This window comes from Corvus kubaryi, unplaced genomic scaffold (genome assembly GCF_017639235.1).
Source record: "Corvus kubaryi isolate FWS band 111438036 unplaced genomic scaffold, C.kubaryi_AGA036_p1.0 37394, whole genome shotgun sequence".
Lineage (NCBI taxonomy): Eukaryota > Metazoa > Chordata > Aves > Passeriformes > Corvidae > Corvus > Corvus kubaryi.
Window position 1 is genome coordinate 4,232,106 of NW_024581133.1, and position 142,933 is coordinate 4,375,038.

Below are 142,933 nucleotides of genomic sequence, written 5' to 3' on the forward strand. Positions count from 1 at the left end.
ATTTTCTTCTTTGGAAAGGTTGGAGCAGGGGTGTGCTCTATAGTGTACCTGGCCCTTTCTCTGTTGCATGTTATTTCCAGCATGGGGGGTGACTTTGCTTAATGTCAGCTGCCAACACAGCAAGGCAGGCTCTGGACAGCACCAAGCCTCTGTCTCTCTCAGAAACATCTGCTGTGTGGGGAAGGCATGAAGTGGGGAGTGTCTCACGTGTGCTGCTTATATCTGATGGCCTGAGTTCAAATAAATAATGAAATAGGATTTCTTGCTTTGATTTCCAAGTGTGCTGTTACTTTGTTCCATCAGCTTGCTCATTTCAGTTCGGTTTACCTGTTTGTAAAACGTGTTCCATAATATTTGCTTGATTTACTGTGATTAAATCTTCTGTTATTAGTTTAGATCCATTTTATTCTTATTTAATACATTATAAGAAATTTAAGTCTCTTCTTTGGAGAAGGTATTACCTTCATACATAATGTAAACAGAGCAGCACAAAATTCTGAGCTGAATAAGGGGAAGCTGTGCAGCTGGGAACACAGAAAATAACATGGACATTTTTGCAAAGAAAGCTGGAGGTGTTGGGTGTTGAAGCAATGTCTCATAATTCATCCATACATGTGTTATCTGCTCTTTCTTCTAGAGGGGCTAACCTGATTTTTTAGCAATTTATTAAAGCGTTTTAGGAAATCCTTGAGAGCTCCCAAAAATAATTCTATGAACCACATGTGTCTTTTGTGTGAACTGTACAAAGTAAGCCATATAAAACCAACATCTGGTAGGAGCGGGCTTTTTTAAACATGTATTTGATCAAATTGACAAATGAAGAACTTTGTTTTCTAAATTAAGAGAACAGCCAATTTGTCATGAATTTTAATATAAACTAGCTTCTGACCTTTCTTCCTTGCATGTCCTCACATAATTCCTGTAATTGGTTTTAGCAGTCACGTACATTTATTCAACGCCGTATCTGGAATCAAATACTCCCTTTGATTTAGACTTAAGTTAAAAATACACACGTTCTTGATGTTAAGTCAGCCTATAACAAAGCTCAGTTGTTTGGCTCTTATGAGACAGCAGTGTAACAGTGCTACACGTGGGTTGCCTGAAACCAGCTACTGAAAGGTGTGCTGTACAGAACATTCTCCCGGATTTTTGAAAACTGTTTTAGCATCCTGACACAGTGTCTCGTTGGTATAAACTGCTGCCAACAGTAGATATAAATTTAGTGTGTCCCCAGCCTGTTTTGTGAAATTATGGCACAATGTTTTGAAACTATACCAGTTTAGGATACAGGGAAAAGTGCTGCTAGCTCTGGCTTGCTACTGTAAATGTAAAACATTAAAATGATGATTAATGTGAAATTGATGGAATTCAGTCCTGCCCAGGAAATTCAAAGACCTAACAGGGAAAGGAGACAGAAATAGATATCACCGTTCTGGCACTTGATTTGTTTTCTTGAAACTTGATTCTCCTCTGCCTGAAATCTGCTAGAAGTTAGGGAAGATCAATAGCATATGATTGTGAGCCTTTGGCAGGAATGGAGTGCTCCAGGTTGTGCTAACACGGGGTAATTTGAATTTGGTGCTATTTTTCCTCCCTGCTTTTTTCTCATCTGCCAAATTCATTTTGGCACTGTTTGGCCTGTGACCTTTTCATCTTACTTGCTTCTGGGGTTTGTTAGTTATTTTTCCTTCATTACCGTCATCATCTAACCTTTGTGCTTGCCACTGCTTACACATCCTTCTCCAAAGGTAGGAATCAGAATTCAAATCCAGGAGAAAGTGCTTGAACAGCATTAACTGCTGAACCTCAGCTAGTGGGTGAAAGTTAGTAGATTGAAGAGTTGGTCAACACTGGCTTTTCCCCAGTTTTTTAACATAGTTACGTGGCAGCTTGGAGACCCCTCGTGTCACAGGGAGAGGAGAGAGAAGAAGAAAAAGAAGCCTCTTGAGAGTGTCACATTAGCATCTGAAAAGCTGTGCTTGATCTTATGCTGTCCTTGTAGCTGTTTCATCCTTCTTCCAAATGCCTCTGTTGCTGCCACTTGCCTTTCTCAGCTGTAAAACAGCAAAAGCACGTCTGCTACCTGATGCTGAGGTGAGTGATTGATGTTTTGAAATTCCTCTGAACACATAAAGTGTGAGGATTGCTTATCTGTTATTACTTTTCTATTATTATCCAAGCAAGTTTCCACTCTGGGCATTAATTTTAACTGCTCAATATATTTATTCATCAGAAATCCTCTCTCCCCTGTAGTTTGGAAATGTGGATGGATCTGAATAAAAGCAACATCTGACTGGGGAAATGCTGGTATGGGCTGAAGATATATTGATATGTCCCTTTAATGCTATGTTTATGACAGGTGAAGTCAAGGGAAGGAAATAGTTTTGTCACTTACACAGAAGACCCTTCAAAAGAAAAAAAATCTTCACCAACACTGCCAGAAATACCCACAATTTCGTTCTGATCACATTTAGGTAAATTAATCCTTCTGTATCTGGTACTTTTTGTTTTGTGGTTGTGTTATAGTTATGCAACAAAATTGAAAAGAAAGAAGTAATGTGTTTGGGGTGAATTTTGTATCATTAAATTGAAGCGTATAATTTCCTTAAAAAAGTTAACATGGCAAGAGATTTAAAATGTGTGTTAATTTTAATAGATACAAATTACTGTAATCACATCAAGATATAAATTACTATAATCACGTCCGCTTAAATCTTTCAGTGATTATAATGCCCTTGTTTCAGTGTCATGTTTCTAACAAAATATTAATTTCTTGTTGTGCGTGGTCTCTCAGCGGGTATAACCCTGTGTGTTAAAGCCCATTGCTCTTGGGGGAGACAGCCATCCTTTCAGTGGCAAAAACAAGGTGGGCAAAGGCAAGAGAAGTCACTGTAGGTGGATGTGAAAGTAGGATAAGTCTGAGTCCATCCTGTCATCCCTACTGGAGTGCCAGGTCACCTCCTGTTCTGGAAACAGCTGCGGTGATTGCACAGGGATACTGGAATCCAAGGAGGCATCCAGTGCCGACATTGACTTCTCCCATCTTAAATGAAAAGAGGTGTGGGGAAAGGAAAGGCTCTCAGCCAGGATCTGGTTGTGTAATACACAGAGAGCCCTGAGGTCTGTGTGATTACAAGGGGTTTTTCCAGCAATGCTGTAGAAGCATCCTGGAATTTGCCAGGACACTGCACACACACTATACAGAGATTCTCTGTAGAGAAACCTGTGCCCACATTACCGTGGGTATTTCTAGTGATGTAAGAAAATTGCCATGACAGTGAAAAGCACTGTTTTTTCTACAAATTTAAGGGTAAAATGCTATATGATTTAGCTCCTGTTTTCATCAAAATTCATGTGGACTTTTGTAAGTCAAAACAAGAGAAAGGAGTCTGTTTTGTAACATTTTTGGTATGGGAAAGGGAAAAGGAACTGTTTTGTACTTGAGGTTTCTGCAGCATAATCAAAGAGGGGTGTTCAAAATTTAAAGATGTTTCCTGTGTCAGGGACTTTTTTCCCCTCTTTCTTTTGGGTCAATTTTCAGGAAAAAAATAAGGTTGGAAAAAAAGGAAGTGACTTCCAAATTCCTGACTTGCCTTTCGTCAACTCCTTGCTTGATAGCAGCTTTGACAACCTATAATTTAAATAACTGTACTTTTGAGAAATATATTGTCCAGTGAAATATTATTCCTTATTTTCTCTTAATGACTGGGACTGTTTATTGAGAATAAATATGTAAATAAGGTTATTACCGTGGAGGAGAGCTAATAGCATCTAATGTCTTAGAACCTGTGAACAATCATGCCCATGAGGAACTCCTTACACAAACAGTCCTGGTAAAATCAACAGGAGTCTTCATGTGGTAAAATTACTCATACAAATAAATGTTTGAGAGGAAAATGTCACTGTTCCTCTCCCACATTCCTCCTGCTCTTCCATGAAAGAAAGCCAGCACATGAACACCAGAAGGCATTTTTAGTCTAATATGTCCCAAATAAGGATTTAATCTAGACTAAACAACTGTTTTGAATATTTGCTGCAACTATTATTGAAAATGTTTTGAATTTTTCTATTCACTTTCTAGCTTTTGGTTCTTGATTTAAATCATCTGTAGTGTTCCTACTTAGTGTGTTCCCTCGGTATTTAATGTTTAGAATGTCTGTTTAATACAATTTAATAACCTCTGCAGTTCAGCTGCAGTTTACTTAAAAAGCATTCATTACTCTAAAAAGGTTTTGGAATGAGTGATTCATCAAAGAAGCTAAAATAGCTCAATTTTGTGTCCTGCTAACAAGACACCAGATATTTGTTTAATTGTAAGTGCTTATTCAAAGCATCTACAATTAGCTGTAGTGTAGTTTTGAAAGAAATAGTGTCCACAAGGAGCTGTCATTTTTGTGTGACATGAAGTTACTTCAAAAGTCACAATTTCCCCTGAAGGTAATAAAGTTATCCAATTACACTTCTAGTTTGTTTATTACAATTAGTGTGTTTTGGTGGAGGTTTTTCATGGATAAATGAAAATTAGCTGATAAAACAGCTATTTTCCTGAGCCAGGTAGTAAAACTGATCAAAATAGACCTGTGAGTTTTGGGAGCAGGTGTGCAAAATTTCCCATGGTGATTTTAGGGGGTTTGGTTTTTTGGGTATGTTGTTTGGGTTTTGGTTTTTTTTGTCTTCCGTATAATCCTTGATCCTAAAGGTAAAATAATAACTAACTGCTTTCATTTAGGCTGATTGTGAGTCAAGTCTGTATCTGCTGTGGAAGTTAACTGATGCACCCTCTAACTAAGTCTCTGCAGCACCTTCCTCCTACATAAATGGGCAGGTGGGTTCCTGGTTGTTTTCTTGTGGCCACCAGCACAGCTGAGGGACCCATCTGAGCGACAGGTACTCACATTCATTTGGAATTTTTAATCACAGCTTAACACTTGTCAGCTTCAAAGTACACACTGTTGGGAAACTAGTGTCACATCATGTGATGCAGCAGTTGTGGGGCTGCAAAGAAAACAGATTGTTTGATTATTGTTCTTCTTCCATGGCTAAGGTTAACTGTCTGGACAGCTGCGAGTCAAGCCTTCAAGGCACGCTGCTTTATCTGATGGGTCTCAGTCTTGATCTGGCACATGAAAGGAAATGCGAGGAAGTTTCCAGCAGAGATCACTTTGCAAGTCCAAAGATAAGGGCAAGGTCAAGTTCACTTGTGTTTTCACAGTATCTCGTTACAAACATCAACCCAAGTGCCACGCAGACAATGCGAGTTTAGTCTAGCAGTGGTTTGCACCTTCAGGAGGTTTGTGTTGCTGGAGTATTTTTCATGTTCTGTTTACCAGCATCAAAAAGACCCACCACAGTAAAGCAAGAGCAGTTGCCTTTCTGAAAAGGTGACTCCTCCTTCTAGGGACCAAATATATGGTGACTTTATCCAAGTTTTGATGTTTAACTTGCTCAGGTGTTGCCAGCCTCTCATGGGGCTTCAGAGAAATGTCTGTATTTAGTTAAGGAGAAAGTTGTCATTATCTGTGTTACATTATTTCAGCCCATAAGGTTTCTCCTTTAGGAAACTACCACTTCATCCGTGCCCTTGGAACTGTGGGGGTTTCTGAAGGAATCTGTGAGGTGGAAAAATAGAGCTTCTTCTCTTTTTTTATTTATTTATTTTTTTTTTAACAGTGTTCTTTACGGTTATTGTGAGCAGTGTGTGAAACTTGAGACTTGTGGCCTGCAGGGTGGAAGGAGCTGTCTCTGCCCCATGAGGCTCACCAAAAACATTTCCTGAGTTATGGATGAGCATTGCCTTACAAAACCCAATCGTACACACTGCCCTCCCTCCAAAAACTGTTCCAGTCTCAGTGCTGGCTCCTCAACTTGTAAAATTTTATCTTAATTCCACCAAGGTCTTGGTGAGATCTCCTAACTACTTTTTAATTTCTTAATTATGTATATTGTTATGCTGCAATGCTTTATGGCTTTATGTAATCAGTTTTTCTTATGGCAGAATTGTTGGTTAGTGGTGCACTTCAGCAAAAACCACAATTTAAATTTTTCTTAGCTGTTGCTACAAGCAGTAAATTCTGTGGTTAAAGGAAGGAGCATATTGAGCAAGCCTGTGCACTCTTCCGTTCCATCACCTCAAACGCTGGTTTGTGTAAGCTGTGCATGAGGAACAGGTCTGCACACTTGTGACTGCAGTGTAAATGTGATAGTTCTCAACATCTTCCACAGAGAAGCAGAAGTTGTGAGGGTTTTTCTCTCCTTTTTTTTTTTTTTTGATGTCTGCAGATGTCTTCATTTGATATTTTAAAAAGGAAAGTTGTCACCCTCAAGTTAAAAATCCATCCAGTCAAATAAGTCAGCCTTCTTTCATGAAAATGTTTGCTATCTATACCATAAAAACAGAAGATTATAAATTGGCTGTAGAATTTCTTAATTGCTGTCATGCAAATTATTCTACCACTCACATCAATAAGCACAGTCAGTACACTGGGTAAAGAGATGCCTTTCTGAATCTTTTTGGGGTCCCTTTCAGAGAGACAATTACAGTGGTGCAAACTATAACATAATGGTGAAGTTAAGGTGAAGTGAACGATGTGTTGCTACACAAAGCTTGCAAAGATAGAGCACTGATCTGTTAAAAATTAGCTATGGTTTTATTTTATTGTAAATTCTCCAAGGTTCTAGTCTTCTTTGGGTTTTGGGATGGGTGGATGGCGGTAGTCCTTTTGTCTTTGGAAAAGCATCTTTTATAATTCAAAATGCACCATTCTGGGATGCTTGTATGGTTATTAGGGAGAGCTGTGGGCAAGCTGGCACTAAACTAAACCCTCTGTCCAAATCCCCACTGTGCTCTGAGAGGCAACTCTTACCAAAAGGAGCATTTCATGTCCTCCTGTCTCCTGTGCTGGCATTAATAAGAGCTGGGATGATTTCCTGGGGAATAATGATAGGTGCATGTCCAGCTATGCTGCAGCAATCAGTACAGAAGTGTCCTCCCTGGGAGCAGAGGTTGCCCGAAAGGTTCAGTGCTAGGTGTCAGGGCAATTCCTGCACCATTCTTATCACTTCCTTCATTTACAAATGTGGACTGGCTCAGAGCATTTCTCTGCTTTTCCGTTCTGTTTTCATCATTTTCTCCTAATACCATGAAACCACATTTAACTTCATGTAGTGCTTTCTTCCAGGGAGAGCTGAACTCCATACAAATTTATCCTGATCAATCTGTGTCCAATCTGTTACTGGCTTGATCAGATAGAAATGGATGATATCAGTGAAGCTGGCACATTGCTCCTAACCTTTCCTGATGGTATATTCAATACTTGAAAATACCAAAGGTCTAAATTTAAAGGAAGATCCCATAAAATCACTGTCCCTTTTCCAAGAGATATATAATGTGTATCTCATGTCTCTAAAGTCCCAGTTTGAAATCATGTAGTTTTATTCCCATTTAATGTCTGAGTTATGACATATTCCCCCAAAATACACCCCTAGCTTTCAACTTTTCCTCATTATTCTGCATGCTTTTAAAAATAAAAGTAATGAGCATTTGCCTTTTAGTGACCCTGTCTTTCCTCTTCAAAGCAGTGATTTTTTTATTATTGACTTTCAAAGAGCAAATCATTCCCACTAAGCTGCCACACTTTTTATCCTAATTATTTTTTCAATTGCTGTGTTTTTTATTCTGCATCTGCATTAGTATAACTTTGGTCTTTTCCCTTTTAAAAACAACATTAATGCTCATTTATGTCTTTTTACTTTCCAGCTTTATGAAGGCACTACTGACTCGCACCTTTGTAAACGTCTGCCCTCGAAGTTTTAAATGTTCGCAATAAACACACACTTTTGCTGCTATCATTAGCAGGCATTAGCCATAAATTAGCTACTTCATTTCAAATTCAGCTTCCATTTCTCACAAAGTGCCATCAAGAATCCTTCTCTCCTGGCCAGCTTTACACCAGTGGAGTAGGGAGACCAATTTCAAAATTCTAAGAACTACATCAGAATAATTTTGCAGTCAGGAATATACCCTCCTTAAGTATTTTCTTCCTTTTTCTTGGCTAATGGAAATCCTTTGGATATTTCTGACAGTGTATGCCCCCTGCAATGTCTCTGCTAAAATATCCAGACATTCCAAGATGTTGGTGGCAAGATCCTGATTCATAACTGTAGTAAATTTCTGGTGGGTGTTACTGCCTTTTTAGATCTCTGTGGGAGATCATACCTTTAATCTGTGCAATCAGAATCTCCTGAGCTGTCGTGACTGTGACTGTGCATGTAAAGAACCAGTTGTCCAGCAAGACAATTTATTTCAGTGATGTGTTCATGTGACCTGACTAATTCTGAGGTGGGAGTACTGGCAACAAGGAGGATCTGGCTAGATACGGGCTCTTATTTTGGTCCTTAGATAAAAATGGCATGTCTGCTGTAAGCATGGGATGGACTATATGAAAGACAACGTTGTTTGTGTTCCTCTGATAATCTGCATTTTTAGGTTCTTCACTCAACTTCTTGAGTTTGAAAAGCAAAGACGACCAAAAGGAGATTGTTTTGGAGAGAAGTGATAGCCAATCTGGGGTAGTAGTCAAGATAACCTCAGTGGTGTCATGATTAAATTGTGAGGAGTTAAAAAAAGTTCTGACAAGGTCTTCCACATTAACCAAATTTATATTTTAGAAATTCGGCATATTCTGTTGTTGATTTGTAGTTGATATCCTACATCCACAGACATTTCTATCAGGTGAACAGCAGAGGTTGCCTAGGTCTCCTGGGAAAGCCCATTGTACAGCAGCTTTATCTCCCTGTAATTCAGTTTTTCCACCCCTTTCCTCTCAACTTCCTGTGGATTCCTCATGGTGCTGATATTTGTGCTACAGATGTGCATCTTCTCCTAAGATTTGAGAAGACAACTGTTAGCACCTTCTCCCTGGAGCAGAAGAGATACAGGCCTGAGTTGGCAAGGTGATCTAAAAGCTGCAGGGTAAGATTTAAAATTCTTGGTCCAAGGGAGAGGCCAGAGCAATAACAAGTCATCTTAGAAGGTCTGACTTTAGTTACAGAGACCTACTGCCCTCAAACACATTGGGAAGCCACATTGCTGAGCTTTGTCAGTGTCAGTCTGTGGGGAGGTGCTGTAACATAAGCTGCTTCAGAAATCCAAATGCTTTGTTCTCTGATTTTTAATTATTATTTTTATTCTGTATTCTACCCAAAGTATTAATTCCTTTTATAAAGTCACTCCTGATTTACACACAAATGTGCTAGTCCCCTTCTGTTCCTGTCTATCTTAGAAGCAGCATGAGAAATTCAGCTTTTCCTCACTCAATTTTTAGTAAAACACAGTAATAATTATTTTTTAAATAGAAAATAGACTCAGGGTAGGGATCTTGCATTTTGAAAGGCACCATTTAATAAACCAAAGACAGATGGTCACTTGTACTCATAATTTCTTCTTACAAAATGCAATTTGAATTCATCTCGGTGGGTTCAGAATATCTTTTTTTCTATGCATAAGCCAAATTTCTTTTCCCCTCCAGCTTACAGAGGAATATACACTAGATAACTTGACTTTTCCATTTTAGTAAGCTGTAAATCTATTTTTAAACAACGATTGTGTTCGAGGTGCTCCTTTTTAAAGGGTTTTTCTCTTCTCTGAAAGGGCTTTCTGGCCTCTGAGTTCTCCAAGTCCTGGAAGATTGATGCCAAATGTCCCCATTAGGGTGGTGTATGTGGATATGGACTTTCAGGAGGGACATTTGCATGTATTTCATGTTCAGCAGTAAGGAATGGACACAATACTCATATCTTTAAGCCAGTCGTAGCCAACAGGTTCTTCCTCAGCAGCCTTGCATGGGCTGGCTCCTGTGTGGGGTCAGGATGAGTCCTGGGGTTGGTCTTTTTGGGGACAACGGAAATGAATGTCAGGAAAATTAATTCACTGTGTTTCCTTCTGGGTCTTTGTTGCATCTCTGGAGGAAGATGGAGGAAATCCATGCATGAAAAATCTACCAAGGGATATTTTAAAAAGACAACATCTGACTTGAAGTCCCTGAGCCACAAATTGCTGGGAGTTGGGAAAGGACACCTGGGAAAGTGTTGATTACTCTCCTATTACAGTCATCTGTATTTATCTTTTATCACACAGGATAATTTGGCTTCAACTAGTACAGCTGTTTGTATGTCTTGCAACTTGGATTTATATGGATTTATTGATACATAGTGGATATTCACATGTCTATTTTAACTAATATGTGGTGCAGTTCTTCCTAAATCCTCTTTAGAGCCAAAGGGGAGAAGAATATTCACACAGAAGGTGTTTCAGAGAAACCTTGGGTTCTCTTTGTCTCTCTGCAAAGATAGCAGAGGGAGATAAACCAGCTGAGCTGGCTGATTTAAACTGCACTGTGTTGAGTGGTTTCCACACCACCACTGAAGATACCCCCTTAACACAGGACGTGCACAATCTGGGGCAAAGTCCTGTGTAATGAAAATTCATTTTGTGCTGTTTCAAAACACCACATCAGATTTAACAGCAAGTAACAATCATAATGCAACTGCTCTGTTTCATGGCTGCGAGGAGAACAAGACACAAAGGGGCTTTTTGTTGAGGGGTGTGTGGCTCTTTATCACCACTAAGCTGCAGTGTAAAATTCCCTGTTTCTCCTGAGCCCACGAGGGGCATCTCCTGACCCTTCCTGATGCTCGGTAGGGTGGGTGGGTAGCTCTTTGTCTCTGTGAGCAGCTGCCATCCTGGTGGCTTCGCCTTTGCTGCCAGCACAGAGCCCAGCAGAGGAACAACATGCAAAGATTCAAGGGGTGGAGGGGAGGCTGTGGCGGGGGATGAGGTCCCACAGCTTGGAGGCTCTGCTGTAAATGTTTGTGACAGGACTTGCCCCTTGAGCTGTGCTGGAGCTGCCACAGATCCTGGTCCCATGGGCCTCCAGCCCCGCCTGTTTTCTCACTTTTTGAGAGAGAAGCACTAGAATAACAAAAGACTCTTTCTGACACTTTTCACTGTTTTTTGCTCCCTCTCTCTTTTTTTTGTCTGGGATTATGTTGAATATAACTTAAGCCCTAGTGCCCTCTTCTGATCTTGGAATAGGTGTCAGTTCTCAGCACACCTGTCCCTGCAGCTCCTGCCCAGCAGCCAATTGTTTGAAGTTAGGCAAGCATTTTGGGGACACAGGTATTTAATTTGTAATCAGCTTTAAAGCTTTCAACATTTACTCTGATCAGAAACAGGAGCTTAGGCATAAATTAGCCTTTTCTATTTAAAAAAACATTTTTTTTTCTCCCCCAGCAGGAGCTGTAGGCTTGATGCAAACTCCACAGAAGAAAAGGGATAAACCCTTATCAGCTCTGGCCCAGCCCTTCACAGAGCACGTTCTCTGGCTGGTAGAGTCACTTAGGCTGAAAGAGGTAAACTATTACGAGATCTTCAAGGAACAAAGACTAATTAAGGATAATCTTGTAGAAAATGTTACTCTTTTTTGGATGTATTTAACATGGGGCATACTGGTAAGTGATAATTGTACAATTCCTTGGCTTTTCAGTGCTAGTAACCCAAATTTAGTTTGTGTCCTTATATCTAGACATATGTAATACATATTAGGTAAATCTCTGACACTCAGATAGCTGCAGACTGTATGAATTAGTTCATTCATCATTTCCAGGCTGCCACCTCTGGGATGGAAGGAAGCACCTGGCAGGGAGCACACAGCAGTTCTCCACAGCAGCCTCAAAGCCAAGCCAGAAACCCTGCATCCAGTTTGTATTGTGGGGTGGTTCCACACAAGGGGAACTAGAAACCTCTTCTTTACAAAAATGCACGTTTGCTTTCTAAAATCATATTTTTTACTGATAGCCATTGAAAAAAAAAAGTACAATATTTGCCTGTAAGGCACATGATATATCCCAAATATGCTAAACGTTGCTAAATCTTCTAATGCTAAATTTACTACAAAATAAGGTTATGAATTAATTTTCACAGTCCTGGTTTTCCTAGACTGTGTCTGTTTGCTTATGTTTTAAGTAGATAATATTCTGCAAACTGAGAGTTGTGCAACTGCAAATAAACATTCTCTACTGACCAAACTATTTGTTGATAATTTTGGATGGGAATTTTTGAGATACTGATGGGCAGATTAACACTAAAGGCCTCTCTAGCAAGAGGTTTAACAACACATTAAGCAACAAAAGGGATATTTATAGCATTTTCCTGGACTATGTGTTTTCCAGCTCTCTATTGCCATCTTGAGTCCCTGACTGCCTTCAACAGAAAAAGGAAATTGGGGCGTAACGCAGATAGAGACAAAGAGAAAACAGATTTGCAGTCCTGATGACCAGGGCCCTCTCCAGTTATCAGGTGAAAGTCATCAAGTGTAAGAGAAACAACATTATTTACTTCAACTGAGGTTATACACGCTGTGACACACTGCAGGGAGAGCTGAAGGGAAATGCCAGGGCAGGGTTATGTTGGTGCACATTTGTTCTAAGGGGTTGCAGAATGAGGTTTTTGGAAAGCAGCTGAGCTTCGGGCCCATGGGGAGTTCTTGGATATGTGCACCCTGCAAACACCTCTGTCAGAGGAGCTGGTAAGAGTTTAGAGTACATTTGCAGGTGGATTGTAAAAATCTGAAAGCACTGCCCTTCCTCCTATGCAGATGTTTGGATACCATTCTCTTTGTCCTATAGTTGCCCTTCACAAAATTCTCACTTTCCTCTGAAAATCAGTAGGATGGGAACTGCAGCCCCTGATCCATCCTATGATATTTTAATATGTAGTTACTACATAATAAGAAAACCTATGGATTTCCAAGTTCTTTGGGATAGGTGGCATGAGAAAATAGAAGCCTGAGGCATTTCCGCTGTTGGCATTTCTCTAACACCTCCTGCTTTTTACCTTGTAATGTTCAGACTCCTTTTTATTGGTTTATAACTTTTAGAAGTCTTTCTTTTTATTGTTATTATTCCCTATTCTCTTCCACTGCCTTATTTCACACTTGGTAGCAGTGTTTTCAGCCAGCGTTCAGAGCTCAGTATTTTATGAGTAATGAGTGTCCCAGGCAGCAGGAATACAATTGTGAGATCATTGTTACTAATTGAATACTTGCTGGGGGATCTCTTCCCCTCTACTGAGTGCTTGACATAGACTAAAAATAAGCTGCTAAACTTGATTCTAATAAAATCTACTGTCCATAGCTGAGTCTTGAGTGTATTGGGGCATAATATTAGCAATCCCAAGTACTTTCCTCTTCCAAACAAAGGATAGTGTTTTAAGGTGCCATTTACACCCTTTTAGTAAATCTCAGAGTAGCTGCTGACACTAACATGGTTTGAACTGTACTAGCACAGGGTTAAATTAAACCCTGATGAAAACAACCTGGGCTGGATTTTCCACCCTGCTTTCTGCTGCTGCTCTACTGCAGCCAATATTGGTCCTCCCTCTTGGTTTGTTGGCCTGGGAGTTTCTGCAGTGCCAGGCTAATACAAAGAGCTTCTAGACCCCCCCCTGCTAGGGCTGGGGTGAGATGGAGGTGCAATTCCTCAATGCCCCAGTGCAGGTAAAACTATGAAGGTGTCAGGCCTCTAGGCTGTTACTCCATAGAATAATTGGCACAAAGGAAAATTGTATGTTTTGTGAATGTTTTGTGCTGGCTGCATTTGAACAAATGGGTGTCTCCCCAGGCCTCTGGAAATCTCAAGTCATGTGGTTTTGTACTCATTTCAGTACTTGCTTTGCCCTCCTAGGGTCTGGGCGGTTTTTCAGGTACTGGTAATATATCAACCTTAGCATCTCTTCAAAAGAATAGCCTCATTTATTGGATTGTGCCTTCTGTGCTCTGCTGGCAATGGCCTTCCAAAGAGGTGCTTTGGCACACCCATCCTGGGCTCTCAGAATTCATAGAGCTGATTATTTTTAATGACATTCTTGGAATAATCTCTGAATGGTGTGTATTTGCATTTGTATTGATGTCATCCCACTGCTGCAGTTCTGTCTTCAATGCTCCTTTTTATATATTTCCTGCAAGTGCCACATTAAATGATCATGGGATCCTTGGAAAAGCAACAGGAAATTATATAATGGTGCCCACAAGTCTGTGTATTGACTTTTCCACAGACTTGCTGGTCTCTGAGCCTAAAAATTGTTGGTAAAACAAAGATATTTGATCTTATTTTTCTGTTCTTGATTCTCGTTAGTGTCTGAGAAGTCCTGGTCTTTTTCTGTTCTATTATGGGATAAAGAAAATGATAAAAAGAGCTAATTATAGAGATTATTGTGGGTTTGATTATATGGATAGTTGTTTAATTTAGCTTTACATTCTTAAGTAACTATTAGCAGGAATTCAGATGGTCACACTGTGTCATCTGCAAGTAAACGACAACTTGCACTGTGATGAGCAGAAATGTCTGCGTAATAGAATCATAGCTCTGGTATAAAACTTGTAGGACATTGAAAGAAATAATTGCCTTTTAAGTCTACTTCAAATAGTCTACTTCAAATCCTTCAAACCATAAAGCATAACCTATAAAAATGGAGGAAAGCTACAGGGAAAACTGTTGTCTGTGGCATTGTTTCTCAGTACGTGTGAAATACAACAGTGCAAGGCAAAGGTTTCTGTGGAAAATTGTAGAAAAACACCTGATGCCAATGTCATAGAAACAGGAATAGCTGTAAGGCCTGTGCTTTTGGCCATGTTCAAGGGCTTCTCAAAATGCTTCTTGGAATATTTTGAATATTTATAGCAGAGAATTCAAAATCCTTCTCTTTGTTGGCCTGAAAATAGCTTTGCTTTTGAAGATACAATGACTCTTCCTGGTTTCTTGTGGTGGTTTTACCAAATAACTTCCCTCTCTCATGGGTTTAGTTTTTATCTGAGGGATAATATATCCCATAGACGCTGGAAATAAACAACATATTACATTGCTTAGAGCCTTCCTGCCTCATTTGGATAATTCCTTCAGTAAATTCCCTCCTCGTCCGGGATGATTCCTTGACCAATTTCAGCACATTCCTTTAGAAGTCTCATCAGTGGGTGAGTGCCAGTGCATGTCTCAGGGTGGCACAGTGTGGGGTGGTGACACTGCACCGAGAGCTGTCTGGTCCCTTGTATCACACTGCTGACAGTGACCTGCCAGGAGCCCTGGTGGTACAAATGAGGTGATAAACTGATAGTCACACACCGAGGAGACCAAAAGAGCAGTCAGCCTGCTCTGAAAGCTGCAATGAAGCCTTTCTCTGCGTTAAAATAACTCTGGTACCAGGAACAGTGTAATCTTACCAGGGTGAGGTCAAAAAGTGCTGTTTTACCCTGAAGCAGAATACTTGACTCAGGCAGTAGATGAAATTAATCTCTCCTGATCTCTCCATTGCAACTGCTGGATGGCTTCCAAGGCTCGAGCAGGCCTGTGGAGCATTAGCTCGAGTACTTCAGGATTCCTGTGGGCTGAAAAAAGACACATCCTATAAATGCTGCTTCAGTTCTCCACTCACACCGCTGGCAGCTCTGCAGCAAGCAGAGCACAGGATGCAGTGGCAGATCTCGGTGGCTGAGATTTTCTTTACTGAGCCTCTTCATAGGACTCAAACCAAGTGCAGCTGCCCTGGTTAGAGCTCATCAGTCCCACATTTCACCCTCTAGAAAAGAGGCACTGACAGTTCTCCTAAATCATTAAGCTCCTAGATGGTAATTTAAACAAACAAACAAAACCCAGGGACATTCGGGGTGTGACTGCTGGGAGTATTTTAACTCCACAGGCACCAGATTCTCACACCTACTGTAATTCCTGAGATTCCTACTTCACACTTAATTGAGATTGGATATGGATTCATATGTTCTGAGAGAACAGAGCCTCTCTTTGGCATTTATTTTGTTAACATACACAAGTTGTGACACAAATTTGGAGTTAAACTGACACTGGCTCAATGTAGTAATATACCAAACAGAAAGTTTACTGAAAAACTGTTAATTTTTCCCCCTCCAGCATAGAACCACTGTTTTACTGTGCAACACAAGCTATTTGCTTTCTACTGCTTCGGAGTTTAGACTGCTTGGAGAGGCTGCAAATGAAAACAAAAGGTATTGGAAACCTCTAGTGTATTTCCTGAAAAGTAATCCAACTGAGGAGGTAAATGAGACCGATGGGTTTTGTCATGACTGAGAATGAAGAAAAATTAAGCTTCTCTCCACGGTAAATATTTACATGTTGGGTTGTGTAAAAATTTACTTGGAGGTAAGTATTTACAGTGGAAACAGCAACTGTTCTTTAAATAGCCATAATGTTCTGAATGTTGTTGCTAAAGCTTAGTTACTCTTTCTTCTTTGTTTTCTGACATTGTATGATGAAATGTCAGGTAATACACTTTCAGAGCACGAACCATCATCCTGTTTTATTGGTTTAATCAGTGTGAAAGGAATGATTTAATTCACTATCCAATTACATTCCTGAGTATGTTCATTTTAATAGGCTCAGTATTTCCCTAATTTGTCTGTTAATCATTAGAAATGTATCTCAACTCAGGGACTGCTGTGTCCTGGGTTTCAAGCTGGGATTAGCACAGTTCTAAGAAATCCAGAGCACGTCTGTCTAGTGGAATTAGAGTATTTTGCACACACTCAGGTGGGAGCAAGGGGGGCTGATGGTTTGTGTGCTCAGGGCTGTGTGTGCTCATCTCCACAGGCACCCACCAAGGTCAGGATTGTGACTGGTTGATACAACTTCCTCAGGAGGGTTTAATTACCAGAAAAAGTGCATACAGTGACAGAAAAGTCAGTTTATCATGTGGTTAAATTGGCCTTGCACTTGGATGTTTTTGAGCTGGGCGAGTATTTGTATGTACTTTGTAGTGGCTGTACTGTAAGTGGATCTCTGTGTCTTCACTGGAATGAAACACGTTTTTCTGAAAATTTACCACCTGGTAGGAGTCAGGAAAGGGAGAGATTAACTTGTAGCATTATCACAAACTTGTTCAGCACAAATCTGAAAATTGAATTTATAAATCAGGGATTAGTTTTGCTAGGATACTTTCCCCACAGCAAATTAAATGCCTTGAAAACATTGCTCATCCTTCTTAACTAGCAGAAAATACTCATCATTTATTTGTGGAATTATGAATATTATTTATTTCTACAGTGTTATCTATATAACTAGATGTTTATTAGAAATAAGCCAAGCCTGAGCAGTGAAATTGAAAGGATTTTTTTTCAGAGGTCTAAAATTTGATCATGTTGTTATTTGGACCTGCCATAAAGATAGAACCAAGAAGAAGGTTTCTGATAAGTCTCAGGGTGTACTGCTAAATAAGAACTTCTCTCAAAAGTAATCTGTTTTCATGTATGATTGGGTGATTCCATAAAACCTTGAGTCTTTATTTCCCTTTTTCCTTTCAAAATGCAGTGCTTGTACATGATATAACGTTCTGTTTCCTGTTGGTTGTAATTCGACCAAGAAAGCCAAGCTTCCCAGACCTCTCCGGAAATAGGCTCATTCCCAAACAGAAAAACTGACAAGAGTTATTAATGTCCCCAAAAGCAAGCTCCTCTCTGCAAGACACATAGAAATATTTCAGTCTTCTGCAATCGTGTCAGTGGAGTTAGATAAGTTGTATAATATCTGGGGTCAAGAAGAAAAGATAAAGAAATAACTAAAAGTCACCCTGTAGGCAGCATAATACTTTGTTACAGCTCCAGTATTTAGCAAAGTCCATAGAGACACAACACAGTTTGGATACACCTATGAGAGAAATGATATCATTTTAACAGAGCTCCTTTAAGTGCAATGAAAGATCTGTTTTGATCCCTTCTTGGGGAAGCACATTTTCATGTTCCAGGATGAAACATTTGTTGCTTTTAGCTTTTTATGTTTCTGGCTTTGCAGTGAGAGTTGATTGACAAACAGCAAGTGCCATGTGCCTCCTCCTCACCCTGCAACCAGAAGGTTGGGGTTAAAAGTGAGAGGGAAAAATGGGAGAAGAATAAATGAGACCTCAAGAAATTTGGCAGCATTGGAAATCTGTATGTACAATGAAGCGCTGAATGACACATGAAGGCAAGTCAGATTAATTATAAATTCTATGTGGTAAATTTCAGGATAAAAGTATTTTAGAAACTAAATCCCATATTGGTATGTTGCATTATCCTGAAGTGACCCTGGGCAGCCAAATGTTCTTGCATTCTGTCCTTGGCTCCTTTTTGCATTACACAGGTTCCTAAGCCAAATTTGCAAAGTTAAACATCTGAGCTGTAAATAAAGATCCCTAAAGCCTAATGTGCTTTCCTTGTTCTAAGAGTCCCTTCACAGTATGGCCTCAATTCAACTAAGTACTTAATATGTACTTAAATCCCACTTAAATCAATGGGATTTAAACATTTGCTTAAATGCTTTGCTAAATCATGGCCTATTAAACTGTCTCTGTTGGAGATCAAACTGTAATTTATATTGCTGTGATTTCTTCATCCGGTGTTAAACATGAGACCCCAAACTGCATTTCACTGTAGTCTTATTTGACTGAAGCTGAACTGTTTAGAGGGAATGTGTGTGCAAGACCTGTATTCCTCATGTGCAAGAAACAGGTTTTATTTATTTTGGTCATCAGCTGTTGTAAACTTACGGTCCTGATAAAGGGAAGTCAAATAAGCTCCGTTAAGAGGCTGAAAGTTTCTCACACACCATCATTTTGAAGATGAATAGCATGGAATTTTTCTTTTTCAGTCATGATTACAACTTCTGGTTAAACGTGGGAACATACAGTTATTTGTACAGAACGTAGATACATGAAAATATTTGTAGATGAAGGGAGAAGATTTTTATTCTTTTGCTGATTTGTTGGCAATCTCCTTCTGGTTTTTTTTTTTTTTGGGTTTTTTTTTAGTTTTTTATTTTTTTTGCAAATGCAACTATGGTTGACAAGCAAAACAGCCTTTTGTAGCTGAGGAGGCAGCAAGAAAAGGAGTTGCCAAAAGAGCCGTTAAGACTCTCCAAGTAAGAGTGTAGAGAAAATATGTCAAAAATATTGCAACTATATATAGTACAAATTTTTTAGAAGAAAGTCAGATGTCCCACTATGCCTGGGATGCCCATGGAGATTACTCTGGCTTTATCACTGTGTTTTTGGAAAAGAGTGAGGATGAATGGTGGGAAAGTGAGGACACTTCTTGACTTCTTCTTTTCTCTGCTTGTAGTGGAAATCAGCCAAAAATACAGCTCATATGCCAAGAAAGCCCCAATGAAGAGATGAGTGGAAAATACCAGATGCTTAAATTTGTCTTGGATTTTCTCAAAACTGCTAATACTGGTTTTCTGCTTAATTAGCCAAATAAGGGATGGAGTGCATTTCTCTTTCATGTACAGATATTTCTTGGATCCTATGAGTTAACCACCTCTAGGGCACTGCTGTCCATGTCAGAGGAAGAGACTGACATTGCTTTCCTAGACAACATTAAGAGGGATAATTGCTGTAGAGCACATCCCATACTCCTCACCCATAACACTGCTGCCCTCCCAGGATTCCCCCAAGACTGAGATTCCTGAGGCTGCTCGTTGTCTGGAAATCAGTTTGCATTTCTATCCTGAGAAGGAATCACTCTCAATACATACATTTTTCCAAGCAGACAAGATTCATTTTCAGTCCAAGCATTGCCTTTTGTTCAACGCTTTGTTTGTTGTGTCACATGTAATGACTCCAGTAATATTTGGGAAAAGAGATAACCAGAAAGCCTACAGCATTTGATTAATCTGCTAAGAATATCTGATACAGACAGCAGATGTAAGTGGTATGAATGCATACAATTTCATAGTAATCTTAACATTCCAGTTATTTCCATCATTTTATACAATATACAGATATATTAATATCAACTCCACACTTAGAAAAATGAATACATGCAGGATAGCTTATGTTTGAAACAAATGGATTTCAAGGTAATGTTTATATTCATAATATATTTTAATAATAATTTACTACTAATATTTAAAATCCATGTGTCACCATTTGGAGAAGAAATCCTACTTCAGAATGTAAAACATGCCAAAAATTTAAGGGTTCGTCTCTGATTTGAAAATGCTTGCTATGTACTTTTATATTAATATATATATGTATATGTATATATAATATAAGTGTTTCTTAGCAGGATTTTTTAAACTCTACAGTCAACCATTACAGGATTTCTGTGAAAGGCAGAAAACAGTAAGAAAACAGGGGAGGTAACTCTTTTCTCACATGTCATCTGATGTTACAATTTCTTCATGTCTGTGTGTTTATTGAGAAATCTTTCTTTTGCAGCTTCCTTTGTTCCCAAGCCTGGATAAAAATTATAACTACTTTTAAAAATCTTAGAACGTTGCAGTGCACTTTGTTTCACCTCAAAGGCTGATCTGTGAATTGCACATGAAAGTGCTACATGTTTTCATGTTGGATTTTTTAAGATTTAAAGTTTCCCCAAATATTTACTACTACCCACTCTTTTCTCACAACCAAGAAGTATAGATATAAAAATCCACTCCCTCTGATTTTCACACTCTTTATCACATATTGAATTAAATTAGAAGGAAAATGGAAAAGAGATTAAATTGCAATTATATTACTTTCTTCAAATGATCATAATTTGATTTAATTTCAAATAAAATATTAATAAAGTGCTAACTTTTCTTGGTGGGAAATTCCATTAATGGAACAGTTTCCCAGGGAAACAGAAGCAAAGTGATTAACTGTCCTTTCTGCTTCAGTAATGAGATCTTTCTAAAATAAACAGTTTTGCCTGGTTTAGCATTTGTCTCATGTACTTATGCCCAGTTCTAGAACCTCAACCTATGCTTGGTATGTTCTGGACCTTGTTTTGGGGTCTCTTAACTCTCTGTCTTAATTGTCACACTTTTTAGAGGTTGTAAATTGCAGGCAAGCCACAAGAGAATCTCCTTCAGATTCTATAATAAGAAATAGGAGAAAAAAATCACACACACATCTAATTTCAGTGACACAGTGACTGAAAGTATTTTTAAAAAATAAATGTGAAAGATGTCCATATGCAAGTTCTCGTGAAAAGGTTCAGAGGTTCAAAATTAGATAATTTTAAGGTACTCTTGTGGATGGTTTTCAGTTAGAAAATTGAACTCCAGAAATGTCCCCCTGGCTAAATGAGGGTTTTGCAATGTTGAAATTAATCAATCAACTCTCCAATAAGAGCCAAGCCTCAAATCCACAAGCATGAAACAACAGCTAGTAATGGCTATGTGAATTGATTTCAGAAGGTTAAATGTGCACTTTCAGGGCTTAGAACAAAGTCCTTGTGGCCTTATCCAAAGGGGATATCTGTGTGACTCACATACTTTGCATACACTGTAATAATGAAAATTAAGGGACTGGGTTTAGATGAGGCCATGAAGGTTTTATTCATGGTTGAAATTTAGACCAGAGCTTTTTTTTCTTGATGAACAAGGTCTGTGGAAGTCTGACATGGAGTAACTTTGTTCCCTCTTGGGGCAGAAAAAAGGATGTAAAAAACCCAAATGTACTAAATATATGTGTGATGTTAGATTTTTTTTTTTTTTTGGTTGATGGTTGGGCATATTTAAAGGACATAATAGGATTTTTTGTTAGACCTAGATTAAAATTGACAACAGCAAAAGTTGTTGGCTTCTCTGCTGAGGTTGTGGCTGAGGCTGGCATCAATTGTTTGTTTAAACTTTAGGAGAATCAGTCTGAAAAATGGCTCCATGGTAAGAAGGGGATGTAAATCTGAAAGTAATCATGCCTAAAGCCTGGCTGGGTAGAAATAGGTAAGCTTTGGTTTACTGTTTAGCCAAAACTTTGCTCCAATATTGGCATAATTAAAGGATTTGAACAAGTGTAGCAATTCTGAATGGCAGAGAAACCTGACAAAGAGCCAGGTTTCAACCAAGAGCAGGATAGAGATGGATTCTGGAGAAATCCCATGTGGGTTTTCTCTGTGGGACTTTCCAAACTAAGGCTGTTACTATATATAGGCTAAACAGGGGATTCTGGGTTGTTTGACACTTAATATCTGTTACAGAAGAGGTTTCCAGGCTAAAATCAAGGTTATGTCCTTCAGACCTGCAGAAAATCACAATTACCACAAGGGCATGTAGATCTCCCTGGACTCAAGTGTTTGTGTTACCCATGCTTGAACTGTTTCAGACAGATGAGGTAGAGCTTGGATTTCAGCTGTTCTCACTCAGAGGGAGTGGGAGTCCTTGGCTGAGATTGCTGTTTAGGTGCTGTTGATCTTCCTTGTCAGGGCAACGTTTCCAGGGCTAGGTGACCAGCCAAGCTTTTCCTAGTCAAGCTTTTCCTAGTCAAGCTTGTGTTTAGAATTATGCATGTGTTCCTTGGCTGAATTGGAGCTTTAGACCAAAAGCTGGTGTCAAGCTAGGACATGGCATGGCCAGTTACCAAAAAATCCAAGATGAAAAGGAATGGGTGGTGTAGTGACCGGGCACTGTGAGCAGTGAATGGCAGCCAAGCATGAGAAAGATGGAAGGTTTGACAATCAGTGTAATTAACACAAAAAGCCTAATTGCAGAAAACAGAGATGCAGAGGCTTCAAAAGAACTTCCAAAAAAAGATTTATTTCAAAAAAGCAGAAAGAAAAAGTCATCTGATGCTGATGATTTGAATTGTGTGGAACATATAACCAAAAACTGAGCAGAACAAAACACAAAACAGGAAGGGAAAAAAATCTAAAAAAATCAGGCAAATTATTAATTTATTTTTTAAAATCCTTTTTAATGATGCTTTGACAAATGTCACAAGGATTTGCATTTTTGAAAGAAGCAGCTTCTTGGACTGGCCACATGCATTTGAGGTACTTTGAGCCCTTTAGCTGAGGGCTCTGCATGCTCACTGCGATGCCACAGCCTCTGCAGCCATCTCGTGGGGACACGGCGCCTGGTCACCCAGGAGAGCCAGGCTGGGACACTCAGCTGCTCAGCAGCACAGCCTGGCTGGGAAAGGCTCATCTCTAGGCTCTGCTTCCTTGTCACCATGAATTTTTACTGAGGCAGAGTAAGCAGAGTCCTACAGCACCTGCCAGTGAGTCTGACTGTAAATATTGAGGTGATGCAAATCCTGGGCGTTTTCCCCCTCCCTAATCATCCTAGACTTACAGTAGGAGTAAGCACGAAGAGCCTGGGCACTGGCTGCAAAGCAGCTGAAGGTCCCTTTCATGCTGAAGCTACATCTGCGTGTCCTGGCAGAGCACAAGACTTCCCAAAGGAGCCTTGGAAAGGTTGGCTGTGTTTGACAGCAGCACCAATAGGCTGCAAGGCTGAACAATCTATTTCTGTTTCCTCCTCCCATCAACTCAGATGCCTTCTGTTTTTCTGTTCTCTCTGATTATACCCTTACTGATCCTATCCTGCCAACTCAACCAGCCAAATTCGACTCGGGGACGGTATTTCCTTTTTCGTAATTGTTTTACTGTCTTCCTCTCTATGTCTTCTTGGCAGTTTTTTGCTCTGCAGATCAGTGAAAGAAAGGATGCTCATTTCACTGGAAATAGCAGTCATTTTCCTGAGGGTTTTGTTTATTCAGCTTACAGAAAGGCAGAGACCAAGCAAGCTGATTTGTCCTGACAGGACCAAGTGATGGAGGTACAGGGCCATTCACTTCATGGATTCTTCTCTAAGGACTATTAATGCCTTTTGACTATGCTTATCCCACTGCCAGCAGTCAGCCTTTTGCCCCAGCAGGTGCTGTTAAATATTCCAGGTGAAGCTTCCCTTTCTGCTTCCAGTGATTCACCAGCAGTTTGGGACACAAAGGGATCACAGGCTGTTAACCCAGACAGGTAGAAATATGTTCATCACACTGAATATAATTTCTTTGAATTCCCTAGGTGAAGTTCCTGCAGATCCCTAGCAAGCTGGCCCACTACCACCATTCCCAGGTGAGCTGTCTGTGTTTAACCATCCACTTGACAATGGAAGGATTCCAGTCCTCAGGTTTGTCTCTTAATGACCCTTTTTCCTTGATCTGGTGGGCAGAGTGGAAATGGTTTCTTGGTGGGGACTAGTGCCTGTGTTCTAAATGTGTGGGAGGTCATGGCAAAAAGCTGCCATGAGCTCATAGTCAAGGCTTTGTCAAGAGCTGAGTAGCTGCAGAAGCTGTAACCTTTGTTGCCTTCTAAGGTTCTCTGACTTTGGTCCCCCACTGAAGTTTTTCCTCCCAAGAGCTTCAGAAATGTATGCACAGAAAAGGATTTTTAAAAAAAACCCAACTTTTTTCACCGTTTGATCAGGGAATTGCAGTTTATTGTAGCACTCATTTAAATGCTCAGAAACTATTATCTCCAACAGATGAACTTGCAATGAAAAGGATTAAACAGCCAAACCACCTGTGTTTGTGTAAAAAGCACCATAAATTGATTAAGTAGTTGTCAACCGGATCTGAGATGTGGGATGAGATATGAGAGCTAAATCGAAGTATAATTACCAAAGGTGTAATAATTATTGATGTGGCTACCCAGGTTTTCAAAAATGTTTGTTACTTAAAGAAAATCTTCAGACATCTCAATGTTTCCCCTCTAACTTCTGTTCCTAGGAATCTCTCAAGAATTTTCCTAACCTGATAATTTCTCTTTGTGTGTCACTCATGTTATTTGCTGAAACACACACGGTCCACGAACAACCAGTGAAACTCACTGCTAAATGATCTTTTACATATTCTGAGACCTGGACACTTAGACAATGTCTGTTTATCACACTCAGAAGAATTCCTTTTGGACTGGTTTGGATATGGTGTGAGTCAGAGCATCCTGGGTTCCAGCATTAGCTCTGATGCAATCTGCTCCCCTCCAGTCTCTCCTGTTGCTGTCTGGTTGCTGCATTGCTACATTTCCCACTTCTGTCCAGTTGTACTTGGCAGACACTTCCCAAATCAGGGGACAAATGCTTTAGGCATTGCTTTCATGCCTTGACTTTTCTTTCTACTACAGAGTTTCCTGCGAGGTGCTGCACTGGCCACAGGGAGAATACAACCATCAGGAATGGGCGCTTGAGAGTTTTTACCTTCTAAAGCAGAGATTTATGATCCAGTGACTTGAACCTTTCACTTTCAGGTATTCTTAGTTTCCAGCTGATCTACAGAAAAGCACATTGATGTTAAATGTTCCAGGAAATCCGTGTGTGTCACCTCAAATGACAGAATCTTGTTTAGCTACATTCATCTTTGATTCCAGTTGTTTTGTCTCTCTGCATGTCTGCAGATTATTCAGTTGGCTTTTTTTTTTTCCACAGAGAAGCACAGGTTCCTAAGCTCATTGATCTGGTTTCTTCATTTTAGGTCATGTTACAAATTTCAAATCAGGTTACAAGAAAATCAGATTAGTTTCTTGTGCTTAAACAGAACACTTAAATGTCTGGACCTGGTACTTAAAAACTTATATTTTACAGAATTTGTCTACTTTGGGCGTGCAGGAGGAGCAGAGCACTCAGTACTGAACGCATTGCCCTTAATTTTATTTCAAGGACACTTTTCACAATAAGTATACGGTGGATTATACTAATAATGCGAGATAGTTATTTTCAGAAGCATGCTCCAGCAGTTGAAACATCAGTGCTGTTTCAACTGTAAGTTTCATTTACTTTCTTCAGGAAGGACTATGAATGTGACAGATCCCATGTTCTGCACTCCAAGCTTGTTTTATGTTCTGGCACTTGCAATATATTGATTTTATTATCCATCATTACGAGAAGAAAGAAATTAGTTTTTATGAAAATTAGACAATGGAGTCACATTTCTAGGAAACATTACTCATCGGAATCAGACCCCTCCCTTTTGTATAAGAAATCATCTAACTACTGATGAGAACTTCACCTTTCAGCAGAAGATATTATTTCTCTGAATGTATTTATTTGTTCTTGGTCAGAGGGTGTGGGACCAGCCTTTGAACAAAGCTGTTATTGCATCCCCACATTTTCCCCTGCTCCACGATGGCCAATGAATGGAAGGTGGAGTCCTTGTCCTATAAACAATATTTCCAAGGTTTTTATGGCTGGAATCCTTGGTTGTACTAGAGCATCTTCAAAGCCCTTAGCAAGCACTGGAAAAAGGACTGAAAACCTTCAGTAGGCTCTGAATGGGAGCTTAAATATCCCTTCAATTAGATTTGCTGTTGATAAATGTTAAAAACAATAATATTTTTCTAGCCACCTGCAGATATTAAGCATTTAATGTGGCACTGGATATTTATGCTATACTGAAGAAGTAGTGCCTAAAAAGTTCACTGAATAATTAAGCAAAAAAGGTTAAAGTAAAAAACATTCCATTCTTAATGTTACTGATATTAAAAAGTAAAGAAAAAAACCCCAACCTTAAATGAAAAAGTGGTGCAGTTTATATATCTAAGAGAGGAAGGAGGATAATAAAAGCTTTTTCTCCATATTAGGGGATTTTTTTCCTAATTAATTGCTCACTCCTTATTAGCAGATCAAAAGAATGGCTTTTTAGTTCTGAGCACTGACCTGGACTTCAAGTGGGGATTTAACTGTTTCGAGACTTTTGCATCAGTCTCCTGTGACTTTAGTGCTCTTGGGTTTATCTTGGCTTCCCATTGCCATCCTATGCTCTGCAATTAAACTTGTGACTGAATCTGCAGCATTTATTTGAGGGTTTTTTTTTTTTAGCTGAAAACACCTTCTTTTCGATGTTTTGTTTATGTCCTAAGAGTTAATCTCAATTTTCCTCCCCAAAGGAACCCGTTAACGCTGGGAGCAGCTTGGCCACACGGTGGAGCGTTCGGCTCTCTCTCTGCAGGGAGAAACGCTCCAAAAGCTGCCGGGATCCTCCAGCACAAAGGGATGCTGCAAGTCCTGTGAGTTCTCCCGGAAGCACCGATCTTTACGGTGATTTATGGTTATACGTGTAATAAGAGGTGGGAATGGCTTTTGCCCCTGCCCAGGTCTGGAAACGACATCTAATGGGGAAATTAATTAGCAGTGCGTTTAATTCAGGCCAGCAAATGCAGTTTGCCCTCAGCATGACGACTGCACTCTTAGCCTCCTGTCACACGCAGGTGAAGGGGTTCTCATCCTGCTGATGACCCCGGATACATCAAATCCATCACACAAATACATTTATGTTACAGATAAAAGCAGGGTGCTGTCCTCACCCTGTTCCCCACGGGACTGCTGCCTACAAAGCTCATTATTTGCTTTGCCTTCCTCCAGGCTCATCTTGTGCAGAGCTTGACTTGGATCACATGGAAGGGAAAGGCTAAGGACCAGCAGCAGATGCAGGAACATTACTTAATAAATTGCTAATACATCCTCATTAACAGAGAAGCCCTTCCAGAGTGGATATTAAGACAAAGAGCTTTTGGCATTAGTGCAGACTTAAGGGAACATCTGCGTTTGTGATGGCAGAAGATTCATTGTGTGATAATAGAAGGAGCCTCAAAGGAAAATCCTTTTACTCATAAAAAGTAAGACTTTTTATAAGAACTTTCACTGATGTTCTTTCTGTGGTTTTTTTCCAGATGTCACTACTTTCATCACTTTTTCTTTCCTATTGATAGATCCATTTAGAAATGAATACACATCCTGAAAGAACTAATTAAACCATGCACCAATACTTCCAGTAGTTCTGTTTTCTTGTTCACCTTCATGTGCTTTGATTTACAATACAAATCTAGAGGTCTGCACAGGCTGAGTTAAATAACTTCCTACCTTGGAGTTGGTTTAGTTTAATTCTTTAAGCATTTAAACCAGTTACCCAATTAAACAAGTCAGTATTAGTTACAGCTGAGATGATTTACAAGTTGAGAAGAGATTGCACTCATTTAATTAAACTTAAAAAAAATTGATTGAATTCTGTTGATATATTTTCTTCATTTAAATGTCACCTTAGAAACATTTTTAAATTGTGAAAAGAACTGCACATCTTGAAACCTTGAGAAGAATATATGGGGTTGTTTAAAAGTGGGAACTTAATGATTATACCATAAGCAGGAAGTACAGGAAAGGGGAGTGAAAAAAAAAAGAAATCAGACTTAGTTTGTTGTGCAATACTAATGAAAAGCTAAATATTAATGATAGGTTGTGAGTCATAATTTTCTTATTAAGATTTAAATTGTTTTGCTCGAGCAGAGCCTCTGAGGCTGCCCATATGCATCTTCATAGCACATCTCAAATCTTAGATGGGTTAATTTAGCAAAGCCCATGCTGGCTATTAAAGAGCTTTCTCAAAACGTTCCACCTACAGAGGATATAAAACGTACCATGAGACCAGTGAGCACAATAGATGAACTTACAAAAACCAGCATGTGTTTAATGTGTGCTGGCAGGAAGGGGATCATTACCACAGTAACTAAGAAAGTCTCCTCACTGCTTATATGATTTCAGGCTTTTCTTGTAACTTTTGGGCTCAAATGCTTGATGTCCATAACCTCAATGATAATTAATTCAGCAGCAGATAAAGGTATTTGCATGGTGAGATCCTGGGAAGAAAGGACTGTTTGAAATACATGTATTAAGATTTTGTTAGTGTTTACCTAATGTTTGTAAGCTGCATTTTGTGTTGTTTTTACAATCCTTTTGCACTGAGTGTAGCACACACAAAAGCCCCCCAAATGCAAGCAACAAAAAATTCTGAGATCCTCACTTTAAAAAATGGGTTAAGAAAGGATCCTCCCTTCAAGATGTGAGTGCTCCATGTGGTCTCCCAGGAACTGGGCTATGAGCAGTTAATGCAAAGGCTATGGGACTGACTTCCCATCCACTGAAGGCAGGGGCAAAAATATTATTTTATTCATCATTGCAGTGTTCCCCCTGTTCAGCTGAATCCCATCAATTCAGAACACTCAGAAGTTCTATAGCTGTGTCTTTTCCTTTTGAGACTGAAAAGCTATTATGAGAAAATTTGTTATGTTGAAAAAGTGAGGGTGCTAATGGATTATGAAGTGTCTGGGTTAACCTTACTAGGGATGTTTTCATTGGGATAACTCAATTTAATATAGCATAATAGAATTTTCTAGTGTATGTGAAAGTCCAAATGGTGATGTGTAAAAGCAAAGATGAAAAGTCCCTTTGAGAAATCTGTTTGAAAGCTGATTATCTGAAATCGCTGTAACCTTATAACTGCTTATTCTAGTGATGAGATAATGATATAATTTAGAAGTGGGTGGCTTAGTGATGTATGTTTCATTTAGATTCTTCCTAATAGGTGACATTTGTTGAAAGCTGGCTCTTGAACTGTGCTGCATGCCTTTGCTATCTATCTGCCTTGGAGCTGTTGGAGACTGTAATTGCATTTTGCTTCATTTCCTGTATAATTTATGTGAAAATCCCTCAGTGGCAGGAAAGTACAAAGTCCAGATAATGAGTACGTGACAATGTATAAGATTTAAGATGGCTGTTTAGGTTGCAGCTTGAACTGCCCATGACTCAGGCACTTTCAAGGTCATCTGATATTTACTAAGCTCAGGCACCACAGTGCTTCTGAGGCTGTAGAAAATTAAAAACATTTTGTCTGCTTTTAATAAACATCAATCTCAACATCATCATTCTTAGCTGTAGGGGTGTGTCTTCGGGGTAAGAAGAAATCTCCACATTTATTGCACTGAGTTACTGCAGCATTTAGCCACACTGCCTTTGTGTGAAGAATATTAAAAATAAGTTTTCTGCAAGGGTGTCATATTTTGAAGTCTCCAAAGCTTTTCTTTTTTATTATGTTACACTTTCAGAGTTTCCCCTTGGCAGTTTCTTGATCTATTTCTAGATCTATTTTTTTAAATTAATGTGTTAGGTGCTGAATTCAGGTGATCATGTTACCACAGCCTGGTACCCCCAGCTTTCCCAAGTACAGTGTTGGTGCAATATCCTGCAAAGAAGAGGAATAAGCTCATCTCTGCAGACAGTAATTTGAGTAGCTGCCTTTGTGGTTTTTTCTTGGACAATGATGATTACTGTTTGCTAATGAGTTAAGTATTGTGTACCTAAGCAACCTCCTAGGTTGTAGTAGAATTACTAACATTCCTTATGCAGTGAATTAAGCTCATCTGAATTTCCTCACCCCTTTTTTATGAACATCTCCTTTGTGAAAAGGTTAGTCAATAAATGTAGGTGAGCTAATCTTACTATTCCAATGCCAAACCCTCTAAAATTAGGGTGCAATTTTGTCCTGGGAAATTGAGTGGATGTTACAAAAAGCAAGGAAACTAGAAATAGATTTTTATGGATGTCTGCTCCAGACACATCCCACCTCTTCCAGGCTTTTGACTAGTAAGGTTGTCCCAGGTGTCATCACTCTGGAAAGCCCTGGCTATTCACTTACTTTCTGCCATTGTGAGCTCCTGGAACTCTTCCTCTCTTATTCTAAAATGAAAAAATTATTTTCTTAAAAATTTATTTATAAAACGTTCTAAAATTTTCGTCTTCATTTTCACTGACTCCTAGGTCTGGCTTGCAATGACTCACGTAAGTCTGGAAAATAATTTGGTTACAGTGCTTTCAAAAAGGTGTCTGGTGACATGCACATGTCTGTGGGATGCACATCATACGGCTGGGGTAGGCAAAGCTGCACAAAATACTGATTTCCTCATAGCAGAAGTAGCTGCAGATTATGTATTATCCTTGAAAAATCAGTTTCTGATGGTGTTTAATTACTTTTTGCCACCTGAAAGTAGAGAGCTGCAAGTCCCAGGGACAGTGAGCCAGGCTGGCCAGGGCAGTGCTGCAAGCCAGGCATCAGCTGAAGTGGCTGTAAAAGTTGTTGAGGCCTGTTCTGCCCCACCATGGGTGCTTGGCTTGGCATGGGGCTGTTTGTTTGTCCTTTGCTTCCCTTGTTTTCTTTCCTTAGCCTCTGTTTTCAGGTCTTTAAAACACTCCTGAAAATTTCCTGGTTTCAATATATTCTCTTGTGAGTAGTACTGTCACAGAAATCTATATTTTAAAAGTCATGATACTCATCCAAGAATAAAAATAGTCGTCTCATGATGCTGGAAGATCAGTTAACTGCACAGGAGGAGTTTTTTAAATGGAATATTTTTTTATGTGGGATGTGAATTCAGAAAGAAAATTGAACTACAATGGGAGTATTCCCCTTGATCCAAGTGTGATAAACGTCAGTAAGAGTTATGAACATGCTGAAATTGAAGAGCAGAACCTACTGTATGAAATTAGACTGTCCAAACAATCTAGAGGGAATGATTTACCAGAGCTCAGTAGATCAATTTTATTCTCAGTAAGTGAAAACGATGGCTTTGGCATTGGTACCCTGGAAATCCCATAACTGCCCTTATGTCCAGCTGCACATTTGTGTTACCTCTGGGGACTAAACAGGTGAACTGAGACTGCAATTTGAGAATGAAATGTCTGTCTTTGAAGTCTAGCTGGGGTGTCTTTTGATCTTAGTACTTTCAGCTCTAAAAGTAAAGGCCCCCTAACTAAGAGGAGCTTCAGTGTTTTCACACAAACTTGGGTGCTGTACAGCATCATTGCCTATCACTGTGCTCTGTGAATGTTTTCAGCACTTCCAAAAATTAGGTCACTTAAAGATACACAAGTTGTTTTGGTCAGTGTTTCCAAATGCTTTCCCCTCCCCCTTTGTTTTATGTACTTAAGGATCTAGAGGGATAATATTCTCTTTTTGTTACAAAGATGACTGGAAAACTTGTCCCTTTCCTATTTTTTTACCTTGAAATGGAGGTCAGAGATGTTGTGAACCTCCCAAGCAGGGAGATTTTGAAAAGGTCCCAAGTTGAACTGCAGTGCTGGAATGATGGGTAAAATTTAAACTGTACCTCTATAGGAATAGAGTACATGGGAAAGAATAAAGCCTACTGTTTCCTTGAATTTTCAATTAGCAGAGCTCACCAGCACAGCTCTTTCCTGCATAAGTGTTTGAAATGCAAAATGATCCTATGGATCAAATGTGAGTCTTCCTATTACACACAGAGAGCTAAAGTTTTGCAGTAAAAGGCTAATGTCCTGTTTTACATCCAGTTAATGGCAATTGAAATCAAATCTATAACCCCTGTAGTATTCACTCAGACTAAAACAAGCCCAAGTAGGTTTCTGGATTCAATAGAGCATATTGAAATGGGCAGCTGGTGTTCTGGCTGCTGAACTGCTGGCCGAGTTGAAAAGCAAAACCAAAACCCTCTTTGTGATCCGAGTCAACACTTGAATTCTTTAAAGGGGCTATTGCAGGGATCATGGGCAACAGAGGGTGTTGCCAACACCAGGACTAAGCTCTTGAAGCCTGCTTTCTGTTTTCCCTGCATCCTTCTGTCAGATGGGCTCAGAATTCCCAAGTCTCTTGCTGCTCATTGCGCTTTTAGTGTTTGGTAGTAACTTCGTATGATGGATGTGCCTCAAGCCCTGGCACCATCAGAGCTGTATAAATGTCAGGCTTCAATTGTCCCTTTGGTTTTTTTTAGACTCTCAGCTTTCTTCTAACAAAGAGAAACTAAATTTGTCTGCCTCGTTGACACGTTAAGATACACTAGCCAATTAAATCTATGTAAATCAGTAATGTTAGTGTTTTAATGGTTTTGGTAGTGCTATAATGCCATCATATTAAAGGATAGTGCTTTATTTGTGAAATAGAGTAATCTCTAGGAACAGAGGAATAGAGGAATCTCTAGGATGATGTTAGATTTTAATCTCTCCACTGTGGTTCCTCCAGATGAAAAGTAGGACATGTAAATTCTCAAGGAAAATTATGAAGCAGGAATGGTGACACAGAAGGAGAAATAGCTGTGTTTCTCTCCTGCAGTTTTTGGAGATCTAGCTTATGTCCTCTGGGGAATTCAGGATGTTATTGTGTCAAAACCTGCCTTCTGGGGGTTTCCTTGGTGAGTGTTTATCTGCAACATGAGATTAACGTTTGGGCACATAACTGGAATAAGCAAGGAGTTAATGGACTGTGGTAGACTGGCCTGACTAGAGGGGCACTTACTCTCATGAGCTAAGGCAGCAGAACCTGGCCCCAGTGCTGTGCCCCTGGCTGAGATGCAAAGGACAATAATGACAGCCAAGGAAGTACATTTGAAGTAACATATTCCTGCTTTTAAATTATATAATTGAAAATGTATCTTGTGGCATGTCAAAAAAAGTGGTGATGTGGGTGGGTTTGCAGTACTCTGAGCATCGAAGCTTTAAAGGGCGTTCCCTGCATTCAGAATAGTTCTTTTGTTTTTCCAGCTGGGAAGAGGTGATAAGACTTTTAATGGAGATGTGCTTCTGGGCTGATACCTATTCCTTTTGGCTGTTTGCTTTCACTTAATGAGTGGTCTGACACAGAGAGAGGGTAGTAGGATGAACTGGAAGACAAATAGGAAAGCCATTCAGAGGTTTGTGGGTTTAGGAATGGGACAGAAAGACTGAGATGTCAAAGCTCCAACAGCCTCTGTTTTGCTGACTTCAAATGAAGAATAATAAAACACAGTACAGAAAAAAGTGAACTTTTTTGTGGTCCATCCGTGGTAATTTGGAAACTGGAGTGCAGAGGCTTTAGTCTCTATTGTGGTTAAGGGAGGTGAGTGCAAGAGATGCTCAGAGTGAAGTTGGGACTAGAGAGTTCAGTTCACAGAAAAAGCCCCACGCAGTAACTGGGTTTTAGCAGACTTTAACAGTCATGCATATGACACATTCTGTGGTGCAGAATACAGCTGAACTCTGAATAGGGGCATTTCTTTACAATTTTGGGGCTCTTCTGCTTTGTGCTAATGGAACTCCCAGATTTCTGGGGGAGCTTCAAACCAGACCCACCAAGAGAACTCTGGGCTTTATTGTGAGATACATTTTGGAAATGCAGAATCATGTTTATCTGGTCCTTGTCATCTCAGAGATGAAGTGAATTACATAGACATACTCTTTCAATACTGTAACAAAAGGTAAGGCTTGTGACTACTTAGCCCCTTAGTTATTTAACTAAATAAGTCTAGGACAATAGACAGCAAAAAAGTAGAACTTCTCACCAAGTGGCAATATTTCAGATTAATTCAGGACAGAGGGAAAAAGCAGTCTGTGCTATTCTCTACAGGAAATTTAGAAGAGAGGACTTAATGTTCTTTTTGTTGGGCGCTGCAAACAAAAGTTAACTACAACAGACCACTGATTTATGCAATCAAAATCCTTGTTGCACTGTGTGCAGAGCTCTTAAGGAGAGAAAATACCAAGTTAGGAACAAGTGAAAACTCTCTGCAAACTCTTCCTTTCAGTCCCACTTTCTGAGCATCAAATTATGGCCACAGGAGCTATTAATATCAAGCATTTTTGGTCTATTTTGCTGTGTTTTAATAATGGGTCCAGAATATCTGTAACCTCTATGATGGAGAAAAGCACTGACAATTCTCTTCCCTCCCCCCACCAGAACCTGGAGCAGTCTATTCTATCCTGGCAACCAAGCCCAGTATCACAGAGATGCTGGCAGAGGTGGTGGTGCTGACCATAGGAAGGGTGTCAGGGGACTCTCCACCATGAAAATTGGAAGCCCTGTGGGAGAATGACATTCAGGTTTCTCTGCTAGTAAAAGCCAAAATGCAAACCACCTTGCTGTTCCTAAGCAAGAACCTTCTCTCAAGCACAGGAAGCAGAAACATCAACAGAGCATGAGTTGGAAACGCCACCCAGAGCGGGCCAGCGTGGTGCACTGGGACGGTGCTCGGAGGGATGTCCCTCATGCACAACTAGGGGAATTTGGCTGTGAATTAAGGGTTGCAGCTGGGCCACCTCTGAGCTCTGCTTTCCCCCTTGATCTGGGCTTCGAGGGGCCGTGGTGGGGCTGCCGTATGCTGCGGCTTTAAGGCACTGCCAGGCAGCAGCAGTTTCTCCAGGCTGGAGCACCAGGCAATGATCCTCTGCTCCGCGGGGCTCGCAGCACTCGCTGCTCTCTGCTTAATAACATTTGGCTGCTGCTGAGACGGCTGACCAGAGAGCTCCAAGCTGCCTCCCAGCACGGCAGAGTCCCACCTGCCACCATGGCAGCAGCACCCGGCTCCCCGGCGCTCAGAGCTGCCAAGGCGTGCAAGAAGCAGCGCATGGTGAAGCGCCAAACTGCCATCTACACCTACCAGGAGCCACCCCACAGGTAAGGGAGCTCCTTTCTCCTGAAGGGCGAGTCTGCTTTATCTAGCACAGCAGTGGGATCTTGTCTTTTCACTTTCCTTCAGACAGAGTGCGTGTCAGAGATGGGAAAAGGTAGTGTGTTTCGAGTAACAGTGTGGTAGCATGGAAACGGGCGTGAGAAAAATCATTCTCTGTATTTTAAGATACATTTCAAACCTCTTTAGGTTTTTTTTGTTCTGCCAAAGTCACATTTCATACCGAAACATAACATTGTACATAAAGCAAAGTAACTCCAATGAGTTCAGGGTATAGCATGGTAAGAATTCTCTTATTCTTTTCCTGTGTAATTATAAATTTCCCTTGAATGTCCCCTGTGACTGAAGGGACAGGACTGCAGACCAGTGGATTAGTGGTCTGATGAAGTATGTCTCTCAAATACTATTCCACGGCATGGTTTAGGTTATGGTTTATTTCTAAGTGATTTAAAGGCTGCTTTTTCAGCTAAATGGCCGGGAACTTTCCCAACAAGCACATAGCAATACAACTGAGAAACTTCCTGGCTGGTGGCTGCTGCAGTACTTTAGATCCCTTGATGTCATTCAGGAAGAAACAGTCACCACAGGTTTTTAGACCTAAGCCTCTGCAAAAATGACTATTGCTGCTGTTTCATAGACCAACAGGGAATTGAAAGAGCTGTAGCTTAGCAAATGTGGTGACAGCATCAGAAAAGATGATTTAATAATCATCCACAGAAATCTGCATAAAGGCACATGAATCTTTTTACAGGGACAAGTAATTCTTGGTATGTGAGGTCCCACACCCCTGTCCCTGTCAGCAGGGAATAGGATTAAATGGTGACCACGACTGAATCCCCTGCTCCCCCTGTTGTCACAAGGAAATATTTTGTCGTTATTAAAATCAAAATAATAGATATGATTAATAAATGAATGTTACGTGCTCTTGCTGGAAATGTTTAGACAGCACTTTGTTCCAGAAAAATACACAGAGTCTTGCTAGCATGATGTACAAGCTGAATGGCTGGAAATGCTTGGAAAGACTGGGATTCGTGGTCGGGAGTGGGGATAATTTATGACTGACCAGCAAGTGGTGGGGAGGGAAAGAGGCATGTCCTGGAGATGGGGAAATCACCCAAATTATTAATCAACTTTAAAACAATAAGGTCATGTGAGTTCCCTAGATCCCTGTCGTTACAGCGCTCTAATAGGTTGGATCCTGTGCAAATCAACGCTTTGCTGGGAATCCTCACGGGAATAACCTGTCCTCTTTTTCCTCTCGTGGGGCGTGTGCTGGGCTGCCAGCAACTCAGATGATGATGTTGGTGAAGAGAAGGCTGAGAGCCATGACCCAGAGCAGATCTTTCAGAACATCCAGTACCAGAAGGAGATTATGTCCAATATCCGCTGCCGGCCGTGGCCGATGAGGCAGAAGCTGAGGGCGCTCAGGTAAAGGTGCTTGCACAGAGGTTTTCAGGCTCACTGACTGTGACAGTGCTTCCAGCCTCGGCAGTTTTTCAGTGTAAGCTGGAAGGGTTTGTGCACAGGAATGGTTAAGAGCTGCTAGGAAAGTGTGCCATGAGGATCCTCTGGGAAGATCTGAGAGCTGGCTGAAGGCAGCAGCCTCCAGGTGGACAGTCTGTAAGTGAAGTTGTTTCTGGTGCATGCTTGTGGCTCCCTTTAGAGAGTCACAGCACAAAAGAGAGCAAGAAATCATGCTTTGGCTATTAACTATTAAAAGAGTGTTCCAGCTATTCAGTGGTCTAAGGAAAGGCTGTTGGTAATGCTCCATAATTTCTTTTTAAGTTAAACTGCTTCACTGTGTCCCAAAAAGGAGAACCAGTCTGCCTTTTTAAGGTAATTGCATGGTATACAAACAGAAGCTGGTCATATCTTAAGGCAACATATTGCAAATGCAGTAAATGCTGGACAATTGTAGCTTTAAAAGTAGGGTCAGTGTAGTAATAAAATGTTCCACAGCTTAGGATTTCAATTAGTATAATTCCAAATTGACAACGAAAGAGCATGTGATTAATCTTTGGGCCACCTGTTTAAACTGTGTCAGGTTTTCACCTCATGGCCTGTTTGAGACTTGTGGTTTTTCTCCCTTTTCATCTGGCATTTTCTCTCAAAACCCTGGACGGTTCTCAGATGGCAATAAAGCCACGAGAAATCCCTACCAGCAGCAGAGCCCTCGTGTAATGTGGGAAGCAAAGAGAGATTTTTCTCTCTTAGGCAGAGTCTGTGACTTGCTGCTTTCCTGTTGATCAGATCTTGGTGGTCCCCATCACCTTCTGCTGAGGTCAAAGACTATGTATGACCAGATGAACATGCACCTCTTTCCATCTCACAAGAGAGCTACCCCAGGAAAGGTGTCAGTATCCACAGCAGATTACGAGGCTGGTAAAGGGGATCTTGTCATTTTGCTCATTTGGGTTCTACTATTTTAAAAGAAAGACTTTGAAACAAAAGGACAGAGAAATAAATTAGAGGAACAGAAAACTACCCCTGCAGTCAAACTCTTGAATGCTGAGTTGTCTCCGACAAAATTCTGAGTAGTTTTAAAGCACCAGCAAAAAGATCAATAGTCAGAGAAAAAAGCATTGCCTGAATTAAGGGCTGATGGTGAGACAGCCCATGGCTGTATTTCAGAGAATTTGGTAGTTGCTGCTTGTGCAGGATAAGAGGCCACAGGATCAATGTAGAGACTGAACCTCCACCCCCTTGTGCAGGCAGGCGAAGGAGATCGTGCTGAAGTACGAAGGGAGGCTCACGAGAACAAGAGGTTACCAGGCTGCTGGGGCAGAGGTACGGCTGCTTTGTCTTAAATATCTTAAATTTCTTGTTCCTACAAATAGCCACTTGCAGTTCTGATTCAGAGAAGTGTGTGTTTGCTATGCAGTCCTGATCCTCCAGCTCAGGAACTCTGTAGAGAGAGGAAAAAGCAGCTCAAAGCTTCTTTTATTTTTCCTTCTTCTTTTTTTATCATTGTAATTTTATTAATTACATTTTTGCAGATGCATTTCATGTGCTGAGGGATGAATATCCTTCTGTTAATGCAGTATAAGCTTTCTTTTCAGACAGCCTACAAATATTGATGCCTGCTGGAGGGGGTGATGTGAATGGGATAACAACAACACGATGCAATATTCTCTGAAGGGCTTTTTCAACAAACTGGGGCCACAGTTCAATAGCTTAGTATGAAAAATCTGTCTGGTTTTTAGTTTGGAAGACAATCCCACAATAGCTTATGGGAAATACATTATTAAAGAAGGGTTTTCGATTGCATAATACTCAGAGAATTTGAATCAAATCTTAGCAAATCTATTTACACCACTGAAAATAGACTCTGGGCTGAGTTTCTGGAAATTTATAATATGCAGGAAATTGTACTTAATAAGCAACCAAGAGAAGAGTTCTTTAGTCATCTAAGCAGTCGAGAATATTTTTGTCATCATAACAAGCAGACTTTTAATTACTAATTTATCTGAATTAAAAAGACAGGGCTGTACCAATAGATAGAACACCATGCATTTTATTCACATGAACAAGAGAATGGGTATCTGCTGCTCTGTGATGTTGGCCCCCAGAAGCAACGTACACTTTCCAATGCAGAAAGAGTAAGTTTTCCTTGTTCTGCTTTTGCACGGCTGGCAAATGAAGTGGAAGTAAAAAATGCTGTTAAAATAAGCTATTTTATTTTAAAATAACTTAAAAAAAACCCCTATATTTTTGATATGAGTGGAACTAGGACTTTAGCTAGAAAGAGAAGTGCTAAATCAGAATGTCAGTAAATCAGAGATTGGGCTCGGTACTTGTTCATACCATTCTTCTTATACAAAACCAGAAGCTTTCATCTTAGAGTTCACAGTAAATAAAAGTTTGTGTCTAATCTAATTGCCTCTATTGTATTTGCTTGAAGACATTCAGCACAGGGATGTAATTCAGCAGTTAATTAGTACTGCTCATTACATGTAGGGGATTTGTATTCTTTTATCCTAGCACAGATTAGTGAGTATAGCCTTTACATTAGGGCTAAATTCAGCAACAGAATGAGCTGCCTTTTTTTGGTGTGGGGCTTTTTTTGTCTGTGTTTTTTTTAACTAGAAAATTTTTTTTTTCCACATATTTTCTTAGAAAATAGCATGGTGACCAAGGAGACAAAAATTGTAGCACAGAAAAACAAGCACTACATCATCACAATTAAGAACTCAGGAGCTGAACATGTGCTAAGAACAAAATGCAGCTGCTGAGTGTACATGTATTTACACAAGTTTTTTTAATTTGCAAAATATATACTGTTCATGATTGGACAATCCACTCATGCTATTATTTATGAAAATTGAAGTTAAAATACACTTTCACTATCTTGACGCTGAAAGCAATTTTCTTTTTTCAATTCAATTATTTTACACTTGCTTTGTAGTTGTTTGTTGGGTTTTTTTCCCTTTTAAAGCCAGATGCCCATATTGTGGATTCAAAGAGTATAAATTATCTATTCAGCTACGCAGTAGGGAGGAAAAGAGATGATAGCTATCAAATTATAATTTTAGCAAATATTACTTCACTGTGGATGCATTGGTATTTTTTATAAATCTGTAGTGCAGCTGGCACAAGCTGCTTGAGTCGTTTCTCATCCCTGTGAACCCTGTTTTCAACTGAAAGTTGAAGTCCCAGCAATTCCCATGCAGTTCCCAGCATCTACAATTTCTTTGTTTAATTAAAATACTTCCCATTCATGCAATTAAATACCATAAATATTACCAAAAAATTATCACCATAAATATTAATTAACTTTGGCCAAAGAGATTGATTATATTTTCAGTAATTAAAATGTTTTTTACTCCTCTTTAATTTTAGGAGGTCAGATTACATGATATAATATTGACACTGCTATTAAAAATGCCTAAAATACAGGGGGGATTTTAATATCTAGCTATACTAAAAATACTTTATAATGTCCGGAATACAACTTTTTTTTTCCTGTTGATACTTCGAAGTTATGGCTCTAACTCAACAACTCAAAAACTGCACTCACTTTTGCACAAGTGGATTTTATTTCTTCTCCCACATGTTCATGCACACCTCAGTGTGTGCAGGAAGATCCTCTGACCATGCCAAAAATGGAGGTTGAATAAAGACTCTACAAAATACAACCACAGGATTTCTGCAGGTGTCGGCTGCAATACACAGAGTTGAGAATATAGCAGTTGAATTTGCTGCTGTTGAATACAAAAGATTCTTTTTCCTCTAAGAGAATTTCCTCTGAGGCATTATGCTCCTAATAAGACCTTAGTCATCAGTGTTTGTAACAATTTTTGTGATAAAAGATAAGACATGAGCAAATTACTCAGCACTTCATTTTTAATATTTTTTTTTTCATGTGGAGAAGTGTCATGTTTCTCATTTCTCTGCTTTTTTCTCAGCTTTGGAGGAAGTTTATTCGACTTGCATATAATTTTGTGGTAATCTTTATTCCTTGGGAAATGAGAATAAAGAAAATCGAGAGTAAGTATAAAGATTTAATGGTATTGGATAGTAGAACACTCGCTAAAATGCCGAGTCTTATGCTGTATTTTTTTAATGTACTGCATTAAGTAATATTTGGGAGGGAGTTAAATGCAAATTTTCAGCAGGGAATTCTTTATTTAAAACGTAGCTTTTTCTTCCTTTCCAGGTACCTTAGAAATGCAACAGTTCTCATTGATGCTCTTAGTTGGGGGTGGGGAGGGGGCAAATTTTGAAAAAGTGAAATTTGTCCCACTGGGATTCTGAAAACAAAACAATTCCTTTGTTTGCTGAATGCCCTGCCTAAGAGAGGTTTTTCTTTTGGCCTGTTATTCAAATAACACTTCCCAGATAAATGACACGAGCTTTTATACACTGCAGGTCAGGTAACTGGTTCTTTGTGGTTTAAGGTCATTTTGGGTCTGGAGTTGCCTCTTACTTCATCTTCCTGAGATGGCTGTTTGGAATCAATATTGTCCTCACCATAATGACGGGAGCATTTGTGGTCCTACCAGAGGTGAGAACTCATTGTTAATACTCACAGAGAAACACTTACTGTTGCGCTTTCCTTTCTGAATGGAACCAACACCACACTTAAGATCATGCATCAGCTTGAAACGTACAACGTAAAATGAATTATTTAAAACAAATTCCCCTATTAAGAGGTTTTTCTCTGCCGAAGGGTAGCAGATTTTTGCTATTAGTTTTAGAGATGGTATTTTGTCAACATGGTACTAATGCTTTTAGAGAATATGTTTTTATCTGATTACTAGAATAGAGAACCCATTCTTAAAAGATGTAGTGGGCGTTGAGTACATTCAAGTCCTGTTAGTGTCATTTACAGGGAGAAAAAAAGAGCATCCCTCTCCAGACTCTGGATTATTGTCCATTAGAAAGCATTTCCTAGAAGTTCTGAATAGCCACAATTTTGTTTAGTTCTTGCATGCAAGTAAGGCAATTTTTAAACTTTGTTAAATTATTCATAAACATTATTTTGCCTCACCTACCCTGTGCTTTAATAATGTTATCAGAAAACATGGGAATACCTGATTTTATTCTCACTGCGCGAAGTAAAAAAGTAAATACCGCTCGAACAAATAAAAGGTAAACTGGAAAAAAAAAAAAGGTATTCACTTTCATTTTTTAATTTTTAATGAAAAGCAAATTTAATCCTGAAATATCATTTTGAGATCAAACACTGCCCCATTTAATTAAAAAATGCTCACATTAAAAGCATGGCTTTTAAAGCTGGCGCAGTGCTGACACAGTACTTGCTACCCTGAGAGTACCACCCCTGTGGGCTGCTCTTGATGGGTTCCACTCTGCAGCCCTGGCTCAGATGGGCTCGTGCAGCTCCTGAAACCTTCTCTCTCTTGCCCATCTTCTGAGACCTCCTCTCTCTCCTGCAGCTCCTGGCCGGAGCACCGTTCGGCAGCACGGTCAGCAAGACCATTCCCAAGGAGCACATCGCATCCGCTCAAGACCTGGACACCATCTGGTCACTAGGGGCAAGACTCAAACCACTCCTTATTATTTTGTTGTCACTGTTCTCTTGTAATTGTTGGTTACTGCTCTTACTGTCAGGTTCTGGTCTTTGCAGGGCTACCTTCAGTACTCTGTTCTGTTTTATGGCTATTACGGTCGTGACAGGAAGATTGGGAAAGCTGGATACCGGCTGCCTCTTGCCTACTTCCTTGTTGGAATGGCTGTGTTTGCTTACAGCTTCATCATTCTTCTAAAAAAGTAAGACCTCCCATTTACTGCTGTTCATAAATTTGTGTGTTCAGGCAGTCAGCAATGGTATTTACTCCACCTCTCTGTGTCCATTCTGTTTCCTTCTATTAACATGCTCAACTCTGCTAGTATCAGAGAGGTAGACTGAGTTCAACTCTAGATTGCCCTTTATCTTGTTATCATTGTCACTCTCTGTTCCATTTCCCAGCCTATAAAAGGAGGCCAGCACAGATGATGATCTGTGCACTTTGTGTTCGTGCAGTTTAAGGCCTGACACCCGTGGAAGTCCTTTCTCTTCTCCTCTTTTGTGTTATAAATATTGCTATGACAGAAATTTATATTTGAAGTGTAGTGCTTTCAGCATTATTATTATTCCCCTCTATTGAAATACAAATATAAAAATTCCATCCTAGTTGTGGTATCATTTGCATTGCTTTAGGGGGTATGTGGCATCCCACTGGAATGTAAGCTTAACTTCTTCGCTGTGGAAGGGCCAGGAGTAGGAGTTACTCAGAGAGAGCAAGACTGCCAGTGCTGACCATAAATCCAGGGATGTGCAATGCTTGGAGAAGGGGCAAGGTCACTCTATCCTCTCCTGATTTGCTTTCTCTTCCCTTCTGGATACCTATTTATCTGGCACAGTCCAGGGACATTTTCAGTGCTGTCTGTAATAGCTCTCAGTTTTGAGGTCAAACCTTTCCTTTTCATTTATTTTTATTCTACCTGCTAGTTTGTGCCAAGGGTCTCTGGTATATGTGACACTGATCTATGCATCTGCAGTTTCTGGATATGATTAGCTCTTCTCCTGACTTAGCTCAGTGACTCTTTGCTCAGCTGTGTACAGCTCCCCTTTAGCATTGCCCTTTTAGAGGCCCTTTCTTTCATAAGCTATTAATCTTCATTTCATTTCCTATGCTTTGCAATATTCTGCCACCTTGCCTACCTGACATGAGTAGGAGGGGTTTTCTTTCTTTTTCCCAAGGTCTGTAAAACGGCACTAGGTTTCTATTTGGCTATAACATATATTTTGAGGGTGAAAACAATACAGCAAACAAACAGATTTTGTGCATAATCACTAGTTATATGCCAAACTAGATTTAATTCCTGTAACAGTGATCTCAGTGACGGAATCTTCCAGCTGGATGCTACCTAGAGGTTGTAAAACTGAAATAGGTGTAAGTCCACAGTTCTAGTGAGATTTATTTGCTTTATTTGTCAGTTATAAAGACTGTAAATATTGAAATGCTCTTCCACAGTGAGTCATTTCTTATAGATGTAAAGTGAAGTTCATGGGCTGCATGTCACCCTGTTTTATGCTCTTCAGAAGGCTGCCAAGAGTGATACTAACTTCTGCAAACCTTTGGTAGCTCTAAATGTGTAAACATCTGAAAACCATAAACCAAACCAGTGACTTCCCTCATTACCATCTTCACACACTGGAGCAGTTAAATATCTGTTACTTTTCCACAGAATGGCAAAGAACTCAAGAATGAGTTTAGCAAGTGCCTCTGATGAAAATTACACTTTCTGCTGGAGACTGTTCTGTGCTTGGGACTATTTGATAGGGAACCCTGAGGCTGCAGAGAGCAAAGCTGCTGCCATAGTCAACAGCATCAGGGTGAGCAACTGACCTTCAAATTATTTCAAGTTGATTTACTTGTTAATCTGTAAGCCATGTAAGTCTTTCCTCTCATCCTCTTGGGTTTTGGTATTTATTTACAGATCTATTTGCCTAGGGCAGGGCTGGTATCACATCTGTGTGGTATTGCAAGCACGTCATATTTGCTGACGTTCTGTCCTGGCAAGGCCATTGTGTCCTTCCTTGGGAGAGTTTTATTTAATGCCCCTGTATGTGTGACAAGAAGTTAGATAACTAGAAACAAATTTGCTTGTGATGAAATTTCACTGAGTGTTGGAATCAAATGTGTGTTAACAATTGATTTGGCAGGAAAATAAACAAATTTATAGAATGTATAATTGTTTTTATGCAAAGGAAGTGTTTTATGCCTCAGGGAATCCATGTGGAGAAGCAGAACAGCTCATATTTGACAAGATGCTTTTTTACATGACAATAAGTTTTATATCTCTCTCTGGTTTATAACTTCCTGCACACAATTTATCATTCTTTCTTCTTTATTTTATCAGCTATTAATCAGGCTCCCCAGGGAAGTGGTCATGGCACCAAGCCTGTCAGAGTTCAAGGAGCATCTGGATGATGCTTTTAGTCAAATTGTTTAGTTCTAAGTATTCCTCTGAGCAGCAGGGATTTGGACTCAATGGTCTTTATGGGTCCTTTCCAACTTGAGATATTCTGTAATTCTTTGGTTTATTTAATCTCTCTGTAACAAATGAGGGGCATCGTACAGGTCTCTCAATGTAAGAAAAACTGCTAAAAATACAGAAGTTGTGCATTTAGAATTTAAGAGCATATGTGGTTTCATCAAAAGTAATTTATTTCTCAAATTTGGTGTATTGTCATTGAACAAAAATTACTTCAAATTGTGCCAAGGGTAAATTAATAAGCTATGATATTTAGTTATTTCAATGACTGAGGATAATTTCTGACAGTACTGTATTATATAACTGGCACCCAGATTTTAAAGGAGCATCCTGCCAAAACATCTGGAAGTGTAACCCTCTGGTTATACCTCCTGGAACATGCATGACTGAAAGTGCACGAGTATCTGCTTACTGTGTATTTGTTCCTCAGAAATCTCCATCACTTTTTAATATCACATATCAGTGTTACAAATCAATGAGGGCAGTGGTATTTATCTGCTTGCACCTCCAGGATGTGATGGTTTTTTGTTAGTGTATTTTAATTTCTGTGAAAGATACGAGCATTATTTTTGCTGAACATTATTAAAATGGTAATGCTGTGTTTCTTTCAAGGAAGCTATATTGGAAGAGCAGGAAAAGAAGAAAAGCAAGAACTTGTATGTATATAAGATACGAGATACTTTTCAAAGCACTGTTTTGATGCAGATATCAGTGCTAATCTGCTTGTCCTGTACTTCTAAACCATGTTAGAAATGACCCCCAACCTGCTGTATTGGTTGCATCTTTCTTTTTTTCCTAGGGCAGTGACCATAAGCTTAAGAATTATTGCAAACATCCTCGTGCTTCTCTCCCTTGCTGGAAGTATTTACATCATCTACTTTGTCGTGGATCGATCCCAAAGGTTAGAGCGCACCAAAAAGGAATTGACTCTTTGGGAAAAAAATGAGGTACACTGTCTTTATGCCACCTCTGTGTTAGAAGGAGGATTGCTGTCTGGGGGCTTTCTGTAGCAATATTGTGCACAGAGGTGTAAATAGCAAGGGATGAGCCAGGAGAAATGAGGAGTGAGTGGGCAGACCTGGATCTGCCTTGGCACGCTTGCTCCCTCAGCTCTGCAGCCAGGTGTTAGTGCAGCTGAGCTGGGCAGAGGGGGTTGCAGATGCTCATTTCACACAGAGTGCAGTTCTAGCAGGTCCCTATTTTGTGAGGACAAAGTTTAATCTCTCCCATCACTTACAAATCTACTTTTACACCCAGGACTGAGCTGAGCAAACACTGGCCAACAGACTAGAAAGGAATTGACCTTGATAACAGTGATTGATTCAGTATCAGGGGATATCGAATGTTCTGCAAATATTTTCATTCAGAGGAATGAGTGAGAGTAGGAAGTGGATAGGTATGGAGAAGCCACTCACCCATTTCAGAGGAACATGCTAGCTTAGTATTTTCTCCATGTGAAGTTTTAATTTCAATTAATAAAGTAGAACTTTGAAGCTACAATATCTGGAGTAAAGACTCACGAGTGATATTCCAGATCTATAATTCTGGATCATAACTACTGTTATTACTAATGTCAATAATAACTTTTTAAAGCATCTCCTCCAAGGAAAGCAATCACTAAAGCACGTGCCTCAGCAGTATTTCAATCAGCACCCAAGATTCCACAGAAGATCTTCATCAAACGATACAAAAATGCCATGTTTCTGTTCCATAGGTAAGCGTAGTTGTGTCACTGATCACAATGATTGCACCCTCTGCTTTTGAACTTGTGGCAGCTCTGGAGATGTATCATCCAAGGACCACTCTTCGCTTCCAGCTTGCCAGGTATGGGCATTGTGCAGTGTAGAAAATACGTGGGGAGAGAGGGAGGAATAGGAGAGGTGTGTTCTGGTTGCGTGTTTTAATGCAGCCAAATGCTGGTAACCTGTGTTTTATTCTCTTTTCAGGGTTCTTGTCCTATACCTGGGAAACCTCTACAGTTTAATCATTGCTCTCCTGGATAAAGTGGACAGTATGAGTGTCACTGTAAGTTTAACTTGATGTTTTCTGATGTGTAAAGCTAGTAGACTTCATAGACAGAATTATGTATATTGTAAAATATATGAAGTCAGATGAAAATTTATTTGAAATTGATTAAAATATTATAGTTTGATAGGATTGTAGAGTTAAGTTTAGATAACAATGTTCACTTACAGCTTCTTATAGGGGTTTTAAAATTAGTCTTTTAGGACAACTGGATTCATTTGATTGCTGATGTAACAAGATAAATAGGTTTCTGTGCATTGCTAAACTATTAAAAAAAAAGTCATCACTCTAGGTCAAATATTTCCACCTGCCTAAATTAGCTTTAAGTCCTGCCCTTTGGTGTTCCATCTGACTCTGTCCATTGACAGCTGTTTAACAGTTGCCTAACTGCTGCTTGAAAACATATGAAGAAATGTCTGTGCGTGTGTGTGTGTGTGCTGTAGAACGTACAGACATCAGCACCCATGTGCAGTTAAAAAGTAGCTTTTGGGACATTTATTATTTCAGGACTCTGATGTGAACAACAATGCAAGTAATTCTACTACCTCCTTAGCAACTCTTTCCAAGGATGACAATTTAACCATTCCTAATGTACAAATGAAGAGAAACGGCTTTGTCACATTGGAAGAGCATCGCACCCAAGGCCTGACGGTCTCTGACTCACTGGTTAACCAAACAATTTCCTTTAACACCCAGAACCCACAGGATCAGTGCTGGGAGACGTATGTTGGTCAAGTATGTAATTGTTTCATTATGTCATCAACTTAGTCCACTTAATCCACATTTGACAAAAAATTAAAATTATGTTGTACTGTGTTTAATTTTAGAAATTTTTTTTCTATAAATTCCAGAATTTAGCTAAGGATGGTGTAGGAAGAGTAAACACTGTGCAAAGTGGTACGGTCACAGATACAAGCTTTGGGTTTTGTTCAGTATCTACGGCATATTCAGTGTTGTTCAAATGTTCTTTTGCCAGGCTTTGGTGTCTGTCTTCAGCTCTGCAGAGGCAGATCTGTACAGATCTGTGATACAGATCCTATTTTAACAGGGTACATCCTTCTAACCACTACAGAGAAACAAGACTGTAAAGACATATAAGCAGCACCATGCACTCTGTGCAGATTCAGACTGCTGCCTGAAGAGATGGAGATGCAGACCTGAAACAAGCATGAGACTGTGCTCTTGGTCTTTTGTACAATATCTGAAGTCTCTATACATTCTGCCATAATAAAGCTCTAGAGAATCAAGTGCTCTTCACTTTTTCAGAGGGAGAGAGAACAACAACACAAGGTTTCGAAATACCATCAGTTTGCAGGAATGAGGACAGTTGGATGGCAGTGCCATGTTCCCACAGCTGGGGTGCAGAAAATCTGCAGATTTAATATGAGACCTTTTGCTTCCCTACATGTGAAGGGTACATGACTTGTGACTTCCAGGAGCACTAATACATTGAGAGAGAAATTTTAACCACAAAAATGCAAAAGATGTCAGTGATCCATTTGAGACTTTGGTCTCTGTCAGTGTCACACTCATGTCTAAGCCACTGGACTAAAGATATTAGTGTGCTTCTGACTTGCTGAGCTTCTTGTTCCAGAGTGAGGAATATTAAAGGTCTTGTTTGATCGTTGGGAGCAAAAGACCCCTCCTAGCCTGACTTCTATTCTTGTATATCCCTCTCCCTTTTGCACAGCCTCATAGAAAATAGGGGGGGGTTGAATGTTTGCTTTTTTCCCCAGAATTGCCAAGACATGTATGGAACTGATTTTTTCCTATTTAATTGTATATTTTTAAAGCTCAATTAAATATAGGATAACCCCATTCTTTCGTAAGCACTAAACAACTGTCTTTTATGGTTTGATAATCCTATGCCATTGGGTTGTGGGGTGTTTGAATAATAAGATTTTTTTCATTGTGAAGCACTTTGCAAATATGTATCACAAGAGTCAGCTTAATAAAAGATTGGATGCAATAGAAAAAGCCAACCTATTTCAGTTTAGCTAGATACATTTTTAGAACATTAAAAAGAAAGTTTGATACCATAATGGCCAGAATTTTATTGCTGCAAGCAATAAAAGGCACTCTGGAAGCTTGATTATATTTATTCTCTTTAACAGAACAAAGACAAGTAAGGGAAAAGTCAAACAGGAAAAGCTCAAAAGGAAGTTATTTATACATTCAATTCATATTTTATCAGAATACAAACTTGAACCAAAAATACAAGTAAAAATGCAAAAGAGCCATATGCAGTCCATTTGCTTTCAGAATGACTCAGTATGTGTGAACAATGTGTATTTCAGGAGATGCTAAAGCTTTCAATTATCGACATGATTTTCACAGTCGCAAGCATCCTGCTAATTGATTTTTTCCGTGGACTGTGTGTCCGGTACTTGAGTGATTGCTGGTGCTGGGATCTAGAAAGCAAGTTTGTAAGTACAGTCCTTATTTTATCAAGCTAAGATGTTGAAGATGGGTAGGCTCCTTGCCTCAGTACTAAATGTCCTTGAAGACTTTCCACAGATGAATAATTTCTTGGTAGTACACATCCATAAAGGCCCAGCTCACACTGAGATAAATGTTGAGATTTACTGATTTTCTCAAGCCTATTTGTGTGGCTCTGGTGCAAAAATTTTTGGTTTTCACAAAATGAGATCATAGAGCTGTTCCCACAGTCTAAGGTGACACAGAGGGCACGTAGTTGTTCCCCACATCCTCTTTTCTGCAGCTGTAGCATCTTTACCTAACATAGATAGTGGTCCAAGAAACAGCAACCAACAGCACACAGCCCTTTAAGAAAACTACAGTGGTTAATACCTGGTTAGCAAGAAGCTGTTGGCATGAAAGGCTGAGGGCTTTTCTTTGTCCTTAAAGATGTGAAGTAAACTAGAGAGGAATTAGTTCACTTAATCTCTGGCTGCAGAGTAGGTTTTGCTGTGTTCCCACTGCCTGCCAGAAGTTGGTGTTCGATCTGGGTGCTTCAGGCTATGTGCTGTCTGCAAACTGATTCAGTCAAATGCTTCTAATAAATGATCTGAAAACAAGATTAAGACAAAGGTATTCATCTTACACCGTGTTTCTTGTAGCCAGAATATGGAGAATTCAAAATTGCAGAGAATGTATTGCATCTGGTCTACAACCAAGGAATGATCTGGTATGTAGTCCTTATGTGATTTTTATTGTCCTTTGTGGGCTGATTGCTAGGTCAATCTGATGATTTAAACAAAACCTATTGAAGTAGGATATTGGCAGTGTAGTTCTTTATATTAAGAGATCATCTGTTAATAGTGAGTGGTTGTTTACCTGGCATGGGGTTTGGGGGCTTTTTTAGTGTATTCTATTGCTATCAAAATGGCTTCTGGCTACACTGAGCACTGACATGACACGATTTTCCCAGGATGGGAGCTTTCTTTTCACCGTGCTTACCAGCATTCAATGTACTGAAGTTGATTGGACTCATGTACCTGAGGAGCTGGGCTGTGCTGACGTGCAATGTACCACATCAGCAGGTTTTCAGAGCATCTCGGTGAGTCAAAATGAGAATGAAAGATAAGGAATACATCAAATGCAGGAAATGTCTTTTGTGCACATGAAGAAAATGACAGGAGATTTTTAGCTCTAAAAGTTGACAATCAAATGACACACTAACACTGATAAGCAAAGGTCTGTGGAAAAAAAACGTAATTACTGAGAAACTGGAAGGTTTGCGAAGCAGGGTAGTTGAAGATGTGCAAGAACTAAAAAATATGTCAGGGAATATTCCCAGAGAGCTGTTATGGCCTAACATAAATGCTTTATTTCCATACAAATCTAACAGAGCACAATAACTACATGTGTTAACTAGTAGAAGTCCTATTTCTTGACGTTTCTCTCTTTAAAAGCCATGCAGTATCTGCTTTTGTCTGTTGCATTGCACAAAGATTTCCTCATTTTTCTTTCATCATGATGAATATCTTAATTGTTTATTCAAAATGCAAATAATTTAGAGCATCGTTAATTCTTAATAGTTATTACTAACGTATTTTTTTTAAGATTAATTGACTTCTGCCACTGTTCTTTTTCCCCCCCAACACAACTGGGCAGTAAGGGCAGCTTTTGTCAAAGCGTGCAGTAACCAGTTCTCTGGCTGCAGCAGTAGTATCTGGAAAGCCATGAAAATAGAATTTTGCTCATTAAGAGTCTGTTCAAACCAGCTCAGTTCAGACTTTCTAATTATAGCAGAATGATTTTAATCTTTCAGACATGTTGATGTTGAACTGGATAGGTAGATTCAGACTTGCACCTTTTATGTTGCCTCTGGTTTTCTCTCTGATTAGTGTAACCTGAAACATGTTACACCTTCTTGCAGATCCAATAATTTCTACTTGGCCATGTTGCTGTTTATGTTGTTCCTGTGCATGTTACCAACAATTTTTGCTATTGCCCGATACAAGCCATCCTCAAGCTGTGGCCCCTTCAGGTAAGGTACACTGGACTAATGAAAATTGCAAAGATTTTATTCCCCCCCTTACAATAAACTTACCATGTTCCATAATACACAAATTACAGATGCAAATTTAAAAAAAGTTGACAGGACAATGCTTTTCTGCTACCAATATTTTACAGTTTATGGTTTAATAAGGTGGATATGTCAACATTCTGAGTTGATTTGCTTTATATACATAACTTAGTTAGTTTATATTTACATAATGCAATGTGCCACTGAGCAATCTCCCAAACATCACTGCCTTGTGTCTCAATTCAAGCACTCTCCAAGCTTGTTTTTTATTCAGTGCAACAAAATGTAGTCAGGATTCCTTACAACTTAATTTTACCTTTTTTCCCTCCCATACCTCCTACAGTGGTCAAGAAAAAATATATGATATTGTTTCTGAAACGATTCAGAATGATTTTCCCACGTGGTTCAACACAGTGCTTACTTACATCAGCAGTCCTGTGGTTGTCCTCCCTGCACTACTACTGTTATTGTAAGTACTTTGGTTTTTGTAGGCAGGTTAAATTGAGTGTATTAAGCTGGCCTTATCTCTGGAGAGTCAAATGTAGATACTGAGGAACAAACACTGCATTGTTGCAGTTTCATTAAGCATAACTAAAAAAACAATTCCAACTCCCCACTGAATATGTGGTATATGGATCAGACAGGAATGAAAGTATGTTAAAATGACTGTCAAAAGGAATTTCTCATTCTGGGATGCTTTGTTAGAGCAAGTTCACTGTACTGTGTCAAGGCTTGCAGTGCTGATGGCTCCAGGAAGTTTAAGAACCAGTTTTCCTCTAAAGAGTTCCTCAGAAATAAATTTTCCATTTCTTCATGGACATTAGTTCCGTTTGTGACAGTGAACAGGGCTTGGTTTGTCATTTAAAGAAGCTACTCAGTCATCCTGATTTCTGACAAGATAAATCAATTATGATGGTCTGCTCTTAAGTGTTAGTGTAATATAACTTGCTGCAGACTCTCCAGTGGAAGTCTTTTCTTACTTGGGTTATAAATAATTGTTCACAGTTGGGAAATAATATTAACTTTGAGCTGTCTGAAATTCACTTTGCTTCTATGAAATGTTCTATTTTGTTTGGCATGTACCTTTGTACCATTTTTTTCCTCTGTAAACTGCAGACAAAGGCAGAGTTTGTCCCACCGGTGGCTTTTCAGTCAAATCAGAAAGACCAAAGCAACACTTTTATCTGTAACTTTTTCCTCTAAGGTCCCAGCCATGTAATATTTGCAAATTTAAGTATTCCTATTGACTGCTTCAAACTGATGGCTAAGCACATATGTAATTGTTTGTGGTATGAAGTCTAGCTATAAGACTTTGTCTGAAAGCCAGTGCAATCCATTAGGTCAGGCCAAAATCCGCCAGGATCTGATCTCAGCTGTGCCAGGGTAAACAAGGTGTTATTTCAGCCAGCCAACAAAATTGCGTTGGTACGGTTGTGCAAACTCAGCTGCAACTCTGGTGTCTCTGTTCTGTAACCTTGGACTGGGAAAAAAAAAACCAAACAAGACAATATCTGTCAAAATGAAGTGCCCAGAATTAAAAAAAACCAAACAAACCAACCAACTAGAAATGCATCCCAGGTTACATGCACAATGAAAAGACCTGCAAAAAACACAGGTAAAATTAGAACTGCTGCTAAATCTGTTTTCAGTGTCATTTCTTTCTTTCATGTATGTTTGCTTGAAAGAAGGCTGTAATCCATGATTACAGTACAAGGAAATGCTACAAAGCAGCAGCTGAACTTGCACATCATTTTGACCTATAAACCCTCAAAAAGAAACTGTCAAGAATGTCTGAAGTGACTCATATCACCCCTTGCTCTTCTAGCATGCTAATCTACTACCTGCAAAGTATTGCAAGATCATTAAAATTCACCAACAATCAACTGAGAATGAAGATACAAACAGTAAGTATGGTGCAAAGCACTTTTACATGTAATTTGGTGTCTCTTCAGTAAAGAGGCTAATTAAATCTCTGAAGTCACTTCTAGTGTTTCACAATGTAAAACAAATCCTGTATTTTTCATCCTTACACAGCAGGGGATGTACTCTCTAATCCATAATAATTTACGGATTCTCACCCTTCTGCATGTGTTTTAGGAAAGAACTGAAGATAAGAAAAAGGTGGTTCAGATGGCAGTAGGTAAGTTGGTGACCTTTAGAAATGCCACTATTAATAAAGCATTTGGATATGAACACATTTGGATTTCTCATAAATATAGGGAAGTACAAGTACAATTTTAAAACTGTATTTCCTGTAGAATGCTCCTTTGCGATGGTTTCTGAGCTCAGTTTGCCTTAATCTTGGCAACACTGAGAGACATGGGGCGCGGTTTAAACCTGAATTCACCTGGAATCTTTGCATGGGGTATTTTCCTGCTTTCATCACCAATAGGGCAGAACCTGAGAACCTTTGGGGATTCAAATCATCTCAGAACTTGCATGCAATTCAGAGGCTTGTAGGCAGAAGAAAAAAATGTCTTTTTGCCCATTTTGGAATCCTACAGGGCAAAATCCAGTGTTTTTTCTGTGTCCCCAGTACTCCATCTGCCACGTACTGCAGTATGAAGATCCACCCCTTTGTCACCAAGTCTCCCAGTGTGACACCAGTTTCTCTTTTCTGAACACAGGGGGTTCTGTTGGCCTTGGATCCCTGACTGAAGGGGGAATTTGAGCCACTACATTTATACAGAAGTTTCTAAATTTAGAGACTTTGATAGTTCCTGTAATTTTTTTCTAGCCAGAATCCAAAATCTGGATGCTAATGACAAGAGACCAGAGCAAGAAACTGATATTATCAGCCAGGAGTCTTCTGTTCGGTCCTCAACACCCCGAAAGAATGGCAGCGTCTTGAACTTTGAATCTCCCGTGAGCAAAGGCACCAGAATACAAACCATTTCCCAGTCTGTGCCCCAATCTGTGCCATCAACTGATGTTGCAAGACCTGCCAACGCAACTCCCACAACTTCGACCTCTTTAACACCAGCTCCCTCCATGTCAAGTGTACAGAAACCAAGGAATGATCATATCACAAACAGGTAAGACTGCTTTGGTTATAAAATGACGCTTATTCCAGCAGCTCCATGCCAAACCTGCTCCTTTACAAAACAGCAATGTATTCAGACTGTCCGGAGCTGTAAGACAGCAGAAGAATTTTTTAAAAGCAGATTAATTCACGAGTACCATTGATACTGCTGGTGACACCACCTCCTTAACTCTCCCTTAACCGAGATGGGATTATAAACCTTTTGAAATGAGGTAGCTGATGAAGTTTACACACAGCTCAAGCAAAGGTAAATACTACACTTGCCCTCAGGCACATAACTAAAAGAGTTTGTGCAGGATACCATCTCCATGAACAAAACAAACACGGAGTGAAGGAACTCTCTGCAGAATGTCTGTGCAGGTTTAGTTGCAGGACAACAAATTTTGGATAGCAGTAGATGGGTGCTTTAAGCTATATGTTGGGCTTATTTTCCAAGTGGATAAAGAACAATTCCCGGAACAATAAGAAAACAGAAAGGGAATGAAACTTGAGAGGACAATTGTGTTACCTTTTCCTAGAGAAGAACAAATATATCTCCTAATTTCTACGGTATGTTTCTCAAAATGGTTCTAAAAATGTGGAACAGTGGAGATATGATGATCTCCACTCTTTAAACCTAGTGTTTGACTTCCAGAGCAGTGAATTTTTTTATATCTTTCAATTCCATTAATTGATAAGTGTGTGTATCAATATTTCCTCTCTTTTTCTTTCTTCCTAAAGATACCCAAGTGTTGTTCACAGGAGTGCAAGTGAGCTGTGCAAAACAAAGCCCTACACACCAGTGACTTTCAAAAAGCACACTGAAGATGTTCATTCTGACCCTCTCTTCAGAAAAGCCATTCGGCAGGTAAATTCAGATGCCCTTGGGGCAGGGCCTCCTGTTTTTTTGGGATGTAGACCATATGCTACCAGGTATTTTCTGGTCAATGAAAACGAGTCCCGCAAAAAATCACTCCGTTCCACCTCCCGACTCCAAAGGCATCTCAGAAAGGAGGAATCGGGAGACATTATTGAGTTGTACCCACACCACATCAGAAGATATGTGGTTCGAACACCACACCAGATGTATTCCCCCCATCCCAGTGAAGATGAGGAGGACGAAGAAGAACTTGAGAGAGAATTCATGAGCAGATCCCATCGCCCTCGCTCACTGTCTGACCTTCGCCCAGCACCCCGGTTTTACATTGGGGAACATGCTGATGGCCACATTCTAATGAGCAAAGATCTAGCCAGAGTGCATTACAAATCCTGGGATGATGGTTTTGAGATGGATCTGGACAGGCCTCCATATGCTTACAGGAAAGTGCACCTGAACTATCCTGAGCCACGTGTGAAACCAAAATCAAAGCAAAAGCTGGAGCAATCTCTAACAGAGTCTGATTCCATTTCCATTGAATCCAGCAGTGATCCGCAGAACAGCAGCAATGATCAGTACATCCAGGTCATTCATAGCAAGGACAAGTATCCAAAAGCTGGGACAAAACTCGCCAAAAAGAAAACAAAAAACAGTGTTGATCTAAGTGTGTCTGAGCCTAGTGAACTGGTGTGCTCAAATGTCTGAGAAAGTGCCCCAGCCTCGTTGTGTTTTGAGCAGGTGTAGATGCAGTTGTACTTGCTGTTTGAGGTCTGTCAGAATAACTGCAACGTAGTTTTTGTAGCAACAGTGTATGCAGCCACTCTAGGTGGGAAAAGCCTAGTGTTTTACTGTTTGTTGTACCTTGCTTTAATATCACAACTGTTATGCCGCAAATTTGAGAAAAGCAGGTTATTCCAATTTATTCCTTACTGTTATGCTGTCAAAACCTAAAATCTCTGCCTACTGGAAAATCAAAAGCCATGTACCCGGGGCACTTCAATTAAACCCGTACACAAATACATCAGATGAGACTCTTTTTATTTGACACAGCCAGAGCTGAAGATGCTTCCTAAATAAATTCAGCAGAGAATCAGCTTCCTGCAAATGCATGTGCTACTTAGAGTACATCTTGATGTGCCTTGTTTGACTATGCTGTGGCCCAAACGAATCAGGAAAAAAGGTTAATTAGAGAGAATAGCGAGTTTCTTTAGAGTGTATCACACGGCCAGTGGAGTTATTTGATTGTAGCAACCTGAGTCAGACTTCTCGATTAAATCCTAGATCCTCTATTAATTTTCTGGTGAGCCTTAGACCAGCCTGGTAAATTTCTCAGTGGAGAACTTTCTATCCATGGCCGTTAAGAGACTCACTTCATTACTCGTAATTTCTAAATCCTATCCCGTTTTTCACACACCACTGCAATTTTGCACTTCCTTCAGATACTCAAGTCTCGTTGGTTGCTTTTCCGCTTCTTTCTCTCCGTGCCATTGGGATTGCGATTACGCCAACGACGAGGGCGGGGCGGTCCCAACCCTAAGGAAGCAGCGCTCCGCCTCCCATCCCACACACGTTCCCACCTACAGCCCCAACCCTGAGGAAGCAGTGCTCCGCCTCCCATCCCACACACGTTCCCACACACGGTCCCAGCCCTAAGGAACCCGTGCTCCGCCTCCGATCCCACACACGTTCCCACCTACAGCCCCAACCCTGAGGAACCAGTGCTCCGCCTCCGATCCCACACACGTTCCCACACACGGCCCCAACCCTAAGGAAGCAGCGCTCCGCCTCCGATCCCACACACGTTCCCACATACGGCCCCAACCCTAAGGAAGCCGTGCTCCGCCTCCCATCCCACACACGTTCCCACATACAGCCCCAACCCTAAGGAAGCCGTGCTCCGCCTCCGATCCCACACACGTTCCCACATACAGCCCCAACCCTAAGGAAGCAGCGCTCCGCCTCCCATCCCACACACGTTCCCACATACAGCCCCAACCCTAAGGAAGCAGTGCTCCGCCTCCGATCCCACACACGTTCCCACACACGGCCCCAGCCCTAAGGAAGCAGCGCTCCGCCTCCCATCCCACACACGTTCCCACATACAGCCCCAACCCTAAGGAAGCAGTGCTCCGCCTCCCATCCCACACACGTTCCCGCTGTCCCGTCCCCATCCCCGCTGTCCCGTGAGGCGCGGCCGGGCCGGGCGGGCGTCACCCTCAGGCGAGGGGGCGGCGCCGCCATCGGCCCAGGGGCGGCGCGGCGCGGGCGCTCAAAGGCGGTGCAGCAGCGGCCCCGCCCGCCCGCCATGGAGTGCGCGGGGCGCGCTGAGGCGGCGGCCGAGCAGCTGCGGCTCTACCGGAGGGACCCCGGCGGCTGGCGGGGCTGCCGCAGCACGGTGGGTGAGCGGGCTGCCGGGGCAGCCAAGGGGAGGGGTGGGAGCCGGCCCGGGGGCTGAACGCTTCCCGTCCCGCAGGGGGAAGTCGCGGTGTCCTGGAGACCCTCGACGGAGTTCGCTGGCAACCTGTGAGTACGGCTGGTTGCCGGGGCGCGGGGTCCTGCCCGCGGTGCTGCCGGGGCCGGGCGGGGCAGAGCAGCGCGGTGCGGTTTCGTTTCGTCCCCCGCAGGTACAAGGGAGAGGGGATCCTGCCCGGCAGCCCGCGGGATGTCTGGGAGTGCATAAAGCCGGTGGCCGGCGGGCTCAGGACCAAGTGGGACCAAAACGTGAAGGACTTCGAGGTCGTTGAAGCCATCAGCGATGTAAGTTCCTTACAAACTGTTCCGGTGAGATTAATGCAGTGTGTGTTCAGCAGCGTTGGGCCTTATGAGACAGCCGATGTTATGTGCAGGGAGGTAGAGAGTCTTAAATTGTACTGTGTTTCTGGCCGGATCAGCTGGACGATCCTGGGATAAGAAACCTTCTTTGCTTTGGTTTTGGTTTTTTTTTCTTGTTCCTTTTCCATAAATGTTATACATTTTCTTAACATATATATGTATGTAAATAATGGCTTATCTTTCTGAAAGGCAAATCATTCTTGTCTAAATACTGTGTATTTAAAAGCTATAAATGCATGACATATATGTATGTATATCATTAAATATATAACATTAAAGATTCTTGCAGTGTTGTTAATACTGCAAATCAAGCTAAGTGTTTTTAGCAAGCTCAGTGTGAGGGAAGAGGAAGTTTAGACACTGCAGACTTAGCTAAGCAGTGATGTGTTCACATCATCAGCCATCAGTTTAGGCCCAATCTTTCACCATGGCAGTGATGCTCTGCCCTGCACATCAATCACACCCTGCCTTAACTGGGCTCAGCACCTAGTGCTTTCCCTCTGTCATTAAAGTGGAGATGCTACACTTTGAGCACACAGATGAGCAGGGCTCTGTATGAGCAGCAGCTTCTGCTGCCACACTTGTACAGTCTTAATTCCCTTTTTTTATAGCATGTCGGAAAATTAAAAGGGCATTGGATTTAGATCCCCAAATCTGAAGCGGGTGTATGTGCTTGGAGGCAGCCAGGTGCAAACACAGCCAGTCCCAGAAATGTTTCTGGAAGTTCCAGGAAGTTTATTTTTCTTGGGGGAATCCTGTAGGCATTTAGTATTCATTATAGCCAACTTCAGGAATGCTGCAACCTGCCAGTTGAAATTCACAGATTTGCCAGCACATACCAGTGTGGTAGAAACTTCTGGTTTTGGGAGCCAATCACAGAAGCAGATGGTAGTGTTAATGTTGGTGAAGTGTAACAAACTGGGTTATCAAGTTGTATCCTGCATGTACTACACAAGGAAGTTATCTTTGCTAGTGTCCTGGCGAGGACAAGGGTTTTTTAACTGTCTTACGAGCACAGATGTGCCAGGTTTGCATTTCAGCATCCCTTCTGGTATCTGTCCTCTCTGAACATGGAAGCAACACCTTGTCACTCTGTTTTTTTTCTTGTCCTTGATTGTTCATGGTGCCTTTTGACTGTGCTGATTTACATTTCATTCAACAAAGGATGTAGTAGAACTCCTTGAGAGAGTTTAGAAAGTGTAACTAAAAGAGAACTGGAAAGTACAGGGATTTTTCTGCTGTACTTCTGAAAACATCAACTGACATGACTGTCTTGTGATATTCAGACTGTCTCTGTATGCAGAACCACAACCCCTTCAGCTTGCATGAGGATTATTTCACCAAGGGAATTTGTGGATGTAGTAGTTATGAAGCAATATGAAGATGGGACTATGCTGTCTGCTGGTAAGGCACTTGTGTTCTCAACAGGTTCATGTTATGTTTGGAAATAACCAGCATCTATTGGAAGCTATAAAATCAAAGGTACCAGAAATAAACATAAAATTAAAACTAACATGTTGGTCAGTAGTTGTTGACCTGATCTTGATCGGAAGACAAAATAATAGTCACCTCTCTGCGTTGTTGTTCCCAGAGTATATAAATCATTTCAACAGTCAGATGATGATGATACTGTTGGCCTATGATTTGTTCCCTTGCTATGCTTTTGAGATTGAATAATTGTTTAATTTACTGTTAAGTTCTGGCTTATTTTGAGTGTGTGTTTTTGTTGTTTTAAGAATTTACAGAACTTTCTAAAAGGAGTCCCATTTAGGCTAAATCCCATTTTAGCATTTTCTGCACAGGTTTCAGTGAAGCCATTGAATAAATGTACCACTCCTGTACGTGAAAATAGTTTTGTTTATGAGAAGAAATAGTGCTGATTTTTACAGGGCTGCCACTGTATAGAATGTTATATTTTTTTTCTCTTTCGTTCTGTTGTTTGACTGTTACAAGTCAGAGCTTTTATTGCCCCACTGTTCAGGTGTCCCATTTTCCCATCCTGTTCAGAAAAGCCTTGCCAGGAATTTATACACTTGCTAGAGTGCAGCTTTTCAGCAGCCAAGTGATCTGTGTGCCATGGATTGTTGGAAGTAACCCAAGTGACCTCTCAAGAAAAGCAGTGCTGTCACACAGCATGGGCTCAATGAAACTGTGTCGAAGTGTCGATGCTTCCTCCTTCAGAGCTCAGTAACAATTGCTTCTAAATTCAACACTTCTTTGATTTCCCCATGCTAAGGACAGAGTGGTTCCTTTTAGTGGTCTTTTCTGAGCACTTGTCAGCTCCACACTGGAAAGGTTGTACTGCCGTTCTTCTTTAAATACATTTTGAATAGTGAGTTTGCTTCCCATCTGGAGCTTTGAGTACCAAGGATTCTTTCCCATTTTCTGGAAGAATGACACTTTCCTTCAATGCTTTTTCTTTCAGCCACCAATGTGGAACACCCGCTGTGTCCTCCTCAACCAAATTTTGTGAGAGGTTTTAATTATCCCTGTGGCTGTTTCTGCATACCTGTTCCAGGGTAAGAGACAACCTGTTTGAATGTTATAAATTCTAAAGACCTCCTTATCCATTGTGTGGTATGTTTATGTGTATGTGGCCACATGTGACCTGAAGCCTCTTGGCAATGGCATGTTTCTGTCTTCCCAGCAATCATTATGACTGAGTGCCCTTCTTGTTCTCATTTTTGTGCAATGAATTAGTTTCCCCTCATTTTCTAGAGGGAAGTCTTTAATGTTACAGGAACTGTTATCATGGTAAAATTCTCCCTGACCTCTTGAGCAGAGATTCAGCAAAACATACAAGTATGGTCTTAATTTTTGGTAAATGAGTATCTGGTTGATTTGCCATAATTTATAGACAGAGTCATGTAGCTAATTAGGGCCTAGATAAACTAATTTCATAGCTACATTGACTGCAATTTGTGTATTTGTTTAAAAAAAGGAAAGCTCTTGGAAATAGCTATTCTAATACAAGTAAGAGTCATTGAAAAGTTCTTAATGCTCTTAAACCACTGGCTATAAATCACTTTCATTGTCTTTGCAGGGAGCCAGACAGGACTGAGCTCCTCACTTTCTTTCAGACGGATCTTGGTGGCTATCTTCCCCAGACAGTGGTGGATTCCTTTTTTCCATCTAGCATATCTGGATTTTACAGCAACCTCACCAAAGCTGTTAAGGCATTAAAAGCATGACAAGACGAGTTGCTGGGATCACCAGCTGAGGGTAGGAAACAACCTGTCAGCTTGTGGGCAAAAATACAAAGTTGGCCTCAGGACTTTTCTATCAGCTAAGATACTTAAGAAAGGTGACATGAAACAATGACCTGAGGACAATAGATTTTTAAAACGGCGTTTGCTACCTGATTCCATGCAGAACAATGCATTCTTATGTAATACGAAATTCTTCACTTTAATGATTAGAAAAATACCACACCAGGTGGCAGCAGTTGGTGACTGCAGGGAGAAGATGCACATACTGGATCTGTTCTTGGTCACTCTTTGTCAGTGTCTGTGGAGGTTAAGCATTGCTAAAATCCACTTAGCACCACAGCCAGGTGCAGGTCAGCCCTGTTTGGTCTCTGAAGCTCCCTGTAGATTCCTGTGGATCAGTGGTTCTCCCCCAGAAGAAGATGTATCTCTCCTGCTGCCAGCACTCCTAGAGCTGTCAAGATGCTTCAGTGGGTGCAAGCCAGCAAATGGTGAAAGCCAGAACAAAGGGGATTATGTAGAGGATGTCACTGGTTTGTTCCAGCAGACATCAATATTGATGGTAAATATGCCTTAAGTGCTTTTTTGTAAGTCAAGGTCCAGCAGTGCTAATCAATGCACAGGTGTGTGGGCTGGCAAACAGACACTCTCCCCTCTCTGTACCAAAACCAGTGGTTTCAGTGTCGTGAAACAAACTGAACCGACACAGAGGCAATAAATAAAGAGGATTAAGCACTTTACTTGCCATTTTTTAAATGGGACATGAAATGACCATTTTGAACTGTATTTGAATGTGTTTTGGTTTCCTGTGGTGAGAGGTTTTAACGGGTAAATAATCTTTCCAGTAGCTTTGCCTTGACAGGCCATAAGGACATTGCTTTTTTCTAAGACTGGTTTGCCTCCCAACATTACATTGGGAAATCAGCAGCTGATTTTGTGTGCCAAGATGTGTCCATCTTTGGGAGATACCTATGGTGCTGGTTGCTGCAGGAACATCAGACATTACTATGAATTACATATAATTACAAAGGTAAAAATAATTGCTGAATTAGGAAGTTAAATGCAGGTTGTGATTTTAGTGTGGTAACTCGATTATTTAACAGGGTTAATGTGCTCTGCTTTCTGTCCCTGTATTTTTTTCTATTTTTATATGTATAGGGCATGGACTTGCACATTAAGTTTCCCACTGTAAACCTCACCCTATGGAGTTCAAGGAAACAGTTTTTAGTCCAGTCTCCTTTGTATACAAAGATGTAAAAACTTGTGTGAGTGTGGTGAAATAAATATTTTTTCTGCTACATCTTACTGTTTTTCCTGAATCATCCTTTGAAATGGTTCCTCATACACCTGTTCTGCTGTCAAGGAAGCCTAGGAGCTGCTTAGACCTCCAGCATCTCTGAATTTAAGGCAAAAAGAGGGGAAAGGCCTTCCCTGATGATGGTATGTGTACAAGGGAAGAGGTGTTTTGGTGAGAACACTCACCCTTGCAGGTACTTGCCCTTGGTTGGTCCTTATTTCCAATTGCTGCTTCCTATACTTAGGAAGAGTAACAAGTTCACTGAGAAGAGATGTGGGCCTTGATATTACAGAGGCTTAAATATATTTTTATAAGTGTACTGAAGTCATTAGGCATGAATTATAATATCTTGGCAAGTCTTTCCAGGATTATCATGAATTTAATTAGCAGAAAGTCCAAGAAGCACAGCTGAGGTCACCGCTCATTATTTCTGCAAGTAACGCAAATTATTTTTGCAGACAATGTGGCTTCTAATTAGCTATTTATATTTTTTTTAATTGTTCTGAGAAATAAAGGTGGTGAGACTCTTCATTGGAATAACTTAAGAATCCCTTTTCTGAGTGCTCAACACCTTCTATCCAGGAATTAAGAGCCCTTCATGTTCAACCTTCTGCCCTGCCAAACTGGAGTTAGAAATGTCTTGGCAAAGACTTTTTTAATACTTTTTTGAACTGGCACTTACGTAATATTCACTCTCCCATTTTTCTCTTTTTTTTGGTTGCTACCCAACCAAATTTTTGTTTTGAGGTAGAGATTAGTTTTTGGGAGACAGCTCCAGCTGAGTGTGTGTTGGGAGTGTGGAGACAGATGGCTTGTCAAGAATGTTCTTTCAAGGATTAATTTACAGTTGTCTTGAGAGAAAAGGCTGCAGCAAGTTCAGTTCCTGGATTTAATTAAAACCTTCTCCTGCCTATCCTTCCCTTTCCCTTAATTGCTGTTTTTGAGGCGTTGTGTTAAGTGTATGGAAAACAGCTCCTGAGCTCCTTAATCTCTTCCTGGTGAAATTAACTGAAGAAGGGTACAGAAAATTCCCATTGCTGGGAAGGTGAACAGCCAAGGACAATAATCTGGCTGTCAGCTGGGGAGTTACTACTTCCATCCTGCCCTTGCATCTCTCTCTCCCTTTGGTGAAGGAGGTTGGAGAAGATTGAGTGGGTGCACAAGATCATCTTGCCATAGGTACGTATCTGCTGCTGGTAGAATTCCATACAGGGCATATAGGATAGATTTGTCTCCAAGTTATTTAGCCTTTTCCAGAATAAACATTTCAGTTCAGAAGTACTTGGGTTCCCAAGTACTCTCACTGGTACTTTCCCTTGCAAAATTAACAGAGACATTTAAAAGAGAAAAGTGTGGTTAGAAGGTAAGATTTTCTTCTGAATGGCCTCGTTGTTATTCTGCTGTAGTCCTCTTAAGACCTCTGGCCAGATGAAGGTTAGGAAAGCTTCCACTACATTACCCACACCTCCCCCTTGGAATACCATGAGAACTCCTTTCCACACTGTGTTTGCCTGCTGCAGTTGAGATGGCTCTGTCAACTGCTAGTAGAAAGTTACCTCTACAGGTTTGGCTCTCCTGAATGTTCTGTGTTTTTAATAGAAAAGTTGGATTTTTCTAGGGAGCGTTGTTTTGCACTGCAACCCCCTTCCTCTGCCCTACACATTCCCTGAGGCAGTGTTTAGTTGTAGGCTCGTAGACACATTTCTTGTTCCTGGGAAGCTAAGGTAGGGAACAGGACTTGGAGGGTACCACTGAAAACACAGGATGTGCTTCTGATACTTGTTAAGTTAATGGCTTCAAAAAGGAGAGAACTATAGCTGTCATGTATTTTATTACAACCAGTATGTTATTAACAAAGTCATTATTTTATAATTACACACTTTATAACATCTGTTTCTGAATGTTGAAATAAAAATCACGCCCGTTTCCTGCACATCTAAGTTCATCCCAGAGAGCTTTCTCTGTAACTGGCAGTAAGATCCAGTGTACTCTTCATGGGTGCTGAGTATCTTACTGTGCCAGCCAAGTGCCTGCAAGTAACAAAATCCCTTGTTTGAATATTAGCAGTAGTCTAATCCTTCCTCTTACAAAGTTTCGGGTGACTTGGTGGTGACAGAGCTGCGATTCTTCCTCTTGATGATCGCTGTGATGGGCCCGTCAGGTAATGCCTTGATGACATTCCATGCCTCAAAACGAGTGAGTCCTTGCATGGCTGTTGTGTGCACTTGTAAGAGCTCATCACCAGGCTGAACAGGGCTGCTCTGTTCCAGTGCAGTCCCTGGGGAGAGAAAAGCAATTTCCTTTAATTCTTTCTGTAGGGGGAAGCTTTGGTGGATCTTTCACTTAGTAGCGAATGGATCAGCAGCACGTTTGGTGTAAACCACCTGGTCCCAGCAGGCAACAAATTACTGGCACCAAACAAGATAATGCTGCATTTGAAAAAATGGCATTTCCATAGTTATAAATCAGCAGTCAGTTATGAACCCCACAAGTCTGCCTGAGTTGGGAAGATGCAAAGTGTGTTTACCTTTAAATATCCTGTTGATAATGATGGGTTTATCTCCCTGAATAGAGCCCTTCCCTCCTTCCAGACTGAATCCTAAACCAGCAGGTGTTTTTTCTAGAGTTACAGTGCAGATTGTATCTCCAGTGGCTGGAAACAAATGGAAAGTTACCAGATAGACAGCATACAGTCTGAAAAGCTAAAACATCTGTTACAAAAAATTAACTTTTGGATTGTTTGCAAAGGTCCTATAAACTGCCAAGTGAAAGAGAAAGCTAAAACTTTTAATTTCTCATTTTGTCATTTTAAGGCCCTCTGGGATGCTGGGGAAAGAAAATTGTGTTTGAATTAATGGGATAATAAGATATTTAGTAAATTGCAAAAATCTGTGAAATGAACAAAATCTAAGGTAAATATTTGACTTCATGTTAGTTATGAAGTTGTTATTGACTACAAGGCTGCTAATTTGCAGTATGGAAATAAAGCTACAGATCTCCAGATCATGCTTTAGAAAAAAGACCAAAACCAAAACACAAAACTATTCTGAAAGTAAAACATTCTGCAAAACTCTGACGTTGCTGTGTTTCAGATGTAGCCACCTGCTATATCAAACAATAGCACATTGTTTGTTCAAACTGAAATTCTCTTTCATGGAGACAAGTCTTGTAATAATATTAGAATAAAGAATCATTGTTCACTGAGTTGTCATTATACCTTAAATTAGATGTGTTGCTACAACAACCATCTTTGTACTTCTACAGAAATTCACATAGAGAATCACACTTGCTTTGGTTTTTTTAGGGAGTTCTTTTATTTCAGAGCTCGATTAATTCTTTCCCTTTTCAATAAAGTTATTTCAAATGTCTATTTCAGGGATGTTTTATTAACTGTGCTGTTTTTAATCATGGTTCACAGATTTACGCAGCCAATGCTGGTTTTATGAACACCTGGATTTCAGGTGATGAGTAAACACTTATCAGGTGGGGGCTGCAAGATAATGCCACTAAACTTACTAGACTCTTGTGAGGCATCACTTGCTACCGAGGATGTACTAGAGCTGATTGAAACGTTGAGGTTTTTTTCTCCATCTTTAGGTTTTCTGGTGACAACAACAGCTTGTCTGGGTTGTCGGGCCTGTCGCATGATTGCTGAGGCATCACTGTGAGTCGCACCTTTAAGAGACTTTCCATTAATGGAGAGCACTTCATCTCCTTTCTGAATAGTTCCTTCCTGGTAGGCCAATCCACTGGGAAATACTTTGTGGACCTATTGAAGAGCCCAGTCACCACACACACACACAAAGGAAGAGAAAGAAAGGCCACGTCACTAAATCGCTCACTTAATACTTTACACCATGTGCATTTTTCATTCTTTGCCAGGAACCAGTTGCTTCTATCATGTTTCAGGACTGAGGACTGAATAAATTTGCACGGAGAAGTTTTCCTGAGAACATCCCTCCTCAAGCAGCCAGGGAAGCAGTCTGGCCCTGGTACCAGATGGCTAAAGCCGTGCTGCCTGTGGTACGTACCTTGCACGTGCTACTTCCTGACCCTCTCGCTGCTCTGCTCGTGGGAGGAAGGAGGTGTGAGACTTATCTCTAACTTCCAGACATGTATTCACCCACCCCATTCCTCCAGACCACCCTGCATGGCCTTCTATGAGCACGTGAGCAAGATGTTTATTTCCTGCACAGGGCTGTGTGTTCTGCCTTGGCTTTCAGAGCTGTTGGGGAGGAGGGGCCCAAGGAAGCAGGACACTGCTGCCAGACACCTGGGGAGGCAGCTCTGTGCAGAAGGAACCTGTTTTCACCTACTGAGACTATGGTCCTTCCAAACCTATCAATACAGCTGCCTGCTTCGGTAATCTGAAAGCCAAACACTGTAGTAGAAAACCAGTAAGGTATGTCTTTTGCAGAAAGAGTGTTGATTTGGGAGTATATTTTAAGATGCTACTTACTGTTACCACTTTGTTTTCTAGATCAATGCCCCCAGCTAGGCTGAATCCAAGCCCGGTATCTTCTTCTTTATGCAAAACTGTAACATGAATATCATCAAATTCCTAGACAGAGAACAGAATAAAGTCAAGAACTTCCCAAAAGGTATGTCACAATGATTGGAAATTCAGCATATTTTCTTTTTCTCTATTGTGCATTTTATAATGAGACTTAGTGCCATAAGCATAATATTAAGTTGCAAAGATTAACCAGACACATTCACTCTACAGTTTTCTGAAAACCATGCACGAAAAGAAAAATCAGGTTTACCTTTAAGGTTTCTTCATCTAGGGCTTTGACTTCCTCTATAAGCTTTGCCAGCTCCTCAGGGGAAAGCAGAGAGATGACTGACTGCCCTGACACACCGGATGCTTGAGGTGAGCCGTGTTCCTGTTTGTCTTCCTCCTTCCCTTTGTCTGCCAGGCTCACCGTGTATTCTCTCAGCTCGGAGAGGCTGTCCCATTGTGACAAGAACAAAAAAGAAACATTGAGCTATGCAAGAACATACCCACTAAAGCAAAAGGCAGTTTTGGAGCAGTCATCTTTTCATCTTATTAGCATGTAATGGGGGTGGTAACTCCTACAACTACTATAAATATGGGCAAATGGAAATTAATCACGTTAACTTAAAAGAAGTAGAATCCATTGCGTTAAAGAATAGGAATAATCTCATGGCCTCAGGCAAAGACACTTAAATCTGCTTTATCACAGAGATATTAGAAATACTGCTCCTTAAACAGGAGGATGTTTGAAATACACATGTGCCTATATATAATACAGATTAAAACCACAATTAACAGTCATGTGAGTCATTTAACCTTTATCTCTAAAAAGTTCTTCATTTAGTCTGTGCTTTACTTCTGTGTGATGCTACCTTTGAACTTTAATCTGTCAGCAGATCAGCACAGCTGCTCAGCAATGCTAGTCTGTAAATCTGAGTTTTAAATATGGTGTCTTACTTTAGGGAAAACCCAGTGTCCAGGTGGTGATTCTCACTTGCAGGTGAGATGGAATTCTCATCTTCCTCCATGGAGGACTGGGACACTGTGTCCAGAGTTTCCCATGCACTGCTTCCGGAAGAGGCTGGGGACTGAGGAAGGCAAAGCAGGGATTTCATTAAAGCAGATGACACCTGGCTGCTGATGGAATAGATTTTGCTGCACTTCTCATCACATGGCTTCATTATCTCACAAGCCTGGGCAGCAGTAAGTGGGAAACTTCGTGACCTCAGGCTGTGTGCTTTTGCTACGGACACAAGATGGGAGTTTGCAACAGCTCCTGGAGTTAAGAGACTTGATGAATTTTCAGTGCTGGCATTGCTGCTTTTCTCTGAGCTGGTTGCAATACCCTCCCTGCGAGAGGAAGACCTGTCCAGGCTCTTTGTAGCCATGGCCACAGGTGGCTGTTGTTGGCTGTTCTCACAGCGCTGGAGGAAGGGTTGGTTTGAGCAGACTGGAGCTGCCTCTGCTCCTGCTGCAGTGGGAGAAGGTTCTTTCTGGACCGATGGTTTTAGGCTCAGCCTTCGGGGGGGGTTTTCAGGTGACTGTGGAGCACTCAAGGATTCAAATGAGCTTATTCTTTGCTTTATTGATGATCCTCCAGGAGACACACGTGATAAGCTGGATTGCAGGTTTTTGTTGGAAATACTGTCATGGTTGGGAGGACTTTGATCTGCCTGTGGTTTTAGATCTGAATTTGCTTTCCTCAATCCTTTCAGACTTTGGCGGAACCAGGTGGGCTTAGGTGCAACAGGAGGACCCTTTTTCACACTGTCATTTTCATCTGATTTTAGCACTTTGGAACCGACTAATTCTGATTCTGATTTCTTCAGAACTGTCTCTGAGCTGCTTCGATTTTGATTCTCTTTGTTTTTGTCGATGCCAGGTTGCAAATCTAAATGGACGTTGTTTTCACTCATGGTAGGATTAAATAAGCTTTTTATGCAGTCAGAAATTTTAACCCAGGGGTCTTCTGTTGTATCAAGACTATAATCTACCCGTGCTTGTCTTTTAAGCACAGGCCTTTGTATTGATGAAAGTGGAGTCCCTGGAATAAAGAGACATCCATTATAAACAAACATCCTTCTACCTCTCCACCCTTTATCTCTGCATCATTATTAATTCATTAAATTTGAATTTCATTCAAGCCTCTGATAGAGTTTTTTTAAAAGTTTCTAAGAAGTTTAAACTTTTAAAAAATTCATAGCTCTTGATCTACAAGTTCTGAATCCAGACACTGAAATTACCTGAAAAACAAGGCTCTTGCATGCTTAAATATGAGTTCCCTTTTTAAAGGGTCTACAAATACTGAAAATCTGGGATGCTGAAATCTTGATACAGGCTACAACAGCTAAAAGAGAAGGTTAAAATTGTAATGTTGTTTGCAGCCTAGAGAAAAAGCTGATATTACAATAAATTCCTTTTAGAAGCATTTTTTCTTTTCTACATTTATAAGTTTATCTTACTCTAAAAAGACTCTCATATGAAGATCTTCAATACTTACGCTTCCTTAAATTTCTGCAGGCATTTCCAGTTGATTTTTCTGATAAGTAAAAACTTGATTCTAATATGGGAATACTTTTTACATCACAGAGCAATTAAGCATTTTAGTGTTAGACATGGTGGGGTCGAATGGCAGCAAATTTCTGTTTGTGCACAGGTACTGTTACCTGCTTCAGTGTCAACTTTTTTTTAAGGCAACATTTTCACTTTTTTTAATGATCTGAGCCATAAGTCACAGAATTACATAAGCATTGATGTTGTAAGACACCTCTTGAGATTGTCTTGTTCCCTTAGCACTAAGTTTCCTGGATTCTAACTAGCACGGCAGAAAACTAACTTACCAGTGGTTTGTACCATTGCAACACCAGAGCCTTGAAACTGTGCTTAGAAATGTCCTTTAGAAATGCTAAAACTAACCTTTAGTGTCAGATATTCAGGGTAACTAAGCAGTTTCATCTGAAGCAATACAGCAAAATTGTACCTGTCCATTAACAATTTTTTCGATAAATCATCTCTTACGCTGCTTTTGATCTAGTTTCTCTTTTTTACAAAGATTTATCAGTAATTTTTAAAACTTACAATAAATCATCTCTTATGCTGATTTTGATCTACTTTCCCTTTCTTTACAGAGATTAATCAATAATTTGAAATTTCATCTGTTCACCCCAAGATTTACAGATATAGTTTGAAGACTACATTTAAAGAGAAGGTGAAATCAGCTCAATACCCATTTTGGAATCCAAATTAAATAGTACGTATTTAGCTGGAAAGAAAGGTTCATGGAATTAAACATACCTAATTTTTCTTTTCTTTCTTGATCTCTGCCCACTGGAGCAGCAGTTGTGTGTTCCTTATCATATGCTGTAGGAGAAGTGGTGAAGGCACCGTGGGTTACATCAGTTTGATGTCCCTCTAACATTGGTTCTCCAACTTCCTGCTGAACAAACAGGAAAGAGAAGTGTGTCAGAATGTAATTATGCAAACCACACTACATATGAAGCTGAAGAAAGGTCTGAAAAAATATATGAATCTGGAAAAAACCGGAGAAACCCAATATAAAAATGTGGTGTGCAGCCTCAGACTGACTAATACAACATTTGGAGGGAATAAAGGTTAAAAATTTTAAAGCAGTAATAAAACCTTCTCCTAATGATCTGAAATACATTATGACAAGAAACCCTCTCTCTTGGGTATATACAGATATATAGAGACTGTGTTAATAGAGGAAGCTGTCTTCCTGAACAGACCTTGATTTTTCATGGATTTTATTAATCTTAAGATTTCGTTTTCTCTCACTGTCATTTAGAATGACTGTGCTGAAGAATAAGAAGTTGCAGGGAGTGGTAAGTTCAACAAGTACTTATTTCCCTCAATTTTACTCTGGATGTTGATTTTCTAGCAGCAGTTTCTACTTAGGGGATGGTAAAAGTGACCTTACATGAGGTGCTTAACTGAAATTTTCTTGGATAGTAACATTATATGTGGACTTCAGTCTGCTTTATATAATTTTATATTGATCTTTGCAACTTGGGAACTGTGTGGGAGGCTTTTGTGGTTTTTTTTTCTTTGGTTTTTTTTTCCTTTGCACTGCATTGAGAACAATTCATTTCTGCTGGCATATTATTAAACCTAGGGAAAAGAGGTTTCAGTTTTAAGCAAACCACAATTTTGTTTCAACACACAGATCTCACAGTCCTTCACACTCATGCAAAAGTGAAACACTCTCTGTTGTCTTAGATAAGAGAGGGAACTGAAATTTAGCAATGTACAAATGTACACTGTTTTCAAATACTGTAGCTCATCCACAAATATGTATGCGCACCACAATTTAAATGGGTTTATTTAATAACTCCTGGTCTCAAGAAATGTATCTGAGGCCAAGATTGCCTGCTCTACATAATGTTAGTGCTTTCTTCCAATAAAAATCCACTACTGAAACCAAGAAATTGTTTTGTGACTACTTCATAAATGATTTGATGCTGTGGCTAGTGCTCCTGAGGAATGGCAGGGACAGATTCATTCTTGCTGCTGCTCTCATTGGCATTTTAACTCAGAAACCTTGGTATGGAAGAAGATTTTCTTCAGACACTTCTCTGCCTTCTGACCTTACTTTGAACATAACATTTGGTACTAAACTGGCTTCACTAAGATACCCACCTTACTTTCAAAACAGAAGAGCTTCATCTTCTTCCCCAATTCCCATGTGTATGCATTTTGTCTTTCTCTCCTGCCCTTCTTCCTGCTATCATGCAAAGTCACTTTGCCTTCCTCTTTCCCCTGCCTCACAAATATGCAGACACAAAAACAATGTTGTAAATTTTACTTTACCTGAACACTTGCAGAAGGGGATTCAGCCACTTCTGATGCAAGCTTTTCTTTTCTGTCTGCATTACCCTGCTCATCACACGTGCAGTCCTGCTTGAAGTATTTCCTTGGTGGAGGTTTGGGCTTTGATGATTTGGGTTTTCTAACGAGGATCTCTGATGACTTCTTAGTGTTTTGCAAGGCTTGACCGCCTTCACTACAGGTCGGAGGGGAATTTCTCTCTGAATTACTGGCAGAGAACGAGTACAGCAGGCCAGGTTGCCTGGTGATTGGTACATCTACACTGTGTACTCTTGCCTTCAAGTCAGAGAGCTGGTGCACAGCAGCAGTGGCACAGGAGGCCCGCGGGTTGTAGCTGCTGTCGCTGCTGGAGCGGGTCATGAGCCGCTGTGCCCTGCGGCTGCAGTAACCCACGATCCTGTCCATGTGTCTCTCACAGGGGTGCCTTCCATGCCAGCTCATTTCCAGCCTCCTAACACCTGTGTCAGGAACATGTTCGAAAAGTCTGTTCAGTACGGGCAAAGTGCTCGCTCCTAAGAGTCAGCTGATGAAATCTGCACTAAATATCATTCTGGGTGGATGCAAAGGTGGGGTTAATGCATTGCCTTGTAGGGTGAAGAGTCAACAGCCAAGTTCCTGGACACCAAAATAACATTTTCTCTCTCTATATATAGGTATGTCAGCAGTATAGTTTTACTGATGATGACTCTGTTGCCTATTGTTCCTTTAGAAGACTCTCAAAGGAGTATCATTCCAATACATTACTGTGAGAGGATGCCATACCTGAGCTGGGCAAATAGCTCCAGCTGTGACTGCATGTGCCTTTCCTCACAAATAAGGGATTAACGAGGTTTGCCCTGAGGACATCACCTTCATTGTGCAGTTCCTTGTTGTCATAGTCCTGTCACCTACATTTTGAAAGGCTCTAAGCAGAGGTTGTGAACTGGAAAGGATGAGCAGCTGTGGGAGGAAGTTTGCACAAAATTTTTTGTTGTAATCAGACAGACTTTGGCTGTTCTCATCACTCTGGTAACATATCATAGGAGACATGTTAGGAGGGTTGTCCTGTGAGATTTCCTCCTCTTTTCTGCTCTGGGTTACTTGATTGCTCCCAATGATCCTAATATAGCATGTACTCATCCTTGACATATTTTAAGTCAAAATTACCATGTCTCAGTGAATGCATTTATTCCCTTACCTTCGGTACTCCATTGGTGTCTCTCCTTTCCGAATCTGTTGCTTTCCACAGCTTGTGCAACAGCTTCTTTTAGCTGTTGCTCAGACACCTAGGAAATATCATGCCATTTTACTCTCATGAGGTGAGTTATTTGCACACCGTTATATTTGTATATATCTCAGTATATATGAAGTATATCTATGGGTGTGCTGTTTTTAGTGGCTGTTTAAGTAAAATGGGATCTTTCAAAGGTAAATGTTCTTTTGCAGATTTCACTAGAAGTGGAGTCCTGGATTTACCAGTATAAGGTAACTTAATACAGCATAATTTATGCAACAATTTAAACTTGGTAATCATTTATACAGTGTTTGGTGTTAGGAAGCATTTTGTAGAAAAACCTTGCAAGAATAAAATATTGTACTTCAATATTAATTTAACTATAAATATTGGTTGGGCAAGACCTAAATTTTAATTACTGAAAACCAAGTGTATAAACATTTAATTCCTTTTGGGGAGGTATGTACCCTCTTTCAAGTTATTTATTATTGTCAATTCTTTCTCACATAAGAACTATCTTTTGGGTTACTCCTTAAACGTTATTTCTGTATTTTCCTTATTCACTGCACAGAACCTCATGTAAGATTGTCACCAGTGACCTTCAAGTCCTAAATGATCCTATTTAAGGGAGTGCATATCTCAGATTTTTTTGTGTGCAGCAATAATCATAAGGAGATCAGGATTTTTGTAGTCAACATTTTTCCACCTGTTTTAGATCAGCACTTGCTCCCTCTTAGTTTTCAGTATGTGCTATATTGAAAGGCAGAAAGAATACAGAGTGTGCTACCTGCGGTTCAGGGTGTCTGCTAATAATGATTTGTACTGCACCAGGGTCACAATGGCTTAGCACAGCATAAACTTCATTAAGAGTTGTATTTTGTACTGAAGTTTCGTTAATTTCAAGAATTTCATCTCCACACCTAGAGAGATATTAAGAAAAAAGAGAGAGGATGTGAACAAAAGAGATTTTCTCCTGACCTTGTCTCACCCATGTGGCAACATACAAAAAGCAAATTCATAAGGTCGACCTCTAATTTGATTACAGATTAAATCTGTCATTCTGTCCTGTTACAGAAAATGGAATAGGAGTGAGTTGCATGTCAAGGGGTTTTGATCTGCCATGTTGCACACAACCTCTGAGCTTCCTGCACGTTCAGCTGTGCACACTTTGTGATCTTTCTGCTGTCTGCAGCTCAGCTGCTGCTTCCACCTACACCTTCCTTCCTTCCTTTCGAGTTCACTTTTCATGTCTTTACATTATGTTAGTGCTATTTAAGGTCAGAAAGGATGTTATGTTTCTGCTACATATGTGAGTAACTTGTTAAAAGAAAAATTCTGATGACAAACAATCAAAATCTGCTAAACTGGCTCTTTCTAGATGAAATCCAAATTTGGTTCATATGGAAACTGAGACTGCCTTGCACTGCTCTAGTGCCCACACACGTTAAGAGAGGCTGACTGAAGGCACTGATTTGTATCACACAAATATTCAAATAATTTAAGACTGAATTTCTTTCAGCTAGAGTATTAGAGAGGAGGGTTACAGAACACCTAAATTTAAATCAAAAAGACTTCACCAAAACTGCTGTGTTCTGCTCAGTTCTCAATCTGTTTAACACTAATAGTGGGTAAAAAAAATCTCTGAAAATTCTACACATTTCTACACTCCCACTAAAGCTCATCTCAGCAAATCTGTTTTTCTATTGGGCAAGAATTTGAGGAGCTTGTATCAGAAAAAATCTAGTGCTCAAACAAGCCAAGTTATGCCATATATTTAGGTTTTTCCAAATACTTTCTGTTTGGAAATCTCCTCCAGTAGCAATGCTACAAGCTTTTCTGAGACCTTCAAAGTTAGCCCAGCTTGGGCAAGAGGCAGTGATTTCACTGGGTTGCTGTATTTCTGGAAATCCTACATATCCTGAAGACACATGCTCCAACTCTGAGAATAGCACACGTGCTTTAATCCTGAAATTCCCAGAAATAAATATTCCTTCCTGCCCAAACAGGTCAAAAATAAACCGATAGAGCAATGAGAAACTTGTGGCATAAGACAGACAGCCTTTCTCATCCTACCTGAGTCTCCCGTCCATATGTGCCACTGAGCCTGGCGAGAGGGTGTGAATAAAGATGCCTGAAATACACTGGAAGCAAGGGATGCTACATAACCCAATTCCAAGGCCAACACCCGGCTCTGAAAGAATCAACAATAATTTTAAAAAGGCATAAGGAACAGCCAAAGCAAACCATTGAAGAGCCTCTTTAAAAATTAATTAAATTTAATTCTTTCTTCTGTACAAACCAGAACCAAAGTCTTGTGTTCATGAATGTTGCACATTCAGTATTCATTGCTGCTTCCACTGTTTTCTTCTATTCCTTTCTATTGTTTTATTGTGGGGTTGTTATGGGGGGTTTTGTCCCCCTCATGAGTAAAGTGTCACAGACACAATGCAATGCAGGTTTATTTTGCAAAATATCTGTCATTACAGAAGGCTTCAAATGGCTTTTCAAGGAGACAGAATACAAAAAAAAAAAAAAAAATTAAGGAGCTAAAAAGGGGAAAAACAATCTAAACCTAAGGATATATGGCTATTGTTAGCTATATAATTTCAGTCCTCTTTCAGTTTTATATGATACAGCTTAACACTTCTGTGAGTTTACACCCTTTTCTCTGTGCAGTCGCTGATGCCAGATCCCATACTGTTTGTTTGGTAAGTCACTGGTACCTCACAGAGACTTTGCTTTGTTTGTCACTCTGATGTTCCCATATTTAAAAGTTTATTTCACTGTGCTGGTAGTTGTTTATAAGTAGAAGGTGATGACAGTTGGAGGGGAGGTGAAAGAACTACAAGATAAAGATACTTATTTTTTTGGTTCTAAGCCTTTTCAAGAGTGCAATTAACTGCTTGCATAATTATGGGTAAGAGTTGCACAGTCTGCTTAATAAGTGGCAGTTGTTGACAAGAACTTTACTTTTTCATGTGAAGGATATGAATGTGACTCTGATGTTGAGTGAAAAAACCTCAGTGATTGGCTCTTGAGGACAGATGGTGTTCAAAATCCTGCTGTTGATAGATACTTGTTAGCACCCACAGGCACCAAGACCTAATCTGTTGTATTAAAAAACTTAGATCAGGATAAGAATCAGGTTAGTGAGGAAAGACATTCAGAGTGCAAATGAACAGTGGTTTGTCAGTCAATGCTTTGTTGGCAGTGCTCAGTTGATGTCAACACTTACCTTTGTTCAGGGTAACTTCCATTATGACCCTGTCATTGGGCTTTGTAGGATTTAACGAGAATGCTGCATTCTCCAAACTGAAAGAGCTGTTTTCTTTGGTTAGGCATGTACTGGAGCTCAGTGACTGACACAAGAGGGGTGACTGACAGCTGGAAGCAGAATGAGGTGTGCTGAAGCTTGTCCTGACTGTAAGTGTCAGAAGACCCTTTTTGGCCTGCTAGAAAGAACAGACAATGAGTGAACTTGCTGAGCTCACACACACATTGTGTCTAAAAACAGAGCTTGTTCTGGAAGGAGAGTACGTAACCTTGAATTTCTGTAAAGCATCATAATGTGTTAATCCATGCATGGATTCTCCATTCAGCTCCAGGATTTCATCACCTGTTTCAAAAGAGAAAAAATATTAGTGTTACTGTATTGTACAATAAGTTACGTGATGCATGTACTCTAAAAGAGTCTTGCAAATGCAAAAATGGATGCAGGTGTAAAAGTCACTTATGGCTCGTTTCAGCTGCAATCTGTCATTCAGTGTCACTTTTTGGGAAGTGGGAAAAGGGAGAGAAGAGGGCTTTCCCACCTTCTTGTAGCCTTCCATCAGCAGCAGCAGCTCCACCAGGAAAGATGGTTTTGACATAGATGCCTATTGGTCCATAAATGCTGTCTTTACCACCAACGATACTGAAGCCCAAACCCTAATTTATGGAAGACAAAGTGTGTGAGAACTCATGTTCAATTCTCATAACAGCTCATTTGCAGTTTCATCTGCATTACCTACATGGGCAGTATTGTCAGGGGAGTAGTATAATACATGAAAAATAGTCAATCACATTCCTGAGTAAGAGTAAATGGGAATTTCAGCAGAATCCCCTTATGATTTGCTTTTTGTTTGTTGCAATCAATTAATTCTATATAAATCCTACATGCACATAGGAAAGTGTCTAAATTATTTTTGGTTTATTTTTGTCGGGATATGAATTGGCAGCCCAAAAGTGGCAATGTTAATACCTGCAGCCACTTCTCTGCACTTGGCAGATTACATTTGTGAAGTGCAGTAAAACCCATGGTAAATCAACAGAGCCAGTCTTACCTTCCCTTGTCCTTTCATCAGTACAATGTTTGAAATTACTGAAGCCTGTGAGCCACACAATGTGTGCACTAGTTGTGCTGTACTTAGGGACCTAGATGGTCTCGAAACTGCCTGTGAACATTAAAATAAAAAACAACCTCACAATTCTCTTTTATGCATAAGCAGAAGTTCTTGAACATTCATTGCAGCAAGTTGTTTATTTTAAATTTTCTTCGTTATAACTGATGGTACTAATTTTTTTTTTTTTTTAAAGTCTTTCTAATGCATAAGCCATTTGTTATTCAGAAAATCGCTGCTCACTGAATTTGTCTTGTAGGGACTAAACTGGAGAAAAATTAGGATGTTGGTCCTTGAAGTGGTGTAGAAGGATATATTTGTGCTCTCACTCGATTCCCCATGCCAAAATCCCATTTGTGGTCATTAGGGGACATAAACAAGTATTATAATTTTTGCTTTTAAGAACTGAACTAGAATCAAGACATTCAAAATCTTTCCTTCATCTTATGACTAAAAAGCTTTATCTTGGGACATACCAAACCTAGTATTTTCCCCAAAATACGAACTTGTGCTGGATTTCTTAAATTCAGCCTCTGAGATTTATCCCATTTTAATGAACTTTTAGTGAAATATTTAGTGAAATGGTTAATGAAAACCTCCTATTTTAACATGGAATTGGGCATTACAAGATAATTTAAGCACTGACAGAAGTCATTACCCAAAGCTAACTATGCATGAAGTTCAGCAGGGTCAGAGTTAATTGCACTCATTACACATCCAAGAGGGTTCAACACTTTTATTTTATGCAGCAAAGTGAAACTAACAGTTGTTGAAGAGTGTGGAAAATCAGCCAAAATTTTGGTTTCTGCACATGCGAGAAAGTCTCAATTTTGACATGAGAACCAGATTATCTATTCAACAGGGGACTGGGAACAGGATTAAGAGGTAAACATGGAACACCAAAAGCACACCTCCAGCCCAGTGCAGGTGACTGGGGAGGCTGGTGGCACCGGGGCTCAGAGTGGGGTGGTGTGAACCACCCTTGGGGGTTTAGACACACCATAAAACCTGCTGGGCAATGGGAGGGAGAACCTGCAGAAACAGGGGTTTGCTGGCACAGAGCCTTTCCCTCTCTTCTGCCCCTCACAGAGGAGGTGTTGGGGGTGGAAAGCAGAGGAGGAAGAGTGACCATCGTCCCTGCCAGGGCAGATGGGTTCTGGCAGGAGAGTGGCTGCCGTGGTCATCCAGAGAGCCCTGCTGGTGTGTGTTGTTCAGGTGGCTCCTGCAGCTCTTACCGGGGCCCTCCCTGCAGGGCAGTCCAGCTGCTGGGAGAGCGATTTTCGGCTGGCGTGGAGGGCGTGGGGCTGTCGGTCCCTGAGGGGCACAGCTCTCCGGGGCGCTGGGCCCTCCACCTCCCCGGCCCAGAACGGGCTCACACCTGCCAGGCGTGGGGAGAGAGGTGTGTTACTTCACAGGGCTTGGACACATTAGCACAGTCACTTTATCAGGTAAATGTTACTTAGGAATGTTTTTCCCTTTGTCAATCTCCCTGTGAACTGGTGGATGCTTTCAGCTGTTACTTTGGGGATCGCCATTAATGTTAAATATAGCAGAAAGCGAGTGTTCCCTACCCAAGAACTGTCGGACTATTTAGAATACACCATAAAAAAAGAGCACCAAACCATAAAGTGCAAACCTTATGCACAAAACCTGGCTGTGGGATGTTGTGAACACACAAGCCGATGATTGTAGATGGTTTAGAATTGCATCAGCAATTCTTAGCTAAGGATCCCAGACTAAATTTGTACAACAGCTCTTTTAGCACCATAGTGCCATCCCACAATGGGGGGCTGTGCTCTGCACTCCCTGAGTATTACAAGAAAGCAGATTCTTTCTCTGCAACTTACTGGTGGAGTTACTGCGAGTCCGCTGACATGCAGCCTTACCGTGCCGAAAACCATTCTGTATTTCCAAGGGCCTTTCCTTACATGTTGGTGTTTCCTAAAGCAAAACAAACAAACAAAACCCCAACAAGCAAAACCTATTGCTATGCGAGACATTTCCAAAGTGATCTAATCTTAAAAGTAAAATTTCCTCTAATTTGGCATCCACACATTTCAGCCTGAGCCAAAAAACACGGAGCAAAATTCATTATTTAAAATAAATAGGAGGATAAATGGGAATGAAGCTCAAAATTTTGCTATAAAGTGGTTATAACAAAGTTGTAAGATATAAATACTCAAAATACAATTCAAGTGTTTAAAAACCCCTGAGGACTAAGTTTTACTGTTTTCAAAAAAATCAGTACCTTCCACTTGGAATCTCCTGTTGCTTTTGAAAATATAGCCACTAATCCTAGCATTTAAAAATTTGAAGATGAAACATTCCGCTTTCTGAATGCAGGTTTTTTAGAGCTATTTGGAAATCAATGCTCACATCTGAATAACAGTTGATGTTAAGAATAATTTCTGGATCTGTATGGCTCCTGCAAGTCCTGATTCTGATCCTGTTTCTGTGACACAATTATTTTCATCCTGAGGCAATCCCAGTTAAAGGGAGGACATTACTAAATACAGACAACATGTGGAAACTGATATACATAAAACAAAATGCCAAATTTTTGCGCAGTGATATTGTGCAGGGGCTGAGAAAGCCACAAGAGCAGAGTCAGAGCACGATCTGTATGTTCCAATCTAACTGGAGCCAAACAAGACAAACACTTTGTTCCAGAATCCTGATTTCAGGAGTTCTGTCTTGGGACACTTCAAGACCTAATGAACGCTAATTTTCCTCTTGGACAGCAGGTGGGGGTATTGCCAAACAGCAAAATCCTGCTAGGGCTTTCCAGTCCCCTTCCCTTAGGGAACTCGTCAGAATAATAAATACAGAGAAGATCCTTAAAGACGAATTTTGAAAATGATTTTTCAGTATTTCTCCTACCAAGCTAGTTAGCTTGAAAAATCTTTGCTATTAACCACAGATCGTAGATCCACAAAACTACTTCATTACAGGGCCTGCTCTCTGGCTTCTCTGGGATTCTTCCCTTAAACCCACTTCTGCCTTTCTTCAACTTCTAAATGGAAAATTAACATTGACAAGCTGTGTGTTTCTAAAAGGAGGGGTTGAACATCCCTTGCTAGAATTTCCCAAGGCCTTGGCCTCCCCACAGCCTCTGTTTATCTGGGAAAAAGCTATGCTGAAAGTCACCAGAGTCTGACCACAAGAGGTTTTGGGTTTTGTCAGCAAAGGCAAAATCATATTCTTCAAACATCTGATGAACAAACTCTTCTTCTCTCTGAAGTAAATGTCCAATCACCCCACAGCTGCTCATACTTACTTTGTTAGCCATCATGATGTTCACCAGCCTTGTCACTGGGGGAATGAGAGATTCAGCCTCCTTTCTGGACAGGTCTTTCAGTGATTGTGCATTGAGCGTTAGCAGTTCATCCCTTGGGCTCAGACAACCATCCCTTACAGATAAAAAAGAAACGTTTGCATATTACTTCACAAGGAATAATACAGCCGTATCCATGTGCTGCCTGTCTCACTAGCTGAGGAGTCAGCTGCAATTCTTCCTTTGCCTTGACCTGGGCTGCCATCAGATGCCTTGATGTGTGATACACCCCATCCCCTGCTAGGAGTTTTTCCTGTTGCTGCTCTCTTCTGCTCAGTCCTGGTGTTCACTGGCCGCCTTTCCACACACAGCTAGCATCCTGACAAGATATTCCTCCTCTCTCACCATCCTGCATTTGCAAATTGATCAAAGACTACATTTAGTCCCTGTCAGGAACCTTGGCTCACATTGCTTTCCAGCGGCCTTGTGGGCTGGTGCCATCCTACACTGCCCTTTAACAGGGCATCACTGTTTGAAAACCTGATGTTATGTACACTCTCTCCTTCTTCCAGGGTTTATTTCTTAGTGTAATTGAACAGCATTCGATCCCTGAGGGGCACGGCTTTACTTTTCTAGAATCTTGACCTGTGTCTGGAACTGGAAGCAGTGTAAGAAATGATTCCCAGACATCACTTTTTTCTCTGGAGCTGAGCTTCAAGGCTTTGGCACAGAAAGCTGGTCGTGTAAAAAATGAGCGAGCAAATGTCTCTGTAAGAACTTGCTAACTCCACATGTACTGTACCTGTTTGCTGAGCCTTCAGCAGGCACGTGGCTGCCTGTGAACCCTTTCCAGAAAGATGCACATCTTGGACTCCTAGAGAGCTTGATTCCCGAGCTGCTGTTCCCTGATGTTGTACACAGCCTGCAGATGCAGCTGTCCTGATCCAGAACATGAAAGGTTGCATGAGAGAAAATGTACTAAAGCTGTTGAAAGTAACTTACACTTATTCTGAGCCTTTTTAAGAAATACAGAAAGTGTTCTTGTTCTTAGAACCAGGTTGCCTCCAAGGAGAACAGGAGCCTTTAACAATGTCCATTTGAGAAAGAACAACGATATTATAGAGTCAGTGTTTTACAGAAGTTATTTTCCTTAGGACTTCAGTGGCTTCTGGCTACAAAAGGGAAGAATTAAAATGTAGTGTCCCTTTGCATGAGGGGAAGAGAACAGATAATAGACTTTTCATAGTAAGTGGGTAAACTTTGCCTATGCTAGCTATTGTAAGAAAAGACAGGGAGGAAAATAAACACATGCCAGAAAATTAAACGCTCTGGAAGACAGAAGTGGTCTGAATGGAAAATAAGTGTGTACAAAACACTAGAAGCTCCACCCCTGCTGCTGACTTGTTAAGTGGGGGCAGGGCACCAGAGAGTTCTGCAGCAGTGGAAAATTCTTTGTCCACTCCAGACTGGTTGCAGTTGCTGTAGTCTGCGTTGCATCTGGAGGACTAATTGTAAGCATATCTTGAATGCAGTTAGGAATCATTAACACAGGGCCATACAGAAGGAGAAGTAGTGTTTCGAGACATATAAAGAAAGCAAAGAACGTAGCAACAAAGCATATGAAGCACAACATCTTTGACTAGGAAATACACTCCTGTGGCACAAATGCATGAACACCTGAAAATTCTAAAGAGGTGATGAAAGCTGGAAAGTTAGCACACAATTTCTTTTCCATTTGCTTATTATTTCTCCTGATTCAAGTATTCTCTCATTCTGCTCCCATCTGAACCCACCTCCTCTGCCCTCGCCAGCCTCTCCATACTCCACAAAGTGAAGAGGGCTCTCAGTGTATCCTGGATCCAGGCTTGTTCCCAAGAGATTTGTATGACTGAGGTATAGATTTCTGAAGGGGAGGCAAATTTTATATGTTAGGACAGGCCACAAAATATAACAGTGGTCAACTGTCTGTACTGCTCCCAGGGCCCCTGGTCAAAGTGGCATAAACTATTTCCAGTAATCTGTAGTCCTCTGAGAGCACAAGGAAAGCTGTGTAGCCACTTTCACCATCAGTAGGGCTTCATTTCTGCCCTAGGCAGAGTTCATCCAGCCCTGAGGATGAGGATCATTATGCTCCTTCACCCCAAATCAATAGGGATCACATCACACCTGACTGACAGCAAACACAAGCTGCAAATTTACAGCAATGCCAACAAAGGTCATTATCTTTTAGGCTGGCTGCCGAAGCCTGGCTCCCATTCTGAAACCTGCCAGAGTAAATCTGAGGCTGTGAATGAATGAAATATTTAACTTGGAGCCCTGGGCTCACTGCAGGCTGAATTCAGTAGGTAATGGATAAGGGCTATGCTTGTATTGACTGACCCATTAACTCTGTGGGTTTGCTTACATTCCAGATTGTCTGCCTTTAATGGGGAGTGTCTGAATTTTACGAAGCCTTTTTTGTTCGTGAAGAGTGCTTCTAGTGAGTAATATGTTGGTAAGGATATAAGCATGGACTGAATTCTATCTTAAACCAGTTTGCTTGAACTCTAATATTAGTTTTGGAGCTTTAATATTTACTCTTCACCCAAGGTAAATATCTTGGGAAATACTTACTTGAAATCAGGATTACATTATGTTCTATTTTTTTTTTTTTAATCTTACGGCAGTGCTTTGAAGTCTTCAGCATGGTGACAAAGATTAATATTCTGATGCCTTAAAATTTGAGATCTTGAGTAGCAAAAAATGAGAATTCCCTTTTCTGTTTGCACTGTCCTTTATTTCAGGTATGATTATGAAATTACAGATCACATTCTGCATATGTGAAACATCCATTAAAACTCACAGGGTTTTCAATAAGCTGGTGTGCTTGTTTTAAAACATGAGAAATGTAAGACAGCTATTAAAGGTAGGAAATTATTCTGCCATTTGGCTGAGTACTTCTGAGATGTCAGCTGCTTGTGGATCGGGGCTGTTGCGAAAGAATAATGGTATTAAAAACTTAGTGTTTAAAGGAGTCATTTCCTTTCTTTCTCCTCTAGTCAAAATCCAAGGTTGGGCTTGCCAGCTTCCCTTCTTAGGGAATACTCTTGTATAATGCTCCCTTGGAAGATACACGTATCCTCTCACTGATACCTGTCAGACACACGCACGTAACTTTGCACAGCTGCTCCCCACACTTCATTCTCTTGATTTTCATGGGCCTTTTCAGACTGTCCCCAACTCACCTCTGTTAAAAGCAGTCACACTTATGCCTTCCTACAGCTTGTTCACTGTACGTAGCTACAGTGTTTGTGTTTATAAATATTTTCATAATTAATTGTCCAAAAGTGAAGTGTCTCTGCCCAGTTCCGCAGGACGTCACCGAGCGCAGGGGGGGTTGGCTCTGAGGTTTTGCATCTCAGCACCACATAAGTCCTTTGGGGAAGGTGCTGTATTTTCTACAATGGGACACGTGCCAGGCTGGAAATTCTGGCTTGTATTGGGACATACATGTGAAATGTCACCAAATCAAAACTGATACGAAGATTTTTCCAAGAACAGGAGGTTGCATGCACTTAGTCATTAGGAAAGTAGAGGTTAAATCCCTTGCACACTGCAGAAAAATCTTGGGCACAATTTTTGTTTATGTATGTAGTCATCTTACCCAGTTGGGCTACATGTCAAATTAGCTCTGTGTCTCAATCATTGCTGCAATTCATTTAGGTGAATTACTTAAAAAAAAAAAAAAAAAAAAGTTTTTATTGGGCTACAGACATGTGGCAAATATCTGTATGTTTTCAACATCTGTATTTTTTGGGTCCTGGATATAGATCATTATAGTCATATCCAAGTTATTGCAACATGACAGAAAATTAATAAAAGCTGTACTTCAGAAAAATAAATGTTTGACCAATTCATGTGCCAGCAGTCAATTTGCTTTGGGTTTAGTTCTTTAATATCTTTTTTCCTGTCTCTCTGATTATTTTATGCATAGAAATACTGCTGATGGTTCCAAGAGTAAAGACAGTATTTATTTTTGTATCCTTCTCCTTTTTAAAGTGTACTGCTTGTTTTGAAAGGTGATTCATAGGTCTGAACATAGTGAGAACTGAAAATCTGCTAAAGGAAGGCTGGCAGGTTTGGTGTGGGGGCAGGTGGATTCTAGGTCAGCCTCATCTCTTCATTATTAGAACAAATATTTAAACATGTATTAGCTGCCAGTGAATTAACTCTCTGCTTTGTCTCCCAGCATTCAACACTCTGGGGAAACTTTTTTCTGCATTGTAAGTTCCACTCAAAGCAAAATTTGTATTTAAACTGAGTCTGCTTGGCTGAAAGATAAAAATTAAAGGAATTCAAGATCCTTCTTGAATTTTCCACAGGTGAGAATAGATTAACTTTTCTGTGTTTAATTCTGGAAAAGTAATTTGCACATCCAGGCCAACTCTCTCTTCCTGTTCCCCCTTTTTTTCATTCAAAATGCAAAGCTTCTGAGGATGTTTTTTATCTGCCATTTAAAAGATTTCTTTTTCCTTCGTGCTTTCATTAGACATTTCTAGCCCAGAGTCCTGTCTCAAAACATCTAATTCCAGATGTTGTTTAGAATTAAGGGTAACCATGGCATCTGTGGAAAACTGAAAAACTTTTGTGCACTCTTGAAGTAAGACACAGTAGTTAGATTGTCTGAACTGAAATGTTATACAAGGCTAGTTCAAGTAAGGTCTTGGACTCAGTTAACCAAGTGCATGACAATGAGCTAATTGACTGCTGGTTTGAAAAAAAAGGAAAAAATAATAAAACAAAAAGAAATATATCTAACAGCAGTACAATAATGTATTTAAATATTTAGCTTTTCTAGTTTTATGACTTTGAAATGGCTGGGATTTCCAAGAGAGTACAGTCTTTGGGGATTTTCTTTAAGAAGGAATTTTTTTCTGCATCAGTTCTAACAGAGAAAGAGCCAGAGTGTCTCTGGCATAAACTCCCTCCACTGGTTCTGACGTACCCAAGCCCAATGCCTTGGTCTTTAAAAAAATATTTATAGTAGATGTAATTCATTTTCCCAGCAGCATATTCCCTTTGAAACCAGTAAAACGGCAGAAGCTGGAAAGCAAGGATGATGCAAGGAGCAGGACATGGGACCAAGTTTTGCCCTAGACACATCAGATGTTACAGAAGGACCTTTCCACCCATCATCTGCCCTTTGCTGTGTTTCCCTGGGAGCCTCTGCCTGGCCTGCATTTTGCAGCACACGCTGTGTTCATGGAACAGCCCCTTCCCCAGCTTGGTCTGAGCATGACCTGACTGTTGTGCAGCAAAAGCAAGAAGGCTGGGAAGACAGAAAGAGAGAAGTGTGAAAACTGAGGAGAACACATAAATATCTAAATAAATGCAGTCTCCTCTCTTGGCTTTGTTTTTCCATCCTGCCCGTGGGCTTGTGTTTGAGACATTACAGTCTGTTGCCATAGCACTTGTCCTGGTATCAGCTAACTGGCGTTTGCATGGAGGCAAGTTAAGAAAATTACATTCTGCTGATGACCAAAGGAGAAAAATTACCTTTTGCCTTTTCCCTCCTTCAAGCAGAGGGTCAGGGACCAAAGGAAGCAAGGGTGCAGAAGTTTCTAGAACCAAGCAGAGCCATGCAGTCAGGTCAGCTCGGCTCCCATATTTATTTCATCAAAAGTCAGCCCTTTTGTATTCTGGTTTATTCTAGATGCTATTCCAACCCTGCTGCCAGCCCCACTGGTAGCTCTCAGTGCTTCCCAGCATGCTGGGGGTGCAGGGAAGAGGGAATGCTTCTTGAAGTAGTAGAAGTGCTTCTAGAAGCAGCTCTCACACTCAGCAGAGCCTGCTGCTCTCTGAAGGAGTTGATATCGTCTATTCCTGCCCAGTTCCCCAACAACTGAAGTGATTTCAGTCTGAGCAGGCAAAGGCACCTTCCACAGGGTTTGCTGTGCCCGTGCTCATGGTATCAGATACTGCTTACCATTTCTTTGGTTTCTTTTCCTTTCAGGCCATGTGAAAATTGCTGATTTTGTGAGAAGCAGACTATAAAGGAGACCTGCTTGTTTATACATGGACCAGCTGGCAGTCCAGCATACCAGACCAAGCACACCTCATCTCGGAAAGTGTCTGAACAAACGACACCAAGGTAACCCCGGGCCTCTAGACACAGCAAGCAATAGTCAATATAAGTGAATAGTGGATCACGGAAACCAAATGAATTAAAAAACTGTTCATCTGCTCTCATTGCTGACAGAATATTGGAGAAGGAAAAAAAAAAAAAAATCTCTGTTATCTTGTCCTGAAACCCTGTTTGATTTGCTAATGGTTTACTGCTTATGGTGAATCCCATGCAGTCAGTAGAGTATGGCTCAGAGAAGTAGTTTAAGGTTTTGAACAGAAAAAAGGATCTTGCATTTTGAATACTGATGTTACAGGTTCCCCCTTGCTCTGGAGAAGAAATGCACAGGGAGCATTAAATCATGCAGCACTTTTAGGCATTCTTCTCTCCTTCCTTGTGACATCAAATATTAAGTTGTTCAGTTCTGTGGAAATTATTAACACCTTCAGAGTCATGCTTAGGGCTGGAGGTGCTGGAACGCAGAAGAAAAGTGGAATATCCTCAAGAACACCACAGAAAGAATGGAATCAATTTCCTTGAACAAAGATGAGGATTCTTCAGCTCTGAGTCACACATCATGAATTTCTGAAGTGTCACATTTAGACTGAGAGAGAATTACACTGGAACATGAAAAAATATTTGTTCGACTTCTCAGTGAGAGACGTCTTAAGCTTAAGCTTTGTAAGACATATGGCACAGAAAGATTGTTCTGACAGGCTTGTGCTGTATGGAAGGTAGAGATCACTGCTTTCATACTACAGGGGGAAAGCCTCAGCAGCAGCAGCACAGGACAGGGTTGGTGTGGCTGCTACCAATGTTCATCCTACTTAGCATGCCAAGATAAGGCTGTTTAGAATCACTCATTGATCCATGACTCTGAAAGGTATGGAAGATTAGCAAGTAGCATTTGAAGAGGTTTAGATTGCAATGAGAGCTCTGGAGTGGGAATTTAATGGTACCCATAGTCTACAGCAGCACTAAGCAACCCAAATGCTGCTGTGAGGGACTGAGCTGCTGACTAATTTATGTCAGCATCCATCTGACACATGTTCTTCAGTGACACTGATGCTTCAGCCTGAGAGTGGATTTATACCCTTAGCAGGTCTATTTTATATGTGCACAGGCATTGAGGGACTGACTCTGTTCCCCAGATCCCTATTTTAGCTGCTTGCCAGCTATAAAAGCAAATGATCTAAACTTACATTCTGCAGCAAGATCCTGAGCAGTTGCACGTGGATATGGATCACAACAGTTGTTGGAGCTCTGCACACTTAGGAGATGTGCAAGCAAATAGACTGTGGCAGCTGACACACACCTAAGTGCTTCAACTTTTTAAAAGAGGAGATGGGGGAGTGCACAGAGGCCAGCTCCTTCTTCACTCAGAGAGAGACATCAGCAGGGTGCATTTGGACTGCTTCCAAAAAGGAGTTGTATGGTTTTGCAGGAGACTGAGTGTGTTTTGGGACTTGGGTCTTGTTTCCTGTCAGAATGCAATAGCAAGCTGGTTTGGTTTTGTCTTCCTTCTGGGACTTTGCCAAGGGTTCACACACCTTGCATCCATCCTGCTGCAGTCTTTGCAATGCTGGGCATGCCGTGGTCATTATCAAGAGTAAGGTGGATTCTGATTTTTAGTAGCACTTGTGCCACTGTGTGTTTAGACATAGAGGTCTAATTTTAGCCAATATATATTTTATTTTATATAAAATAAAATAGAATATACAAGAAATACAATTTAGGTGAAAGAATCAGTTCTTTCACATAAGCACCTATTTGCACAGATAAAAGGCATGTAATAAAGGAGCTGCCAGGAGGACACTTGCAGTGAGGTCCCTTTTACACACCGCAGCAGAGAGAGAGCAGGTAGAGAGAAAGTGGAAAAATTAGGATATCCTACAGAAAGTGCTTTCTAAAGGCATCTAAAACATATTGCTCAGACTGAAAAGTTGTTCAGATTGTTAGGGTTCACATAGCTGATTAAAGAATATATTAAATTAAAGATTAAAGAATATATTAAAGAATAATATCATAATATGAGGCTCTTGGACTTCTTGCATGTCTAGGAAACGTGACATCTCTGGTGGTTTTAGAGCCATCACTACCTTCTTCCTGGATCAGAGGGAAAGAGCATCTGCCTACTGAATCTCCTGTGCCTTACACAGTATTGATACAATTCATGCTTGCGTGGTGTGTGAGATATCATGGTACCACACTGCCAGTGCACTTTGCTACAGTGACAGGTTTGTATTTTGAGCTGAAGACTCTACTGCAGATAGAACAAGCTGTGCTTGTCTGAGCACTGAGTGGCCTAGAGGCACTGATTCCAGCAGATTGTCCATCAGCAGGGTGCAACAGCATGGCAGGGAAGCCAATATATTTTCATGCTTTTTATGCAGAGCGGGAACACTGCAGGCTCATAGGCTCTGAAAAAGCCAAGTAGAGCCCTCAGTTCCTGAGAAATATTAATTAATCCATTTAGAAATTCTGCAGTGGGGAAGATTACAATACACAGCACAAGTTGCCTACCTTGGTGAGGAACTTTCTTCTGGTGTTGTTGCAGTTCTCATTTGCTGCAGATTTGGACTGGAGAATGCTGGTGACCACACGCGGAGGATCAGGTGGGCTGTCTTCTGTCTCTGATGTCCATGGCAGCTGTGTCCTGGGACAGCAGTCAAAATCCTCTTGGCCCCAGCTGGTAGAGATCTCAAAGGAATCGGGGCATTTCTCGTCGGGACTTGAGCCGTCATCGCTGGTTTTGGCGTTGCAGAGTATAAGTGATCTTGAAATGGAGCGAAACTTTCTTGACTTCCTGTTCCCAGCATGGTTCTTTTGATCCATCTTCAGAGAGCCACTGCTCTTTTTCCTGTCATTCTCCCATTTATGTGGCATGATACTTTCAATAATTTTCTCTGCTTCTCTTGTGCTAAATATCCTCCAGGAAAGGAAATATAAAAGTAAGTTGTAATATACCCCACTTTCTCCCACTTAATAACCTACGCTACTGGAAAGCCCTGATGAATAAATCGAATCAACAGAGCCTTTCAGTCTGAGAACAGCCACGTGATATCTCATGACTTGCTAATTCTGCTTCTGTGCAGAGCTCTACTAGATTCTCCTTCACCTTTTCATTCTCTTGCCATGTTACCCAAGCAGAGTGGAGTGCTTTTAATAAATGTTTGTGATGCTTCCATTGTCTGCTTGCTTTGGGCATCTGCTGAATTTGCATGTTGAAATCCCAAACTGAAAAGGAAGATACTTTAAAAGCATTATTCTATCTGCCTAATACTATTTGGAAAGAAGAAGCTCCTTCTGAAGTTTGATTCATGAAACCACTATAATTCAAAGCAGATTAATCAAATTGTCGACACTAAGTTCTCTGCCTGGCACATCCGAGTTGTAAGTGGTTTAGCAAAAGTAGATCTTAGCCTTGAGAGAATGAGGAATGTCAGGCTGCCATAAAATTTCAACCTTTGCAAACCAGAACTCACTTAAGGCTGTGCATTTAAGAGTAACAGAGAGATCCAGTGAAGCACTTAAGATGTGAATATCTGATTAGGGATTGAACTCTGCAAAGGAATACAGCTCCAGTACATCAATCAAAAAGTGTCCTATTACAGAAATGGTTTGTTTCAGCACATGATTCAGCATATAAAATTAAGACAAATTGGAAAAAAAGATAAACAATCAAAATGTAGCAAAGGTTGGAGGTTTTATAAAATGAGTAACATAATGAGCATTTTAAGATAACAAATGGGAGTTCTGTAAAATTCGTTTTCTCTCAGAAAAAGTTTTCTAGAAATGCTGTGGTAAGTAGGTGTCAGTGCTGAAAATTCAACACCAGGACATCTTAATTAATTACTTAATTAATTGAAATTAATTACTTTGACTCTCTCACCTTTGTTTTATCATCATATTTACTACACAAACTTTCCTATTCTCCTCACAGAACCTAACTGATACTGTATGTTGCCATTCTGGAGAAAATAGGAATTTAAACTTAAGTATTGCATAAATCAAAGATTCTGTGGGTGTATAGGAGTATACGTCAAGTTCTCCAAAGCTGGTGTGCTTTCTGCCCCTCTCTGTGTGTCTTTGGGATCCTCTCTGCTCCTGTGGGAGAGTCTGACCCCCCTGGACTGGAACAGGGCAGTGGAAGTCACTGGGCTCCCAGCCTCCCTGCCATTGGCATGAGGGAAGCTTTCAGAGTCAACCTGAGCTTGCATATTCTCCAGTCCCTTCAATTCACAGAACATTCTACTGTTTTCTTCTTTTAGAGTAGCCTCGCTGATGAATGACGAGATTGGTGTGATGGAGAACTGCCCAGCAGCACAGCCACTCTCCCTCCCTGTGACACAGAGCACACCAATGTAAGGTCTGGAGATCTTGTTTGTGTCTTTTAAAAGATGCCCTTTTTAGTGTTTTGGTAAGCCTAAAGTTTTAGGCTACCATCATATCCGTGAACTAAATTGCAGGTTTTGAATTTGGAAATCCCTGTTAGCATCTCTGCTGTATTAGGAAATTCATCTTGCTAAAGCCTATGATGTTGTGTTTCCTGTATGTCTAAATGAAGGTAAAAATGCAATCTGGCCCATCAGACCAGAATGGGGAGTTGAAAAAGAAAAGATGTCTGAGGTGAGGGGAATTTCTGCAAGTCTCTACTCTCAGCACCTGGGTAGGAAGCAACAGGGCTGGAAGTGAGTGGAGTGTGCATCACTTGAAACTCTGCAATAGGGATCAGTGCTCCTGGCAATTGCTATTAGACACTGGTAACAGCAATGTCACAAATGAACCCCAGTTACACATCCAGACCCAAACAATCCTGCCTGTGTGGGGAAACTAAAAGAAAGGACACTTTTCATTCAAGGATTTCAGTGTTGTACAAACATTAACCACACTCTTTTCTCGAAGAGGAAGAATTTAAAAAGAGCTATTTAGCATTTGGATAAGCAGAGGACTTGATAGCTTAATGGTCAAAATGCAGCTCTCTGGAGACTGGCATGCTAGAATGAAGTCCTTTCTTGCTCTGCCTGAAGCTGTTGAGCTTAAGAAGGGAGAACTGCCACCAGTATTAAATCTCCAAGAAGTGCCTCTCTGGCTCTGCTAAACATCTGGGATGCAGGGACACATAGGAGCACCTGTTGAAACAGTGAAGGAAACACTGGTCTAAGTGCATTCTTCTTCCCCATCCCCTTGTAATGCTCCTGAGGAGTTTCACCTTATGCAGAGAGATCTCTTTGCCCTGCTGCAAAGAGTTTCCTCAGCTGTTTCCTCCTCCCCCACCCCCATGAGAGTTCCATCCACTCAAAGACCAAGTTTAACCCTGAATGACTTACCTAATCCCACAGTGAGCCAGTGGCTGATGTGAAAATAAACCCAGTAGACCTGAAAACTTCCAGTTAAATACTTGCTCTTGCTATAAGTATTAGATCACAAGTCCTAACCAAGGCAACGTTCTTTCCAGAGCTGCCGATTCAGGGTTGCATAAGTGACAGAAATATAGGAGGTACCAAAAACGTAGTCTATAAGTTTTCCAATAAAAATATCCAGAAATGTTATTTTATGTAGCATACACTATCACCAGGGCCAGAGAAGCTCTATGATTCATTGCCATCTTCCACCAAATTTAATTAGAGATATTGATGGCATGGACAATTACTTCTAAGTCAATTCTCCAAACCATTCATCTTTTTCTCCAGTGCACTCACTGCTTGTCATTTTTTTTTGCCATTCTTATACCTCCAGATCGCCTGATGGAAGCTGTCTGTGGTTTGTAATGCAAACCAAATGTTCCTTCTCTGTTTCATTTTTTTTTTCCCCAAGCTTTATTTTTCCAGCTTTAAATCTAAAAAGCCCAAACTCACTCTGTCTTCTGCAAACAAAATACATGATCTGAGCTGTGGCCATTTGGTTCAAATTTTTGGTTGGATATTAAACCAAGCATTTACAAGATAGAAATAATTTGGTGTAGTTCCCAGATTGAATGCAAATGCTCTGCTGTTAACCAGACAGTAGGAAAGACAGAACTTTACTAGCAAGAACAAGGTGAGTTTTACATTACCGAGTGCTAGCAGCATCCTCTTTTAATCTAGATTTTGCATCCTAATTTAATCTAGATCTTGTGATCTTACTCAGATTCATTACTGAGCAGTACTATTAGCACTGAACTACTGCAGATGTCTAGGGTTTCCACACAGTAGGAAAAGCTAAAGATTTGGAAGCTTTCTAATAAAGAGTAAGAAACTCTCAGAGAGTTGAATTAAAAAATAATAACAAAAAACCCCCTAATTGTAAGATAAAAATTCAAAAGGAGGAACTTACAACAGCGAGGCAGACAAACCTGACTCCTGCAGAAGGCTGTTCCTCTTCATAGGCCTGGCAAAAAAGACAGTGAATAATTGAAAACACACTCTCCTGGTGCCACGTGACTCAGTTTCAGTAATTCTGCTCAGTACATTGGAACGGAGCTATTGTCTCCTAATTGAGGAAAATGTCAGCAAGGCTAGATAAACAAAAGCAATGGGATGCAGTATTGGGGAAACTGTTTCCAGCAGGCTCCCAGCTACCCAGAGATGGCAGGACCATTTAAGGAGTTTGTGTCATTTGTTTTTACCCATCACTCTCTGGTCCTAGGATTGATGGGGTTTGGGCATGTTAGACCTACCTGAGGGGACTTGGGGCAACAGCAGAGTCTGTGTAATCCAGTGAAGGTTTTCTGTTGGAGGCTGAGATGGCAGGCATGTTCCTTGTATTTTTCAGCAGATATTTTAATATTAAGCTAGGAGGAGTTTCACAAATTCCACTCTGGGAGCAAAACATATTAGGTGCCATTCTTGAATGTCAGACCCCCGTATTGTTCACCATGAACACAATCAACCTACAAGTTCTTAAATACTTTCCCTTTTATGGGCTAGACTGCAACTTTGTGATCCCACCCGATCAAGGAGTCAGAAAATTGTTGTTTATCACACAGATCATGTCAGTCCCCACCTGTCGACCCTCAGTTGTGCTCAGACAGGCAAAAAATCTTGCTGCAGAAAACTGCTTGCTCTCAATAAATTTGTGACAAGATTCATAGGGAGTTTGTAAATTTAAAAAAAAAAACCTCCATAAAAGAAAAAATTGTATCTGAAACAGTTAATATTAGTTTATTGAAATAATCAGGCCTCTTTAGAGTGTTCTCATAAACCATAAATCTTGTGCTTTTCAGGAAAATGTAAGCATAAACCTGGCCCTGTCTGGTCATGGAAATGGTCAACATGAGAGTGCTTAAACAGCTTCTGCCCTCTGTGTTCTGTGTCTTAAAGGTCCTGGTCTTATTGCTCTGTCACTAACCTTGCAAAAGAGGGAGAGGAATCATAAAATAGGTTTAAAATATTGCGCAGGTAGGGTCTCATGCTTAGTGGTCCTATGACTTCTAGGTAAAACACAGACTGTAAGGACAAACATCTGTTCCATGAGAATGATTCCCATCCTGGGACAAAAAGGGAAGATGAACTCTCTGCCCTGTACCATGTCTACAGGAGCCCTGGAAAACTCTGTCCTTGACAACACAGTTGTGGGCATTCTGTATTTTAAATGTTCGTCAAGACAATTTGATGTTATTTTCCTAACATCTAAGTTTTTGGGATATTAGTTCCCCAAAGGAAATCTTCTCTAAAGGACACAGTTTTTACATGACTCACTGGTTAACAAATGATGTGGAACATTACCCAACTCTTTCAGAAGAACCAAGACTTGGTGCTGAGTAGTGATCAACAGTTACGAGGTAGCTTTCCTGGAAAGGACGAGAAATAGGGAGCTGACTTTTTATTTTGGGGAAGAGTTTGTCCCTGTATTTGAAGAGAAAAGGCAGTGGCCTTGTACATAAAATGAGGTTTTATATGTGGTGCTAGCACTGTAAAAACGAAATATCAACAAGGAAGCAAAGCCACATACTGTTTACCACTTCACTGTCTTTCACTACAACACACACATGTTTTTGTTTAGCAATAGAGAACTCATTCACACAAAATCTCAGCAGTCCCTGAGTTCTGATCCAAGCTGATTGAGCTGGAAGCTCCAAAGCATTGGAAAGCTTGCTTTATTTCTTCCCATTGTCACATGCTTTTGCATTTCCTGACTATGGACTGAATAATGTCATCCCTAAGCCACTGGGAGTTTTGTTCATTCCAAGTCTGGACTTCTGCCAGGGCCAGCAGCAGAAACATAAATATCACAAGGAGGGGCTGTTTTTTCATGTTGCTTTACTCTAACCTTTTGCAGTTTTTTCCATCTTCTCTGTACAGTAATTGTTCAGTGCCCAGTGGTGAACAGAAAAGCAGGTTTTTAGAAGCCATAAGGAAAAGGAGAGAGAGAGAGAACTTCTACTGTGCCTGCCTTGTTGCACTAATGGTATGCTTTGATATTGGATACTGTGGTCAATCTTCATTACTTAGCTCAGAGGTAGTGTAGCAGGAAAAAGGCATTGAACACTGATCAGAGGCTGGAATTTTGTATTAAAAGATTGAAATTATGTGGACTCTCCTCTGCAGAAAGGAACTGCATTGATAAAAGTTTATGAGATAATAGGAAATATGAGGTAAATCAGTGTGGTTTCTTTACTTCCTTCTCATGTGAGGGACAGGAAAAGAATGTGGTAAAAATAAAGAGTGTTCAAACAAATAAAAGGAAATACTTAAAATCTAAAGCATAATGAATCTGTGGAACAAGAAGGCAGCAGATATCATGGGCACTTTGAAGTTAGCTGTTTTGTCTTTGATTTCAGTCGGAGATTTCACCCCAAGAGGGTGCAGCAGCTCCTGCTCCAGAATGAAAGTCAAACAGTGCAGTTCACAGACAGAGTGATGCTCCTGCCATGGGATAGTTACCATAAAATGGAGTAAGTTACTGATGTCTGGAGTTAGTGTCTATTGGCAGTGGGTAAAGGAAAGAGAGGAGCCACTGGATTTAATACTTGTGGCAATTCTTCTCTCTTGCACAACTAAAATCAGGATGTGTCTGGAACCATAGCAGGTACAGGAGTCGATCCCTCTTTTCTCCAAATTGTTTTCCATATACACAGGTTTGGATTCTAGAGGACAAATATGCAGACTATTCAGTACCAAATATTTTGCCTGTTGCTACTGGTGATAACCTTTTCCAAAAAGGAACATATAAATTTAAACAGGACATTAGTACTGGGCAAAGCAGATCTAAGTAATGATGGAACAGCCTCAGTCCTGATCTCCACCCAACTGCAAATACTGCTTGTGTTAACATGAAAGAAAGCCAATAGTTTGGAGTGTTCAAGTTTTGTCCTGTCTTTACATTATTCAGCAAACTGATCAATGACTTTTGCCTTAAACACAGTCACAGTTTTCACATTTGCCATATTCCAGACTACAGTTATGTTGCACAGGACAATCCATCCCCTCATTGCTGCTAAGGCAGGCTGGAGTAGTCATCTCTGTCTTGGGTTTCATGACGTTCACACTGCCCTTCCATCCATGAGAACACAGCAACAAGGCATGCTGAGTCACTCTGAAAGCCCAGCTAATCCAGTATCCTTCTCCAGAAATAACTGATGGCAATTGTTTCAAAGGGATTAACTTGTTAAAAAAAAAAATAATAATAAGATAGAGTTTGCTTTCAGGAAGAGTTCCTGAGTACCTTGTTGGTAGAGTGGACTGGCACTTGGAGGTTTTTGTACACTATTCCAAAATTCTTGGACATATCATGTTATGATACGACAGTCTTGTTTTACCAGAAGATACAGCCCCATCATAGATAAGTATTGCATTGTGTCAAATTAGGTGAATCTCTTTCTAATTCCTTTTGTTACTTGGTACCTAACTTCCGCCAGGCGGCACAAAGATTTTTTTTTTTTTTTTTTTTTTTGCTTGTACACATGAAATGAATCCTGTGTAGTAGAACTGTAATTTATCCATTTCTGGCTCCCATTAAGCTTTTGATTTCAAGAGTATCCACAGGCAATGAGTTTCATGTGTTACATATAAATGTACTTCCTTGTAATTGTTTTAAATTTGTTGCCTCTAAGATTTGTTCAGTTCTTGTACTAGGAAAAATATTCTGATCTTCACATCTCCATGGAATCCTTTTCTCATTGATCTTTGTACTGATGTCATATTCTATCTTCTACAGACTTTTATCTTTTTTACTTCTGCCCCTCCTTCCAGCTTCACGCTGCTTACATATGGTTGGAACTCCTCCTTTTGCTTCAGATCCTTTTTGAAAAAATTCACTTCCTTTTGTGAACTTTATTACCTGACTATTTCATGATGGTATCCTCCAGCTCTGCAACCTCCTAGACTGTTTTCATGTGAATTGCTATCCTGTGAATTAATAAAAGTTCCTAGACCTTGTCTTGCCAGAAACATTTATGTTTCATGACTTGCACTCCCACTCTGTGATTACGAACCTTTCTTGTTGCAGTGCCCCAGAGATGAGCAGTAAAATACTGCTTACATAGTTCCATGCAAGAGGGTCTAACACTAAGTGTACACCCATAAAAAGTATTTTTACCTCATCTTGGGAGCATACCCTGGAACTCCATGAAGAATATGTTACTTTATGCATACAATGCTTTGTTTACAGAAAAAGTAGCCCATGTGATTTACGTAAGTGATTGTGCTGAGAGTGTGTGATTGAAAAAGTGCAGCACTGTGAGTGTAGAGGGTGTTGGCTGTAGCCATGCTGGGGTGCATGAGGCAAGGCAAGACTGGTACCCTTTCAACTAAGTGCTGTGGGCTGTATTGTTATTTTAATATTTTTATGGTGTGTATATAGACTACGCGTATGACATTATGTTGGCCTTCGAGAAACACTAAATATTTATGTCAGCTATGAAGTTGCTAAATATCTGGTACTGAAGGAAAGGCCCATTTTTTTTTAAAACCACTGACTAATGCACAGTTTATAACTTAATGCAGCACCAGAGTAGTAAAAGCATTATGTGAGCTCTCCTGTATGGTGTCAGTCAAATTTAAACAAATATTTTTAAAAGTTATGACTTTACCTCTTCTTTCCACATTTCCAGTCACATAATGCTCCTTTTTCATCTGACTCAGTATTCCCTCTAATTTATAGTTCCCTAAACTGTAGGCAGACATAAAGGGCCCTTTAGGTTGAATGAAAGGAGAATTATCAATAGCAAAAACTATGATTTATAAGGGAAAAAAACATAAAGGGCAAAAGAAAACTGAATTTATTCTACCTGCAAAAAGGATATGAAAATTTTGTCTATATTTTTCATGAGTTCAGTTAAAAGGTGTATTTAGACCTGCCTTTTTTTTAACCTTTTATTGTGAATCCATGTTGGATTCTGTCATATTTGTTGCTACTACCTTCTTTACTCCTTAAACAGCCAGATGTGAATGGATGGAAGTACTGAAAAGGTGAATGTACTCAGTCCACCTGAGAAACAGTGGCAGAATTTGCTCTGTATTTCACACTCTGGTCCAGGCATCACTTGCTACAGCAGCCTGATCTCAGGCTCAACAGAGTCAGGGGCTTGTTATACTTTAGCATTTCACAGATAACCTGTGTGGTCCTGTCTGAGTTGCTGGGTTTGTTGGTTTGGGTTGAGTTGTTTGTGGGATTTTTTTTGAAGGGGAGAAGGTATTGCTGAGTGTTTTAGGGTGTTGTTATGGTTTAGTTTGGGCTTTTTTGTTTGTTTCTTTGTTTTTTTCAGGTAGCGTTGTCAGGGATTGGTGATGAATTAAGCAACCTCTTCTCTTGGATATCTGTGTCTGAATAAAATGACTTTACCACATTTGTACCGTTGTCATTTCAGGCACAAGGTTTAAGCAGTAGCTGTTTCTTAGTATTTGTCATTCCTGGAGCTTGGCAGAGGCAAAGCTACTTAACACAGGCTGCTTCTTAAGGCTGCATTAGAAAAGTCTTGAGGGCTCTTCACGTTTCTGCTGCTGCACCTTATCTCTAAGGCTGTGACAATCAGAATGAAGCTGAGCAGACAGTTTTTGTTTGTGGTGTTGAAGATAACAGTATAAAATTCCGATGGCAGCTCTCTTGTTCTTTGGCAATACTGTAGCTTTTAACTCTGACTTTAGTGGCAGTGCACACCACACGTCACTCCACCAGCATTATTGTTGACAGAAAAATGAGGTTATTTTACAGGTTTCCCATGAGGGAAACAGTATGATCTGTCACATAAAAGGTCCCTGGTAAGGCACAAAACACAATGCTTCTGGCGCTTCATGAGATCTGATGATACCTTGGTCATAGGTGGGATAAATGGTGCTGGGGTCAGCTGTAGGATCCCAAACAGTCAGGATTTAGTGTCTGTGGGAGATTACTTCTCTTCCACATTTTGAAAGCAGCCTACACCTCCAGAGCAGCATCTAATGTTAAGTAGTTTAGAGCTAGTGGCTGAGAGATCTCAGCTGAGGATTCCTGATCTTGGGTTTTGATTTTTCTGCAGAATCAGTTTTCAAGCCCAGAAGAAGTTGTTCTAATTAGCTAGTATAATTAACCTGTCGAACAGAAAATGTTAACCTGTAATTCCTGCACTGCTGAAAATAACTCCTACTCCAGCTAAAGCTCATCTCTTAAAATAAGCACCAAATCTGAATGTAAAGACATTATTACACTGATCTTGGAAACTTGCTATACACTCAGAGTGTTACACTGCTTAGTTACCATGTCTTTTAAACATCACTGTGTCCTCATTTGCCTTTCTCCCTGTGCTGGCCCAAAAGAGCTTGACTATTGCTTTTATGGCCCAGTAAAAGCCTATGATCCCTTCCCCTGCACTTTTTATGAATACCAGTAGGAGGACCATGGAGGGAGAGGAGTCATGGAAGAGCAGCTATGAACTGGATTGTGGAACAGACTTTCTGCCTCCAGACATGGGGCTGACTTGTGAACAGACTCTGGAAAGGCTCTCTGGATCCACACAGAAAGCTGGTGTGAAACAGTGTGCTGACACTCACACAATGCCATCTACTACACAGGCTTGGTGTGCTTGGCCACTGAATGACCCTGACCCCGCAGCAGAGATGTGCTCAGGGAAGTCAAATTTTCCAGTGTCCTTTTCTTATGTATGCTCATTTTTGATCCAGAGAACACCAAATAATGATTTCCACAAGAACTAATGCTATATCCTTTGTCTCAGTTTGGATTTCCCAAAAGAAGCAGCTCTTCTGGGATTTAACTCCCAAGTAATTGTCCAAAACTGTGTTCCAAGATGAAAATATGACCAGCAATATTACCCAGGATTTTCTTTTTCTGGTTCTTTCCTTTTTATTTCAATACCTTTTAAACTGATTATAAATTTTTGTCTTTTTATTCACGGACTGAATCTTTAAAGAATCAACTCAAACATTCAGGAGTACCCAGACATTTGGGAGTTGCGTAAGTTGAGGGGGTTTTTTTCTTATTTCCGGCTAAAAGAAAGGACCCTAGATGTATAAAATTGGTATGAGGAAAATGATAAGACTTTGACAATATCAGTTTAGGCTTTGTATTAATCTTGGGCAAAGAAGTAAACTACCCATAACTGAACCTTACCAACCACATCTAATGCACTATAAAGCAGTGAAAATCTGCCCCAGCTCATTTTTGACTGAACACTCTAATTGAGTCTGGAGATCTCCTTCCAGCTCTGATGGCAACTTGCTGGTTTGACCCAAGGTTTGCTTTCCCTCCCTCTGAATCCTTGTCCTCATCAAAGAAAGAGGTTTATGGCCTTGTGGTCACCTTCTTTCTTGGGTGTGTGGGGTGAGAATTTCTCTGATGAAAAGTACTGGAAGAAAATTAAATGTTTGTTGCTTGGTTTTTTTAATGGGACAATGGACAAAATAATTAACAACTGGTCTTAGAACACAACAAGAATTTGCTGGTGTCAAGTAATGCTATCCTACAGCAACCCATCTCCTCTTAAGCAGAATCTGTTGCGTACAAAGCTTACTCCATATGATGGGGCATGGAAGCTATCTGACAGGGTGCAGTATGTGCCACGCTGGAACACAGGGAGCAGAAATGGTGTAACAGCAGGAGGCAAATAAAGCAGCAGATCACATCCCCAGTGTTCTCTGACAGCAAGGAGCTGCAGAAGCGATGAGGAGCCTGTCAGGTCAGTCCTGCAGCACAAAGCGAGGCAATTTGACAGCCCCACAGCTTTATGTCATCCCTGGCACAGGCTGGTACAGCGGGGGAGCAGGGGAGTGTTTTGTCCCCACCTCCACGCTGGGAGCAATCCCCCTGCAGAGGAGCAGCAGGGGCTGCTCCAAAGCCCCTGCAGTGACTGTGTGTCCAAAGGCTCTGCTCAGCAGGAGCTGTGTGCCCAGCTCAGGGCACACCAGCTCCACCAAACCAGCCTGCCCTGGCAGTATGGAGAGCCCAGCATCACTATCCGTGTACTACACCAGCCTGCACCTTTTTCTGTGGGCTCATCCTGTTTGAATCAGTTACTAATGAGGCACATGATAAAGGGCACTATTAAGTGAACACTGCATTAATAATGCTGGCAAGGTTTCAAGTCTACAGATGTTATTTATAATGCATGACTAAACAAATACGTATCCCCTTTGAGACTGAGACTCAGGAGCAATTTACTGATTTCCTGTATAGGCTAGTTCATACAGAGATTTGAGTAAATACTGCTTTTGAGTGTCTTGCTTGGATCTATGCTCTGGAACTGTAGTAGGCAATTCTATTAATGTTTAATTTTAAAACAGTTTGAATATGTGTTTTCAGATTATTAGATACTGCCCCTTTCTAGTTCTCATAGAGGAATACATTTTTTCTGTATTGCTTCTTTAAAGAAAAATAAAATATTCAAAGAATGTAGCCTTCAGCTACACAGCACGGTGGAAATGAGTAGAAAGGTTAGAGAAAATTCTGGGAAAAAAATGGGCTTAGCAAAAGCTAAAATAAATCTATTTAAACCCTATATCCTCTCCTTTCCATCGGTTTTTGAAATTAGTTAACCTTATTTGTGAAATTTAGTTGAGATACTTTGTAGATTTAAAATGTTTCTAAGTAACGAATCATTTGATCTGTGATTTTGTTTCTTTTCTGCCTCTTGTAATATTGCAGGTATCCAGCGGCCTTCAAAACTGAAGAAAGCTGTGAACTCACAAAAGTCTCTGGTCCACTCTGCAGGCTTTTATACACATCAAGAGAAAAAGGAGAAATATTTTACAGCAAACTAGAAGGGTCCTAAATTAAGGTACTTCCATGTAGAGCATCTCTGTTTAATTAATAATGCTGATCATTGAACAATAATAATTTGCTTCAAATTTCTCAGATAATTTAAAAACAAAGCAGTGATAACACTGTATAGACAGACAAAAACATAATTTGTGAAATACCTCTTATCTGCTTATTCTTCTCTTTCATATTCTGAAATTAAAGCAGTTGAAAATAATACATACTGACATGTAATAAGAGCTGACTGCATGATGCCCAAATAATTTGCTATAAAAATATCACTTACCATTGCCAAGTATCTTCTTATTTAAATCTGCTATTATCATTTCTTCTTGGATTTGAAATACGCAGGAGAGTCCATTCCCAGTGTGCTAAATACTTGAGAAAATAATAAATGCGGTGTAACTCCACAGTGTTTGGATGTTTGACTGTAATTCCTGAGCATTCAAAGTGACTACTCAATATAACAACTTTTCCTCTGCAGAAAATGCCTCGCTATTTGCCAGCAAATCTTTAGTGCTTTAGATTGGGTATTTCCAACTACCGCCCTACTTGCTAGGCAGATGTGTATAAAAGAGATGTTATTTCTCTGAATCAACCACTGAGATCGTAACCCTTTTCCTGTACCACAAACAGAAATATAAAACCTCAGACTTTCCTTTTGGACTTTTACTGACTTGTGTCTGTTGTAAGAAAGCAAAACACAACTAGTCCAAGCACTAATATATGGAAAATGTGTTAAAACGTTTTAGATCATCTCATTGCTTCTCATTCCTGCAATTCATTGGTTAACTGGCTCCTTCTGTGTTTATGTAGTTGCATGGTACAAATACAACACCTAAACTTCTCGCCCAAAGTTGAAATGATTCATTTATTACTTTTTACACCACCCCCAGGAAAAAAAAAAAAGGAAGAAAGAAAACACACAGTGCTCATTTAACCCAAGTGAGTGAAAACGTCTTTCATAAGGTCTGTAAGGGCTTTAGGAGGTTTTCCTTTGGTGAATAAAGTCTGTGTAGTGGAGGGAAGAGCTTTGTCTGAGGATGGCAGAATTCAGGCTACAGCAAACAGACGAACTAGGATCCTTTTGCTGGGTGAAAATAAGGTAATAGTAAAGGAGGTGCAAGTGTAATTTATTCATATGAGATCAATTGAGATGGAGTCATTGTTCTGAGTGGAGGCAGGACGAGAGAGGAGGTATTTTTGTGAGGGTAGTGTCTTGCTCTCTGGAATTAGATCAACATTTATTTAGGTCCTTTTGTGAGGTGATTATCTATCTAGATAATACATAGGCTTTCCATCTTCTGGGTGCTTATAAATATTAGTTAACCACATTAATTATAACCACAGTGGGGAAAGCACGAGCAGAACAATAAATGAGGCCCACACTAAGAAGTGGAAAACAGGATTAAATGAAGACATTTCCTCTGCTTCTTTTTCTGTAGTGCAGGGCATGGGGCTGTGTGATAAGGCACCATTCCATAGGATGCACCACCCTGATCTCTGATACTGCCTGTGGGTCCAGTCACTGTTAGACAGAGGGGATTACAACGGGTAACCCTTGTTCTCCCAACAGCTCTGATGGGACAGTTCCTCTGCCTTCATTCATCTTCCTCTCCAGATGGACACTAGACTTAATCAGCTTCTAGCCCTAACAGCTTGTTTCAGGACCACAGCTGGAATCAGCATGTCTAGACTAGCAGTGATTTATTCTTGGCTCTCAGACCTATGTGCATGCTACTATTCCATATGCTTCCTGTTAGAGAGGTAATAATGCCATTTCACAGCACAACTTCAGTTTTTCTTTCTTCCTCCCCCTTTTATTGTAATTAGACATTATTTTGCTTATGTAGGAAAATGTCCTGCCCCTGCTCTGAAACAGATCAAACTTCCAGAAAAACAAAATAAAATTCACAAAGGAAACAGTTAAATTTTCTGACTGCCTTCACTGTCAGAGAAAATGCTCAACGTATTTGTAAGTTATATAAAACTGCATAAGTTCATATTTTCCTCTCCTGATTTCACGGCCCAGAACAGCAAAAGGACCTTGTGACATCTCTAGGCTCTCAAGAGTTTAGTAATAAAAATAAAAATAATCCTCGGCAGAAAACAACACTCCACACCCTGCTACTGCTGAGCAAATGAGTTTCCCATTTTCCTCACTTATCCTCAGACTAAACAATGTTAAATTTACAATTCTGGCATCTATTTATAGCAGGCACTCTACCCGAAGAACCACAGAGGTGTATCATTGTCCTTAATCCCCAGGCCAGCTTTCAACCTGGCATGTCAAGCAATTAGGAGAGAAACCTCCTGCCTTAATTAATATCTAAGCAGTTTAAGCACTGAGGCACGATAAAGCCCCAAGGTGGGTGGTGTGTGGGGGGTGGAAGGGGGTGTTCATCTGCTGTAAATTAACCTCTGATGTTAGTTTTCCATGTTTACTCTGAATAGTAATTGATAACGTTAACAGCATCGTGGGCTTCTGTCGGGGGCCTGCAAAGCCTGGGAAGAACCTGTAGGTACTGCAGGGCGGGGAATTCCTGGGGCTCCAACTGTGCTGATAATCCTGACAGCACACACCGAGGGAAGAAAGCTGGGAATGTGCCTGCAGGAGGGGAAAGTGGGCTAAAGAGCCACGTGGGGAGCAGGGGGGTAACTGGTGTGAGACTGTGGAAGCAGTAGAGGGTTCTTTGGGAACGTAAGTGCAGGGGTTGAGGAGAGGGAAGGGATTAAAGGAGGAAAGAATTCAGGTTGGGTGCTAGGCTGGATTGAGCAAGTGGGTAAAGGCTGAACACAAGGTGCTGGGTATAGGCATCAGCTGAGCCTAAGATGGATAAGACCTAGCACTGGATTGGGCTCTGCAGACTGGGCTTGGGAGAGCAGGGAGGTTCTGTGAGGAACCGAGCCTTTCCATTTTTCTCTAGAGCAGCACAGAAATTACATTCAGGCCTCATGCTCAAAAGGAGATCATCCACAGTCTGATTGTCACTTGTCTCAGTAGACATGACAAAGGGACAGATACCCTCCTGCTAACCCTATCTGCAAACTCAACAGCTGTGGAACAGAGAAGCTGTTTAGAAAAAAAACCCTTAATCTGAAGGATGTCATCATTCTGATACCCTTTAAATATCTTTCACTTTGTTTATCAATGCCCCTAAATACCATTTAATTTCTTTTTCCCTGTGATTCCCATTTCTTTTCACATAAAGAAAGCAAAATACCCTGATCTTAAGATGAAGAATACTTTGTCGACATATTTGGTGGTATTGTTGTTCTTTCCAGTATTATTCTTCCATCCATCTTTAATATAGCCTGACATTTTGTTTGCTTTTTTTGACCACTACTGCGCCCTGAGTAGAAGTTTCCATTAAGCTGTCTGCAGTAACGCCTAGATCTTTTTCTTGAGTGATTTTGCAAACCATCAAGTGTATGTGAGTAGTTCAAATTGTTCTTTTTAGTACACATTACCTCACGCTTGCCTACACTAAATTTCAGCTGCCATCTTTTTCCGTCCCTTCTTTTAGGCTTTTGTTTTGTCTTGTTTGCTGTTGGTTTTTTTTTTAAGTCATGGCTTTTCTAAATAATCACATAGTTCCCAGTTATGCTGTCTCTGCTACTGTATGCTTGCTTTCCAGATGAGTAACAAAGAGATTAAATTAACCCCAGTTTTGGTGTAGGTCGTAGGATCTCCACTTTTTAATATCCTTCCCAGCTCAAAATAACCATTGACTTGTATCTTTTTATTCAGACTTCACAACTTTCTGAGTCATAATATATTTCTTAGTCCTCTGCTATTCTTTACCCTTAGAAACTTGATGACATTTAAAATAAACACTAGGTTGTATTCCTGAAATTATACTTTTATCCATTGTTCTAATGTCTTTATTAAAGAATTTAATAACAATTGACTGTTAAAACTTACTCTACAGGGACAAGCTCAGCCAGAGTAGCTACAGGCAAAGCTAGAGTTTACCTAGAGGAGCAGAATGGCAGGACAGAGAGAATCAAAGTCTCCATTCAGCAGAAGAGTCTCTTTCAACCTCTCCAGAGCTGCGTGGAATAATCCTCTCACAGCTGAATTCAGAAAAGCAGCTCTCAGGTGCTCTTAGTCTAACTACAGAGCCCAAGCACGTTCTTCTGTGCAACAAATGTCACTTCTCCATCTTCCCCTCCCTGCTTCCTCGGCCCCAGTGGAACAGCTTGTGCTGCTCTCAAAGTGCTCAAGCAAAGAGAAATGAGAACAGGAGTGGGGTTTGAGGATGCAACTCTTTTCTCCAGCCAGGCCACCCACCCTCACTGAGATCTTGGATGCAGCCTTGAAAATGAGTGCATGTGCCAAAAAAGCATCAAGGAAGAACAGGATCCTTACTACTGAACAAAGCATTAAATGAGCACTCCATGTCCAATTCTGGCACCCGCTCACTTTAGCACAGCTGGTAACAAGGTGGGAAGAGTTCAGAAAACCACTATAAGAAGTCCAAGGAGTGTGTTTTGCAGTAAGAGACGAAATAATTTGTTTCATTTTCTTCCAGCAGATTGCTGCAATGTGATGTCTTTGCTGTCTGTGTACATACCGTCATGAGACAGAATTCAGAGCACTGGAATGTGAAGGCAGATGCATTTGAATCAGAAATGTGGTCACATAAAGTTCATCATGACGGTAATTAGAACTTCCTGGAATGTTTATTCTGCTCTATGCAATTTGCCACAGCAGGAATATACTGGTTTTGGCGAAGTGGCTGATCTCATCTCAGCATTTAGTACTCTCATGATCAATTTTGGGAGCTACATTTCTGTTTAGCACTTTTTCCAAAAGCCTGCTTGGTCATTCATATTTTGCATTAATGTTCTGGACTGGAAGAATGCAATGTAGTAATTGGCAAGATCAGGTGAAAGGAATTCACCTCAATAATGGTTTGTTTTCACTACCTAAGTGAAGCTATTAATTGTAAGTTACTGTGTGTTGTCCTGATTGTACTCAACAAGCAAATGTTACATAGCTTAATGAAATGTGAGACTCAAACCCAATACACTTTTTATTCCATAACTAGTGGCTTATCATGCTAGTATATTTTTTGCAGTAACAGGAACTGTATGAGACAAACTGGTTTTAACTGTGGCAAAGGTGAATTCTCTTTGATCTCTAAAATGCTCTTTCAAGGAAACTTTTTAACTTCAATGAGCAAGGGAGAAATGTATCAACACAAAACTTTACAGACTTTTATTGAAGAATATAACTGTGGCTATATTTGTCTCCTAAATTGTAATGGTCACTGTTTATTTCTGTGGGGAAAATAACCTAGGTTCACCTGCAGAAACTTAATATCATATTGGATCCTCCCCAGGGAGAGGTAGTTCTGCAAGTTTAAATATATTTTGAAGGGCTTTAGTTTGTGTTCTTCTCTGTCTCTGTAAATTTGGTTTCATGGATGTATTTTCTGAACTCTTTAAGAGCTCCTTTCGTTGCTTATCATTTCAGTTTCAACTTCATTGTCCCACCCTCAGGAAACTTACCATAGCCAAGCATGCTGTTATGTTGAAGCACACAGAATTCCAGGTGACAAATACTCTCCTCATGACAGTTACACAAGGAGGACTGTTCTCACTTAATCACACTGCTCATTGGCAAAAATTTCTGACCTACCCTGGCACAATAATAAGTTCTCTTTTGTAGAATACCTTCAAATATATTTGAAAAATTACTATTGTGCATTTATACCAATTCTGACATCTTTCTTTATGACAACAACCTGATATTATTGCTGAAAATATAAGATTGTTATAGGTTACATGGGCTGACCAAAAAACCTTCACCACTTTTTGGATTATATGTAATGCTTAACTTCTAAAACCAAACAGCAAATGGTTGTGTCATGTGTCAGGCCAAATGTGTGGTATAAATTGACTTTGCCTCAATTCTTTCCGTGATGAATGAACGTTCTGTTCTCAGAAATAATTGCTTGGATGAAAAGGTTGCACACATCAACCATAGAGTGCAAATGGTTACTCCCCAAATCCTTGTTAAGCTAATTTCATAGGAAGCAGGAATTTGTGTTGGTGTTTCTGAATGCTGTATGAAGCCCAGTGTTCAGAGGAAACCATTCAGTAGTCCCAAACCGTGGCACTGTTTAAAATCAGTTGGCACTTACCGACAAAATTCCGTAACCGTCCAGCATGGCACAATCAGCTGATTTATAGTTAGATATTAATTAGCAAAGGACAGATAAAAATGTTGAATTTCAAGTACTTCTGGAAGCACTGAAATTTTCAATAAGCAATGGGAGCAATAAGCTATGTTGTATCAAAGGTCATACATGTGATGCCATACAAAGGTCATGTAATTATTGAGATAGCTACGTGCACTCCTTTTAAACAAACTGTAATTTTTTTCTGAAAAAGGAATGTGGAGAAAGACATGAGAGCCAGGGAACTTGTGTCTGGATAAACTGATAACTTAATCAAAATTATTAATTTGATTCATTCAACCTGTGGAATTTGGTGCCATTTGAGAGCAAGCATATGCAGACAAATTTTATGGAAAACTTTGGAATGCCAACATATTCAAGAACAATGAAAATATTTGCTTTGTAATGTTTTTTTTGTTTTTCTCATTAGCACCTAATAAACATCCACAATCTACTTCTTACTACCTTTATGAAAGAGCTATGCCCAGTAGGGATAGTGATGCACAGATATAGTGAATGAGGGGAGAGGGCGCATGGTACACGCATGAGGGAGTGCAGAGCAGAATACCATTCCCTGTGTTAGACAGGGAAATGGAAACAGGTTTGTATTCCTTTGAAACAGTGACCAGAGATACAAATCTCAAACAGAGGGGATTTTTGGCTTGCCTGGTCTGTTTTTTACCTCTACCATGATCACTGAGTTCCAGTGTTGCCATGAAAACAAAAGACAAAGTTTACTAATGCTCCTTACCTGAGCTACAGCAATTTACCACCTGTGTAAGAAATTAGCCCAGACCCCATCTTTGTAATTATGGTCTATTAGACATTCTACTTCACAGTAGGGATGATTTAATTTGTACTGCTGTGCAGCTGTGGGTGGCTGCCTCGTCCCATGGTGCTTGTCTAGGTGATTACCATGGCTGACTGCTTTCTTCAAGGGCTTGCCAGGCCAGAGTTAACTGCCCTAAGTCTCTGAGATTTGCAGTTTCATACTCAGCCCTTCCCTTTTATCCTGATTGGCTTCCCCTCCCAAGACAACAAAGCAGGAGCCACTCTTTAGTTGCCTTTCAAGCTGCCTGTTCTGTCTAAGAGCTTGAATGCTGATGATCTCAACTCTGCCTGCTTGGGACTCCCGAAATGCATTCAGCTAATACCACAGCAACCTGCTTAAATTATTAATGCAAGTTAGTTTGATTCAAGAACAAAAAATGTTTTATTGGTCATAAATATTTCTTACAATAGGGTGACTTCTGGCAGAATTCCTGGTTAGATCCAAAGCTGGTGTTTCAATAAGAAAGCCTTAAAAGTAAAATTCAACTGCCATTTTGGCAGCGAATTCACAAAACACAGTAAAATAAATTAGGAATTTATCATAAAACTTACACCAATAAGGTTAAAAGTTGCTTTTGTTGTAATTATGAATTATTGACCACAAAGTTATCTAGGTCCTCCACTCACTATGCTCTGGAGAGAATTATCACCTTGACCGGCTTAGGAGCAGCTAAGAGCACAGCTCATAAGCTGGGCCATCTTTAAGCAAATTTCTAGTTTCTCTGTAAGACTTGTGACTAGAACCCGAGGTCAGCTGGATTTGAGGACGTGCAGAAAGCAGAAAGGGGAATGAAGACAGATAAGAAAAAGGGTGGATGGTGGAGCAGTAAGTATAGCTAGAGTGTTATTCTGGATCACCATGTGATGCTGTGGAGCCATTTATAACCAGACCTGAGTAAGTCCCTGACCACTACAGATTACACTGAAAGAACTAATTACTTCAGGTAGTTTAAAAAGAAACCAGTTAATACTCTTACATGAGGAAAGATTGTTCTCCTGCATATGCTGAACTGGATGTGATTTGTGTGTCAGCATTAAAGTTCCCAGTGTGTGTATGTGTATATAGCAGCAATTCATTTATATTTCTCTGTATGTGTTTATTTTCATGGCAGAGTTGAATTCTCTGGTTATTTTTGAGACTATAATACATCTTGGGTGTTCTGGCTATAATGATGCTGCCAAAATTGTCAGCAAAAAGACCGGAAAAGCTGATGAACCTTAAACTTTTCCCCAAACAACTGCTCAGTTGTTTCTTCAGGATGTAGAAGCAGAAAGCCCAAGGAAGAAGAGTGGTAGGAAACCAGGGAGGAAGGACAGAAAATTCTGTCTGACATGGATTTCTAAAAACTCTGTGTTTGATCTTTTAGTGACCCTAAAACAATAATCCACAGTAATCAGCATTTTAGAAGTTTTAAGATGTTTGAATATAAAGCAAAGGTAGTTCAAACTTCAGTGCTTCGTTTATTCACTAGTTTCTTGCTTTCATTTTGCTTAGGGATTTAATATCTTTATAAATCGTACAGGTAATGTTTTCAGAAACATCTAAATATGATTTTTGAAAATTATCTCTTAGACTAAGATCTCCAAAGGTATGTACAACATCATTCCTGACAGTATTAACATGAACAAACTGAAGCAGCAGATCTTCAGTTTCTCAGGACTGGTGTCTCTTTTGCGAATGGGACTTGTGCTAAGGGTTGGTTAGGTATTTTTGACTAGTATGCCATGTAATTAAAAAACTAAATATATGTATAAAAATAAATACTACCATGGATAATTCTTACTCCCCTCTGTGGGTTTGTCAGACCCACAAGGACAGCACTGTGGTTTGTGGGATCTTCTCCTAGCAACTCCTATTAACGTCAGAATTACTTGGCCGGCTGAATCTTCATACCCCACACTAAGAATTTACTGTTTGGCATTGCTTTATGTGTAGATTTCATATGCCCATATCTCTGGCTATTTGCACCAGGTTTACTTCAGTTTTTTGTCATCTTACAAACACTTTTAACAACAGCTTTATGCTATTACTTAGTGAGCTTTTCTGCTGTAGTTCTACGTGCTCGGAAAAAACCAATGAAGATGAAGATATGGTCCCTGCCCCAAGGAGGTTATAATTAAAACAAGACCAGCATTATAGAAACATATATTCTAGCTGCCCTCTAACTGGATGGTCTGTTTAGTTTTGTTTTGACGTATTGTATGAAGTAGCATTTAACAGATGTTGGGAAATGAGCTCTCTGAGCTTCTCATATAAACTTAGAGATTCATGTGTATGAATTAATTTCACCACTGAATTTGGGTATTAATGTCATCAGACATTTTTAAATGTTTGTGCCTATTGTGCTGTACTTTGAATCCTCCTTGCCAGAACACGTAGAAACTTCTCCAGAGAAAGTGCCTCTGTGGTAATAATACTTTCTAGCACCATACTGACGATTCTCTTCTGTTGAGTGAAAGATGCTGCCTTGTACAAGCCCAGCAGTGGGAAAAATAAAAGGAAGAAAAGTGTCAATTGTTTCACTACATACACTCTACACACAGTGTCAACCAAAAAAACCCCCAAAAACCCCAAAGTGGAGGGCTCTCCCTATGTCTTTATGCCAAGTCGTCCCTCTTAATGCTTATTTATCATGCAAATCCTGTAGGTGATACCCTTATGGCTGCTGAAACAGCACACATCCAGCAAGGTGACAGATTTTCCCACTTCTCCTCTTTGCCAGGAGACTCAAGTGTGGAGGATTAGATTCCCTTTTACAGCTTCCAGGGCAAAGGCAAACCAGCATGAAGGGGGGAGCTGACAAAGCAAGGCTCGCCCCTCTGTGTGGGCAAGGAAATAAGGCAGGTCAGGCAGAGAATGGAGGCAAGACCCGGGACAAAGCCTAAAACAGAACAGAATTAGAAGGGAAGTGTAGCTGATAAAATGACACAGAGATTTCATAATTTCCACTTGTATTTAATGTATTTTGCATTTCACATCTGTATTCTTTTTATTTTGTGGCCTCCTTAGTTTAATTTTCATACATTGAAGTCTTAAGTGTTTCTAAAACAACAGCTATGGTTTTAAAAGATCATTTCACACCCACCCCACTCAAATTACAACAGATGTGCAATATTAATTTAGGATGATTTGGCACAGATGTTATCAAAATCACCCTCTTACCTGCCAACTCCACCAAATTTTCCAGTGCTTGGATATTTTCTTCCACTGATGTGTGGAATTTTATTGTAATGTTCTCTGTGCCATTTTCCCTCAGATGTTTTATCCAGTTACTAATCCTGCATATGGCTTCTTCCTCTATCAGCTATCTGAGCTAAAAGAATACTTCATGACAATCACTGAGAGAAAAGCATCCTCTGAAGATACTGATGTGATTAGGTGTGAGCCCAAGAACTTGTGCTGAGTCCTAGAAGAGCACTTTATAACCACAGAAAATCAGTAAGTTTGGGCTAGACAACATGGCAGAGAAGTGATGTGATGTGAAATATAAGTTGGGGAAGAATGCAAAAGAGAGGGAATTGAAAAGGCATATTTGAAACTGGATTTTCATTTTCCAGTGTTACCAAAGTGTGAGTTAACCAGTCACCTTTTCTTTGCTGACTCTGAATTTTCTCCCTTACTTCAATATCGTGCTGCTAACACACAACTGCAGAGCAAAACGTGCAGATATGAGCACTCTCTGTGCCTCAGGCCTGTGAAAAGCCATTGTAACACAGCACTAAATTTGAACTAATGCACCCTGTCCCTCAGCAAGGGCTAATAGCTCAGGATTGGCTTCATGCTAACAGGTTTTGAACTGTCTGGAATGGAGCCAGTTTTATCTTCCCACATAAAAAGCCAGTTTTATCTTCCCACAATGTACTTTGTGGAGCTATCCATATTGGGTCTAATTTGGAAGAAGCATTGAAAGCTTTCTTAATATGACTGTGCCATACACCAACAAAAAGCAAAGTGCATTGCAAAGGAGGGAAGCATCACTGCCCATATTTCATGATATGCAGTATTAGGACAAGAAAAAGCAACCCAGTGGTCAGGTCTGGAGTATGGTTCAGGTCTCCATTGCCTTATCCATGAGAAATATTGTGATTCTAACTGGAAATTGCAGGGTTGTTCATATTCTCCACTAATATTCAATCCTCTAATTCTTTATATTAAATCCTGTGTTTATCAACAAATGGATAAGTTACAAACCCTACACTGAGCTCTACACAGCCTGATTTTTTCCTAGTTTAATACCAACAGAATCAAAGCAGAATTATGTCAATCTGTTGTGAAAATGTACATAATTTTTATTTCTGTAAATTGGAGTAAGCAACAACAGTGCCCCTATAAAAATATGCATTGGTCAGCACACATCAAGTTTCATATCTTTACATAGAAAGTGAAGGAAAAGCTCCCGGTTTCCTCTAAGTATGCTTTGGTTACAAATTACTTAATGTTCCAATTAATTGAAAGAAGTTGATTGTACCCAATTCACAATGTCCTACGTTGCTCTGTCTACCTTTGTGCTTAACTTTATTTTCCGAAAACATGATTTAACATTAATGACATACCGTAGCCCAGAATTCAAGTCTGTTTTCACTTGTTTTCCTTCTGTGGCATTGTATTAGGGACTCACTTCGATTTACACGTTTCAGGTTGCTTCACAGATGGAGCAATAATTCTGCTGTTTAGAAAGATGTGCCGCCATCGGGTGGCCGATATTAAGAAGTGCAAAAAAGCAAAACGGCTTTTAAAAGAAAAATTGGGAAACAGGTAAGTATCTGTATTTGTTATCGTGAATTAGATGAATTATAAATATCTATTATATATGCATAAATCTGTGGGGTAACAGTGCGAATGGAATCAGGAATATTGATTCAATCCTGTTTATTTTCAGCTCAAGAAGTCCTTTCCAACAAGCACAAAGTGATGAAAACACACAAGTCTCCAAGCCACTTTTAATCAGCCCCCAATTCCAACATTACCTGCTTTTGTACTCATTTCTGTATCTGTTTATCTCTTTGTTTTTCCTCTAAATCTTTACAAAACTTGTTTTTGTACAGCCTGCATTGCTTTCCTTCCACAAAAACGCACACACAAACACTCCTACCCAAAACATCAGCCAGCCCAGGCACTCTGCCCACACAGCTCTCACTCCTGCATGAGTTCACACGAAGCTTTGTTTCAGAAATGGTTTTGGTTTAAAGCCTCTTCTTGTTTCCTACATTTGACCCAGAGGAAAGAGACTTAGAGTCGAAATAGCTGCATCTAACACCAGCAGAAGTCCACAATGGCCAAGTTAGAAACACTGCAGTGCATTCATGCAGTTTAAGTTTCACTAATTTAATATCTACAAAATATAAGTAGACTCATGTCAATCCATTGTGAAAACGTGCAAATTTTAACCTCTGAATGTTGAAGTATTAACAGACCCTCTACAAACACATCACACATCATGTTACAAATCCTTACACAGAAAATGAAAGGAAAAGCAAAAGAAAAGGTTCCTAAAGATCATTTCCTGTATAACAGCCCATCTATAACAGATCTGTAAATCTTTGCACACAAGGAGTGTGATTCAAAAGCTGTCCTCTGCAGTGCACGCCCTCAAAGCAAACCTGCATGTCACAGCACCATGAGCAGTCTGCTGCTCTGAGATCCTGTATGCCAAGTGCCAGTTAGCTGATGCTGCAGTCTGCTGATTTAACTTATATCGAATAAAGGCAAGAACTTTGTAAGCCTTGCCTGTGGGCTTCAAACAGACTATTTGGGAAGAGAGCTTAAAGATCCCTTCTTTTGTGAAAGTTTAGTGGGTTTGTTTTGGGAAAACTTAGAAAGTTTTAATTGACTTTATTATAATCATTGAAGATCTTTGGAATCTTTTATGAATGGAGATCTATGTAGTATTTTACTCGGGTATTCACTTCCTTTGTGCAGAAAGAGCCTGTTCTTGTGGTACAGTAAGAGATGAAATAAATATACATTTAACTCAATGGATATAATGGAATGTCATACATTAAAAGATTCTCTGTGATGCTTTTTCAGCTTCCATATAAAGAAAGGTAAATCTATGAAGTAATGATATCTGTTTTCCAAGTCTTTGCATTTTATGCTTGGTTGATTTTGTTTTTTAAGAATATGTGAGTTTTGGCTGAAATTTTTACCCTTCAAAGGCCTTTTTTTTGTTTAATTTCATGTGGATTTTCTGTTGTTTAATTAGGTAAGAACATAGACTCCAATCTTTTTCTTACTGGGATAAACTTACAGCATCTCATATTTATTTTCTGTTTGGCATTTACTGTCATGAAACTTGTGGGTGCCTAATTTTCTTTGACAATTTTACCTTACTCTCAAACTTGTTAGAAATGACCATGTATTGGAAAATGCTGTGGGTGAGAGGTAAATGGAACATGGTGATGCATGGAAAAGGCTGTTGTAAGTATCTAGTGTGCATCACTGTGCTCAAGTTCTTGGTTACTTGATATTTAAGTGTTTAGAATATGTGGACAAACATAAAAAGCTCAATTTATATCCATGAATTAGAAGACTATTTCAAGATAAAAAAATCTCATTTGTGATTTAATAATTGGCAATGTTGTGCTAGATGGAGGGTGGAATAAGCTCAACAACCAGCTTTCTTTCAGATGAACTTTAAATGTCAAAATATCCCATGATAAATTTGCATGTGCTTGGTTTTCAGTGTTTTGGAAACTGTCCACTGACCTTTTTAAAAATTGTGACACTGGTTTGCCTTTGGAAGAATTGGTTAAATATACTCCAAGAGCCAGCAATTCAATGAAAATCTATATGCAATTATTGCTAATGGCAGACTTTCAATTCCATTTTTAAAACAAACATCACTCAAACTAAAATCTAAACAGAAAGAAACAAGAATCAGAGTCTCATCAACCTCTACTGGCTGTAGTCTTGTGCTTTTATATTCTCTGTCTTTTCATGAAACTCATTCATTCTTGTACCCTTCTGGGAGAGCTTCGGGTCTCTCAAGCATTGTACCATCTTCAGGACCAGGATTTCCTGTAACTATCTCCCAGTGGTTCTGATCTTCTTCAACTTTGTGGGAGTCCAGATAATTGTGACAAATTACTTCAAATTCTCTTCCAAAATAAGACCTGCAAAGTCAAAAGAGAGGGGATAGGCAGGGAGAATTAATACATATACAAATTCAGCAAATCTTCATTACTTGTGAATTGTTCAAGATTTTCTCATTTTTCTCTTGGCTTGCTCAGAATCATCACCATGCACTTTCAAATAACAGATCCTTACAAGAAACACAATAACCCACTTTGTTTCCTATGAATAATTTAGGAACTTGAAATCCAAGGCAAATGCCACCTTTCTCACCTCAGAGCTAAAAGGAGCCCCAGCAGAATAAGGCCCTGATACACCAACTCAATATGTACAAGCTGGTTAAGCCCTCATCCCCACTTCTCTCTGACTGAGGAAGACTCTGGCTACTCAACTTTTTTAGCCTCAAACTTTCAGACCTTGCATCCTCAAAAATCTTATACAAATCTGCAGTCTTGCTAAGAAGTTAATGGGAAACATTGGTATACTCTTAGCAGTGTTTAATCAATATTAATTTAACGCATGTTATTAACTGGAATTGTTGGATTAACTTCAATTTGTAGAGACATTGATTCAGATGGACATAAGCATACAGAGCTTTAAGCAGTGTGGTTTTATTCAGTTCCCTTGTTCCTTACACTTCTTAGTATATCTTTTTTTTCCTTCAAAAGTAACCCAAACAACTGACATTGCCCAAGATACTCAAAGGGAGAACCACCAAGAAACTAGAGAAAACTAAAAGCATGATATGATAATGGAAAATGAAACAAAAAAAAAAATCCAAACAACTAAGACTGAGCCAACTGTCTGCAGCAACACAGTGGCCAAAATGTAAAATAAGGGAAAGGAGAATGGCATTCTGCATTCCTCTCCATTTCCTCAGTGTGTTCCTAAAGCACCTCTGTTGCTCCTTAGAGTAATTCTTGATGTTGGCACATCACTGTGCACACACTGTGCCAGCTGTAAGTTATCCTTACCACACACAGAAGGTCCTTGGAATGGCTAGGTTGCGATTGGTATAGCAATGAGTAATAATAATTTTAGTTTCTGTCTGGAAAAAAAAGAACAAGGGAAGACACTTGACAAACGTTTTTAAACAAATATTGTGAATAAAGACCGTCTTTAACAATTAGATAATTTTGACTTTGTTGATTAGTGAGCTGATTCATGTAAATGAGTCTCAGTTCAAGGCTGTAGGGGAACAGTTGTATTTGTGATACTCTGCTGTACACCAGCACTTCAGGAAGTCTAGCAGTTATCTGGTACAGGAAAATACTGTATTTGCAAAAGGTTAAAAACATTTGGAAAATCATCCACTTATTGAGATGCCTTGAGAATTTTATTAGACGTTTAATCTACAGGAGCTGTTATTTAATCACATCTCCAAACATTGGAAATGGAATCTAGTGTCTCAAAAGGCCTGAAAAACAGGTAAGTACTGCACCCTCACATGATAAAATGTCAACCTTTTAAAATTTCTGATGAGAAAAACTGAACAAGTCAACCTCAAAATGAACACCAGGAACAAATATTTGTATAAGCAGATTCCCTAATTAAAGAGATTGTTCCTTCCCTCTCCCCCTTCCTAAACGTCAAGGTCAGAACTGGCGTAAAGGAAATATGTGAATAAAATGAATAACATTTTTTTTTCTCAGTAATCCACCTGTTTCAATTAAATTTTCATAACGTTTCCTACAGTTTTATTTTCTTACAGGAACTGGACATCCCTCATATTCAAGACGCAGCTGTGGATCCAAGGCCTTAGCTTGCCAGAAAGTCAAATAGGAAAGCTCAGCTGTCAAAAAGACTTTCTGAAGGCGAGATTTTTTAGCAAATTCTCGAAATGTTTTGTGGTCACTTGCCAGATAGAACTGTAAATAAAAATATATATTAATGATGGTGTTAATGTCAAAGAAACAAGATACATAATTTTAAAACATATTTTTGAAGAAAAATCTTTTCTTTTGTCTTCTGACAGATCAGTCTTCCCAGCTAAAATTATGCAAGCAAAACCCATAGGATAGATTCTGTGCTGTTGATAAACTCATTAAGTAGTTATTCTATATGCAGATTAGTGAATACTAACTTAAAATTGAATTTACATTCCAAATATTTTTTATCTCACCAGAGTGACTGTTGAGAAGGAAAAATTTTTCAAAGTTGTGGTGATTTATTTTGCATGTATACATACAGGTAATACTTTATTTGCTTTTAATTTGCAGAGGGAAAGAATGTTACCATTTAATAGAAATCTGCTCCCTTGGAATGATAGAATAGTGCCTGACTTTGTATTCCTGCTATAGATCATCTTCATAAGAAAGGAAATCTTCTCATCTTGGAGTTTCAGAATATTCTGAATATTCAGAATATTCTGAGTTGGAAGGACCCACAAGGATCATCAAGTCCAACTCTTAAGTGAGTTGTTCAAAGTGAAAAAACCTAAAATCTCCTTGATGAATTCTTTAATGATTCACAGTCTAACCGTGATTTCTTTTTCTTTCCTTTTTTAGATCTCCTTTATTCTGTTGTTCTGGCTAACAGCCCCCTTGGTCTGCACACCTGATCACAGGCAAGTAGCATAAACTTTCTAATTAGGTATTACTTGTCTTGATCTATGCATGATTCTGAGCCTGTTGTGTGAAGTTAAGATGTTGAACCACTGTACAGCTTTATCTATCTATACTTAGATAAGGATTCAATGCACGTTATCAGTATATGCTACCACTGCCATTTGCAATTTTATTGCCTTACCATTTTATCAGAAACCCCTCCTTTTGTCCCAATAAGGAAGTTTTGCCCGTATCTAAGTGGTTCACCCACTGCACTTCCATCAACACTGTTAAAATTGTAAAAAGGAAAAAAGATACATTCAAATAATCAGTTTTACTATTATTTAGGGGTTTTTGTCTGTTTTGGTCTACAGTTAGATGTTGCTTTGCGAACAATATTTTGTATTGTTTACTTTCTAAAATAGGTTAAATATCTTAACCTAAGGCAGAGGCTTTGACTATTGAGCAGGACTCTGTACTTCTCTTTCTTGTCCAACAAAGAGCAGCAATTAAATATATATTTGAGAAAGAGAATATGCTGGGTTTTTAGGACAACAGAACCACGTCCACTTCATGGAAAGCAAAAGCAATGACACATATTTCTGCTTGCAGGAGAGTGAATATTAATAGTAGTGGTATTTGGACAGGTTTTGTCTGCAACTGGAATATGAGCATAATAAAAACAGCTGCAGAATTTACCAAATGATACAGTGAACTTAATTCTGTTATCACACCTAAACTGATTTAGAGGTCCTTGGAATTAATCAGAGTATTATGCAGCACAGAATCAAGCATAATGCATGACTGAATACTCCTTCTTAAATAAATTAAATTTACTCAAATTCCTTTGTATATTAGCAAACGTCGCTGCCTATTTCCCAAAACAAGGTAGCTAAAGCTAAAATAATAGCTGAAAACAAGTCAGAATAAAGTACCAGACCTTACAATACAGAAAGCATTTCGACCCATAGGGTCCACGCTCTTGACTGCACTAAGTCCACGTGAGATCTGCAGGGGTTCATCCGAGTACAGGGATACTTCTTCCATGTCAACAGCCAGAGTCACATCACCAGAGATTTCGGGCTCCCTCTCCTTCGAGGATTTGTTGTCTGGGTTCATAAGCAACACAGTGTCTCCAAAGTGAACAAATCCATCAGAAGATACTGACAGCTCTACCTAAATTAAAATTTACACAGTATTTTACAGCATTATCTGAACCTCATATCACAAGTATTTTAGCACATAAATTCCGTAGCATTCTTAGCGCACGCAGAACAATAATAAGAGCTATGCCATTCCATGGGGGGTCTTGGGGGGATGAACACAACCCTCTTTAAAAATTACCTTCTTGAAAACACTCTCTTGAAGTCTGGCCAATCTCTGTCCTAAAAGTTGTCCTTGTTCTCTCTTACGGATAAAATCCCTCAGGCGCTCCTGTTGGCAAAGGAGAGAGGAGCAGACGTGTTAGCCGGCACCCGAAATCTCGCGTCTGAAGTGGATTTAGAGAGCAGGGGAGCAGGCGGGCGAGGCCTGGGGTGGCGGTACCTCCTCCGCCAGTTCCTCCTCCAGCCAGTTCCCCACGCGGACTCCGAGCCTGTAGGACGCCATGGCCGGGACGGGACGCGTCCCGCGTCGCCATGGCGACCGCGCTGCGCCGCGATTGGCCAGCCGGGGCGGAGGGGCGGGGCCGCGGTTGGCCAGCCCGGGGAGGGCGGGGCTACGATTGGCCAGCCCAGGGCGGGATGGGCTGCGATTGGCCAGCCCGGGGAGGGCGGGGCAGGGGGCGGGGCCTGAGCGGCGCCGAGGGCGAGGGGCCGTGAGGGGCCGGGAATCATGGAGCGCGTGAGGGGCAGAAGGTGTTTCACATTATCCCGTCCCACTGTGAATCGAACACTGTCAGGTCCGCGCTAAACCGTGTCCCCCAAGTGCCACATCTGCACATCTTTTACATGCCTCCGGGGTGGTGACTCCGCCACTGCGCTGGGCAGCTTGACAACCCTTTTCGGTGTATCGGTTTCCAGTCTGAACTTCACCAGAGCAACCTGGGGCTGTTTCCTCTTGTTGCACCACTTAACATTTCGGTCTCTTCTCCCCAGTAGTAAGAACAGCTCGGCTCAGTCGAGTGCCCCTCCTCGGGCTCTTGCCTTTTACAGTCCATATTAGACAAAGAGGTGCATCAGCTTAACGCCGCGAAGGAGTTCACTCCGTTATCACTGCGCTGTTGGTGAATACTGTGAATCATAGAGTAGCTTGCATGGAAAGGGACCCTCAGAATCATCTCGTTTCAGCCCTCCCCTGCTGTTGACAGGGACACCTTCACCTGACCAGGTTTCTCAAAGCCCCGTCCAACCTGGCCTTGAACCCTTCCAGGGATGGGGCAGCCACAGCTTCTCTGAGCAACCTGTGCCAGTGTTTTACCACGCTCACTGTAAAAAACTTCTTTGTTATGCTTAGTGCGAGCGAATGCATCAGGTGAATGTTTTGGCTGTAAATGTTTTGGTTTGTTATTATCTTTGTTTGGAATCTACATGGCAAGTTAAGCTAAGTGACTATGCCGTGTGTTTGTTCACTTTCCAGATAGGCTAAGCCAATGATCTTCAGAGATGGTGTAGATCCTTGCACAACACATTTAATCCCTTTACAACTGTCACAGTTTTCTTGTAAGCTTGATATTCTATGGTTTCAATGCTGGACAACTTAAAAAGATTAAAAGACAACGGGTTTTTTGCATGGACAGCTGGGCTACATGTTATCGTCAGGCAATTTTGACAGCAATTCACATGAATCTTGGCTCTTTTCTGTTTGTTTTTTAACCCAAAAGTTATTACTCAAAAAGTTACTTAAGCACATCCCGAACCTTTTAAGGGCCCGATGCTATCCATTTTTGTTCAAATAGCACCACTCAGTGTTCAGTTCTGGTAAGTCACGCTTTCCTGCGCCCAGCTCTGTTGGCAGCAATGCTGAAACTGTTTAATTAAAATAAGGAAGAAACTCTGTTCATCTTAGCTGAATGCCAAAAGCCAAACACCTTTTTCTTGTTTCAGAATTAAGCCACTTAAATCAATATTCAGTAACATATCATTGTTATAAAACCATCTATCATACTTAGCCGTGTCATTAAGAGCACATGCACTGTCTTGCTGTGCATGTAGCTGATATACAGAATTCACAGCAAGCTTCCACATTTTTGTAGCTTTATGCACTGTCTGTACTTGGTTACATATGCATTCTGATGCAGAGAGAAGTATTTGTACTAAAATACAGTTGTGTACAGAAATATCTCCAAGCATCTCTTAGCAGGACTATCCTTGTCACCTGGAAGGATTTAATTTCTCATTACATAGCATTTCCTGAAAACAAACAAGAAGAGCTCCCTATAAACATGTTTGAAAATTGAACATCTTCCCTGCAGGAAAGGTTACAGGCCTATTCAGCTCAGCTCAGTTTCCTTTTGAGCAGATAAAATCTGTGTTTACTCCTAACAGTTGTTTGCTGTATTAAATGGTGTGAAGAAAAGCTGTGCTTGTGGAAGAATTGATCTATGTTTTGTGTATCAAGTTATGCCAGAATACAAATTGACCAGAATTAAATGTCTACGTGATTTATTGAAAACAATAGTATTACCCCTTTTTTTTTTTTTAAGTCACTGTTAGGTAAAATTATAGCAATCTGCTTTCAGAGACTCTTCTCCTACTGTCTGGAGTTACAGATCTTTTACCCTTTTTATCTTCTCTTTCTGTTTTTTTCATGAAAGGGAGCTAGATGGTTGAGAAAACCCCAAAAAGCACATAGAGTTGCCTAAGCCATTAGTTTGCATAAAAGGCTGGCCTGGTTGGACTTTTAATTGTGTTAAGCTTGTCAGAAATGTATGAGCTAGAACATGTTTTAAATACTTTAAATTATACAAGCATTGGTATATATCAGAAGTACAAATTATCATGTTTGGTCCAATCAGGCTAAAAGGACAAGGTCTGAATGGGTGTGAACATATATTAAGTCCATGAAAGATGAATGCAATCTTATTTGGAGAAAGTGGCAGAGCAAAAAATACTAAAAATAAGTCATCAAATGACACATGTGTTGGATGAGAATGTTTTTAATACCTGCCTTTTCTGCCTTGGGAGTGTGTCTATGAATTTTTTTCCTGTTTTCTTTTCTTTTTCCTTTTGAAAATTGTGGGTATGCCAAGCTTGATTAACAGTACAGACTAAATAATAATGCACAGGAGGAAAATGTTCTCTGGAACAATTTGTCTCCTTTCATCTTATTATTTTACACTAGCATTATTCTGACACATGCTATGAATCAGTTTTCTTCACTGTTATTAGGTTTCTGGCTATTAAAGTGATTCATCTGCTTGTTAATAATACAACTACAGTTTCTTATTCTAACCTAGTCTCCAAACACTCCTCTGTTCACAGAAAAAAAGGAATTAAGTTGTTTATGAGATATGATTTAAGGATTGTTGTTTTGCCACTTGTGGAGATGCCTTCAGTTTTGGCTGTGAATTCAGTGTGGAGTTTTCCTGTAATGCTTGTTGCTGAGAAGCAATAAACCTGTTCATGGTACATTATTTTCTGAAGTGTAGCAATCTATTAAACAGATCTTTTAGTCTGCCTTTTACAAGAAAGGGGAGCAGGATTCCTGTGTGTCATATTGGCAGTAAGTTTGCTGATAAAGTGACGAGTGGAAAGTTACCCTATATGGAATCTGGTTAAAGACATCCAAAATGGCTATTATTGCTCATTTAGTGTTTTATAACCAAAAGATTCTGTTGGAGAAGGAGGGAAGGGGAAAGAGAATAATTTGCAATGTGTCTAAGACCACCAAATGCTTGCCAGTTAGTTTGGATTGAGTTATCCACATCTCCGTGGTGTTTTCTACTGGTTTCTAATTTAGACTTGTACAGAGCATTCCCTTTAGAGAAATTGTATAATGAATATTTTCTCTTCAAATTGATCTGTTCTGTCATGACTGACTGTGCCAGCTATTTGAAGATTTTCTCCTCTGCCTGGCTGAACTTCGTTCAGCAGATGGACTTGAAAAACCACTAGAGTTCTGTATCTCTCAGAAAAATATTGTCATTTCAGAAATAGTAATTTATGAAAAGAATATAGAAATTTTAAAGTATGATTCCAAGAAATAACACTGTATTTTCCAGAGATCTGTATTAACTCTGAATAAGCTAAAATACTTTCATCAGCAAGAAATAATTCAGCTGAGAACACTGGTGTTTATTAGTGTGAGCAGACACACAATTAACAAAGTTCTTATATTCTTATAAGAAGCTTCTTATATTTACCTCTTCACAGGACTGTGCACTGTGTATGTCTACCCTTAGGCAATTTAAAAATGCTTATTTTCCAAGCTGTGGAGTATTTCTCCAAGGTATCATGACCAGAACACTGAGACTGGCCATGTCATTGGCTAAGGAAATGTCTCAGCTGACTTCTTTTAAGAACTGCTCGCCAGGGATCTACTTGAAGAGACTTATGATGTTCACCCACTTGCAAAGTACTGAGTGCATTGCATGTGCTGAACTGCATAGTTCTGTCATCAGCCACAGGCACTGACACAAAATCATTGTGCCTGAGGCGTGGTCCTGTTTATAATGGGTGGAAATCAGGTCACTGTCTCTCTTGGTTACTGATCTGTTTAAACTTCAGTTTCCATGAATACTCATGCTCGAGATTTTGAAATTTGCTTTTTGTTAACAATTTTTGTATGTAAAAAGCAATAGTGTGATTGTCTGTAGAGAAAAAAAAATAGCCCTAAACTCCATGACTTAAGCTGACTTTGACTGTGTGGGTTGTTCAGGCTTAAAGTCCTGCCAATGTGAACATACTGCTCCTGAAGCTGGAAGGCAGCATTTCTGCATGACCTCTTGTGCCCCAGATCATTCTGTTTGTTCCCACTTTAGGGCTATCTATAGACAGTGCTCAGGGCTGGTGTTTGCTTCCCATTTTAGCCTTGCCTGCAGCATGATCCCTCTCCTTTATTGTGGATTGCCCATTGGATCAATCGTTGCCCCGTGATGTCACTTTCCTCCTTTTGGATTTTGCTTCCCTGTGAGGATAGTGTTAAGATAGAAACCAGCCTGTTCACTTCATTTTCCATGGTGCAAATATATGCTCCAGTCTTGAAGCAGAGTAATGATGTACACAATTAACACTGGAGATACGTCAGTCTATCTTCAAACCTTTCCTAAATTTGTTTGTTAGAAGCTGTATCCCACTGGCCCCCATCAGAAGCTTGTTTGTGGTAGTTAAGGTTTAGAGATAAGGAAATTAGAGAGATCAGAGTATTTAGGTTTGTATGAATCTGTGTTACATAAAATGAACCGTCGAGAAACAGGAACAGAAACTGATTTATGTATTTATACCACAAAACATGAATCAGTTAAATATTTCTGGCATAGCAAAAAGGAACGTGATGAGAATCTTTTGTCCTAAGGGGGAAAGAACATGTGTATTGTAATTGTTTTTAACATTTTCTGCCACCATTCTGCTATTTAAGGGGTTGAGTTGGCTGACCCTACTCTGGCAGTGTATTTATGTCAGACATCACGGCCTACAGAAAATATTTTATATGTCTGAAGACCCTGGCAACTGCTCTAATTTGAGGCTTGGAACATTTTGGTATTTCTATGTCACAATGGGTTTGTAAATTAGCACTGCTCAGTTGGTGGCTTTTCTTTGAGCTGTGGGACCGCAGTGCTGCTGCAATGTAATGCTGAGGATGCAACGGATGGAACACCAATAATGTAATAAATAAGAAATTTGCTAAAGTGGTCACTGCAGTGTACAATATACAAAGCTTTTCAGTTTGCCTGTCTAAACTGAAAAGCTGGACCATTCATTCCATGGACACCTGTTTTGCAGAGAAACAATTTTCTTGCTGAAATAACTTTTAAGTATTGGAAAGAGTCCTCTTGTTTGTACTGTTCAGTGGAATGGAATGATACAGAAAGGGACATTTTTTCTCTGAGTTTTAGCTGAAGCCTCCTAGAAACAAACTAACAAATAAAATGGGTTAGTGTAAAAGCAAGGGCTGAGCTCTTTAGAAAGGAGGCAGGGTATCTGATCTGTCTGCAGGAATAGTATTTTTGTGCTGCTCTCCTGGGGTCTCTAATGATCACACAGAGCCCTCAGCAGCTTCTACAAGGTGGGTCTGTGCTCCCCTCTTGGTCAGAGGAGCTCCTGGAAGCAGCTCAGACATGCACTGGTGTCTCATATGCAAAGGGAACTCTTGCTTAAAGTTCAGAATAAAATGTGTTTGAAATGTGTTATTTATGTTCACTGAGGTAATCAAAGAGCAGCTTTCCCTTCTCCTGGCTTCTGACAGCAGAGAGTATTTTCAATAATATCTCAGAAATGATGGGAATGTAAGGACACATTATGAAGATCACCAGGCCATAGGCATTGCCATTATTTACACTTTTGAGAATCCATCTTGGAGGGAGGAAGCAGAGACACAAAAAAATGTACAGTTGTCCTAATGCATACGATCTGTTCATATCTTACTCGGTCCCTAAGAAAGTTTGTTCCTTTTTGATAAATTTCAAGGTTATTTAGCTTTTTAACCAGGGCTTTCACATGGAAAGAGAAACCCCAAATACATTTGAGCAATCTTAAGCAGTAGTAGCTATGACAAACAGGAAATTAAAGAAAAAAATTAATGATTAAAAACTAATGAGTTATATTCAATAAGAGAAAAGCTGTTAGATTTTCTTCTTGTTGTGGGGTACACAACTGATGTCAGTGGACTGATATTTGCATAAGATGATTATCAAAGAGGAAATACATTTGCATTTATCTCCATTTTATGTAGTCTTTTGGCATCAAAAACTCTTTTCTCTCTTAAAAAATTAATGTGGTGATAGAGTTCTCTGTGGAGAACAATCACTAAATCCACAAAGAACTTTTTAATCTCTGTTGATCCTGGCAGCAGTCTTTGGCAAAACTTAAAGAAGCAATGGTATCTTACAGAAGACTTGCTTGATTTCCCATGATGTAACAGGGTATGTAAATGATTCAGTAGAGTCGGCTTTGAGATAAAAAAATTGTCAATGGGGATGGTCATATAGGGATGCAAGTTCCAAGGCTTAAGAGTACAAATATGCAATTAGGGTGACAAGGCAGGATTTTATGTCAAAATATTAGTGAAAATGCAAAATAAGAAACATCAGAAAACTGGTTACATTAACAAAGAAATTTCATGTGGAAATCTAGGCTACTTGCATATGATATGACTTAGGAAAACAGAGAATAAATTCAGAAAGGAGAAAGGTGAATTAATCTTGGGAGACCGGCTAGATCTGAACACTAGCTGTAAGGAGAGAGAAAAGTTTACCTCTTAATGGCTGGATGGAGGAATAGGTGGCATTCTCCTGATTCTTTCAGACCTGGAGCATGAAGAAACAATCAGATCTGACCATGGGGTTCTGGTTGATATGGAATGCAACAGTGACATCATGACAGAGAAGGAATCATAAAACCAGAATATCTTTTACACTATCCCAGTTGGAAGGGATCCACTGGGATCATTGAGTCCAGCTCCTGGCCCTGCACAGGACCACTCCAAAATCACGCCATGTGCCCAGGAATGTTGTCCTAGTGCTTCTTGAGCTCTGTCAGGCTTGGTGCTGTGATCTCTTCCCTGGGTAGGCTGTTCCAGAGCTCAGCCACCCTCTGGGTGAAGAACATTTTCCCTTCTATTCAGCCTAAGCCTCCCCTGACTCAGCCTCACGCCGTTCCCTTGGCTCCTGTCGCTGTCACCAGAGAGACAAGAACAGTGTCTGCCCCTCTGCCCCTTGTGAGGGAGTTGCAGACAGCTGCATTCTAAAGGAAGCTTTAGAATGAACATAGGTTTTTTTCCTCCTTCCATTCTCTTATCTTTCATGGTCCTGCACCTCTCAAATTCCATGTACTTCTGCTATCTTTCAATTTGTTTTCTTCATTCATTTTGGTTTGGTTATTTTTCCCAATCTTCTATTTCACATAACCTGTCAGGGCTGCTTGGTCCTTTGGGAATTCACAGGCACTTCAGATGAGGTGCTACTGTTATAGGTATTTTTGCTGATATGAATTCCTGTATCATAGATATTATATGCTATTTTACACATTATTTTTTGTAACCACCTCTATCTTTTCCTCTCTTGTGCTTATTTGTTAAATCCTATGTAAAATGTGGACCACAATAGAATTGAAGGGCAGTGCCTTGATCTGTTATGAAAGTTATATCAAAAATCCTGTTGCTCCTTACATATTTTTTATAAGTGTGTCTTATTTGGGAGTGCCTTTATAACACTATTTCTGTAGCAAGCATCTTCTGTTGGCTGCATCTTCCATATTATGGCATATGAAAGAGACTAAAAGCAGCAATGATTTGTGGAAATTAGATGTGGCCTTTCCCAAATTGCAGGTACATGTCATGGTTGTGTGAAGTTTGGCTAGTTTTATTCATAATAAGATTATATGCTTTCCTACTTTCAGTTAAAGTCTTTCTATTACACAGTCTGCACTGACTTACAATAATGATTTTTAAATCTGTTTTTCTTCCTCTGAAATGTTTGTGAAGTCTTGCCAAGGGGGGGGAAAAATGGAGGAAGCAAACAAACTGAATAAACACGTGTCAGAAAGAAGAAATGGTTGCAACTGAGCATGGCTGATTCTTCTCTCTGTGTACTCCTAGGAAATGCCAAACCATGTCCTGCAAAACAAATTGTTAGAAATAGTCCTGGCTATTGCAAACTGATAGCCTAAGCTGATCAAAATAATGAGTTTCAGTCTGTAAAATCATGAGGGATGATTCTGTTCCAAACAGGAGGAAGATATGCTGGAAGCCAGGCAATATCTGGTGCTTCTTAATTTTTTTTGTATGACATCTTTTGTGCTGCTATGAATCCTGCACGATTCTAGTTAAATTTGGAAATCTGGAGGACAGCTTTGCTGCTTTCATAACTTCTGCTGCTCCTGTAAGAGGTTCATATTTGCATGCCAGTTTAGCATGCTTAATTTGCTACTAAGGTTCACTGTTCTCATTGTTTCATATCCTGGCATGAACTCATTTAATTTATTCCTTTGTTAACCTGTGTCCAGCTGGTGAACTGCTAGTCCTTGCAAAGGTTATCAAATGTAACAAAAATTAAACTAGATTTTTTTTCAGGAAGTAGTAAAGGAGATACTTGACTATGATATCCTTCTCACTTTAATGGCAGATAAATGCAACCACAATCTGCTTATAGTGCCTAGCTGTGTTTACTTCAAAGAACTGAAATTACAAAATATCATCCTTATGGTCATTTCTGTTGTCCAGAATGCATCTCTACCAAATTCCAGTGAGTGTTCTCTTAGCCTTCACCCAGGAGAGGACGAAGCACCTGTCCTATGAGGAAAGGCTGAGAGAATTGGGATTGTTCAGCCTGGAAAAGAGAAGCCTTTCAGGATCCACTTGCAACCCAAACCATTCTATGATTCTATGATTTTGTTGTTTTCAAACTGAGATTGGGCAGCATAGAGGACCAATTCTGGATTGTCATCTGTGCATCTCTTAGAGCTGTAAAAACTTCCAGCTTATGCTTCAGCTTTCCTCCCATCTCAGACAAAACCAGGGTGATGGGTACACTGGATAATGCATGATATCCCTAGGAGGCATGAAAATATTCACTTTTGTTGGCAGTTATTACAATGGTTTTTGAGACAGGCCAGTAAAATTTTCATTTTTTGGCCAGGTATAATAAATTAACTTCTTCTATGTTGCCATTTTCAGCACTAGGATTACTTGCAGTTTTGGAAAGAGAAATGAACTTGTGAGAAAAAGAAGATTTTAAGGGCAGTTTTCTTTGAGTAGCATTCATAATCACTGAATTATTTGAGACAGGCATTTTAGCGCAGTATGAAGAGCTGACATCCAAAGCTGTCCAGATTTTTTCTGTTCTAACTGGACTAACATTGCTTATATGCTTATACCAGTCACTAGTGCAAAAAGGAAAAAAAGGCAATTCAAAGCACTGAAATTAAAAACATCCTTGTGGTATTTTTTGTTGTCCAGGCTCTTATCAGTTGTGTTTCAATGCTTGTTGCTAGAAGAAGCTTGTTGGTAGCAGATGGAATCTTGTAGTGGCCTTACCATTCTTTTCAGCAGCAAGTTATTCTCGTGTATTTCTGTGTTGTTCTAATCCTCAGGCTTTGCCACAGCAGTATCCTGAATGATGCTTTTTGTATATTTTCTTAAAGAAGTACTGAGGTGCAGTTTGTACCTCAGCTGTCTGGGCAGCACAAGCATCTAGAGTCAGAGCAGGCACTGGAGGCGAGGTTGTGTAGACATGAAGGGTAAAGACAAGAAGTTTGGAGAGGGAGGTTGCAATCTGTAAATGAGATTCAAGGAGGGAATGAAACGTGATGAGTGTCGAGCAAAGCAAATGATGATTCCAGCAGCCTTGTGGATACAATGGAGAACAAGGCTGGAACTTCAGGAAGGAAGAGGAGGCAGTGACACAGAATGATTTTTCTCAATGTGGTCAACAGCAAATAATACCTTGGTGATTTTTTGTTTATAGCAGTAGATATTCCAAAGCACTGTGATCCTTGGAAATTGATTTGTTCCGCTTGTTACACTGATTATGTCTAGAAATTTGCTGAAGACAGGAACAGGAAAATGTTTTTCAGTGGCAGTCAGTCCTGCAGGTAAGTGTTATGGCACCACAATGCCATATGTGTCATCATGCCTTAGTCTGAAAGGAATTTAGGATGGATGCCTGTTTTCTCAGTGAATAAAATACCATTTCACCCTAATTAGACTCATTTTTTTACTGAGGACAGTGATTAAAATATTAACTATACTTCTCTCTTCAATATTGCTGTAAACCCTGATGGGAACCTTGCAGTTTGTACCAGTGACTGATCCTTTGGCTGATGTAAAACTGTACATGTGGGAGACATTTAATCTGGGGACAGGACTAAATCTAGTCCAAAGAGAAACCCTAGAAAAGTACATTGTGTAAGCATAAAGGCCTGAGAATAAATTGTTTTGATGTACTAGTCCATTCCTTTTGTGCCCAAATTACTAATGCAGACCTAACTTATGTTGACAAACTGGCAATTATTCAAATCTGTTTTTATCTTTTATTAGGAGAATTACTCCAAACCTGTGCTTTAATACTTTCTAGTAGAAAAGAAACTACTTTTGTTTTTGCAAACTGGATTTGTTCTTTAGAAGGAAGTCTCCAGTAGAAAGATTTCTGAACCCTCACCCAACCATAGATTCAGGAAAGGACATACCAAACCTGCCCTAAAATCCTGAACTGAAGTGTTTTGTAACCTTACAGCTGGAAAGATTTACACTGCAAAGACACAGTGGAACTGTGTCGTCCTTGAGATTCCCATACACATCACTCATTCCCCTCCTCATCATTTTCCCTCACATTTTATGCTGTAAAGGTGATTCATTTATACAGACAGAAGAGAACAAATACCACTAGGCAGAAATCAATCTGTCTGCACAGAAGCTATTTTTAATGCTGTTTAGAACAGCACACGATTTTTCCTGAAATGTGTTCAAAGATCATCATTCATGTGACAGAATTGTGTATTTGCTCATGTAATTTCTGTTGGATATTTTGGATTTCAGAGAAAACAGGAGCTGCTTGAGAGCAAAGAATTGCCCAAATTATAAACATGCTACCATATGAACTCTTGAAAATGCCCGTAAAAACTGACACATCAGTAGTGGATTAGCATTAAAAGCTCTGGTATATAGGAGGAAGCGGGGCTTAAATCTGGGGAAAACAATAGGCAGTAAGAGCCTTTGTATCTGGGAAGGATTTCCTTGGTTTATATTTGCTTGTAAACATGGCATGAATTCTGCTGAAACATGGGGGGCAGTTTTAGTGATTTACATGTCTGAGAACTTTCCCTGGTGACAAAAATAGCAGGAATTTTATTTTTAAAACTTAAATAAAATTCTCCTTAATCTGATTGCAGGGGACACAAAAGGTTCTATTTCTACCCACTGCATTCAGAGCTGTTAAACTGTAATATTCCTAATCAGATGTGTAACAATGCTTCTGATTTTCAAAGCCAGATGAATCATACAGAAATGCCACACCAACCAGGTCTTATTCTTTCTTACTTCTAATGAAAATTAATGATTATTTTAAACCTTATTCCCAATTTTTCTGGGTGTTTAATCTGTCAGAACAAAACCAGCATCCTGAGCAAAGTTCTGATTCTTAAATCTTAATTCCCTGATTTTCTGCTCCACGTTAATATTTGTAAAAAGAAAACCGACCTGATGTTTTAAATTTTTCAGAATTGCTGTTTTGTTACCAGTGGCACAAGCACTTCTAGCCTTTTAAACCTGCTTTGTGCTTCTAAGTTAGTTTCAAGAAAGTGATTTACTTACTAATGATTGAAGACATTTAATAATGCAGGATTTCTTTGAGTTTTTCTAGCTTGGATCCTATCACCTCATTTAGCAAGATGTTATATAATATGAAGAAATAATGCTTTGCAACAAGTGCTTGAAGTGAATTAATAATCTGAATTTCAAGGTCAATGGTACTTTTTGTGCCAAGATGGCTCTTGTTGCTCAGCACTGCTGGTCTCTGCAGGCCAGAAAATGGGTTTAAAAAGACAGCAAGCTAAGAAACCAAAGTATTGCTTAATGACATACACATGGTGACTGAAGACATGGTGCTACTGGGAAATTAATCAATTTCTGTAGTTGTCTCATAATTAGGTTTACAGCCTTTAGGGAAGAGCTATGCTTAGGAAGATAGAGAACAAATGTTTCTAGAAGGAGGGGGGGAAGCCAGCCTTGAAACTCTTTCCAAAATATGGACAAATGAAAAATAGTCGTTAATATGTCAACTGAATTAATATTTAAATCTAAATGCCAGCCTGGCCTGTCTCTGCAGTCTAAATATTCATTTTACTGTATTTTTTCTTCAAATAAAAACTGGAGGCCATGGAGGCAGCTGCTAGACAGGCATTTTCATGCCACGATTTCCTAGTGAGTGCTTGTTTGCCTAACAGAACCCTAAAGGTCCAAAAAAAGCCTGCTTCCATGTTGTGCTTTCACACTGGAGTTAAAAAGCTCAGAAAAAAATCACATCAAATGCCAAATTTATACCCCTAAAGCTGGACATAAAATGATGAGAGAAATGGTGGATCTGTTACACAGATTCCTCTTCACACAGACCAGTTTAAAAGGATTTGTGCAAGCCAAGGAAAGACTGATTAGCTCAGGATGCAGCACAGAGCAGTGTGATTTGCCTTGTTCCAGCAGCCCAGGGTCAGCAGCCTTGCAAGCTTGCCAGACAATATTTTCTTTTCCCAAATTAGAAGTCGTGTGTGCCAATAGTAGGTTTCCTGGTTAATTCTAAACTGTAAATTGAGGGAGAGCCAGGTGCCCTGGCCTCATCCAGAGTCAGGATAGAGCTAATCAGTGAGTCCAGAGGATCTCTCTGCCGTGAAATCCAGCAGGAGCTGTGAGCCCCTGGTTGCCATACAAGGGGTATTTTGGCCAGTCATTGGTGGCAATAGCCTAGAAGGCAATTCCTCTATTGCAGCATCCCAGTATAAGAAGAAAGTTATGATTGTCAAAAATCTAGCAGATTTAAATAAAATGGAAAAACAAACCATCACTATGGGGATGTGCAGTATCAAGACAGGAAAACATGTGCCATAGTTAAAAGTATTTTCTCACTTCGAGACCTTACTTCAATTATGAAAAAAGCAGCAAATTAATTCTGACACTCCTCTACCATTGGATTGGAACATCAATAAAGTTTCTTTTTCAGTTCTTGACAGTCTTCCAGTGCTGATGTGGCAGATGTTCCTCAGCCCAATCACTGTCAGACACTCGGTTTTGTACGTGCATAAAATGATGGCTGACAGCACTGGGGGTATGGAGTGAGTGTTCCATGTTGCATTGGTGCAGGCTGCTGCTAATATTAGAACAGAATGAAAGCTCACTTCCTGGAGACAGCAGCAAGCTTTATTTGCAAATTTTTTTCAGTTGCATCAGACATGTGGAATAAATTATCATAAACTGCTTGTGATTAAATGTAAAGTACCAGGAGGATTTGCAATTGTTAATCCCTTTATTTCTGGAGTCTGTGAAGAGCAAATTAAGCTGAAGACTGATACATAACTGGTTTTCATTAAACTAATGCTCTTATATTATAGTATTCTTTGGTTTAATTATGGAACATAATTTCAGAAATTATAAGCTTTAGAAATAAGGCAGTCAGTAATGTGTACTAGTCTATAAATGATGTTATATATAAGTTTATACTGTGATACTTTAAAAGTGACATTAGAGGTATTAAAACTTGCTCCAACATTTCATAATAAACTAGATCTTACTTTGTACCAATATATTACATGGCTATGGCTAAAAGCAGATTTTTCCCCTAAATTCTGCTGAAAGAAAATTCTCTATTTCCATATATTTTGATTTCAGCAAACTTTTTGGAGGCAGTTTTGCTTTCCATTTAACTAAAATAGATCAGTTTCTGACATCTGAAAGGATTTACCCTAGCAAATGTGAGTCTCTGTTAAAAAAAAATCAAAAAACACCTCAAACAATGAAGTCAAATTTTGTTAGCATGCAGTAGGAATTAATCTCTGGTCTGGAAGAGTGTGTGAATAAAAGAGAAAGCAAGCAGGGAACAGTAAATGCACTTAGTTTCTCATTTGGTTCCTTCTCTCTTTCTCCTCCTTCTCCCTTTCCATGTCTACCAAAGGAGCAGCCCCACTGATGTTCGTGGTGTAAATGCAGCCGTGTGTGGAGCTCTGGACGAGAGGTGCTAGGAAGAAGGTGTTCTCCTCCTTCAGTGGCAGAAAAGGAGCTCTGGATTGCAGGTGAGTTCTCTGGGTCCAGAGGGCGGCACGATCCTGTTGGCTGAGCACGTTCTTTCCCCAGAGTCCCAGCAAAGACGCCGGGTTAAGTGGATTTTCTGCGTGGCTCCAGGTGTTGAGGGAAACCTCTAAGCCTGTGGTTTCATGAGGCAAGGTGAGCTGATCTAGTAGTTTACCACTGCTGAAGGGATAATCTTGTTCCTTTGCTCCCGGCTAACACACCCAGCACTTGGTGTGTTTTCTAGACCTTGAGAGTCCACTTTAACCTGTTCACCCAGCAAGAAAAGGGCAGGATTTTCTCGAGTGAATAAACCCAATTGATTCATGAAAATAGGTGATTAGTGCCATAGTTTGGGCAAGTAGCAAGGGTGGGACCACAGCAAGGAAGGGAGGAATGGCATAAAAGAGAATGGAAACAGAGTCTTACCTCTTTTTTTGTTTGTTTTTCTCAGATTCTTGAGAAACTTCACCATGAGATACAGCTCTGATTTGAGGAGGGAAATAGAAGCATTTATTCAGGTAACTGGAAAATACTTCATTGTTAAAGGCAAAGCAATAGATAGTGGAAGAGCATGGAGAGATGCTTTGTTTTGGTATATGTTCTTCTTGTTTGCCATATTTGTAGCAACCATTCTTTTTAAATATTTGCTGAGTTGATTAGGCAAGGTCTTTTCTTCAACTAAATGGCATTTTTGTGTGTGTCAAATGATACCTTTGAAACACTGACTTCTCCACTGAAGGATCAGGAGACTGGAATAGAAAAAGGGGAGACTGTGTGCACACATCCTTCTTGACAAGGGAAAGCACTGGCATTGCAAGGCATCTCTGAATTAGGGTCTGCTTGGTCTGATTTCCTTGTGCATGTCTTCTTTTTCCATCAGGAAATTTGTTTGTTGGAGGAATTTGAGCCTTTTCTACATTTGTCCAGGATTTATGGATGTTAGTAGCTCAGGCAGAGACACTGTGCAGTTTGGAGATTCCACATATGTTCATGTTACATTTTCAGGACAGACACAGAGTGCATTTGCAGTAAGTGAGATGTTTTTAGGGCAGTATCACAGAAGACTTCTGCAGAGATAATATGAGTATTCTCAATAATTCCAACATGAACCAGAAGTGCTGAAGTATTTTATAACAAGCACGTAGTTTTCACTGTCTGTGAAATCTTGCAAAGTATGACAGCCAAACCCTGCTGTAGGGAGTTGTGGGACTGTAACATGCACGAATAGAAAAGAATGGAAACAAAAGTGTAATATCAGCATGTGCAGTGACCCTGGCCAAAACACAAAACATGCCACCTTTTGTAAATAGAACTTGCCAGGGGTATACTGAAGCCTGTGAACATCAATTCACAGAATGCAACTTTTCCTGGAGAGTAGGATTTTTTTTCTAATTTTCTTCAAATTTTGCCCAACTGGATGTCCCCTCTGTTCAGCAGGTGTGCCACATTCTCAAGCACTGACATGCAGTTCAGTGAGCTTAAACCCTGGGGAACAATATTGCTTAAAGTTTTGGCTGCAGGGCTTCTGTTCCAAGGCACTTCAAACATCCTTCCCCCCACGACCCACCCTGACTTACTGCTGGAGGTGGTACACAATCAGTAGCAGTCTCCTTCAGTCAGATGGATGTGCTAGTAAGCTAAAGACAACAGGCAAAGGAAATACTATTCAGAGGTCTTGAGGTCCCAAGGGCTATGACTCAGATTTGGGACAGGGTGCGAGGAATTGCTTTATTTGGTATCTGTTGCCTTCTCCAGCGCCGTGACATTGTGAAAAGTGAAAGGCTCCCAGACCCAGCACTTTACTCCTTGTTTATAAGGGGGAGGTATGTGGATCATACTCCTGTTAAACAAACAGAGTCATACAAGGTTTTCCATGTTCTAGATGTAAGTTGGTGAAGGCTGAGGAATCCAGAGCTAAGACTGCTGCTGCAGACATAATTAACTCCAGCACCATTATGTGTAACGCAGCTATGCAGCTCCACGTGGGCCATCCAGTGCCTACCCAGTTCCACGTAACAGGCTCAGGATACTCGTTCAAGTGCTCTGATTTAGCATGGGACTATATAAATACCTCAAAACATCTGAAAAATTTCTAAGAATGTGGCGTTTACAAGATAAGAAAGTACAAGTGGGTGCCCTATCGGCAACTGTAGCAGCAATTACCAGTGTAATGTGGCATGAGAGAAATAATCATAGTAAAACGATAATTATAATCCTCTGACCTGGCACTGATTTGCAGAAGTGCTGTGGCTGTAGTTTCTGAATGCTTGGCAGAGAATTCTGAGCATCCCAAAACCATTCCTTCAATCAAATACCACATGCTTTAAGTTTTAGGTTATTTTAAAAACTTCTTTATTTGATTCAGCCTTGGGTTAATTTTATAATGAAGGAGACAAGACCTCCTTAACAAACAACCTGATGCTTTTATACGCTGTGGTTTTGCAGCTAGTGGCTGTTATGTGAGTTAAATCACTTACATGAATGTTCTAATATCCACCATTGAGCTTGTAACTCACAGCAAGTTTTGGTGCTAAATAAACTTTATCTTTCCTCTGACTGCAGTCAGGACTAAGGTTTGCTCGTGTCAGCAACCACGTGGGTTGCTGTACTGCTGGTAATTGTGAGGAGTTACTGAACAAACTCAAGGCAAGGACTGTGCATTCAGTTTCTTATACTGCTCTCATGTCCTAATGGTCAAAATGGAATACTGGGAATGCTGCATTTAAACCAAGTCTGACAGGAAGGACTAACTGGGACAAGCACTGATTTGAACTTGACCGTGAATGTTTCTGACATATTCAAGTAAGAAAATGTAAATATTGAATGTGAGGGACATCCTGATCCTTTTATCTGAGCTCACTATTTAGTAGGGAGGGGGAGAAGTTACTTTCACGTTTTATGAATGCCTAAGGATCTGAGCATGCTCTGTCAAGCAGGATACAGAGCAGACTGCAGCTCTGTTCTGTGTCTGTTAAGGAAATGAGCCCCACCTCTGCTAAAATGGGCAAAACATCCTTGGTAAACAGAGCATTGGGCAGAGCTTACACAATTAGCAATTACTCCATGAAGCCCAGGCTGGCCACTGCCCAACTTCTACTGAACTTTTATCCTCCTACGACATTTTATTTAGAAACTATTTTTATTTTTAAACAATAATACTCTCTAGCAACACCCATCCTAGAGGACATCAACTGCTCTGACAGTCATCTCAACTCCTGCTTAAGTTGGGAGCAGCAGATGCCATCTCTCCTAACAGAAACGATGAAAAGTCAGTGACCAGTACTTCATGTCCTATACATCTTCATTAATGAAAAGGAAATAAATTACTTCCACAATGCTGTATTGTTACACTCAGTCCTGCACAAAGGCTTCTTCAGAGTCATTGTGACAGCGTGTTCTTCATGACAGAAAGTGAGTATGTTGGAAAGCTGTCAGTCAGGGGACCAGCTAAGCCCTGAAACCATCTCTGCCCTCAGTTTGGATTCAAACTGTGTGCCAGAGACAGAGAGTATTTTGCTGATTACAGTTTATTCAAAGATTATGCCTTGGTTTCCTTTCAAAAATTTGACAAAAAATTTGAATCTTTAGTCCTCTGCTACTTCCAGTAATGTCTTAAAGCACCTCCTGGGAAGTGTTGGCAAAATCACCATTGCTCTGCGACAATTTTTGAGTTCTAATAGATGGGTACTTGCCCAGAAATACTTGAAACAGTATTAACCACTAATGCTTTCCCAAATCAAGTACCTCCTTCCTTTCCTACCAGCATATTCAGCTCTTCACAGCCCACAGCTTCCCAGCACTATTAACTGGCTGGTTACACTCTAAGCATAGTTATATTGCAGCCATGCTCTCTTTTTGAAAATAGAATTGAAAGTAGCACATTATGAAGAGGAAGTGATGTAGAGAAAACAGGAGGACAGAATTAACTTTTGTTCCATAATCCAATTACTTTGGATACACTGAATCAATGGGGCTATTCCAGCTCTGAGAATAAGGCCTGCTCATGTGACTACGTGCTTGGAATCCCAAGCTCTGCCAATTCATGCTGGCATAACTAAAGAGATTCCTGCTTCCAGCTCTCTGCCTGTTCTCCTGGATGCTGTCAGGCCACTGGGAGGGGTGGCAGCTGGGCAGTGCTCCTGCCCTGAGACACTGCTGTCTGGGGTAGCAGAGCAAGCAGCCATAAAGCTCAGTCTTTACTGAGCAGCAGCTGATGAAGGCTCCAATTCACAGTCCTTCCTGGATTTTGACTTCAGCAGCTGAAAAGGTCACTATCCTGCTGGCTCATAACTCCAGCAGAAAATGTAATCAGAGCCCCCAAACTCATTGCAGAGGGTTAAACCCTGTTCTTCAGAGCTGTCACCAGTATGGATCTGTCAAAATCATTGCTTGCATCCGAGGTCAGTGAAGTCAACTAGCCAATGTGTATTTAGATGCATGTACACACATGCTTTTAAATACACTTCTGCCTGTTAATTACGATCTCCTGGTGAGCATTTGATTCCTCCATGGTTCTAAAATGAAGCTGGTTTTGTCAGCAGTTTGTCAAATCATATACTGTGAGTTTTTCCCACCAAGAGGAGTAGTAGCAGAGCAGCACTGTGGGAAAAGTGATTTATTGCACACATGTTATAAGGGAAGTTGCTCTGAAGAATATTTATATTTATGATTTAAATGAGATCATCTGGGGATTTTTCTCAAGAAAGGAATAAGAAAATTTTAAATGGATGCAGCTCTGTGTCGCTGTGAGCAGTGACCATGATTTTTTGTAGGAATATATGAATATGAATAAAACCCCAAAACTCTTGCTCTCATTTTGAAAAATAGTGTTAGAGTTATTTTGGGAGTATAGCCTCCAAATTCCTGTCCTTTGGGTGTAAAGCAGGCAAATGTCTGGATTTTCAGAGTAAAAAACGATGCCAGTAGATAAATGTTTGGAATTATTTTGACTGCAGCCAGCAAATATATCTCATCACTATGGTTGCAAAAACAAACACCCACCAAAGAACTGTATCTGACACAGGGAAAATAATTAAGGGAAATGGAACAATTTGCAGCTTGTATTAAATTCTTTGCATTCCCTCACTCAAATCAGTATTTAGAGGGGTGAACTGTGACCTCGATGTGAATATTCTGTTTGAGTTCTTGCCATTCTGACAGTAGCAAATAGGACAAACATTACATAAAAATAGAAATGAACTTGAGATGTATCCTCCTACTCTGAACCATTTTCCATCCCACATTTTTGATGATCGATGTGAATTCGAGAGTATAGTTTTGCTTTTGAGTCCAAATTGAAAATAATTTGGGGTTTTTTACCTTTTCTTTGGATGTAGTTAAAGACAACAGAACTTCCCAGTTCTTACTGTTAGGAGTTCTGCCAGCTCAGTTTCAATGGGACCAATCCATAGTTAAGCAAGCAATGCAGATCTGTACCACTAACAAAAATATTTCTGAAAGATGGTGCACAGCTGTGGGACATGCATCCCATTCTCTGCTAAGAAGGTGCAATGATGAAATAATACACAGAAAACTTCAAAACCCTTGTAAATTCTTCCTTCAAAAAAATGTGAATGTTCCTTTGCTACACCCCTTCTTTTTTTTTGGAGAAAGGGAATCAGGAAGGCTTAAAGACATGTGAATCCCAACCAGTGAAATAGTTAACCCTAATAAATCCTTGATAATATGCTTATTATTTCAGACTATCCCATACAAAGAGAAACATTATCTCACAGATAGCACAAACAAAGCTTGCACTGGAATGCTATCTGCATACTTACAAAGGTACTGTAGAATTAATACAATGATTCACTTCCAAAATCTTTTTGACATCATCTTATTTAAAAGTAAACTTCCATACTTAAATTGCAGTTCATGGATACCCACAAATTTTACAGCAAGCAATTCCAAGCTAGGAAAGGAGGGAGGATGTTCTACCTTACCTCATCTTATGTATTTTGCCTCAGAAAATACACCAAAATGTACTGAAATTAGGAATTTTCAATTACTTTATGTAATTTGCCTATAAATTTTAGAAAAGTAAGTCATAAATCCATTCACCTCCCCAGCCCCCCACGCCCCCCCCCGACAGCAGTCGGGTGACATCATAGAAAGGGAATGAACACAGTGCTGAAAGTGTCCTGCTGGTTTGTATTAGCCTCCCTGATCAGGCACATCCTGTGTAGCACCAGTTCAGCTTTACCAGTTTGAAAATAGACAGTCTGTGAGAACAAAGAGCGAACCAAGAGTTCACTGTGTGGAGAAGCTTCCCTGCACCCAGCAAACAGAGAGCAAAGCTGTTGGGAACTTTTCAAAGGTGAATGCACAGTCATTCCTCTTCAGACACAGTACATTTTCTGTACAAATTAACACATCCTCCTCCTTCAGAACAGTAACACAGCAATGAGCAGGATGAGAGATAAAAGAGGTTAAAATTATTATAAATAATCTTTCTAAGTGACACCTTTCATCCTGACAAATGTCTACACGCTTGCCAAAACAGATGGAGCAACTAAGCTGGAAACTAAGGAGAAAGTGGGTCCGTAGGCAAGGAAGGGAAAAATAAATCCTGTTGTATGTTTAGAACAATGGGGTACCGTGTTCAGACCTGATAGCAGAGACTACTCACAAAGTTTGGTTTTGTGGGACTTTAATGGGGGTTTTCTGTGGCTACTGCTACACATGTAAACAACAAACCCACCTATACCTTGTTAAGAGTTGGGAAAATTTCATTTTGTGAGGATGGATTTGAAAACCTCTGTGCTGAGAAGGGAGGATGGGGTGGCATTTCTTCCCTCGATATAAATTCAGGCTCTGATACTGTTAATAACAGCTGTGTGTGTAACTGTGGAGCTCCCAGAGGCGAAATGAAAGGCAACTTAAATATTTTTTCCTTCCTGAGTCCAGCACCTATACAATCCCTTTTGTCTATCCATTGTGTGTGTGTGTGAAATGTATGGATGCTCCGTAGTAGCTAAGTTACTTTTGAATGCTGGACACAGCCAAAAGAGATTTCTATTGTCCCTTACAGAATCCCTTCTTGAATCCTTTGATAGCTTAACTGTGTGAAAACACAATCTTATCCTTAATTTATAATTCTTTTGTCAAAAACTTGAGTAACACAGTGTTTATGTGTCTATGAGAGATGAAGGCAACAGCAATTTAATAGTAACTCATTAAGTGTGTGTGTGTTTCTTATATCTCTACCATAATCAGCTAAAATGGACGTGCTGTTCAGCTGCTGGTGATAATAAAGGCAGTTGTGTCACTGTAGTTAATCAATGGATACTTTCAAAATTGAGGTCCTAGGGAAGAGTAGGAAGAAAAGGAGAAGCAAAAGGAAGGAAAACATGAAACAACCTTGTGCTTGAACTGGGAATTTGCTGAAAGATCTCAGCCCTCTGGTAGGAAGTATATTGAGCAGGTGGGCTGGCAGAAGTGCACAGACAGCTGGTTTTGTCTGGCACACAGGTGTCTAACTTGGCTGCCTGCAGGTCACCTGTGAGAAGCCAGATTTTTTGAGGGGATCACCTTGTTTAAGAAGAAGTGACTCTGGTGCATTCCCATAATGAGTTCAGTGAATGAGGCTGTGAGGATGTTTTCACTTCCTCTCTGCTTGCCTCTTTGACACAGTCCAAAAACCCCATTCACCTTCTCTTGGATGTAGATGGGAGAGAAAACAGGCTTTGCAGATATGGTATGGTGGTTTTACCTTTTCTTGTATTGGAAACAGAAGATGTAACAAAACCAGATGTTGCTGATGTTTAATATTGAAGCTATTGTTAATAGTTTCAGAGAATTCTTTTTGGTTTGATTCTGATAGACTAACAAACATTAGCTGAGCTCTGTGTGCTTTTATTTGAAATAATGTTTTTCAGTAGTTCCCAGATGAGCTAGTACTTGATTGTAAGTATTTTGGGATTTGGTGCTGTGAAAGTTTTGGGGTTTGTCCAAAAGTTAAACTGCAGAAATAGCTGTATAACATCAACAAAGCCAGTTTGCTCTTTTCCAAGTCGTAGTAAGCCATAAAGTAAATGTAATGCACTGGTAATAGATGTCAGCTGAGAATCCTCATGAACAGTGTCAGATACACATGATTAATATGCTGTCTGCTAGAACAGTGTCAAATACAGACCCGTGTAAGTAGGTTAAATAAGTTTGCCCCGAGCATAATTTTGCCATCAGTGCACTTTTCCTCTGATGCTAAGTGTGATTGCAGCCTGATTGACCTGGGACTGCTGTTGAAGGCAAAGTTCTGGTGCATTTTTGTTTCGTGACCTGACTGCCCTGTCAAGCAATCATTTGATTCCTCTTGCAGCTTTTATGTTTCCTGTATGGAATCAGATCTGTAAGAGTCTGGGCAACCTCTCTTAAATTCAGACATAAATTTCTGACTCTTGTAAAAGGACAATAGTCGAATGGTGATCTGACTTTGTTATCTTTAATCAAGAAATACGAATATATGCAGAGTAAAATATTTTGTTCTTGCTCCACAATAAAAGCTGTATTTCATTACTTTAACTTATAAACCCTCAAAATGCTATTAAAAAGCACTAATACTGTTCTTTATGAACGCAGGTTGTGCAGTCAACCTCCTGAACAGTGCACTGAAAATGTAATTCCCACCCTCAAGACGCACTTGGTCTG

General features: G+C 40.1%; 4 protein-coding genes and 2 long non-coding RNA genes across 18 annotated transcripts in view; 4 read left to right on the forward strand and 2 right to left on the reverse strand.

Annotated features, from left to right (window-relative positions):
- Window positions 1-5,048: 5,048 nt before the first annotated feature.
- On the forward strand, window positions 5,049-12,066 carry LOC121669909. Its single transcript, XR_006017931.1, has 3 exons — window positions 5,049-5,187; window positions 11,294-11,409; window positions 11,664-12,066. It is a non-coding gene; the product is annotated as an uncharacterized LOC121669909 (long non-coding RNA).
- A 21,000-nt stretch (window positions 12,067-33,066) lies between these two features.
- TMC3 (transmembrane channel like 3) lies at window positions 33,067-55,992 on the forward strand. 4 transcript variants are annotated; one of them, XM_042039501.1, is made up of 22 exons: window positions 33,067-35,038; window positions 36,336-36,479; window positions 37,763-37,838; window positions 40,457-40,538; window positions 40,949-41,055; window positions 41,948-42,046; window positions 42,139-42,281; window positions 43,743-43,890; window positions 45,165-45,208; window positions 45,352-45,499; window positions 46,267-46,376; window positions 46,499-46,577; window positions 47,085-47,312; window positions 48,875-49,003; window positions 49,658-49,725; window positions 49,969-50,097; window positions 50,920-51,030; window positions 51,413-51,538; window positions 52,895-52,973; window positions 53,167-53,209; window positions 53,807-54,104; window positions 54,833-55,992. In XM_042039501.1, exons 1-22 carry the CDS (start codon window positions 34,929-34,931, stop codon window positions 55,671-55,673), a joined length of 3,342 nt encoding a protein of 1,113 aa, XP_041895435.1. In that variant the 5' UTR covers window positions 33,067-34,928; the 3' UTR covers window positions 55,674-55,992. The 4 variants fall into 4 exon arrangements, with proteins under 4 accessions (XP_041895435.1, XP_041895437.1, XP_041895438.1 ...); XM_042039503.1 differs by lacking the exon at window positions 45,165-45,208 and having other exon boundaries at window positions 45,352-45,453; XM_042039504.1 differs by lacking the exon at window positions 36,336-36,479 and having other exon boundaries at window positions 33,068-35,038.
- Window positions 55,993-57,253: 1,261 nt separating this feature from the next.
- On the forward strand, window positions 57,254-62,306 carry STARD5 (StAR related lipid transfer domain containing 5). Its single transcript, XM_042039191.1, has 6 exons — window positions 57,254-57,363; window positions 57,442-57,491; window positions 57,593-57,725; window positions 59,087-59,204; window positions 60,226-60,319; window positions 60,844-62,306. Exons 1-6 carry the CDS (start codon window positions 57,274-57,276, stop codon window positions 60,989-60,991), a joined length of 633 nt encoding a protein of 210 aa, XP_041895125.1. The 5' UTR covers window positions 57,254-57,273; the 3' UTR covers window positions 60,992-62,306.
- Window positions 62,307-64,115: 1,809 nt separating this feature from the next.
- IL16 (interleukin 16) lies at window positions 64,116-102,297 on the reverse strand. Of its 7 annotated transcripts, none has more exons than XM_042039185.1 (22): window positions 102,070-102,297; window positions 92,931-92,984; window positions 89,139-89,544; window positions 81,315-81,451; window positions 80,516-80,648; window positions 79,086-79,179; window positions 78,474-78,616; window positions 77,182-77,292; window positions 76,672-76,786; window positions 76,402-76,475; window positions 76,095-76,311; window positions 74,933-75,050; window positions 73,647-73,779; window positions 72,824-72,911; window positions 71,629-72,104; window positions 70,096-70,234; window positions 67,759-68,845; window positions 67,070-67,253; window positions 66,763-66,864; window positions 65,820-66,072; window positions 64,831-64,956; window positions 64,116-64,581 (listed from the first exon to the last, which is right to left on the reverse strand). In XM_042039185.1, the coding sequence occupies exons 2-22, from the start codon at window positions 92,978-92,980 to the stop codon at window positions 64,388-64,390; spliced, it is 4,380 nt and encodes a 1,459-aa protein (XP_041895119.1). In that variant the 5' UTR covers window positions 92,981-92,984; window positions 102,070-102,297; the 3' UTR covers window positions 64,116-64,387. The 7 variants fall into 7 exon arrangements, with proteins under 7 accessions (XP_041895119.1, XP_041895121.1, XP_041895122.1 ...); XM_042039187.1 differs by having other exon boundaries at window positions 70,096-70,237; window positions 89,139-89,535; window positions 102,070-102,296; XM_042039188.1 differs by having other exon boundaries at window positions 70,096-70,237; window positions 79,125-79,179; window positions 102,070-102,296.
- Window positions 102,298-113,069: 10,772 nt separating this feature from the next.
- CFAP161 (cilia and flagella associated protein 161) lies at window positions 113,070-120,069 on the reverse strand. Of its 3 annotated transcripts, XM_042039553.1 has the most exons (7): window positions 119,966-120,069; window positions 119,765-119,854; window positions 119,361-119,596; window positions 118,623-118,707; window positions 117,584-117,742; window positions 116,849-116,922; window positions 113,070-115,915 (listed from the first exon to the last, which is right to left on the reverse strand). In XM_042039553.1, the coding sequence occupies exons 1-7, from the start codon at window positions 120,026-120,028 to the stop codon at window positions 115,747-115,749; spliced, it is 876 nt and encodes a 291-aa protein (XP_041895487.1). In that variant the 5' UTR covers window positions 120,029-120,069; the 3' UTR covers window positions 113,070-115,746. The 3 variants fall into 3 exon arrangements, with proteins under 3 accessions (XP_041895487.1, XP_041895488.1, XP_041895489.1); XM_042039554.1 differs by lacking the exon at window positions 117,584-117,742; XM_042039555.1 differs by lacking the exon at window positions 116,849-116,922 and having other exon boundaries at window positions 115,797-115,915.
- Window positions 120,070-134,188: 14,119 nt separating this feature from the next.
- Window positions 134,189-142,933, forward strand: part of LOC121670043 — an 8,944-nt gene continuing 199 nt past the window's right edge. The window contains exons 1-3 of one of the 2 annotated variants that reach the window (XR_006018005.1): window positions 134,189-134,289; window positions 134,739-134,805; window positions 142,865-142,933. The exon at window positions 142,865-142,933 is cut by the window's right edge and continues 199 nt beyond it. This is a non-coding gene — a long non-coding RNA (uncharacterized LOC121670043). Of the gene's footprint in view, window positions 134,290-134,528; window positions 134,621-134,738; window positions 134,806-142,864 lie in introns of those variants that run through there. The other variant, XR_006018004.1, reaches the window with a different exon arrangement.

Excerpts from the sequence above, each read along its gene's own strand:
- TMC3 (XM_042039501.1), top strand. The coding sequence starts at position 34,929 with ATGGCAGCAGCACCCGGCTCCCCGGCGCTCAGAGCTGCCAAGGCGTGC. Across the intron at positions 36,480-37,762 it reads CAGAAGCTGAGGGCGCTCAG|GCAGGCGAAGGAGATCGTGC; the intron begins GTAAAGGTGCTT and ends CCCCTTGTGCAG. Across the intron at positions 37,839-40,456 it reads ACCAGGCTGCTGGGGCAGAG|CTTTGGAGGAAGTTTATTCG; the intron begins GTACGGCTGCTT and ends CTTTTTTCTCAG.
- STARD5 (XM_042039191.1), top strand. The coding sequence starts at position 57,274 with ATGGAGTGCGCGGGGCGCGCTGAGGCGGCGGCCGAGCAGCTGCGGCTC. Across the intron at positions 57,492-57,592 it reads ACGGAGTTCGCTGGCAACCT|GTACAAGGGAGAGGGGATCC; the intron begins GTGAGTACGGCT and ends CGTCCCCCGCAG. Across the intron at positions 57,726-59,086 it reads TCGTTGAAGCCATCAGCGAT|ACTGTCTCTGTATGCAGAAC; the intron begins GTAAGTTCCTTA and ends TGTGATATTCAG.
- IL16 (XM_042039183.1), bottom strand. The coding sequence starts at position 92,980 with ATGAAGAGGAACAGCCTTCTGCAGGAGTCAGGTTTGTCTGCCTCGCTG. Across the intron at positions 79,180-80,515 it reads ACATCATGATGGCTAACAAA|GAAACACCAACATGTAAGGA; the intron begins GTAAGTATGAGC and ends GTTTTGCTTTAG. Across the intron at positions 64,957-65,819 it reads TGATGCCTCACAAGAGTCTA|CCACTGGAGATACAATCTGC; the intron begins GTAAGTTTAGTG and ends ATTTGTTTCCAG.
- CFAP161 (XM_042039553.1), bottom strand. The coding sequence starts at position 120,028 with ATGGCGTCCTACAGGCTCGGAGTCCGCGTGGGGAACTGGCTGGAGGAG. Across the intron at positions 119,597-119,764 it reads AAGAGAGTGTTTTCAAGAAG|GTAGAGCTGTCAGTATCTTC; the intron begins GTAATTTTTAAA and ends ATTTTAATTTAG. Across the intron at positions 116,923-117,583 it reads ATGAGGGATGTCCAGTTCCT|ACAGAAACTAAAATTATTAT; the intron begins GTAAGAAAATAA and ends TTTTTTTTCCAG.